The sequence below is a fragment of the Pan troglodytes genome, chromosome 17 (assembly GCF_028858775.2).
Source record: "Pan troglodytes isolate AG18354 chromosome 17, NHGRI_mPanTro3-v2.0_pri, whole genome shotgun sequence".
Taxonomy (NCBI): domain Eukaryota; kingdom Metazoa; phylum Chordata; class Mammalia; order Primates; family Hominidae; genus Pan; species Pan troglodytes.
The window spans coordinates 66,248,130-66,392,308 of NC_072415.2; positions in this window are offsets into that span (position 1 = coordinate 66,248,130).

Consider the following 144,179-nt stretch of genomic DNA (forward strand, 5'->3'; position numbering starts at 1 on the left):
ATAGACGCGTTTCTCCCATGTTGCCTCGCTAATGGCGTGGATGGGTACAACGAGCGCTGCGTGTGTACCTGTGAGCCTCAGCTCCTTCTAATTTAGTGACAGAGCTACCATTCTCATCTCCACATAGTATCTCCCGAGTAACTGTCCAGATCTCAGGCGGATTAACTCCCACTAAGCCCCGAAGAGATAGATTTTCTATTTTTTAAAACGCAAGCCCCTATAAAGGGATAGACGGTGCTTCTTTTAAAGAGCTTTTAAATATTATTAAACTCAAATTTTCCTCTCTAGCAGGTTCATGGCATGCAGAGTTAAATATAGAAAGAGCGTTTGCACAAAGCCTGTATTTGATTAGTTCCCTTCTTAACTGATATAATTAAATATTGAATTGACCCAGAGTGCTGAATATTACTTTCTGGTGGGACCTGTGCCACCAAATACCTAAAAGCCTTTAGTTGTTTCTTTGCTGCAATGGATCAAATTAAGCTGCAGCTCCCCAGGCCTCATTTGACCTAAAACTGTTTTAATGCTGAAATGCTTTTCCAGGTATCTTGCCAGTTGCCGTTGATCTAAGACTTAATAAGACATCACTTGGGGTTCCAGCAGCAGCCTGTAAGGGGCTGAACAGTCTAACAGTGGGGCACTTCTGGAAAAAATTCCTAAGTTCTATTTCTATTTTATAGCTATCACCAATACACACATGCCCCACCACCCCCAAGAGGGAGGCATTACTTGTAGTACTGGTGTTATTCCTTAGAAATCTTACTACAAGGAACTTAGACATTTTATCTTTACAGCTAAACTCTAACATTAAGAAGCAAATTAAAAAGAGGAAAACTAAAGCCTCTGATGAGCTGGAGTCAAGGACATCAAGATAGGAGATCCATTAGACTAGAAGTTTCCCATACCATTCAACTCAGGCAGTTTCTGTAGAACCACTCACAAAGATTTAACAATTTTCACCAACCTTATGAAGAGTTGCATAACTCCACTTCTTCCTCTTCATGTTCAGTTTTTCAGGGTCTCCTCCTTTGTTTCTTCTGAGATAAGAACCCAATGTCCAATTCTTTAATTTGCCATTCTCAAACAAAAGCAACCACATTTTCAGTCAACTTCAAAAGTATTTTGATGTCACTGTTATGACTCAGTGTGTTTTCCTCTCTTCATGTGATTGAAATCCCTTTGTAAACTCTGAGAAAACTTGTTGTGAATTTTTTAAGAGGTTCAGCATGTTCAACCAGAAAATTTGTTCGTGCAGAACAGGAGTACATACCTCGAAGCTTCTGTTTCTAAGAGTTTATTGCTGGCTGAAGTAAAGGTTCTGATGGCCAGGATCAAATCATTCACCAAGGACACTGAGTGGTTTCTATTGCTGAATCTAGCACTTTGCTTCCCAAATAAAATGTTTCCACCCGAAAGACCATTTTTAAGGGGCTGCTTCACTGTCTCTTCCTCCCACGCTAATTAATTTTTGGTTTCTAAGTCCTTAGTGTTTCTGCATTTGAATACTTCACTAAAAAACAATTAATCTGCTTGTGTGAAGAAGTGCGGGTCTAAGTACACTCAGATTAATTATTTGCCAAAGAGTCTTTCAAATTATCTCTATCCCTGGTCCCAGGTAGTTACTTATCTATAGGGGAGGTGGCATACCTAATTGTAATCCTGATAAATAAATATATGGTTTTGAAGTTTGCTGTTTGTACTGGTCATTTGCCTGTTGGCTGTCAGATCCATTCACACTTCCTTCCCTCGTTCTGCTCTGTAGAGAGCTAACCTCTGCAAGTTATAATTCCCAGATGCTCTTGCTCACTGGCTTCCATTAAGGTTAAATCAATGGGCAGCAGTGGTGGAAACTGGAGGGTGGGAGGGGAGAGCGGCCCACCTCCTCATCCCTCACGTAGTACCTCCAACAGCTCCATCGTAGTTGCAGCCCATGTCGTGGTCCCAGCTCCCACCAGACTTTCTTCGTAGTTCTAGCTCCCACCTGTTAGTCAATCTGGACTCCCATCTTTTCCCTTTATGACCCTAAGAGTAGCAGCACCTCACCTATTTTCAGCCCCTCCAGCAACTCTATAGTGAATTCCTTTTATTAAATTCCTTCAATCGAAATATCTGGCTTGTGCTCTCTTTGGAATATTAGTAATAGAGTTTTATTAATTCCACAATTTAAAAATGTTTTAATAGTTACAATTTAGAAAGCAGGCATAGAGTAAAAAATAGAAATCAATACCACATAAACACATACAGAGAAACATTTCCCTGTGCAGCAGGAAGGAGTAAATTATGCCATGAGGAAACACAAGCAATGTGGATGAGCTGGCCATCTTTGTTTGTAAACGAGGAACACAGGCTGAGAATGCCCAGCCACACATGCCATCAGCAGTGGCACCAGTGAGAGAGCCCAGATCTTCTCCAGCTCTAGCTGATGGGTACTTTGATTATAAAAAGTATGTCCACATTGAGAGCACAATGGAGAATTCAGATAAGTTTCCTGATAACCTAGTCATTAGAGCCTTTGTTCCGGTCATTTCATTGATGACCAAAGGTTAGTAACCAACTATAATTTTATAGGCTAGAGTTTTCTAAATTCAGCCACAAAGTGCAACCACATTGATATATAATCTCTGGATTATGCATCCAGGGAGCCTATTTTCCTGGGAGTTACTAGATATTTCTTTCTTCCTCTCTGCTAAAATTAATACCATATCTGAAACAGAGAAGGGGATTAAAAATCACTTGCCTTAATTTTTAAATTTTTAATTATGACTTTAAAAACACATAAAATTTATTATCTTAACCATTTTAAGTGTACTTAACTGTACACTTAAATAGTGTTCAGTATGTGTTATCAGATATATAATTCAATATATCTTATCAGATATATACTTCAGTAGTGCTAAGTATGTTCACATTTTTGTGCAAGCAAGTTCCAGAACTCTTTATCTTGAAAAGCTGAAACTCTGTACCATCAAACAATTCACCATTCCCCACCTCCCCCTAGCCTCTAGTAACCACCATTCTAATTTCTCTTTATGAATTTGTCTATTTTAGATACTTCATATAGGTAGAGTCATACCATATTTTTGTGTGTGTGACTGGTTTATTTCACTTAGCATAATGTCCTCAAGGTTAATCTATGTTGTAACATTTGTCAGAATATCCTTCCTTTCTCAAAGCTAAATGGTATTCCATTGTATGTATATACGACTTTTTGATTATCCATTGATATTGTTTGGATGTGTGTCCCTTTCAAATCTCATGTTAAAATGTAATCGCCAATGTTGAAGATGGGGCCCAGCGTAAGGTGTTTGGGTTATGAGGGTGAATCCCTCATGAATGTCTTGGTGCTGTTCTCGTGATAATGAGTGAGTTCTCGCTCTGAGTTCACATGAGATCTGATTGTTTAAAAGAGTGTGGCACCTCCCTTTATTGCTCCTGCTCTTGCCATGTGACATGCTTACTCCCCAACTGGCCTTCTGCCATGATTGTATGCTTCCTGAGGCCCTCACCAGAAGCCAAGCAGATGTTGGTGCCATACTCGTACAGCCTGCAGAACCATGAGCCAATTAAACCTCTTTTCTTTATAGAGTACCCAGTCTCAGGTATTTCTTTACAGCAACACAAGAACAGGTTAACACATCCTCTATGCATCAATGGATATAAATGGGTTCCTTATACCTCTTGGCTATTGTTAATAGTGTTGCAACAAACACAGGCATTCAAATATCTCTTTGAAACGCTGATTTTAATTCTTTAGGTATGTATCCAGAAGTTGAGTTGTTAGAACATATGGTAATTCTATTTTTGATTTTTTGAGGAATTTCTATGCTGTTTTCCATAGTGGCTGCACCATTTTACATTCCCATCAATAGTGCACAAGGGATCCAGTTTCTTCATATCCTCACCAACACTGTTTTTCTCTGTTTTGTTTTTGCTTTTTGATGGTATCCATCCTAAGGGGTATGAGGTGCTATCTCATTACAGTTTTAAATTTTTGTTTCTCTAATAATTAGTGATGGTGAACATCTTCTGGTATGGTTCTTGGCCAGTTGTATATTTTCTTTGGAGAAATATGTCTGTTCAAGTCCTTTGCCTACGGTTTAATTTGCTGTTTGTTTTTTTTGCTGTTGTTCAGTTGTAGGAGTACTTTATATATTATGGATATTAACCCCTTATCAGATATATGATTTGTAAATATTTTCTCCCATTCCATGAGTTGCCTCTGTTGATAGTGGAGCCGTTTTTATGTGAGGTGTTTTGTTGTTGTTGTTGTTGTTGTTGTTGTTGTTTTTAGACCCTAGTAGCTGGGATTACAAGTGTGTGCCACCGCGCCCGGCTAATTTTTGTATGTTTAGTAAAGATGGTGTTTCACCATGTTGCCCAGGCTGGTCTCGGACTCCTGAGCTCAAGTGATCCTCCTGCCTCAGCATCCCAAAGTGCTGGGATTACAGGCATGAGCCACCATGCCCAGCCAGTGGTGCAGTTTTTATGTTTTTATGTGATCTTATTATCTGTTTTTTCTTTGATGCCTGCGATTTTGGTGCCATATCTTAGAAATCATCACCAAATTCCCAATGTTTTGAAGCTGTTTCCTACATTTTTGTTCCAAATTTTATAGTGTTAGCTTTCATATTTAGGTCTTTGATCCATTTTCCTTTCTTTCCTTCCTTCCTTTCTTTCTCCCTCCCTCCCTCCTTCCTTTCCTCCCTCCTTCCTTCCCTCCTTCCCTTCCCTTCCTTATTTTTTTTTAATTAAAAAAATTTTTTTTTTTTGCTGACAGGGTCTTGCTCTGTCATCCAGGCTGGAGTGCAGTGGTGTGACCATAGTTCACCCTAGCCTCAAACTCCTGGGCTCAAGTGATCCTTTTGCCTCAACCTCCTGAGTAGCTGAGATTACAGTTGTGAACCACTGTGCCCAGCCTGTTTTGCATTTATTTTGTAGATGATGTAAGGTGTGGGTCTAATTTTAATCTTTTACATGTAGATATCTGGTGTTCACAGCCCCATTTGTTGAAAAGACAGTCTTTCCCGAATAAATGGCCTCGACATCTTGTCAAAAGTCTCTTGGACATAAAAGTTAGCATTTACTTCTGGGCTCTGTATTTTATATTTTATTCCATTTATTTATATATCTATCTTTATGCCAGCTCCACACTATTTCGATCACTGCATCTTTGTAATAAGTTTTGAAATCAGGAAATGTGAGACATGAAACTTTGTTTTTATTTGTTAAAATTATTTTGGCTATGCAGTGTCCCTTGAGATTCCGTATGAATTTTAGAATGTTTTTCTCTATGTCTGCAAAAATACCATTGGGCCTTGCCTTAATTTATCGCTTACTATTAAAATTATTAAACACTGTTCAAAATCCAGCTTTAATCCACCACCTTCAGAAGCTTTTCATGACCTTCCAACCTTCTGAAACTGTGATAATATTGTATTAATATATTTTGCCTTAGCTGTTGCACAGGCAAATCAATGATTTAACACAAAAGTTTATCTCTGGCTCACATCACAGTCTAAGGCAGTGTCTTAGTCCATTTTCTATTGGTATAGCAGAATAGCTGACACTGAATAATTTGTAAAGAAAATATTTTATTTAGCTCATGGTTTTGGAGGCTGGGAAGTACAAGATTGGGTGGTTGCATCTGTTCAGCTTCTGGTGAGGGCCTTCTGCTGCATCATAACATGGCAGAAAGCATCACAGGACATGAAAGGTGTTTGAGAGACAAGCTGGATTTTATAGCAAACCCACTCTAGTGATAACTAACCCACTCCCATGATAACTCATTAATCAATTAATTCAGGAATGGGTTAATTCATTAATAAGGGCTCTGCCCAACCATCTCTTAGATGCCCCACCTCTTAATAGTGTTACATGGGGAATTCAGTTTCAACACACGTTTCAAAGGAGGCAAATATTCAAACCATAGCAGGTAAGTTGAGGGCCTTTACAGGGCCCCGCTCCTCCAAGTGTTGACTCAGACATTCAGGATGCTTCTATCTCATTAGGTATGCAATTAAGGACACATGATCACCAAGTTTGCCCCAGCAGAGGAAGAGCAAGATAGAGACACACTGGTTATTAAAGCCTCCACCTGGATGATACACACAAAACTCTATTCACATTTTACTGACTAACAGTAGTCACTTGGCCCCTTAACTGCAAGGGAAGCTGAGGAATGTGTAGGAGTGTTTCATTTGGTGAATACTGTTGCTGACACAAGCACAGACTGTGGTACCTCTAATTGGATACTTTCTATACTTTTGAAAGACATCTCTTGTATTATTGGCTTGTCTTCCTATTTAGTCTTGTGTCTGTCATGGCTCCCAGTTCTACTGTAAGTACTTTGAGAATAGAAACAATATGTCATGCATCTTTGTGTCTCCCTTCTTATGCAGCAAAATGGCTCTTGTATAATTGGTTCATTCAACATTCAGTCAATAAATACTTATTGAGTTCCCATATTGTGCACTGTTTTAGGAACTGGGAGTACCTTGGTGTGAAAATACACTGAATTCTCCGTACCTAATTTACAGAATCAATCAAATATTCACACAAATGAATGTAAAATTGTAACTATGCTGAATGTTTGAAATTAAAAGCACATCATGTTTTAAAAAATGCTCTCATAACTAAATTTGAAAACAATGAGCCTGTGGAATAAACTAAAAAAGAAAAACCCAAACTCTTAAATGGACTGTGGAAAATCTTGTCCTATGGAGATTCCAATCAGGGAGAGCAATAGAATGAGGAGAAGGCAAATACAATGGTGTCAGGCAATTAGCAGGTGCTTCTGAACTCCCTGGAGGAGTGAGGTTTTCAAACAGCATTCCCCAGTCTCCTGTACTGTGCCTGGTGTGATAGGCAACATGTCAGGAGTAATAAAGAAAAATGACAGTGTAACTACAAACAGAAGAAACACATCTTTGGTACATTTCTATCCTGTCAGCAGTTTTCTGTCATAACCTAATGGGATCATATGAATAATTTTGTTTTCTCTAATAGGAACCAAATATATATATATATAATCTCATCAGTTGTTTTTATATCATACTATGAAAAAATGAATACTAACATGATGAAAAGAAGAGATAAGCAATAGAAATACAAGTAAAATGGAATATTTGTGGGCATGATTATTTTAGATATTCATATGGCATCTGTGATAAGAATGTTGTTTCTGCTCACTCCTCTGTGCTTGATAAACTATGAGTAGTTATCCGAGAATGGCAGGCATCTTTGTCTTCCTATGTTTTTTTACTGGGAAAGGAATGTCTCTTTGACTTACATATGTCTATTTATTTATTTATTTATTTATTTTGTTCTATCATGTGCTTTTGAGCTTTCAGTCTGCTCCCATGGCATAATCCAAATGACTTGGACAATTTGTTATTGTCAGCTTTGGAGATGAGAACATGAAGACACCCTGTGGCCCTAAAAACATATCAATTCGAACTCAAAAGATAGTCATGTAAAATTATTTCAGCAAAGCCTCCTCCATTTTCCCCAGAATTGTTTGGACAATTTTATTTGTTTTTTGTCTGAGTTATTAGACAAGTTGCTCAACTTCTTACTTACTTGTAGGCTGGGTTGAAATCCAAAACTGGATCAACCCGAATTCACATACTACAGTGAATGCACATAATACGCATTCCTAAACGGTGGTTGAAATTAAGTCAGTTGAATTGAACTGAACTGAACTGAAAAATTAAAGACTTGTGTGGTTCAGCAAATTAGAACATTCTGTTAAAAATGGACAATCCAATCTCTTGCCCTACAGTGACATGCTCTGCCTCCACATAGAGTGTAGGTGTATGAATAACCACGTGCTTAGCCAGTCGTGTATTCAAGCACTGAAAGCAGGTTATTTTTGTTGCATAATGTCATTGTGAATTTCCTGTCTTTGTAACTCAAAAAATATGGGTCTGTCACAAACCAAGAAAGAAGAAATGAATTATTCAACAATGGTGTTGGAAAAAATGGCTATTTGAAAAACATAAAATCCTCAAGTTAGATTGTCACCTCAGACCATATAACAAAATAACTTTCATCTGAAATTAAAAAGTGAAGTGTAAACAGTAGAATTATAAAAACTTGAAAGAGCATATGTGGACAGGGATGGGTGGAAGGTGGCAAGAGGGGCACAAAGCAATTTCTTCTTTTACTTTATGCATCTCTTTTGTCTTTTAAAAACAACAAGCAATAATGTCATGCATGCTTTTCAAAATGAGGATAAAATATAATATTTTCTTGACCAATATTTTATTGATCTCAGGGTGATGAAGGACTTTCAAAAGCAATGGAAGAAACACCAAAAGAAGATAAATACATCTGGACAACTTCTGCAAATCAATAAAGACATCATAATTTAAGAGATGGATAAAAAATTGGGGGAACATTTGAGACACATATTACAAATGTTAATATCTTTAACATATGAAGAACAATTCCAGCTTAATAAGAAAAACATGTACCATGAATTGGAAAAAAAGATAAAATAGATGTTGTGTGGAAAATAATTTTTTAAACCTGATAAAGTAATAAGTAAGCATATGACAGTTGTACCAGGATATTCATCAGAGTTTTGTTTGTAATATTTTAAAAATGAGGACCAATCTTAACATGTAATAAAAGAATACTAAGTGGGCTATTATTTGAATACTATAATAATGTAGGGATATTATAGAAAATGTATCAAAAGGGATATTATAGAAAATGTATCAAAAATAGTAGTAGTGCTTATCACTTGATAGTAAGATTATTGCCATTTTAATTGTTTTCTTATACTGTCCTTATTGTTTTTCTAAAAGGAGTGTGTGGTATTATTTTATAATGAGAAAAAAAGAAACATTTATTTTAAAGCACAGGTCTTCTTTCCTTTTTTTAAAAAAGTTCATATATTAGGTGTAACGTCTTTACCTAGATGAAATGCTGTGGAAACTTTGAATGAAAGACTGAACATTATTTCTGTGCATCTAACTTTCACGGATTGCCAGTTTAACATACAGCATAAAAGACAGTGAATTAATTTAACTTTAACCTGACCCATTTAATATTAATATCTATGCCCACACTCTCCCTTGTTTCATTGTCATCTTCTTTCCTACCAGTTGGCTTATTTTTCACTAACGTGCTAGCTAACATAGGACACCTTGAGAGTGTAAATTGCACTTTCAAAATAGATCTTGTCTCTGTTCATGTCCCTTGGAAATTTTTAAGTGGAGTAAGTGAAACAAATAGCTGAAAGGTAGGCCCTTAGGGATGTTTGCTGACTTCTTCCTTTCAGAGATGTAGAGTGGGCCCACATTGTGAATTTTTTCTCATCATTTGGACAAGTCCTTCACCATTAATTGTGTTCTTTCTGCTCCAGGTGCAAAGCATCTAGATTATTCCTAAATAAACACAAGTCATCTTCATGCCTTTAGACACTTAATATCTTTCTTTAAGATGTTCACTTCTTGTCTTCCTGGTCCCTCTTTTCCATTGTTGGCTTCCAGTTTTTGTTTGTTTGTTATGTTTTTTTTTTTTTAAGTAGAGCAGAAATGTGGCTGTGAAGTGTAAATAAAAAGGGAGATGAAAAGTACAAAATTAAGAAAAGACAATTCTCAGTCCTATACTTCATGATTGGTTTTGTAAGCAAAGCAGTTAGCCATCTAATCAGGGTGGGACCTATTCTGAATAAACATTCTCTCTCTTTGCAGGGCCTAAAATTTGATCACTACTGAATGATCCTTTGCAATCATCATTGCCCTTTCCTGATAGCCTCCTCAAAAATTTAAATGCTCCTGAAAAGGACTAAAATTACTAGCACTTTGACATGAATAACTTTTAATAAATTCTCTTCCTACTCACACAAGAGATGGATGTTCTTCAAGATTTCATTCGTGATCAGCAAAACTGTGTGGGCCTGGAAGCTGGGAGTTCTAAAATTGGAGAATGAGGAAACAAAGGAGAAACTTTATAATATTGTACTGGGCGAGCCCCACGCTCATTCTGACCATGTGCCCAGTAAACTCACGCCCACCTATGTCCCACCATCAGGGTGAAAAGAGAAGAGCCAATTCATGATGACAGCTGCAAGGGGGTCAGTGGTAACTCTCAATGCCCACTGCTTCTTTACCATTAATTCCAGGGATATCCCATGGAAGCTGGGAATCTACAGAGCAGCCAGACATTTGCCTCAGGTTCAACTTCCTTATCAGAACAGGAAAATAATCACAATGAGGCGCCTAGTGAAAAAGTCACACCGTGACTGCCCTGGCCCTGCCTCAGCTTAAACAATAAAATATGAATTGCAGAACATGACCCAATAACAGGAAACAGGACCAGCGCAGAGGGTGCTTTGGTAAACAGCAGCAGTTTCTCCCACCAAGATCTTGATTAATGCCCTTCCCAAATCTAGAGAAAGGAATAAAGTTTCCATGTCAGAAGGGCTGACCACACACTCATGTAATGTCTATCTCTGACATCTCTTTCCAAGCCGTGCACTTGTGCCAGAATCATATACCCTGTCCTAGGACAGGTAATGACATGTAATGACAGTCTTTCCTGGCTCCACTTCCAGCTGCTTCACAATGGCTGCTAATAAAGACATATGGCTTTATGTTGCCCATCTGTGTTCCAAAAGCAAACATGCAATTGTGTTTTCCTCTTAGGTCTGCTCTCAGCCTAGAGGAATGTAGCCTGAGAAAGATGAGTCAAACTTGAGCTGACCTCTCACTGCTTCCTAGGCTACACTTCAATACTTCCGACAATGCTTCCAGATCTCTTGCTTCCACATAACATATTTATTTGTTTATTTATTTTTTTGAGACAGGGTTTTGCTCTGTTGTCCAGGCTGGAATGTAGTGGTGCCATCATAGCTCACTGCAGCCTGTTTATTTTCAAAGAACAACAGAACTGTAGTAGTCCTGTGAGCAATTCAACAGAATTAGTCCTTGTTCACAGGAAGCACTTGGATTCCAGTGTGTATGATTTTACTCTGTGCTGTTTATTTTCCATTTAATCCAAGAGACCCCAGAGGGTTAGTCAAAGAATTGAAAGCAGGGTTTGAAAAGAACTTGAAGAAGTTTTGCTATGGAAGCTCATGCAAAAATTAGAGATTAGAGCACAATGTTATTATTTTGAGCATTTATGAGGGCTGGTGGTTGAACATATTCATTCTCTCAGGCTTTCATGGCCTAACAATTTGGCATTAATGTTTTTGGGAACTTTTAAACTAAGTAACAGTACTGATACCTAATACTATCAAAGCAAATAGCATAGATAGATGGGCTTTCTGTTCCTTCTTTTCAGAGGCAGTTGAGTCAAGTCAATTTCTACCAAGAATTTTGGACAGAGAAATGTAGAAGATACAGTTGACTCTCAGTAGGTGCCCCCTCTCCCCTACCATGGAGGCAGCTACATGAATAATATTTAAGGCGAAATAATCCAGTCACTTGTGACACCAGAAGGGGATCCTCAGTGCTTGGTGGGCTGTGACAAGGCCACTGTGCAGACAATGATGGAATATAGGACTAACTAAAGCTGAAGAGAGGGTGACTGCAATACACAAGTAGCAGCGATAGGCAAAGGATGCTGGTTGGAGCACACACAGTACAGACATAAAAACCATGTCTCCATATACAAATAGCATTGGTAGGTGTCCCATATATAGAAACAGGTGTTGCCAAAAAGCTGAAGAGGTAACTCTTTCAGCTTTTTCAAAGTGGAAAAAATATCTAGAGCTCTCCAGAGCCACCAAAGTCATAGACTTTGCTTTAGAAAAGCAATGCAAACACTCCCTCCCCAGGTAAACGTGGTATGCTGTTCTCAATTTCCCTTGTAGTTATAAATTCACAAAAATGTCACAGTTGAAAGAGACCATAGATACCTCCAGGCCAGCTTCATGGAGGCATAAAACCAAGGTCCCAATGTCTGAAGCTTTCTCAAGGACGTTTGAGTGAGCCTCATTTGTTTTGATTACAAACCCTTAGAATCCTACATTTGGCTTACTAAGGGCCAGCCTCCTTTATTTAGGGAAAGTTTTATAATCTTTAAATATTTTCCTATTTTTGGCAGGGCTTTTTGTGTATTTATAATACCTATACACACTTGCAAGTGGATTGGTGTACACATACACATACACACACATAATCTGTAACATCAATACACACACAATCTGTAACATCAATACACTTGCATGTGCGTATAAGTATTATGAACACTGAATATATGTATAAGTATACATATTCACATCTGTACACGTATAAGTTTATCAGCCTGTATCCTCTCAGAGAGAGTACATAAGAAGAGTTCATAAACTTCTTTAGTCGTATGTCACCTTTCCTGCTCATTTCATTCCTGTTTCTTCAAACCTACGTCTCTCTATACCTCTCTCTATATAGGAAAGGAAGAATAAAGTTCCTTATGATGAGACTGCAGTGCAATTTGAATTGAGTTTTCATTGCTAAATTACATCAGGCAAGGCAGAGGCATTGTCAGTGCCCATGGTACTGTCATTTGATCCCTCTGTGCCTCAGTTTCCTTGTCTTTAAACAGAGGATAATAATAGTACATAAACCATCTGATAAGTTTGTGAGGATCAGATGAGATAATACATGAAAAACACTTCGGATAGTGTCTGACACATACTCAATACTTAAAATATTGTACTATTATTAGCGTACAATGCCATAATTATACAAGTGATGAATTACCAATGAATCGGGTCAGAATTCAAAACAAATCAATAAATATGCATTACCTACTATGTGGAATCACTGTTGTAGCAAATACATGTTTATTAGTGGACCCTCAGTTCATACTCTGTTAAACATTTACTGGTTATCTGAGTGGACCACAAAAAAAATCAGGGTTAGCTGATTATTCTGCTTTCAGTAGGCTGGAACTGGGATAATTTCAGCAGGAAAAATGCACTCATTCCAATTGGGACCTGTCCAGAACATGCGGCTAAACAAACCTATTAATAAATTGTGACTTCAGTAATTAAAGGTACACACACAGACATCATGCATACTAAAATGACATTTTGTTAATAGACTGTCCTGGCAGGTTGGGGTGTTCTTTTAAGCTTTTTAGCAGCAACAAGCTGCTTCCTAGTCAGGAATCTTAAAATAACTATGTCATTACATAAACATTCGACATCCACCTTATGCCAACCCATGTTCTATTTCTTTTGGAAGAGAATGAAATAAGATGAATCGACGTGACCCAGGAGTCTGTGTTACAGAATGCTAATGTTCTTTGAGATGGTGGACATTCTAAAAGTTGTGAAAAAGGACCAGTGTTACAGGTATGGCTGACCTCTGCAAGATTATTTTATTGCAAAGGTTCTTTGGTTTTATAAGCTGACATGCCAGAGTCAACATAAATAAGGTGCTAGGGGAATATTGCCACAGAGGTAAGAGCATTAACTTATGTATCTACTTCAGCATAGCCAACTGGGCCCTGGGGAGGGGACCCAGGGACTCCGCTCAGCTAAATAAATAGCAAATATGGCCTAACAACTCAAAGAGCACCAGATTTATTGTCCTCAGAATTAAATTGTATTAGGAATAAACCAGAGATAGTGATAACCCCACTCAGACCGATACAAGATTTAGGCAACTTCAGCCTCTGAGCAAAGCTCCTGCATTATTGGAACTCAGGCAACAGTGAGACAGGTCAGACTGATGATTGGGTACAAGTCAAATAGATCCCATAGGGAGATATCAGACTTTTTGGTGAATAAGAGGAAGCCAAGCAAGTAGGGAGTCAGCATGGAGAGAGACAGGGAAAGAGGAAAATACCCAAGGATGGTTTAGGCTGCTTGCATGAAAGAAAAAACTTGGTGGTATATGGTGGTAACCAACTAGAGGCACTGAGGTAAAGCGGCAGAGACCAGCAACTGAATCTGATATCTAGGAAGGATTGAGTCACAGAAAGTAAGTTAAGAGACCAGAGACTAGAACTGGAACCAACAGACAGACAAACTAAATGCGGAGCCACTTGTGTAATCCCCTCATAAATTAGGGCTTTATTCATAGAATAAACTTTATTTGTGGAAGTAAACTTGTTTAATATGTTTAATAGCTAGTCCCTGAAGTTGAGCCCCAGTGAACCATAGCCTTACCACATTGAATTTGGGTTGTCCCTGTGACACATTTTAACCAATAGCATCTGACATATGTGACACTGTTTATCTTTGGAGCTGGGCCTTAAGATTTGCAGCTTTCAGTTTTGTTGAATTCCACTTAGAGTGCTTTCTCTTGAAACTTAGCTGCCATACCATAAGAAGCCCAAATTTTCTACAGAGGTCATACAGAAGAGAACAGAGGCCCTCTGCCCAACAGCTCCAACAGAATTCTCAGCAAAGCCAGCACCAGCTGCCAGCTATGTAAAGAAGCTATCTTGGATATCCAGCTAAGTCAAGGCTCCATCCAGCCCACATCCATGAAGCAGAAGAACCACACAGCTGAGCCCAGTCAACTCACAGAATCATAAGAGATAATAAAATAAGCATTGTTTCAACAACTAAGTTTTGGGACATTTGTTACATAGTAACAGAAAATGGAATCTGTGAAGATTACAAAGGATATAAAAGCAATAAAAAAAAAACACCTAAGCCTTAATTTCATCAGAGAACATTTGAAATTATGAACTTGAGTCTTTTAAAAAAATTTATTTTATTCAGCGTACTCTCTTTAGTAAGATAGGCATTTGTATAATATATTTAAGAGGTTCCATTAAAAAAAGTTAAAACACACAATGTTTTATAATTGAAAGGCAAACTTAACTAAATATTTTACTTCTTGTTGTGTTACACTGATTCAATTAAAAGTAATATGGGGTGAGGCAGAGAGGTTTGAAAGAAAATTCCAGATTTCCCAGGCCCTTTCAAACACACTATCACAACCACCAACTTTTGAGACAGTCTCACTCCATCACCCAGGCTGGAGTGCAGTGACGCGATCTCGGCTCACTGCAACCTCTGCCTTCCTGCTTCAAGTGATTTTCCCGCCTCAACCTCCCGAGTAGCTGGGATTACAGGCATGTGCCACCATGCCCTGCTAATTTTTGTATTTTTTGGTAGAGACAGGGTGTCACCATGTTGGCTAGGCTGGTCTCAAACTACAAACCTAAAGTGATCCTCCGGCCTCAGCCTCCCAAAGTGCTGGGATTACAGGCGTGAGCCACCGAACCTGGCCAAACTTAATAAAAATTTTAAAATCCATCAATTTAAATGTTGATCTTATCCAAAAATATGCCATCCCTGAAAGATCTGGAATAATGTTTGACTCAGTCCCTGGCACCATGGTCCACCTAAATTGACATGTAAAATTAACTATCGCATCTACCTTGACATATTCAGAGTTTTTCATAACTGTAAGCATCATATCTTCTCAAGATGTGGCTGTACTTGAATTTGCTCCTAGAGCTAAACATGATTTTTTGCACTGAACTTCTCAACCTTAAGTAAGCCTTCTGCTCAATATGGTTATGGCTTATATGAAATGACTTCTGTGTTTGCTCCAGAGGCCAACATCTTACAAAATATCACACTGAGCATAAATGTCAGAGGATAGGGGAAGACCAGAAGAATGGGTCAGATTTGGGAAGGAGCTAGAAAGGGGGCCCACCTCCTAAATCAGCACCCTGAGAGTTAATGTTACAGCACTTGCCAATACATCAAAATGGGCCACAGCAGGCCAAGATGAGCCAAGTCCTAGAAGACAGAAAATCAAGGAGAAGTCAGCATTTCCCTGGTTACCTAAGGTCAATAGTCAGTCAAGGATCAGGAAGCCTTGACACCAAATAAGGAAAGATTTAACTATCAGATCTCAGAGACCAGCCTGCCAGGGTCTGAAATCTAGAAATGATGGAGATCAATCCAATTACCCCAGCAGTCGGAACTCAAAAGTGAACTTGCTTCTTTTATACTCTTTTAAATGGTGACCAGAAGAGGACAGTCCACAGCCCATAGATATTTGCAGAACTAAATCCTTTTATCTTGCAATTAAAATAATCAGACAGTTTCTCAAATAGAGGATGACATGATATTGAAGTACCATCACTTTTTAGTCTCTAGGACTTTTAAAGTTTGGAAAGAATAGTACTTAAATAATCTCATTATATTTGTGCTCACTACTTGGCACTCTCTGACTAGACAGAGCAATCACAGTTGGCACAGAACACCTAACATTGTGGGAGAAGTTGTCTTCCCTTTGTGACATGATCATGACAGACATAGACAGATTTGGCTACACTGTTGTCTTTGATTGCTTTCAACATTGTGTGATTTCAGGAAGTAGGGCAATTGCCTTGAATTATGAATTAAATCATGAATTGCATCATGGATTAAAAGTCTCTTATTCCTTTACTATCTGCTTCTCAAAGGAGCTACTAGATGAAAATAAACATCCACTTGAGGTGCAATATTTCTCAAGAATCATGATCAAAAAGACACTTTGATTGGACCAAATATTGACTGTGTTCAGCATGATGAATTTCCCACCGCAGATCCACATCTCAAGTGACAGCTTTAGAAGACATGAAGACATGGCTGGTATCATTGTGAAGTTTTCTATGATCAGTGGGGCACCCAGATGGACACATTGGTGGTCTATTTCTACGAGGGGATTATGACTTAGTCAAATGCTGAACCACGAATACTTCTGCAGAATATAATGGAACAAATATGTCCCTCTCTTTCAGAAACTTTATCCAGTGAAACCTAGTTCAGCAGCCAGAACAAGAACTACCACGTTTTCAAGAGATCTTCATGGCTGATCACAGGTCTAGAAATGGCATGTCTTCAGGTGGTAGTATCATAAATTGTCTTAAATTAATACCAAAGGGAAGGATGACCAATTTGTAAAAGTTGGAATATTTTTAAAGAAATTAAACTTGCAGATTTCAAATGCATAGAGTAGCTCTGGTCTAACAAAATACTGACATGAGAAACTCCTTAGGGATCTGCTTTAATGAATAGAGGGATTAATTTTTAATTAGTATATTAGTTGTTTACTTGTAAAGGGCAACAACATTCTAGCCCATAAACTCCAAATTAGCATAATCCAAATACTGTTTTAATTTAAATAATTCTATAGTATCCAATTTAACAAACTTGTTGAGAATCAACTTTACTAGGCTCTGTGGTAGATACTACAGTAGCAAAGATTAATCAGACATGGTCTCTGCCTCAAGGAGTTGACAGTATAGTAGGAGAGAGAAGAATGCAATTAATTATTCTATAATATGATAAATGCTATGCTTTTGTGATGAACAGTAAGCTTTCAGAGGACAAGAGTGGGGGATAAGATTGATTTTACTTGGGAAACGCATACATATTTCATGGGGGAAATAATAGTGAATTTGGGCTTTTCCATTTGGTGAAGTTAAGTGACAACTCATCAAATGGAGAGGAGTCAGAAATGCACCATAGTGGAGGAGTAGCCTGAAAATAGCCATGATGGTAAGATGGGTTAAGGCATCTTTTGGAAATACTGTGGCTGCAGCAAGTAGAGCCTGGGAGAGAGGCAGACGATGAGGCTCGAAAAGAAGTAAGGCAAGATCACTAATGCACTAAATCCATTATGGAGTTGGGACTTCCTCCTATAGATGATTGGAAGCCAGAGAGTGATTTGAACAGATACCCATGTGTGGAGATAATAAATGAAGCAGAGGCCCCCGTTGCTTGAGAGAATTAGGGTTTATATAGCAAGAAAGCAACAAGAAAGAACCTATTTAAGCCTTCAAATTCCAAAACAATAGTGAAAGTCACTGCTTTTAATTTTCAAAAACCAAGACTTTGAGAGGAAAAAAGCTTTTGCAAGTCACAAGGCAAAGCCCTGAGAGAGCTGGCAGAATGTATGAAAATGTAGTAAATTACTAATTACTGCATCATCCCTGAGCCTGTATCCCCACCACTCACATGGCTTAAGACCAATGACTTGCTATTCCTGCATACCATTCTTTTATCAATCTAGAGTCTCACTGAGATGGTGCTGAAATAACAAGGAAGAGATCAAAAGTTGGGTTAAGTCTAGAACTTCTACTGTACTCATAGAGAAACCTAGGAGTTTATCCATAAACAATAGACTGAGAAGAGAATTGATGAAGAAGTAGAAGAAAATGCATTGTGTTGACCACCTAGGCATTTAACAAAATGTGCAGGGTGCCAGGGGACCAGTAGGAACCTTGCACCGAAAGGAACGTCTTGGAGAAGTGGGCAACACCGAGAGATGGCCCAGCCTCTGAGTGAGCACCTCCAATGGCCAGAACCAGGGAATTTTGAGGGAGTTCAGCTGGCCTCCTCTGATTGTCTCTCTTTGAGCTAACATCACTAGTGTCTACTGCCTGAGGAGCCCCTTGAGGTGTCCCTTGAGGACCTCTCATCAACAGCTGCCTGTACTCTGAAGCAGTGAACCATGCCCAGGCCTTCAGACTGCTTGGCTCAGCCAGATGCTCCCCGCGGAAGAGGTCTTCTTCAAAAATCTAGGACATTTTTAAGCCTCAAAAGGGAAATATGAAGCCTTGACACCCATAGGTAGTACAAGTGCCATGGAAGAGAGGGTATGTCTGCATTTCAACTTGGAGCGGCAGGGTGGGTGGTGGTATTTGAACAAGGCCAGCTTGTGATTTCATCTCAGCTATGACAGTGGAGAAACCACTTCTGTACAATATCACATTAATGTTGTTTTTTGTTTTTTGTTTTTTTCTTGAGACGGAGTCTCGCTCTGTCACCCAGGCTGGAGGGCAGTGGCACGATCTCGGCTCACTGCAACCTCCACCACCCAGGTTCAAGCAATTCTTCTGCCTCAGCCTCCAGAGTAGCTGGGACTACAGGTGCCTGCCACCACACCTGGATAATTTTTGTATTTTTAGTAGAGATGGGGTTTCACCACATGGCCAGTCTGATCTCGAACTCCTGACCTCGTGATCCACCCACCTTGGCCTCCCAAAGTGCTGGGATTACAGGTGTGAGCCACCGTGCCTGGCCCACATTAATGTATTTTAAGACATATCCCCTTGTATCCCTGTCCTGAGTATATTATAATTCCACAAAGAATTTCTATTTGTCTCTACCACCACAACAGAGCGAGGCTTCTGATGGTAACTAGTTCTCCCAGAAGGCCTTTATGGATACTGACACGTCACAGTTGTTTGTGGAAAAAGCAACTGGGTCCTAGGGAAAGTGTTATTTCATCCAGATAGGCATGTACCTCAAGGCAATGGATAACAACATGCAGGTCATATGAAGGCAGTTCTTCTTTGCACTCATCAGTCATGGATATTTGAAGACACTCATTCCCCGTGCTCAGTCCTGAAGATCACTGACTCCCTAGCAAAGGTTCAAGGCATGTGGAGTACTAAGTACTAATGTTTTAACGTTTGGATCAGGGCACAACCATACACATACATCCTTTACTAGATTTCTTTACTTTTACCAAAATGGAGGAATGTGACAAAAGGTAATAGTGTCTAATTCCAATTTTATAAAATGGATTCTCAGTCTGTCAGCACCAGATGAGCACTGAACACCTAGATTTTCTTCTGACATTTTTTGGGTACAAATGCCTACAAAAAAAGGAAAAACAAAGACATAAGCCATGACCCTTGTTCTGTCCTCTAGGACTGTATAATCTTATAGGATTTTCCAAATTAAACCCTAGGGATGTTGATTTTATAAACTCCCTGGTATCTAAGGCATAGAAGAGCCTGGGAAGAACTCCAGGCTAAGGGAAGGATATTTTCGTCTGCATGAATGGGACATAGATTATGTTTAAGGAGAGTAATTTATGAAAAAACTGAATAACTCTTGACCTTTCTGGAGGAAGGCCACAGAGATGAAAGTATCTAAATCGAGAGAAAATGTATCCCGATACAATAAGAATGACTGACCACTGTGTAATCCCTGACTTTCTGTCTCCATCATCCTCATGGCCTAAAACTAGTAAGTCTTGAGCCCTACATACCATTCTTCCATCAATCTAAACCCTATCTGAGATGATGCCAAAAAAAAAAAAGGCGGGCAGGAGAAATGATTGGGTTAAGTGTAGAAATGTTAGTATACCCATAGGGTAACCTAAGTTAACAACCTTTCATAAACTGGGGGTGAGTTTTATGGCTGTCCTCCTAAGGGGATATCAAACCCCTTCTGTTAAGTACCCCCACCACAAGTAAATGTGCTGAAGGTCTTTCCCATTCACACTACCATCTTTAGTCTCTCGTATCACAAGGCCTCACTCTGTACTTGGGGAGATATGCTTGCCCTGCTAGGAAGATGGAACACACAGGGCAGTTAGGGTGGGCTCAATAAAATCTCAAAGCATAGGTGAGGATCAATCCTGATGTGCACAGAGGGCCCTGAGGCTCCTGGCTCTTCTGAACTTGAGATAAAACCAGGGGTAACCAAGAAGAGGATTAGGGCTCAGAAAACCTAAGACCATTATGCCAGCAGAAATGGCCTCCAGATCTGGAAAGACCACTCATAAGCTGGAAAGACCAAATCAGGTAGCAAGATACTCACCCAATACCCAACTTCATTAACCTGCTAGTGTGGGACCCTGAGGAACACATCACCCTCACTGTCATGCACAGCCCTGCCTGTGGGAAGGTCCTTTCTGAAAGCAGAGGTGCAAGTCAGACCCCAGTTCTCACCACTCTGGACTCTAGGGGAGAGGGAGCTTGGAGCTCTTCTAGGATTCTGAAAGAAAATAAAAATTCTCTGTGAGGGCATCAAAGATCTGCATGGGAGAGAAATTCAAATACCTGAAACATTGGATAGTCTCACACCATAAATGGGTTTCATCACAGACCCAGTGGAAGGAAAACCTCAAACTGTCTCTGTTCACATCCCCTTGCTCCAGCAAAATCACTGGGGACTTTCTGTCCACAGCACCTGCATCCCCTCCAGATGTCCCAGGCCTCAAGCTTTGCTTTGTGAGGTTTGCAGATGTCCTGACCATTAACTACAGGCTTTTCCACATGGGAATTTGGCTGGGCTGTCTCTGACCTGGGGTCATGACAGCTGCAAGACCAACAAGGGATGGGCAGATGGGTGTTGAGGGGATAAGAAAGCACATTGATCTTTTAAGGCCTTCCTCCATATCATCGAGAAAGATGAGTCCGCACAGAGCTGAGTAGGGGGTGGATTGGAGGTAGGAGAGGCCAGATACAGGGCAGTGCAAGAGTGAGCGCCTTGGATGGGCAATGGAAGTGGGAACAGAGAGCACTTCTCAGATGTGGCAGGTTGAGAGTGGGAGACCCTAAAATTAGGTGAACAAGATGAGGGAGGAGACTAGGATGACTTCCAGGTTTTAGCTTGGGTGGTAATAGGTGGCAATGTCATGTTCTAAAATAAGAAATAACTTTGCAAGGAAGAAAATAATTTGAGATTCTGGAGACAAAAGCCAGATTGCATTGGAATGAAGAATGAATGTAATTTAAGGAAATGGAGGTTTGCACTACTAATTCAAAAGTGAGGATATGAAGGCAAGGTGAGAGATGTGGCACACTATCCAGAGAAATTGACTCTGGTGCTCCCCAGTCTATTCCCCTGTTCCATCATCTGACAGTTGGAGAGGCATACTAAGATCCAGGAGACCCTTCATTAACCTCCTAAGTTATATCCCTACCCTGTCCTGTGCTTTCATTAAGGGAAGCAGGTTACCTTCCTTCCTACATACACACACACACACACACACACACACACACACACACACACACACATTTTGGACTCAGTAGATATTTTCTACTGCTGCAATTTTCTTCTTCTACCTTCAGTAGAAAAGAGAAGCAGCTGATCACCATTCTCCATAGAATAACCCTCCTTGAAAATCAAAGTTAATTAACATTTACTGAACCTTTTCTGGACATATGGCACAGTGCCAAATTCCTAAAGGGAAATGAGAATGGATGTGTAGGTGTGGTACTGAAAACAAACTAGAAGATAAAATGCAAGCCAATGTAACAGGTTACGCCAAGTTTAGCACTTTTTCCTGTCGTGGCTACAAGATCAATAAACAAACCCACTCATAGTAGAAAGCATTTGCATTCATAAATACGTGGCATTTAGAAGTTCTTAAAATCAATTCATAAGCTCAAGTACTGACATCTCTAATCACCTTCCTGTAAATAACAAAATAATATCAGTAAAATGTTTAAAAGCCTTTGTATACTATTATCTGTGAGTCTTAACTAGTCTCTTAGAGGCCACAGCACTGGGAGGTGATTCATTTGCAGATATACCCTAAACAACTGAGCATAAAAGCTTTTATCTCACATTCATTGGCTTCCCTTTGCTCTGACACCAGTTCTCAACCCAGGTTTCCAACTAGTATGATCAGGTGCTTAAAAATAAATATGTGCCTAGGTTTATATCTATGGACATTGGGCCCACTTAGTGATATCTTTGTTATCTCCCAAGAGAATTCTAATATGCAATCCAGTGGGATGTGCTATATGTCTAGGACAATCAATCAAACTGGATTCCCATCAGCTTTTCCAAATCTGCCTCTGACCTCTCCCTACAAATTCACAAGTCTCTGAGGCAATGGCCTGAATATCCCTGCTGCCCTCCTTGCTCATGCTGTGCACCTAGGACACACCCTTGCTTTTTCCCCATTATCACAAGGCCCAATTCAACCTAAGCAGAAAAGCGAACCTGTTTCTAAACATGTATATCCTGGTGCCCAGGCTGTCTTAGCATTTCCGTTTACTGTTACTTGGGAAGCAAACTGTGTGACCAGAGTCACTGCTCAAAGAGCTGCTTCTAATGGGGAAAGAGCCAAGTTAGTCCATCACTGTCTAGGTTGGGATGTGGGGATAGATTCCCTATTCATATTGTATACAATTCAAAGACATCCACTACATGGTTAGTCCCCAAATTTAAGCTTCTGTCTCATAGTTTGAAGTTTTATGTTGACATCTGTCTGCACTCAACTTCATTCCCACTGGAAGCATGTTTAAGGCCGTTCAAATTGAATACTTCCCCCAGAGGACGGCTTGAATTAATGTATAACCCAAGAGAAGTATCAGTCACTGGTCCTTGGGCCAGATAAAGCAGCAGCGGAATTGGGATAGAGGAATTAGGGAAAACCTCAGAAGGGGTCTGCTCATCTGATGGTTTCACCAAAGACCCAGATCTAGGAGGGTTTTCCTGTTTTTGCCATTGTTTTATTTTATTTTTGACTTGAAAAAAAGAGAACAAAAGGATTATACTTTTATCTGGTCTCTTATCTGAGGAACATATATAGTAGACACAATTAGCCAATTTTCAGCAAAATCTCCCTCCTACATTGTTAAGATCCAGCCTGCTCTCTGGGAGGAGACTGTTCTGGAAAGAATGTCTCTGGCTGCTGGCTGCTGGATATACACCCTGTTCCAACGAACAGCATCTAGGCCAGGTTTCTGCCCTGTACTTTTGAAGTTCTGGATGAACTAGGCATGGGGAGTTAAGAAAGAAACACAGATCCTAAAATGGTCAAGCCCACCTTACTGTTTCACAGGATCTCTGTGCTTAATCCTGGATGAAACAGAGAAAGGAAGAACCTGTTGGAGTCAGAATTCTTGGCAGAAGAGCCTCTGGGTGGGCGTTGGGGCAGGGCTTATAAATATGGCCCATGTCAGAAGGGAGAGGTCCTCTGTCTGCCTTTGTCTCAAGTTTAAATACCAAGCTTATAAAAGTCACAGCCACCTTGGTAACAGGCATTGGAGATAAAAATAATAGAAACAAGTTTCTGATGTCAATTCCTCTCTGGAGATTTTTTTTTCTGTCATTGAAATGGCCAAGTGTCTGAGCACCTGTAGACTGAGTATGTTTTTGCCTTGTGGTAGAAAAACAGTCATGTTTTAAAAGTTCCCTTTCTGTAAGGCATAGGTTAGTCCTCACGGCATCATTATTCCTGAGGACTTTGGTTATGCAAGCTGGCAGCACATGTTCTCAGACAGCAGACTTGGTTTTGGTTCTCCTGATGATTTCAGGAACTTGCTTTGGGGAATGTGAAGAGGGAATAGGGAGAGACATAAAGGTATCAAGAGCTACAGTCTGAAAGCCTAAAAAGCCAATTAAAATGCTCTGCATGAAATTTGAAAGGAAACCATTGCAAGAGGACAGAACTTTATTAGCATCAGACCTTCTGCCTGCATTCTCTCTCTCTCTCTCTCTCTGTCTCTCTCTCTCTCTCTCCCCCTCTCTCCCAAATCTCATATTAAATTGTAATACCCAGTATTGGAGGTGGGGCCTGGTGGGGGTGGGAGGGAATTGGATTGTGAAGCTGAATTTCTCATGAATGGTTTAGTACCATCCTCTTGGTGCTGTCTTTGCAATAGTGAATGAATTCTCTCAAGATCAGGTTGTTGCAAAGTGTGGCACCTCCCCCACTCACTCTCTCTCTCTTGCTCCTGCTCTGGCCATATGAGATGCCAGCTCCACCTTTGCCTTCGACCATGATTGAAAGCTCCCTGAGATTTCACCAGAAGCTGAATAGATGCCATCACTGTGCTTCCCTTAAAGCCTGCAGAACCATGAGCCAATTAAACCTCAAACCTCTTTTCTTTATAAATTACCCAGCCTTAGGTATTTATTTTTGTTTTGTTTTGTGTTTGTTTGTTTTTGAGACGGAGTCTCACTCTGTCACCAGGCTGGAGTGCAGTGGCGCAATCTTGGCTCACTGCACCTCCTCCCCCTGGGTTCAAGTGATTCTCCTGCCTCAGCCTCCCAAGTAGCTGGGACTACAGGTGCACACCACCACGCCCAGCTAATTTTTCTATTTTTAGTACAGACGGGATTTCACCATGTTGGCCGGATGGTCTTGATCTCTTGACCTCATGATCCTCCCACCTCGGCCTCCCAAAGTGCTGGGATTACAGGCATGAGCCACCACGCCCAGCCTGGTATTTCTTTATAGCAATGTAAGAACAGCCTAACACACACACATTTTATCTCTCTCTCTCTTTCTCTCTCTCTCTCTCACACACACACACACGAGTAGATTTTATTCACTCTCATTTTCCAGCTGAGGAAATTGAAGCCAGACAGGTAATGTCAAGGTCATAGCTAGTTACTGGCAGAGATAAGATTCCAACCTAGCCATGTGCACATCTGTGTTATCTCTACTTGCAGAATTGCTGACACTTCCTTGGTGAGCCTGTGTCTTTCCCCTGCATGAAAGCACCCACTGGCCCCCATGTTTAAACCAGGAAGAAGTGGAGTGAACAAGATAAGAGAGAAGGTTCTAGGGCCAGGAATGCATCAGTTCAACATCCAGCTTCTCCCTTTCTAGCTGTGTGATCTCAAGCATGTTACTTCATCTCCCCACACTTCAGTTTCCTCATCTGTAAAATGGGGATGATGATAATGCTGTCTACTCCATAGGTCACCAGAAAGATTACAGAAGACAATACAGGTGAAACACTGAGAGCAGTACCTGGTACAAATAAGCTCTCATTAAATGCTAGCTATTTCCTATGATGATTAGATTCATTATAGCTTGACTCCTGCCTCATTTTTAGCCTCATACTGGCCTCGACTCCTCTCAGCCATCTCCCTCCAGGATAATGCCACACACACTCTCAGCTTCACAGGCTCCTCATTCTGTCTACAACAGCCTCCCCCATATTATACTGCTGATGAATTCCTATTTCTGCTTTAATCTTTTCCTCCTGGAAACCATCCTTGACCCTTATTAAAGAGAGCTTATTATTCTCTTAGGTCAAACCACCTTCATAAAGATCACACTTGCATTGTGGAAGTTACCACACACTCTGTTGCAATTTATTTATCCATTTAGTTCTTCTATATGACATGAGCCACTTGAGGACAAAACAAGGTCACTTAATCTTATTATTCAGTGCACATAACACATTGCCTAGCACAAAGCGTATGTGTCATAGATGATGCTATGTGTTTACCGAAACCTGTTTCTAACTCTTCCTTCCCAGGCAACTGTGCTTCCAAGGCCCCTTGAAGTTAGGAGGGGCTGCACGACTAATTATTACCAATGAAATTTGCACAGAAATGATGGTGCTACTTCCAGCCTAGGGCAGTGAGAGAGCCCACTGTAATTCTCCAGTCTTCCTATTCCCTTGCTGCAGAAAATGTGGAGGCCTCGTAAAGAAATGACAGAGTCACAGGACCCAAGCAGCCAAAATTATTGATTCATTGCATTAAGGGCTGTTGCCCTGGATCATCACCCAGACCCACAGTAGAGTTATGGCAAGACAACCGTAGGCAAGACATAAACTTTTACTGGGTTAAGCCACTGTGATTTTGGAGTTGTCTGTTTTTGCAGCGTTGCCTAGCCTCTCATGACCAATACAGCTCAATAAATGACAGTTAAATTAACTTTGATTGAGTCATTATGCATAAAAGTTATGTAGCAAGAACGATTGCTAAAGAAGACTGTGGTTTTTTTGTTGTTGTTGTTGTTTTTGCTTTTGTTGTGTCCCCAAAGTCAACCAACTCTCCTATAAGGATTACTTTCAGTTGTGTTCTAAAGATCAGATTCCTTCTGATGAATAGTGTTATCAATCTGTAAATATGTTCTTCTATCATAAATATAGCAACACACCACAGAGCACATAATCAGCTTAAGAAATGATTTTTTTTCTCTTATTTCCACCTAGGAATTTTAGTAGTTGATGCTAATTGATCCTATTTTTTAAAATAGCCTGTAGTGCACACAAGTCTTCTATTTTTAAACCCTCTTAAAAATATAATGCCTCTAAAGGCAAGACAATGAAGATATCTGAAACTAAATAAATAATAAATTCCCAAGAAGTCCATTTTCAATAAAGGATGAGAATATGAAAAGTGAGAAAATCTGTGTTGGGAATTCCCATCTGAACTGACAGCCTCATTTTAATTTCCATGAATGTGCCTCACTTACAAATTCCAACATCCCAAACTAGAAGAGAGACTGCCAGCTCTAGCCCTAGGTTTTTATTGTTTCTTGGTTGAATTCAGGGAGTTGAAAGCATAACACTTTCTCTAGCATGCAGTTGGCTGTTATAGAGTTATTTCTCTCAGCTCTTTGAAGGAGGGAAAACCTAAATGAGAAATTCGTCAGATACTAGTCAGGATGAAAAGAGACCCACCATGCTGCCTGCAAAAGGATTTGTGACATGGGTCTTACCATTGTGACTCATTACAAACCATAGTAAACCTCTGTGAAGATATGACACAATGAACTTTTAAAAATGCATATCAGTTGCCCAACCATCCATTTCACATAAATACATAATTAACTTTCTGAACGTGGGTATTTTTGGCATTTAAAAATGTATATTAATTACTTGATATTCTGCCCATTTCAGGCTGTTTATGTAAATACTGAGTTGAGAGACTTCTTAAAATGCACAGAATTTACTTGGCCATCTACAATAGTAATTGACTAAATACATAATTAGAGTATTTTTAAAACAGATATTTTAGACTCAGTAATCTTTAATGACCTCTTGCATCATTCTAACCTAAGGTGTCAAGACTTAATTAGAATTTGAAATTCATGGATCATTGACCAAGCACCATAATTGGCTCGGGCATATGCACTATTGCAGATCGTCAGTGAACCAACTCCTTCAAACAACTACTCAGAATGCCGTGTTAAAGGTGCACTGATTTATCCACTTGGAATATTTCTCACAAAGAATTAACCATTTTAAATCCTTAAAGAAGGCAATTTAATTTATCCTCAGTTATGGGAAAGCTCCTCTTTACAAATGAATGCCAGATACTTAATGTAGAAGGAATGATAGAAAAAATTTAAATCACCATTTTGCAATCTGCACTCCCCCTCCCAGCCCTATGAAAGCATTGACTCAGACAAGGATAGTCACCGTGAACCAAAAACATTGGATAACATGTTGTGGAAAGACCATTCCCAAGGTGTCATGTGTCATTTCATAGATAATTTGCTAATTGCAAAGAAAAACAATCTGTACAATGGAGGACTCTGAGTGTCTCATTTTAACATTGCTAATAGTGGAACTCTCTGAATGATGTTCTGGCTTGCAAGATGTAGTATCCAGCAACACTTAGGAGGTCTTCTTGCTATGAGGCGTCTTGCTAAATGGCTTCTTGTTTAACCTTCTTCTTTCTAATCAAGCTTTTAGACCTAACCTGCAGTTTGCAGGAAATAGAAGAACTACGTTAATAACTCCAACAGGAAACAATCAGGATAATCCAGGAGGAGGAAAAATCCAAGACAATAGTCTAGCTCCTGCAAAAAGTCAATGTAACAAACTTTAAAAAGTGAGGAACTGTTACAGATTAAAAGAAACAGGAGAACCACAGCAATGTGTGAAATCTGGATTCTAGTTTGATAGAAACATAGCAGACATGTTGGGAACAAAGATGGACATTTAAATTTGAATCTGTTATTCAATTCTTTAGGTAATTATTTTCTTAGATCATAATGATCTTGTAGTTAGAAGCATATCTTCATGATGAACGTAATTGACTTTCTTTGTTTTTGTTTGTTTTGTTTTGTTTTTGAGACGGAGTCTCATTCTGTCACCCAGGCTTGAGTGAGTGTAGTGGTACAATCTCGGCTCCCTGCAACCTCCACCTCCTGGTTTCAAGTGATTCCCCTGCCTCAGCTTCCCAAGTAGCTGGGACTACAGGTACACACCACCATGACCGGTTAAGTTTTTGTATTTCTTTGTAGAGATGGGGTTTCACCATGTGGGCCAGGCTGGTCTTGAACTCCTGACCTCAAGTGATCCACCTGCCTCGGCCTCCCAAAGTGCTGAGAAAGACCAGTGTGGCTGGAACAGAAAGAACAAGGGAGACAGGGATGCTGATTTGACTGAGGGGTAAAGAGAGGCCCAATCACCAAATGCCACCAGACCATATAGAGGATGCTGATCTTTATCTAAAGAATATTGGATAGTTATAAGTGTGAAAGTGATACGATCTGATTAACATTGAAAAAGATCTCTCAGGCTATGATATAGTGAATCAATTGGAGGGGACTCAGTGTAGAAGAGTAATTTACAGGTGATTGTGAAAGTCCAGGGGAGAGACAACAGTGGCTTCAGGCAGGGTGGTGGCAATAGACATGGAGAAAAGCCAATGGAGTCAAAGAAGACTTAGTAGATAAAATTGACAGGATCTGTGATTGATCAAATAAGAGTAGAGAATGAAAGAGGCATCAAGGACTGCTCTTGGGGCTCTGCTTTGACCTATAGAGTAGAGAGCTCTAAAGGGCAAATAAGTTTATTTAGAATGATTACAAGGCTGGATGCCATGGTTCACACCCGTAATCCCAACACTTTGGAAGAGCAAGACGGGAGGATTGCTTGAGGCCAGGAGTTTGAGACTAGCCTGGGCAATGTAAAGAGATCCTCATCTCTACAAAAAATAAAATTAAAAATTAGCCAGGCATGCTGGTGTTCACCTGTAGTCCCAGCTACTTGGAAGGCTGAGGAGGGAGGATCATGTGAGATCAGGAGTTGTAGGTTACAGTGAGCTATGAAAATGCCCCCGCACTCCAGCCAGGGTGACAGAGTGAGACTCTGCCTTGAAAAAAGAAGAAAAGAAAAAGAAAAGTGAATGATTACAAGCTGAGTTTTAGATATGCTGCTTTATAGGGATCTTCAAGCTATCAGTGTTAGCACATAGTCCAATGGGACATTGCCTAATTTTAGATATTCAAAATGTAGCATTTCCAAATGAGGATTATACTTTGAATAGTTAGTCTGAAAAAGAACGCACTATGCCAACAATCGTGTCATTGCTCAAAACTCATCTAAGGTTTCTCCTTGAAAATTTCGCTGAGAGCCAGTTTGCAGCTTCTCTACCATCAGCCTTGGATTCAAAAGGTGCTTTTCAGACATCCTCTAAGCTCCTCTGTGTATACCAACCACAGCACTCACTCTAGGCATTGCATTGTCATTTTATTTGCTGTATCTCTAGAACCTGAGCTCTTTTAGTTTGCTCGCCCCTGGATTCTGGTGATGTATATAGCAGGCTCTTGATAAATATTTACTAATTAAGCATAGAAAAGTGATCTTGTTACTTTACCACCTCACCACAATTTTATCCAATGTGGTCCAGCATCATTGACTAACTTGTTTCCTAAAGTGGCCTCTGAACAACTTGCTACAATTTCCAAAATAACAAAATCAACTCACAAACGACCAGAAAAAGTAGAGAAGGAAGAGAAAAGGAATGAGGGATAGAGGAAGAAAGGAAGAAAAAGAAGGAGGAGAAAAAGGAGAAACGACTCCACATGAAAAAAAAAATGTTGCAGGCTCTGAGAGTTATTCTTTCAGATATGTTCTCTAACGGATACTGGGATCATTGTAGAGCTCCCCAGAGTCACTATTTTGAAAAGGACTTGTCCCACTTAAATACTCAAAGCCAGATATAGTAAAGACAACTAGTCTACACACATCCCATACACAACATAGTGAAGATAATAAGTAACAGTACATTAAATAGCCCAACCCATATCACACAACTCTGAAAGTTCACCAGAAAACCTGAACCGGCTATTTTATAAATTTATTGTGCATCATCTGCACTTGAGGCATTTCTTAAAAGTGCTGATTTCTGAAGCCTATTGAGTTAGAAACTTTGTATATACTCTGATGCCTGTGTAGCTGAATGAAACACAGATAGAAATTTTTGGAAGCCTGTGCTCTCTGAGTTCTGGTTGTGGCTCTGTCTCTTAATATTTGATGACCTCGAGAATGTCACCTAACTCCTCTGGCCTCAGAATCTCTGCAAAGATGGAAGTAGTTAGCTGATTTCTAAAGTACTTTCTAGCTCTCGGATTCTATGTTAAACTCTGCTGCTTTTGCTCTCAGTCTGGCACAGCACACTGAACACTATTCATAGTCCACGTGTGTAGATGCTGAACTGTGCTCTGATTGGCTGGGCAGCCTGGTCTCCGACCTCACATTCATTCTCATGATTAGGATAACTGTTAAATGACTAATCTGGTCTAATTTTCCATCTTGCACTGTGTTGTCCCACACCTCAAAATTTGATAATGATTTCACAAACTAAAAGGTCATGTCAGCTGGGACCATATACTTCAGGTGGGTCTCTACAGGTAAGTAGGAGACACATAAGTGAGAAGGGAAGGGGTACTTGAGGCAAGGACAAGAGCATGAGCAAAAGCATGAAAATAGGAGTGGGCAAAGGATGCCTAGGGATCACTTCACCATGATCAGAGTGCATGCACCCAAGAGTTGCTGGATCCAAGAGCAGTATTTCAGACTTCTGAACAAAGTTTAGTTTTGTGTATTTCCAAAATCAGAGCCAGACAGGAAGAGAGGGCTCCATAAAGAATTTTGCAAGTTGGAAAGAGTGGGCTACAATAGTATGTTAGAGTAAGGTTTTCTCATAAAAATATAATAGAAATTGTTAAACTCACACTTTGCATGTGCCATTTAAAAATGAATCTTACACATTGGCAAACATAAACATCCATGAATGCACAAAGGTAACTAATTGGGGAAGTGATTGTGCGCTTCCAGAGACCACTCTCTTTCAGAAGTGAGTAGAGAATTAGATTGTGCAGGCAGGAGACATTTGGTTGGGACAAGGCTTCTCTGCCAACTCAGCTTCTGCCGTGTCATGAGTCACAGAACTGGCAGGCTCTGAGTACACGTGCGGTCTTAAGACCCTCTATGCTTGCCAGTTCTACTGGGTAGATGGTACCCAACCAATGCTCACTTCTTGGGGGAGGAGTGTTTTGAGTGAAATTTTTCCCTTGGGAAAAATAAAGCATACACAAACATCCCTTATAATAGATGGATAAAATGTCCCCAAAATTCAGAAGGGGAAGAGTCTACTCCATCGATGGCTGGGTTTTTCCTTTATGCAAGATAATGTGGACTGAAAAGAAGTTCATTGGCTGCCAAGGCTCCCAGGACAGGCTGCTGGCAGCAGGTTCTTTGAGAAAGGCAGCAGATGGCCTCTGGGGGCCATGGGGAGTTGGCCAAGGTTTCCCTGGAGAATCACTGGATTTATGTCCCAGTTACTTTAGGCACACATCCCCCTAGGCATTAAGCAAGCTCAACACCTCTTTAGATTTTAAAACCTGGAGTTTGTGTGTGTTGCAAACCACAGAAGACAATGGTTCCACTCATAAAAGAGGAAAGCATTCCTCTACCCAAAGTCAGCCCAGATAATATCACTTCTACGTGAAACCTTGAGCCACAATAAAACCATTTTAGTCTACCTTGTAAATAGTTTTAAGGGCCTCAGAACTTATTCACCTGCCCTCCTCATCTCAAGTTGGTTAATTAGTTTTCTAACTTGAATTACACTATTTGCTAATATTTACAACATTTTCTAACTTGAACTAAAGTGCCATGAGTTTGATTAAATTGGATCATGTTTCCAGTTGCAGTTTTATATTTCTAGAGGGAGTTCACAAAAATGAGGAAGGCCTTCAGTAGCCTAGACTTCAGCTAAATTCCATTTTAACTTTGAGTGAATTCACATTCATGGGATATTCATTCCTGTAAGGTACCTACCCTGCTAGGATGAAGCAAAAGCAAACAAACCAGAACACGCACAAAAAATGAAGCATGGTGGCAGCTGTTTTTTAAAATGTCACCACTAAATGAGTATTGATAAATACCAATTCTGCTCAACATCATACTTCAAGCTATCAAGTGAAGGGAAAGGGTGTGTACTCAAGGATGCTTTAATCTAGCAGGAGAAATAGGACTCACACATGAAATATTATAATAGGAAACAAGACAAACCACAGTTGGATAGATTGGTGCAGTTGCCTTGCAATAAACAAAATATTGTTTCGTAAACTTTCCACTATGATGTATGTGCTTTATTGTGGGATTTTGATTGAGGTTTGACACAGTTGGCTACGCCCTCAACAAAAGCCTTCCATATCCAACCTAAGGAGTGTAGACACCTGTTGGAGAGGTTGGATGCCATAGAGGGAATCATTTGTCCCTCCCTCAAGACAGGAACTGTTACTCATCTTAGCTGAGCACTTTAGGAACAGTGCAATGCCGAGATGTTCCAATCTGGGCTGTCAAATCATTCATTTTGGAAAGCTTCATACGTACTGTTCTTTGCTTGATAAATATGTATACATTTTACATTTTAAGTTTTTATTTTCTTTATTGCTCTTCTACTTTTTAAAACATCTTTCTAGGGTAGGCAAAGAGATCACATAACAAGGACAAGAAGTAAAGGAGAACAAGGACCTGATATCTCCAGTATGTGTCTTGCATGTGCCTGGCTTTTTACCTAGTCATATTGCTCCCTCTGCCTCTATTGCCCAAGTGTCCACCTCTGGATATCCAAACCTTATTAGCAACTCAATGCACATCAGATGCTACTTCTAGGATGCCCTCCAAAATCTTCCTCTTGAGCAAGTGTGATCTCTCCTAGAATACTTGCTGATTCTCTCATAGTGTTTAGCACTTTCTTCCATATATAAATATTTACATATACTGGCTCCTACTATATATATACCATGCATATCTGACATACTTTAATATGCCCTACTGCACCACAAATCTATTACAGCATCTTATAAGCAGTCCACATTCAGTAAATACTTGTTGGAAATGTTTGCCAGATGAATAAATTAATTGATCAATGCAGAAGAGATGCTCCCAAAAAACCTAATACATTTATCCAATTAGGACACGAAAATGGAGATAAAGTCATGTATACAATTTAGGCAGATATACATCCTAGGTAAAAAGTAGTCAACACATCAAATCAGTGGTCAGTTCCATTGGCATAGTCTATCTCTTTCCAGGCATAGAGATTTGGCTAAAGTCAAACAAGGAATCAGCATACAAGCTGAGGGCCTCATTTTGGACAATCTGTCTCAAGATTCTGCTTCTGTAATAAGCACATTTTCCTTTCTTTCCCTTAGAATTGAGGGGATAATTGGGGAACAGTCCTACATAAAATGTAAACATTTGTTGGGAATTACTGTTGGCAAGGCTCTTATTCTTCCCTGACTTGAAAGTGAAACCCGCCTCTACTAGTAAATTTTAAAATGAGAAAATGTAAACTATCAGCAAAGCAGTACTTCCCCACAAAATATTAAAAATAAATTAAAGCGGATGTTAATATTATATGAGAGAAAAGACACAGGAACATAATCCACCAGTAGATTGGCAGAATAGCATGAGCATTCACTGGAATGAATTTTTTCCCTTCATGACCAAGTTTAGGCTAAATATCATAACAACCATTTCTTGAGAATCACTTCATGCCAGGCAAGTGGAAATTAGATTTTATATGTTATCTAATTAATTTATAACACTCCTTCAAAGTCAATATTATTGTTCCCATTTTACAGATGAGGAAACTCAATGCTCAGGGAGACTAAAAAAACCCTGCCCAATCTATCGTAACTAAGATGGTATCATAGCTGCTGTAATTCACCACCTTCTGCTGTAAAAGCAAATCATAAGATTCTCCATTTCTTCAACACACACAGGCTTCGACGCACACATATCCTAGCTCTGTCTCAAACCAACCCTTTTCTTAATTAGGCCCAACTTCAAAGGACAACTTGTGGGGCTGTAACCAAAAAGTGGAGAAAGGCCCAAGAGCTGCTGAAGATAATGCACAAAGTAAATTACCTACATCAAGGTGTTGTATTGTCAATTATAGTGTTTATTAATATTCCTGATTCCAATTATCTCTTCTACTATGCCAAAGCTTTTTTATACTACATGAAAAGAAAAATGCAATCAAGATGCGCATTTACTATCTGTATATTAAGATCTTCCCACTATTCAAGAATGCCTAAACTTTGTTCTTTTCCATCTCCACTGCCATCAAATTGCCCCTCTCTGTGCCCCATCCCACAGCAAAGAGCCCCCAGCATTTGGCCCTGAATAACCCTAGGAACCCGGAGGCTTGAAGCTGTCTTGCGAAAACTCCAGTTGAGTTTGTAGTCTAAAAAGGGATGAATCTGGAAAAGCTTCAGTTAAGCATTCAAATTTCCTGCTCTTTTATCTGCTGTGAGTTTTGATGTCTCACCCATTGTCCCAGCTGCTTTGAAAATAGCATAAATGCACCATAAATCTCGTTGTTGGGTGACATCCCCCACACAAAAGGCTGGTGGGAACAGCAGCCCCTCTACACCCTCAGTGCTCTGTGCTGCCTGCTGGTTGCTTACAACGCCCCTGGAGCAAGGGAAGGAGGATTACTTCATGGACAGCGGCAATCACTTCAGCTTCCAAGAGCTCCATCTCCAGAACCTAGAGGTACCTAAAAAGGACACTGGAGCAGCTGGAAAGGATATGAGCTCCATTATCACAACATTTAAGTTTTTGCATTTTGAACCAAGCTACTTTGCAATAAACTGTTTTGCTCAACAATACCTCCAAAGCATGTTTCCTTGTCTTTTTGGACATATAGTCATAGCCACTTCCTATGGCCCAAATAAAGTTCTAAATATGATATTTCAACAACAACATCAGCAAAGCAAGAGGTAGTACATCTCTGGGTGTTCAACTTTGCCTTTCAACATAAGAAGCAAGATTTATCGGGACTTCAGCGGGCAAGGATTAATAGAATGAATCACCTCTTTTCCCCTAAAGGTTTGACATAGTGTGTGATTTGTGCCTGCTAAGCTAGTATAATGATGAACAACCTCTTTTATTAATGTAGCTAAAAATGGAAACTGTGTTAAGACCTTACATAACCTGAAATGACACATGGCAACTGAGGGTCACTTCTCCCACAAGGTCTTGGTGCCTGAGTTACGTTGGCATCAAATGAAAAGAATTGCAAATGTGGAAGCATTTATTCTACATCTGTACTGTGCCTTTATCTAAGTTAGATCTTACAGCTTTAATAGTATAAGAAAAAATATAAACACAACTTGAAATCAGGTTATATTAGATAAACATTTTTAACACAGAGATGCTATGTATTATCTTCGCCATTGTTAGAAATAATAACAGTTAATTTGTAAGATGTTTCTCACTCTAAATACCCACATTTTAAAATATTAAATAATGTTACTTATAGAAAAAGTTTAAATAGACATTATGCTGTGGGACGTTATTGTTTTAGATTCTCTCAGACCAGAAAGTTACAAAAAGCAAAGTGAAGAGAAATTATTATATATCATAAAAATTATGGGCTTATATCTAAGTCTAGGGAAAAATATATTTATGAATATATACAAATCCCATTTCAGTTACCTCTGCTCATTTAGAAGGTAAGATGTCTTTTGGTTCTGAAATCTCTGAATGTGTTGTCTCATTCCATGACATTTTAGAAAAGATATTTTTAAAGCCAGAGTCTAGTCAAACGGTTTATTTTGAAATACTTGAAACTTGGTTATGATGTAGTTGCTTGATTGAATCTGACTGATGGTTTTCAAAATATCCGCTGGCTAAATTAAAGCTGTAAATTTTACAAACAAATTTCTGTGTCTAGGCCAAAGGTTGTACATCCGGTCTGTAGTCATGTTTTGCCTGTTCAGCACAATGTTTTTTTTTTTCTTTTAAAGTTAATTAGATGCTAACTTTTAAAAATCGAGAGATTTTCGTTTTTAAAATTCTAACTTCTTGACTTCTTTGAAACAAAATTCTACATCTGGCAATCCTGGACCTAGATTTCTGCAACAGGAAGGGTTTGAGTATCAGGTGCCTGCTTTAGATGGAACATGGATCTTAAATTCATCATTGCTCCTGCCCAGCCTGTTCACCAACATACATCTGCTACCTGGGCCCTCTAAGCAGTTCAGTTTACAGCCCCCAGTGTAGACACAGCTTGCACAGCTTGAATGTCTTACCGTACTTAGAAGTCTTGCACAAACAGTCTCTGTCACACCTAGGAAGCATGCATGTATGTGCCCTGAATGAAGACAATCATGCAGCTCCCCTGCAGGTTCTTGTTATCTGTCTGATATGGTTTGGCTGTGTCCTCACCCAAATATCATCTTGAATTGTAGTTCCCATAATTCCCTCATGGTGTGGGAGGGACCCAGTGGGAGATAATTGAATCGTGGGGGCAGTTTCCCCCATACTGTTCTCGTGGTAGTGAATAAATCTCAGGAGATCTGATGGTTTTATAAGGGGAAAGCTCTTTTGCTTGGCTCTCATTCTCTTCTCTGGTCTGCCACCATGTGAGATGTGCCGTTCACCTTCTGCCATGATTGTGAGGCCTCCCTAGCCATGTAAAACTATAAGTCTATTAAACCTCTTTCTTTTGCAAATTGCCCAGTCTTGGGTATGTCTTTATCAGTAGCGTGAACATTTTCAAACTAATACACTTCCTCTTTTCTCTCTCTCTCTCTCTATCTCTCTCTCATTATTGAACCTAGACTTATACTTCATTAGGACCATCACAGAGTACATCACAGTGTACAACACATGAATTGAGTTGATACCATAAGGGAAAGACTTTGGGATGAGAAAATATATTTATTCCACAGGTATTTTCTGAATGTTCACTTTATACCCAGGCACTGATTAAGGTACTGGAGATACATCAGTACACTAAACAAGCCAAAAGTTTGCCCTCATGGAGCTCATATTCCAGAATCACCCATGCTTTACTGTGGTGAGTTTGCCTTCTCCAATAACCTAAGACAGTCTCTAGATCCTCTCCTCTTTCCAATCAATACAATCTCAACAAATCCAGGGAGGTTAAAATTGTATCTGCAGGATGGTGAACAGACTTCCTCTTATTTTCCAACTGTAAATAACTGACAGGAGATTCTTCAATAACTCCCAGCCCACATCTAGCCTTGCTGGCAATGAGAGGCATGGTGGGGCAACCGCTGGCCAGTAGGGAGCATGGAGACCGACTGGTGTGAATTTGTTGACCCTCAGTCCTGACTACCCCCTTTAAAAATGAAAACAGTGAGGTTTACCAGGGCTAAGTGACTTGCTCAAGGTCACACAGTTTCAGAACAAATAGAAGTAACTAGTCCCTACCTAGTCCCAGTTTTCCCTGAGACTTCCTATGTCTGTCTTGTCCCTGAACCCAGTCCAAAGAATAATTTCAGCAAGTCCACTTAGCTCTATTAGTGACCCAGAGGGGGCTGCAATCCCGGGAATATTGGGTCTTGAGTGACTTCATGCCTTAACTATTTGAAATGACTTCTTTGATGTCTTCCTCTGGAGGAAAATGGAGTTTACAATCCTTTAAGAATTAATTAATTGTTTAAACCATGCCAAGTATACACTAACGACAATAAAACTTAAATTAAAAAAAAGCAGAATAATCTCAACTGAAAAGCAAATCATTCATTCATTGCTTTTACAATAGAAATGGACGGTTTATCATGAGTCAAGCATTGATCTAAGTAAAAAAACATTGAAAAGGTCACTAATCTCTTCTAATGGAAAGACAGAATAATAAGGCAAATAACCAAGTGAAAAATAAAAGCCTAGTTAGTGACATGAATAAAAAAAAACTGGCTGGCCACCTCTAATGAGGTTTCACTTAAATTGAGACCTAGATGACATAAATATCTGGGGGAGAAGCATTCCAGACTGAGAGAATAGCTGATGCCAACTTCAAGGCTGATAATAAGATTGGGGTAGGAAGGGAGTAGAATGGTCAGTTGCCTTGGCACAAGATGAGTTACGTACAGAGTTGTTCAAGATGATGTCTGCAAGCTCAGCAAGGGGCATTCTATGTGGGTTATTAGCAATTTGAGTTTTATTCTAAGAGTAATGGGAAATCCTTAGTCGATCCTAAACAAGAGAGTAGCATTAAATAATTTGTAGCTTATAAAGCTTACTCTGAATGTTACATGAAAAATTATTGAGGGCTAGTAGGGAACAGAAGCTGGGAGATGTATTAAAAGTCTATTGCTGTGCATAAGACATTTATGTGGTTTGGCTCTGTGTCCCCACCCAAATATCATCTTGAACTGTAATCCCCACATATGGAAGGAAAGACCTAGTGGGAAGAGATTGAATCATGGGGGTGCTTTCCCCCATGCTGTTCTTGTGATAGTGAGTGAGTTCTCATGAGATCTGATGGTTTTATAAGGGGCTCTTCCCCCTTTGCTCTCTCCCCATCTCCTGCTACCCTGTGAAGAAGGTGCATTGTTTCCTTTTCACCTTCCACCATGATTGTAAGTTTCCTGAGGCCTCCCCAGCCAGATGAAACTGAGTCAATTAAACCTCTTTTCTTTCTATTTATTTATTTATTTTTCATTTTTATTTTTATTTTACTTTAATTTCCAGGATACATATGCAGAGCATGCAGGTTTGTTACATAGGTATACGTGTGTCATGGTGGTTTGTTGCAACTGTTAGTCTGTCCTCTAAGTTCTCTTCCCATGCCCCCCACCTCCCAACAGGCCCTGGTGTGTGTTGTTCCTTTCGCTGTGTCCATGTGTTCTCATTGTTCAACTCCCACTTATGAGTGAGAACATGTGGTGTTTGTAAACCTCTTTTCTTTATAAATGACCCAGTCTCAGGGAGGTTCTTTATAGCAGTGTGAAAACAAACTAATACAGACATGATAGTGGCTTGGAGGAAGGCAATGTTTTCCAGCTTAGATGCATACAAGGACCACCTAGAGAACTTAAAAAGAGGAAAGAAAAACTAAATAAGGCTCCGTCCCTGTCTTAGAGATTGCAATTCAATTGTTTTGAGGTAAGGCCTAAACAAATTTTAAAAACTTGTTTGCCAGGGTTGAGAATCACTGATATAATGTGAATGCAGTGGAGATGGAGTGAAAGAAACACAGTTAGGTTATGTTTTCAGGGTAGATTCAACAAGACTTGATGATGAGTTAGGTGTAGGCAGGAAAGGAAAGAAAAGTTATAAGAAGTACTTTTCCACTTTGGGCCTGAGAAACTAGGTTAATGGTGGTTCTCTTTTGTGAAATGCTAATATCTAAGAGAACATCAAGCTTAGGCAGGAGAGGTAAGGGTTCTGTTTCAAATGTTAAATTTCAGATGCCTAACGAATGAAGAGATCTAGTAGTCAGTTGGATATTCAACTCTGGAAATCAGAAAAGGGGCCAGAAATGGGTATGTGTATATATGGGTGTGTGTGTGTGTGTGTGTGTGTGTGTGTGTGTACATGATTCATACATACATGGTATTTAAAGCATTGAAGACTGGAAGAAATTATTTACAAGAAGAGTGTTTTGAGAAAAGAGGAGAAACCAGTACTGAACCCTAGGAATACTCCAATATTCAGAGTCCTACAGAGGAGAAGGAGTTAGCCGGAGAAGAAGCAGCCAGAGAGATAGTTGGAAAATCAGCATGCAGAATGTCTCTATGAGGGAAAAAATTCATATGTTCAAGAAGGAAGAAGTGGTCACTTTTTTCAAATGCGGTTGAAATGTCACTTAAGATAAGGACAAAAGGAGGACAGCTGAATTTCACAGTATTAAAGTTATTGGGCATATTGACAACAGCATTTAATGGAGAGCAGTGAGGAAGGGAGCTAATGGGAGAGAAAAAGAAGAGAGTTCACTGAGACAATGGCCACAGGAAAAATTTATTGGGAAGGACAACAGAGACATGTAGCAGTAGCACTTGCGCAAGGACTCATTCATATATCTATTGAAGCAGGAAAGATAGCCAAGGGACGAAGCTTAGGAATGGATGCTGGTAGATATGTAGGTTAGTTACCTGCTGCTTGATTTGGCTTTCTGAATAAAGTAAGTACTGAAGTCACAAGGTGATGAAGAGGCAGAGTTCGAGGTAAGGCAGTCTGCAAAGAGGGGGGAAAATGTGGAGCAGTTGTTTTAGAGAATGGTACAGCAACCACATCAGGGAAGCATCATAGAAATTCTGGTTGGGTGCCCATTGGAGGTCTGTGTTATGGAATTTTAAGTAAGAACTGGCAGCACAAGTGTGTTTTCTTTTTTCCCTACAATGTTCAGTTGTTTGGGTGCAGGGACAGAGTAGGTTGGTAATTGAATTTCATGAGAATCGGAGTTTGCCAATGAAATATGACAAAGTGAGAAATGGGACGAGTAAAAATGTTTGCAAGAGGTCAACTTGGACAAAAGCAAGGAGGGAGGAAAGTAAGAACATCACTGGGATGTAATAGGATGAGGGAGAATGGCAAAGTAGCAAGGTCAAGGGGTGAATGTCTTCATTAGTGATATGGTTTGGATCTGTGTCCCCACCCAAATCTCATGTCGAATTGCAATCCCCAATGTTGGAGGTGAGGCCTGGAGGGAGATGATTAGATCATGGAGATATTCCTCATGAATGGTTCAGCACCATCCTCTTTGTACTGTTCTCATGATAGTGAGTGAGTTCTTGCAAGATCTGGTTGTTTAAAAGCATGTGGCGCCTTCACCATCTCTCTCTTGCTCCAGCTCTGGCCATATGATGTGTGCTCTTGCTTTGCCTTCCAGCATATTGTAAGTTTCCTGAGGCCTCCCCAGAAGTCAAGCAGATGCCAGCATCATGCTTCCTGTATAGCCAGTGGAACTGGCAGACAACTAAACCTCTTTTCTTTATAAGTTACCCAGTCTCAGGTATTTCTTTATAGCAGTAGGATCTAACACAATTAGTACATGGAAAACAGAGCCAAGGATTTTTCAAAAATATATCACAAAGCAATAAAGAGATAGAAAGTTGCAAAAAGAAAGGGCACTCTGAGTAGTGGCCAGAATAAAACATTGTTATGCACACTTGGGCAAATGGTGGACACAGCACAGTAAGTATGAGGAAACAACCTAAAGTGATCCAGAATGAAAAAAAGAACTCCCCTGCAAAAGAAAAAAAAAGATTGACATTTGATTCCTCATTGCTGCTACTGGATTCAAGAGGACAATGACATGAGATTTTCAAAATGACTTTCATCATTGTATTTTAAAAGTACGCAGTGAGCCGAGATTGTGCCATTGCACTCCAGCCTGGGCGACAGAGAGAGACTCCATCTCAAGAAAAAGAAAAAATGGAACTCCCACAACAAAAGACAATAATAAGCAGGGAGGCAGAAGAAAACCTATTGGAGTTTGGGACTAGAAATAGGATTGTCCATTCTCCTGTGGGATAGGGAGGAATGAATCTCCTTGCAATGAAGACAGGTGACTAGATGCCTGATGAATGGTTTAAACCTTTAGGCAGTGGAGATCTAACCCTGCAATAAATGCATTCTTAAAAACAGCAACATAATTCGGGGCTGGCAACCTTTTTGCATTGCTATCTGAGCTGTAAGGAGAAGCAGATAGCGAGGGAAGGAGGACCTGGGCCATACTGCCTACTAGCTTGGAAACTAGATCTGTGATATTAATGTAAGGTGAGGGTCCCAAAATAAGACATGCTTCTCCATAATGGAGGTTTGTAGGAATGTAATTTTGAAATGGCCAGACATAGTAGGGAATGAACAGTAAACAAGGAAGTAAGAAGAAGAAAGAGGAGAAGGAGGAAGAGGAGAAAAAGAAGATAGAGTAAGAGGGGTGAACAAGAGGAGGAGGAAGAGGATGAAGGAAAAGAAGAGAGAAGAAGGAAGAAGAACAAGAGTAGCAGTGGTAGTTAGAATTAGTCTCTCTTCAAGATGAGCTTGCGTACTGTAATTCAGAGCATAGAAAGAAAACTAACAACAAAAGATAGACAAAGAATGTAACTACAAGAGAATTCACTCACAGAAAACACAAATAGTTCAATTATCTGAAAAAAAGTTTCATAGTAAATGTGTTTACAACCCTCAATGAGGTAAGGAAGGAAGGACATCCACAAAGAAAAAAGAAATTATGAAATAAAACTCATTGTCATGAGTGAAAAATAGGAGGAGATTTTAATAAATAAACAATAAAAAACTGGGACATAAAAAATATAGCCATTGATATGAAAAACTAGATGAAATAAATACAAGGCTGAACACAAAGAGAACTAGAAGATAAGACTGAGGGATGAACACAGAATTTTACCCAGAGAAATAAAGTAATTTTTTTAAAATATGAAAGAGAATTTAAGACATTTATGTGGGCTGAAGAAGTTACATCATACGTATAAATAGAGATCTAGAAGCAGAGGATTGAAGAAATAGGAGAAAAGCAGTATTTGAAAAGATAATGGCTGTGATTTTTTCTGAATTTGAGAATTTCCTAAAGTCTTTGTGTAAACTGAATAAAGAATGTGATCAAAAAAAAAATATCTAGTTATAGTTTTTAGTGAAATGCTAGAACATTAATACAAATTATTAAAAGTTGCCAGGAGAAAACACAGTTTACCTGCAAAGGCACTACAACTAAGCCAAAAGCAAAATTATTTTCAGCAGCAATAGATGCCAGGGACAAATGAATTATAACTTCAAGTGTTAAAAAAAATGTCAATTTAGAATTCTAACAAAAAATAATTCATGGGTACGGGTGAAGTAAAGACATTTTTATACATACAAAGGCTATATCCTACCTTAATTGAAAGAACTACTTGAGGATATTCTACAACAGCAAGAAAAATAAACACATAAGGAGAAAAAATAGTGAGTGAAGAGAACAGTAAAGCATGTGAGTGAATCCAAATGTCTATTAAATGCAAAAATAACTTATTGTGTTTATAAATTATATAAGTATTTTAATTCTTACCCCAATTTAATCTACAAGTGCAACACAACTTGCACTAAAACTCTAAGATTTTTTATGAAATTAAACAACAGAATTTTAAATTTATGAAAAGAAAAATGTTTAAGAACTACCAAATAATTCTGAAAAAGAAGAAAAAAGTAGAAAGGAGTTGTTTAAGGAAAATTAGATTTTTTTTAAACATATTTAGGATCTTTCAGGGATCCTTCAAGGAGAGTAATTAAAATGTTCTTCCCAAAACAGTCTTTGATGCTACAAACAGAGCACATAGGCAGAATAAGTGAACTCTTTTTCTGACCCAGGAGAAGTTAAATTTCCATGTTTACTTACAGAACTCAGTCAGATTAGCCAGTAGCCAATAATTAAAATATCAACATCTACAATTGAACTACTACTATATTCAAACATTGTCTATCCTATAGAGGCTTATTGATAATGAAGAAATGAAGAAAGACCTTGGCAGCTATTTCTGTAACATTTTCTCCATGATTCAGCAGTGAGTCTCAGCCCTGGCTGCGTAGGAGAAGCACCCAGGGAGTTTCAGGAAAATATCATTGCCAGAGATTCTGATTCATTTGGTCTGGGATAGAGCCAGAGTACTGGTTTTTTTTTCTTTTTTTTAAATTCCAAGTTATTCTAATGGGTAGCCACGGCTGAGAAAACAGATTTATAGGATCATTCACTGAAGACTGAGATTTATCATTAAAACCTTAAATAATGTTAATTCTAATCCATATAATATACCTTGTGAAGAGGTCAGAGGGCAAGAGAAAGGCTCAATTAGAAGTCTTTAAGTGATTATTTCCAGTAATTGAAGTAAATATCTAAAGTCAACCATGAAAATCCAACTAAGCAGTCCTCGTTGTCTCTACCCTATATGAGAATACCAAATTGAACTGATTTTCCAAGGCCACCACATTGAGAGTTCATACAGAGAGAGGATTTCTTGATTGCATCAGCATACCTGACATCACCTTATATAAGGGAAGAGTTTTTATAAATACAGTTATTTATTGATGTGGAAATCTTGAACAATTAAAGGACCAATTTACTCCAGTGTGGTAAAGAAATCAATGCCAGAATTCATATTTTTATAAACATGAAAAGTATAATTTCTTTCTACTTTTTCTTTTCTTATAAGCACAATTTCTCTCTGCTTGGGTTTTAAATGGTAGAGGGCACTTAGCAATTAATTGCCAAACATACATATAAACCAGATGTTGTGAATGGTGAACAATAAGCAGTCCAGGGAAGGAAGTACACCTCACAGTGTGCTATCCATAGCAATGTTTTCCATGAGCCAGGACATTTATTGAGCACTTAATGGGATAGAGACCTTGTGTGGAACATGAATTCTGTAAAAGCCATCCTCCTGACCCCAAGAAGAGTATAATATAGTTGGGAGACAAAATGTAAATCTAGAAGAAAAAAGTAATTAAAACCATGGGGTGGAGTATTCAATTAGTGCTAATGAGGAGCCCATTCTACTCAAGCCCATTCTGACAAGAGCTCTGCTCTACAGAGCTTGCATCCCAGGGGGCTTGTGTAACCACCCCCCCGCCCCCTGCCCGCCCTCACAGAAATGATTTTAAAATGCCAGACTCTAGTTTAGCGTCTGAACCATCCCGAGGACAAGAGTTTCAGATTCAACTACTATTTACTTTGCAATTATGATGGCCAAAGTGACCTGGGAGAATTTTCGTAGGTTATCTCTTCCAATCCTCATAGCCACTCTGAATTAGATGGAATCCCCATCTTAAAGATAAGGAAGCAGAGGCTCAAAGAGGTGAAGTGACTACTTCCTCAAGGTGGTACAGATAGTAGATGGGAAAGTGGGGCATTTTTAATGCCGGGTTTTTACTATTTATCATTATACATATAATACATGATCACTTGACTTACAAAATAGGGTAAAGGGGAAAGAAATCAAAAGATGTGGCTGGAGGAGGAAGTGGAACTTGGTGGGGTTGTAAAAGATGCGTAGAATTTACATGAGGCCGAGATGGGAGGAGGGTGTACATTCAAAATGGGGCACAGTAAGAGGAAAACTAGATGGGAACGCACCAACTGTGTTCAAGGATGCAGCACAGGCCTGTGTGGATGCAGAGCAGGTCTTGCTCCACAACACACAGGAGCAAACAAATGACCCCTGGAGCCAGGAGCAGATGAATTCTTATTTGTAGAAACATTGCATTTAGTGGCCGCAGCACAATCCCGAGGAAATGAATGGGAGTTTTCTCCCTGCTGTCAGGGGCATTCTCCTGGATGATTAATTGACAGTTCTCCAGCCAAGCCCCTGTTCCTTCTGGAGGCCATGCCCCTTGGTGTGCACCTGCCACCACAGAACCAAAGCAAGAAAATGTATTGTCTTCCTCTTTTTCTTCTGAGAGCTGCAGCTGCTGGCCTGCTTTAAGGAAACCTTCTTTACCTAGAGTATAAACTTGAACTTCTCCGATTTGCAGGGTGAAAACTTTACACTTTCAACAGATTCAGGGAAGTGGTTCTTTTAGAGGGGTTGATTTGAAAAAGCCCCATTCCTCACATGGTACTTAAGGGCTGTTCCCTTCTTCTTGCCTTCCTGAGACCCTTTTTTCATTTAGCGGCTTTCTGACCACATTCCTCAATGCCACACGATGCTTTGTGACAGCTGCTGCAGTTGCCTGGAATCTTGAGGCGGCTGATGGGGCCTCTCACATTCAGGAGCAGAGAGCCGTTGCTCTAAAGGAAAAGCAAACCGAACTTCTGGTGCATAAACGCATGATTTGTTCATTCATTCCAAACAGTTCCAAAGACAAGGCCAATATGGTAATTCTGCCTTTTTAGAAAGATTTTTATGGCTTTCAAAGAATTAAAGTTTACTTTCTAGCCAAAGAAACACTTAAAGTTAAGTTTCCTGGGGCTTGTTAGCAACATTTGTGCTATCCTCAAATTTGGACTGAAGGATTGGGCATGAAGAAGTCTAGAAGTCAGAGATAGTCAGGAATTAGAAATAAGAGTGAACATTGCATGAGCACTTCCTATGTGCCAGGCAATGTCTTAAGTGTTGGGCACAAATCGTTGCTGTTCATTGCATTTTATCTTAACAGCAACACTTTTCAGTCATTCATCAAATTATCTATTAAGTACCAAATTATCTATTAAGTGTTATGTCCAAGGCACACTGTTCAAGTGGCTGAAGACTGAAAATAAATACAATAAATAAGTATGACATATTATGTAATAAGGTAGAAGGTGACAAGAGCTAGAAAATAATTGATTAGAGTAAAGAGGTTCAGGAATCCTGGAGTGTGGCAAGAATAGGTCTGAAGATCTCATTGAAAGAGTGACACTTTAACAAACACAAGGAGAGCAAGAGGGACCTGCCATATCTTGGGGGAAATGATCCAGGCAGAAGTAACCAACACTAAAAGGTTCACATAAACAGAGAAAATAAAAATAAGGTATTGGAAGAATATTAGAGAGTTGACTGAGCCTAAGAAAAAGTGGAAATTAGATATTATTATTGTGATAAACAAGATAATATCCCCCTCTTTTTTTTTTTTTTTTTTTAAAGACAGAGTCTCTCTCTGTCACCCAGGCTGGAGTGCCATGGTGTGATCTCAGCTCACTGTAACCTCCATCTCCCGGGTTCAAATGATTCTCCTGCCTCAGCTTCCTGAGTAGCTGGGATTACCGGTGTCCGCCACCACACCTGGCTAATTTTTGTATTTTTAGTAGAGACAGGTTCTCACCATGTTGGCTAAGCTGGTCTTGAACTCCTGAACTCAATTATCCACCCACCTCCCCCTCCCAAAGTGCTGGGATTACAGGCATGAGCCACTCCGCCAGGCAGACCATGTCTTAATCCCAGGATGCTATAACTAGGTTAGGTTATATGCCAAGTGGGAATTAAGGTGGCAGATGGATTAAGGTTACTAATCGTCTGACCTTAAAATAGAGAGAGCAACCTGGATTATACAGGTGGACTCAGTGTAATCATTGAGGTCCTTAAAGGTGTAAGAGGGAGACAGGAGAGAGAATCACAGAAACAGCAGTATGGGGAGGACTCAGTCCTGCATTCCTGGGTTTGAAGAAGGAGGAAGGGGCCATGAGCCAAAAAGTGTGGAAGCCTCCAGCAAATGAGAAGGACAAGGAAATGATTCCTCCCCAAGGGCCCCCAGAAAGGGACAGAGCCCTGCCCATGCATTGATTTTAGCCCAGGAAGACTTCAGAACTTAAGATATTCAATTTGTATTGTGTTGTTTCCTTCTTTTTTTTTCTTTTTCTTTTTTTTGAGACAGAGTCTCACTCTGTCACCCAGGCTGGAGTGCAGTGGCCCTATCTTGGCTCACTGCAACCTCCACCTCCCAGGTTCAAGTGATTCTGCTTCCCCCACCTCCCAAGTAGCTGGGTCATAGGCATGGGCCACCACGCCTGGCTAATTTTTGTTTTTTCAGTAAAGACGGGGTTGGCCAGGCTGGTCTCAAACTCTTGGCCTCAAGTGATCCACCTGCCTTGGCCTCCCAAACTGCTGGGAATCAGGCATGAGCCACGACACCCAGCCCAATTTGTATTGTTTCAAGACACTAAGTTTGTGGCAGTTTGTACTACACCTTGAGGAAACTAAGACAAGCATTTTTGCAAAAATCCCCCCAAAGATTCATTGACCTCAGGCCTCTGGACAGACAGGCCCCAGGGAAGAGGGTGGTCTCTTCAGATCCCACAGTATGAGCCAGCTTCAACCATCTCCCTGACTTGGGTCACAGCTCTCTAGCTTCCGATTGTGCCTGGCCTGCTTAAAAAGCATCAGGGTGAGTGTGGATGGAGCCGAGTGAGCATGAGCAGACTGGAGGATGATGGGGTCGGAGGTCAGACGGAGGAACCACAGCTTGCCAGGCCTCAGAGGTAGTCGGGACACACACAGGTAGAACATCCCTAATCCAAAAATCTGAAATCCACAATGTTCAAAAACTGAAACTTTTTGAGCACTGATGTGATGTCACATGTGGAAAATTCCACACCTGACTTCACATGACAGGTTGCAGTCAAAACTATTTTTCATGCACAAAATTATTGAAAATATTGTATAAAATTACCTTTAGGCTTTGTGTATAAAATATATATGAAACATACATAAATTTTCCATTTAGATTTGGGTCTCATCCCCAAGACATTTCATGATGTTTATAGAAATATTCCAACATATGAAAAAATACAAAATCCAAACCATCTGATCTCAAGCATTTTGATCAGAGATACTCAACCTACGCTCAATTGGTAGCTATAAAAATCTCAAATTGTCAGAGGAAACAGTGATTAAATAACCCTCTTAAGTTTAAACAAGTGAGATTTGACTCAAGGCCTCCTTGCCTCTAAAGCTCTTGGTTTTATCAGCTCACCCAAACTGAAGATGAAACACTGTCTCCTAGTGATGCTGTTGCAACACAGATGTGTCACCAGGTCCCCAAGATATGTTAAGATGGCTCCATTTGTTGATGCCCAGTGGCAGTCAAGAGCATTGCACCTTCCAGAAAAACATGGAAGAACAGTTTTTTTTTGTTTGTTTTCCAGAATTTTAAGTAGAGCCAGGCCTCACAATGGCACACACTTCATTCCCTCTCATTCTCTTCCTCCCTGTTTCTCCCTCCCTCCTCTTCAGTCCTGCTTTTTTTCTGTTACTGGGGACCAAGGGGATCCTTTTGATATTGCAGCTACAGGGTTTGTTTAATGAAATAAGGAACTTCTACATGAGTTAGTCAGACTTGCTCATGGTCTTATTGCTTTTTAACCACCCTAGTCTCCATGTTTTTTCCTGTCCTTTGAGATTCAAGTTAAGCCACTCTCTGTGCATATAGGTAGTCAGCCATCTGTCATCTTCGCCTGCCAGTGTCCCTACACCCTTATCTTGCTACAAGTGTCCTAATTTTACTGTGGGAAACCACCCCACCCCTTGTGCATCCAGTTTTGGTAGCTTTGTCGGTCAAGGCACCACATCATCTCCTGGCCAATGGGTGGGCACTAGATCCAAGTTTAGTTGGTCAGGCTTCCTGGAAATTTGAATCTAGAGAGCAGTGACCCAAATACGGAAAATGTATAAATCTAGTTCATTCTGGAGAATCTAAAGAGACCAACATATTCCCCAGTGAATGTCTTTCCTGATGTCATGAATTGTTGGGGAGTTTTCTGTCGATATGATCATCTGTAATTTTTACTTTTTCTTGGATTCAGTAAGCTACTGTAAATTTATCTTCCAATGAATTATTTTTGAAATTTTCCCTGCTTATGTTAATCCACGTCAGTGTTGTTTACTTGCAATTTAAAAACAACAAACAACTTTAACTGATAACATCTTGCCTCTTGAATAACTAGCTTAATTTACTTAAGCTTTAATATTCTGTACTTCAAAGGCTCTGTGTAACTAAATATTCTACCCTTCATTAAGCTGTAGATTTTGCTACTTAATGTAGAGTATATTTTTCTCTACATGTGTGCTTTTTTCCAATCATAAACCCCAAGACTGGAATAAAGCAATTCATCTTGCAATTATTCAAAAACCACCATCTTACCTATATTTAGCCATTTTTTTTTTAGGAGTGAGCAAATAGAGATTTGGTCCAAAAGTTCAAGCCAGGATCTCTGTCTTGTGTGCTTTAATGTTACAGAAAATTCCCCAAAGTTTCATCTACCTGAAATAGTTCTTTCACCTATTTGTATGGTGTCTGCATAAAAATAAAATTCTGGAGTGAAGGTGCTATGAATCCAAGAGATCTAATGAAAATCAAAGTGGTACTTGGAGAAGGTAATTTATTACATGTTGCTATCCTTTCACAGTAACACTTTCAGTGGGATTTTTTCATCATAATAGTGGTATAACATAGTCGAAGATTAAGCTCTGGCCAATGACACATAAGTAGATGTACCACATGACTCCCATGTACTCCTTCTTCCTGTAGAATGTATTGTGCATATGATGGCTGCAGTCCAGGTAGCTATCTTGTGCCATAAGATGGAAACTACACCCTGAGATGTGTAGAGCAGCAAGAGAGAAGGAACCTGCATCCAGAGAACTTCATGAAGCTGCTCTGCCAGGCTTGGGCTTCCAAACTTTTTTAATATGTAAAAGGAAAGTAAATTTCTATCTTGCTTAAACTTTTGCTACTTGGATCTTCTGTCAGTTGCAAACACCATCTTCCTGAACTCTAAGTGATGTAGCTAGGTTTATACCAAATAGGGTACTTTTCTGTTACTACTCCTGCCTCTCAACATCTGTGCATACCTTCCTCAGCCTCCTTGGGTGATCTTAAATACTGTACAGGATGAATCATGCTTAACTAACACAAACTACCATTAAATACACGTAATAAACATGAACATTACATCTGGTTGCTGAGTGTTCCTAGATAGGGGCAGAATTAAGCTTCACCTCACCCACACCTACCTAAGCTCTATCCTTCTCTGACCTTCAAGGCAAGCTCTCAGGCTGGCCTAGCCTCTCTATTCCTGCCATGCTGTTTTATGGGTTTCTCAGAACTCTCTAGAAGGCTGCAACTTTGGTCTTCTTCAAGGACATACAATTTGGATCCTGCTTTCACCATTTATCTGCTCTTTGGTCTTGGATGACTGATTGAACCTCTTACTATCCCAGTTTCTTCAACTATAAAATGGGAATAATCTTTTGGAGATGTCGTGAGGATTAAATAAAGTAATACAAGTAAAGCTTTTGGTGTCTGGCCCATTGTAAATCCTCAAACAGTATTAATTTTTTTTTTTTTTAGTGTTGAACAAATTTAATAATGAAAATAATATAGCTTTAATGGGTATTGTTACATTTTCATTGTGGTGTAACAATGTTCAAGGATTACATCTTTATTTCCATCATATGGCACTGCCTATTTTTCAGTAATATACCCAGGCTCATGTGCAGCTGGTAGAACCAGGACAGACACACCAGTTGTTGGGCAGTGCCCATGATATACTGTTATTAAATATGTTGAAATACCTCTGAATATACCATTTCTTGGAAATTTTTTTTTAAGACAGGGTCTCACTCCAGCCCCCTGGGATGGGGTGCAGTGGGGCCTTCATAGCTTACTTCAGCCTCGAAGATATCCTCCCTCCTCAACCTCCCAAGTAGCTGGGAGTACAGTTGCATGCCACCACATCCGGTTAACTTTTAAAATTTTTCTGGAGAAACAGGATCTTGCTATGTTGCCCAGGTTAGTCTAAAACTCCTAGCCTCAAATGATTCCCACACTCGGCTCCCAAAGTTCTAGGATTATAGGCATGAGCCACCACACTTGGCCCCAGAAATTATTCTTTTTTTTTAATTCATTCTTTTTTTTTATTTTTTTATTGTTATTATACTTCAAGTTTTAGGGTACATGTGCACGATGTGCAGGTTAGTTACTTATGCATACATGTGCCATGCTGGTGTGCTGCATCCATTAACTCATCATTTAGCATTAGGTATATCTCCTAATGCTATCCCTCCCCTCTCCCCCCACCTCACAACAGTCCTCAGAGTGTGATGTTCCCCTTCCTGTGTCCATGTGTTCTCATTGTTCAATTCCCATCTATGAGTGAGAACATGTGGTGTTTGGTTTTTTGTCCTTGTGATAGTTTACTGAGAATGATGATTTCCAATTTCATCCATGTCCCTACAAAAGACATGAACTCATCATTTTTTATGGCTGCGTAGTATTCCATGGTGTATATGTGCCACATTTTCTTAATCCAGTCTATCATTGTTGGACATTTGGGTTGGTTCCAAGTCTTTGCTATTGGGAATAGTGCCACAATAAACATATGTGTGCATGTGTCTTTATAGCAGCATGATTTATAGTCCTTTGGGTATATACCCAGTAATGAGATGGCTGGGTCAAATGGTATTTCTAGTTCTAGATCCCTGAGGTATCGCCACACTGACTTCCACAATGGTTGAACTAGTTTACAGTCCCACCAACAGTGTAAAAGTATTCCTATTTCTCCACATCCTCTCCAGCACCTGTTTTTTCCTGACTTTTTAATGATCGCCATTCTAACTGGTGTGAGATGGTATCTCATTGTGGTTTTGATTTGCATTTCTCTGATGGCCAGTGATGATGAGCATTTTTTCATGTGTCTTTTGGCTGCATAAATGTCTTCTTTTGAGAAGTGTCTGTTCATATCCTTTGCCCACTTTTTGATGGGTTTGTTTGTCTTTTTCTTGTAAATTTGTTTGAGTTCATTGTAGATTCTGGATATTAGCCCTTTGTCAGATGAGTAGGTTGCGAAAATTTTCTCCCATTTTGTAGGTTGCCTGTTCACTCTGATGGTAGTTTCTTTTGCTGTGCAGAAGCTCTTTAGTTTAATTAGATTGCATTTGTCAATTTTGGCTTTTGTTGCCATTGCTTTTGGTGTTTTAGACATGAAGTCCTTGCCCATGCCTATGTCCTGAATGGTAATGCCTAGGTTTTCTTCTAGGATTTTTATGGTTTTAGGTCTAACGTTTAAGTCTTTAATCCATCTTGAATTAATTTTTGTATAAGGTGTCAGGAAGGGATCCAGTTTCAGCTTTCTACATATGGCTAGCCAGTTTTCCCAGCACCATTTATTAAATAGTGAATCCTTTCCCCATTTCTTGTTTTTCTCAGGTTTGTCAAAGATCAGATAGTTGTAGATATGCGGCGTTATTTCTGAGGGCTCTGTTCTGTTCCATTGATCTATATCTCTGTTTTGGTACCAGTACCATGCTGTTTTGGTTGCTGTGGACTTGTAGTATAGTTTGAAGTCAGGTAGCGTGATGCCTCCAGCTTTGTTCTTTTGGTTTAGGATTGACTTGACAATGAGGGCTCTTTTTTGGTTCCATATGAACTTTAAAGTAGTTTTTTCCAATTCTGTGAAGAAAGGCATTGGTAGCTTGATGGGGATGGCATTGAATCTGTAAATTACCTGGGGCAGTATGGCCATTTTCATGATATTGATTCTTCCTACCCATGAGCATGGAATGTTCTTCCGTTTGTTTGTATCCTCTTTTATTTCCTTGAACAGTGGTTTGTAGTTCTCCTTGAAGAGGTCCTTCACGTCCCTTGTAAGCTGGATTCCTAAGTATTTTATTCTCTTTGAAGCAATTGTGAATGGGAGTTCACTCATGATTTGGCTCTCTGTTTGTCTGTTATTGGTGTATAAGAATGCTTGTGATTTTTGTACATTGATTTTGTATCCTGAGACTTTGCTGAAGTTGCTTATCAGCTTAAGGAGATTTTGGGCTGAGACAATGGGGTTTTCTAGATATAAAATCATGTCATCTGCAAACAGGGACAATTTGACTTCCTCTTTTCCTAATTGAATACCCTTTATTTCCTTCTCCTGCCTAATTGCCCTGGCCAGAACTTCCAACGCTATGTTGAATAGGAGTGGTGAGAGAGGGCATCCCTGTCTTGTGCCAGTTTTCAAAGGGAATGCTTCCAGTTTTTGCCCATTCAGTATGATATTGGCTGTGGGTTTGTCATAGATAGCTCTTATCATTTTGAGATACGTCCCATCAATACCTAATTTATTGAGAGTTTTTAGCATGAAGGGTTGTTGAATTTTGTCAAAGGCCTTTTCTGCAAAAAGACAGCAGTAACCTCTGCAGACTTAAATGTCCCTGTCTGACAGCTTTGAAGAGAGCAGTGGTTCTCCCAGCATGCAGCTGGAGATCTGAGAACGGGCAGATTGCCTCAAGTGGGTCCCGAACCCCTGACCCCTGAGCAGCCTAACTGGGAGGCACCCCCCAGTAGGGGCAGACTGACACCTCACATGGCCGGGTACTCCTCTGAGACAAAACTTCCAGAGGAACGATCAGACAGCAGCATTCACGGCTCATAAAAATCTGCGGTTCTGCAGCCACCGCTGCTGATATCCAGGCAAACAGGGTCTGGAGTGGACCTCTAGCAAACTCCAACAGACCTGCAGCTGAGGGTCCTGTCTGTTAAAAGGAAAACTAGCAAACAGAAAGGACATCCACACCAAAAACCCATCTGTATATCACCATCATCAAAGACCAAAAGTAGATAAAACCACAAAGATGGGGAAAAAACAGAGCAGAAAAACTGGAAACTCTCAAACAGTATTAATTGAAATCATGACTGTTATTTCACTCCAAAAGAAAAGACTTAAAAGTCGTAAAGACCTTGACAAAGAAAAACTCTGCTGTTTGAGGAGGTGAGTAGGCAGTGGCCTGGGTAGACACTGCCTTTCTAACTATCACCACAAAGCAAGCTCCTCTTTCACCATAGGAATAAGGGCTACTAGGAACAAAGGTATGTATCAGCTCCATTTCTCATCCATTTAATTTAAAGTAGCTTGCATCTACCTTAGGGTCCAGGGTACACAGCAAGGAGCGACACAGATAATTGAAGAGCTTGTTCATTTCCTTTGCCTCTATTCCACCATGGTTGCTCTGCTCCCAGGTCCCCAGACTCTCCCATGTTCTCATGTCTCATTCAATGTCTGACTGTAAACCATAAAAAAGAATGAAATCATGTCTTTTGCAGCAGCTTGGATGGAACTGGAGGCCAATATCTTAAGTGAAACAACTTCAAAACAGAAAATCAAATACCGCATGTTTTCACTTATAAGTGGGAGCTAAATAATATGTACACATGGACATAGAGTGTGGAATAATAGACAATGGAGACAGCACGGTAGGAGGATGGGAGAGGAGTGAAGGATGAGAAATTACTTAATCGGCACAATGTACATTATTCAGGTGATGGTTACATTAAAAGCCCAGACTTTGCCATTATGCAATGTATCCACGTGACGAAACAGCACTCTTAACTCTTAGAGTTAGACAAATTGACACAAATCTCCCTACCCAAGTGTCCAGGGAGAAACTCTCAGCCTTCAAGGACACCTTAGGCTTCCTGAAATGAGGAAGTTTCCTACAATGTTTTACTAATTGGTAACATCTTTAAAACAGAATTGTTCGGCCAGTCGCGGTGGCTCACGCCTGTAATCCTAGCACTTTGGGAGGCTGAGGTGGGTGGATCACCTGAGGTTGGGAGTTCGAGACCAGCCTGACCAACATGGAGAAACCCTGTCTCTACTAAAAGTACAAAATTAGCTGGGCGTGGTGGCGCATGCCTGTTATCCCAGCTACTCAGGAGCCTGAGGCAGAAGAATCGCTTGAACCCGAGAGGCAGAGGTTGTGGTGAGCCGGGATCACACCATTGCACTCCAGCATGGGCAACAAGAACAAAACTCTGTCTCAAAAAAAGAAAAAAAAAAAAACCCAGAATTGTTCTTAAATTCATTTCACCACTTTATGAAATAATCTGCAGAGATTTTTCTTATCACAGATTTCTTTAAAGTGTTTCTTTTTCACAATAAATCACCTGTAAAACTATACATAAGCCATGGCAAATAATTCTTGGTAAAACTATTTTCTTTCTAATTAATACAAAATTATGATGGTAAAGAAGTGAGAATTTGAAAGATTTGAGCTCTATGACTTTTTTTTTCTTAAGGAAAACACAATGCAGCCCTCATTTAACAATGCGTTTTGGTGTTTTTGAACCAGTTCCTTCTCAGTGTTATCTGATTTTGGCAAACATACCGGAAAGACAAGATTACAGTCCCCACACTGTCTCCTTTCCAATCTTTCTGGAACCTTATTTGTATCTCTATGTCAACAGAGTGAAGAAAAGATAGTGTTTTATTTGAGCAGCCCACAGCTACTGGCATACTTCTTAATTAGTGTCTGTGACCAGTTAGCATTGTTTAGATTTCATTCAACACACTTCCCCAGAAACACAGTGCTTCGTGGCGGCTGCGGTATGCACCAGCTGTCTTTAATCTCTCAGGACCCAATTCACAGACCAAAAATTCTGTTATGAGCACAAATCTCTGACTGGGCATTTGTTTATTTTCTGCTTAGGAGACAACTTCCATATATCTCTGCCATTAAAAATAAATCAGTACATAAAATAAATACTCAAACAAATACAACAGATCAAAAGCTGAGTAACTCTCTTCCAACTAAACTGAACTAAAGGCTTGGCTCATGGAAGTGCCACCTCTGTTTGGTCAAGAAAATACTGCTCTTCTCTTAGAAATAATAAACTCATCCTTAAAAGCCAGTTTGAAGACTAAACATACCCATGACAAAGAAAAAGGACAAACAAACTTATGGCTTCAGGCAAAAACGTCATTATTTCCATTGGCCAAGCCATGTACATTCCATTTCTTTTAGAAGTGTTCTACTGAATGGCATCTTAATTTATCTCTTTTTTTTTTTTTTTTTTTTTTTGAGACAGAGTCCTGCTGTGTAGCCCAGGCTGGAGCACAGTGGCATGATCTCGGCTCACTGCAACCTCCACCTCCCGGGTCCCAGTTCAAGCAATTCTCCTGCCTCAGCCTCCCAAGTAGCTGGGATTACAGGCATGCACCACCTTGCCCAGCTTACTTTTGTATTTTTAGTAGAGAAGGGGGGTTTCACCATGTTGGCCTGGCTGGTCTTGAACTCCTGACCTCATGATCTGCCCACCTTGGCCTCACAAAGTGCTGGGCATCCCCTCTTTTCCTAAATGTGCAAACAGAAATGTCTGCAGACAATGCTTGCTCATGGACACCTGGTTGAGTTCTCCTCATTCTAACACTTGGAACAACAGAACACATGACCACCTTGTCAAGATTATGTGGAAGTTAACGGCAGCAGTGAGGAGATCCCACACCCCACTGTGTGTCCTGACTCTTCTCCCTCAGGAACTTACACACATCATTTATGTGACTTCATCATTTTCTTATCTCAGCACCCAGTACAGTTTCTGGCATGCAGTGGGTTGTCAGCAAATGATTGTTTAACTAATACTAGGAAGTAGCACTTACATACATGTTTATTATTTGCCAGGCACTATTCCAAGAGCCTTGCAAGTATTAACTGCTTAATCTGCGCAACAGCCCCATGGAATAACTGCTATTATTGCTCCATTTTACAGATGAGGAAACTTGAACATACAGAGGCAAAGCAACTGGCCCTTCAATGGCAGAGATGGGATGTAAACCCAGGAATTCAGGTTCAAAAGACATAGTCTTGATTACCACACTACACTTTCTCTGCCCACATCCCAGCCTCCAGGCCTTAATTTCCTCATGTAACTAGATGGTCTCTGAGGTTCCTTCGAGTTGTGTAGAGTGCGATTCTAGTCTATAATTCTTGGATAACCAGTGGGGCATAGAGAATCCTCTATTACCTATTCATCCCCTCAGAACATTCCCAAGCCTTAAACTCCTGCTAAGATTACATAAGACAGCATGGAGCCATGGTTTGCCCTTTTTCTAAAAGAAGAAGCTTTCTGTGAAAATACAACTATTAGGGCAACAAGAAAACTTCTCATGGGCCCAATTCTTTCAATATAATTTTAATAGACAAATAGGTGATAGACATGATAATGATTCCTAGAATCCCATTCAATAGCTGCACAAGATGGACCAGCACAAAGAGCTGGGACCTACGACAGCACAAAGGGTCTCTAATGCAATGTGGGATACCAGAAAGTGTAAGGCCAGTCCCAAGCTGGTCACCTAGGAAGGCATTAGGAAGCCATGAGATGAGAGTGAGGAAGTCAAGGCTATAAATGCGTGTGTGTGTGTCCCAAGAAACTAGACTATAAAGGAAAGCGGAAAGGGACAATGGCAACAACTGGAACACAAAGAGGAAGACAGAATTTTTTAAAGATAAGAAAAACATGTCTATAGTTTCCAAAGAAGTAATCTGTTGATAGTGAGAGGTAGAAAACACCAGACAGAGAGAGAATGGATCATGGATAAAATATGAGTCTGGTCAAGTTAGAGAGGTGGGTGTGAAATGGAGAGAATAATCTTGAAAAGCAGGAAGGGCACCTTTTCTCTTCAGGAAGCTGAAATGAGAATGGGTCCCCACGTGGCCTCTATTGATTCTCTCCTCAGACTGGAATCTTAAGGTAGCTGGGCATAGGAAATTTAAACTATCCTTGGGGGCTTTGCTGACGCCAAAAATAGCTTCTCTACGAAAAGCAAAGGAAAAGCTAGTTGCCAAATGTTAGTGGCTACTGTTGGGGGTATTAAAATTGGGTGCCAATAACTATTAACAAGTATTCATAGGTAGAAACAGAGAAGTCTGGGGCATGGGGGCCCCAAACAGCCAATGTTGCCCCCAACCAACTGTCCAGGTCCCTAAAGAAAATATACGTGGGAAAAAGAAAGCAATGCTAAATGACACTTTCTTTTTTTATTCCACAAATGTGTATTAAATACACTATGCACCAGGCACAGGTGCTAGGGATATAGCAATGAAAAAAACAGAGGCCTGCTCTTAAGGGATTTACATTCTATCTCCAAATTCATTAAGAGAAGTTTGACCTCAGATTGTCAGCCCAAGTTGCCTGTGTGGCCTGCCTCCGACTCAGAGACCACCCTGCCATGTTAGAATGGCTACACCTGCCAGCAAGGCACAAAAGAAAGTGAAAGAGACAGAACGTTTGCCCCAAGAGTGAAAGCAGAACTGGTGAAGGCCACCTGCCGCAGCAAGGGAGAGAGGAGAAAGCTGCCCAAGACCTGGGGTGGGGGTGGGGGGGGGGGGCAGGGGAAGAGTGGGGGAGACACAGAAGAAAGGATGCTTCTGGGCCTCATCCCCTGGGCAGTAGCCCTGACACTAGTGTCCTTTCTGGCCTCAGAAACCCCAGAGGGAGCCATAAGAGTCCACACCCAAGCATGCTAGGACCTAACTCAGCACAGTGGTAGTGGAAGCCTCACTGGGGAATATGAGATTCCCCATATTTTACCCTATCCTTAGGGATGATTCCCAAATCATCATTTAAAGGAAATGAAATCAGTCTTCAATGCTGTTAATAATCCTGACCCAATTTCTCTCTTTGATCTATTATTTGTCCTATGTACACTTTGTACACAGTGGTTTTCTCATTGGCTCCAGACTCTGCCTTGATCTGTGCATTCCCTTTGCCTTTGCTTCAAAAGTATAATCTCCCACCTGATCTGGCCTCTCTTCCTTTGATAGCTATTTACATGGTCTCTTCTTCTATCTCAGCTCTTCTGTGCACTTTCCCCACCAACCTCAGCCCATGTGGCTCTTTCCTTTCCCTGAGCTCTTCGGATGCCCACTATCTGTGGCTCTCCCTAAGATTTAGCATTTACCACCATGTTTATACGTCTTGTTCCCTTTCATCAATTATAATTCCATAAAGAAATCCTTGACAACCCCAAAACACCTAATCCATCACATTGCATATGTTTAGTATGCAATAACCGTTTTAACGTTTAAAACTACTTACACTGTGCTTACCTTACAGAGGATTTAAACAGGTGGTTTCAGTATATTTTGGTTGATGGATGGATGGATCAACTGAATGATTAAAGGTATTGCTTACCTTTATATATATTATATATATATCATATATATCATATATATTATATATCATATATATTATATATATCATATATATATAATATATATGATATATATAATATATATGATATATAATATATATGATATATATGATATATATATAATATATATATAAAGTGAGGTTCACACAGTGTGAAAGGCCCTCAGTAAATGAAGGAGATCACCATCGCCAACCTGCTTGATGGTGGGATGTAAGTTGTCTTTAAGTAAATTACAATAAGCATATACCTTTTGGCTGTGCAGGTGTGAAATCCAGGGTTAAATTTCCTCCTGCAGCTACAACATACATAATGAAACAAATATAGAAACAAATAATAGGGAAGTAAGTTATAGATGGTCCTTTAGAAGTCAATTTCATCTGCGCATCTAACCATAAAAGCAGCATCTGCTCTGCTAAATACAGGTGTTTTATATCCTTGTCATTAATTGGAGGGGACATTATGTCATCATACATCAACAGTTAAGGTTGGTGAAAGTGCCACTTATCTCAGGTGCTGTCATTAATCAGGTTCTTTTCAGCTTGGTGACTCCAGAGGCTCGGCTCGAAGCTGCTATATGTGAATGGGTTTTCCCTGTAGGTTTGAGGTGTCCTTTTATTATCATTTTGAACGAAAACCTTGGGACCCAGACGTAAGAGGCCATTAAGGGAGCTGTTCCGATGCTTCAGAGAAGAGAAACATTTTCCTCCATCACCTTCATTGCCCCCACTCTCTGTGTCTCCACCAAACAGCCACAGTGGAGAGGAAGGCAAAGCAGCACAAGCTGTTGTCTCATCACGGTTTAACCCATTATTGAATTTCAACAAACCAGGGCAGCCGGTGCTTCAACAGAGCTGGAAAGCAGCAGAGTCCTAGAAGGAAGCACTGTCTCTTTCCATCTGACACTGATGTCATCCAGGTGCCTTCTTGGCTACCTCAAACCCACAGTGTGGTGTCCCTTCCAGACAGGCTTCTGGGACACATTCTTCCTTGTCTCTGCTTTCATTGAAAATATCTGTCCTTAAATGTCTGCCCTTTATCCCATTCCTGCAAGGCCACTGGAAGTGGCGTAAGTTGTCAGGAGCAATAATGGCAGCCTATTTAAGTAATGATGTTATAATTTCAGCACCTTGAGCCTAAGAATTAAAGCAAATATGTTCAGGTAGCAACTTGCAAATTAATATGGGGAGTCAAGGCATTTGATCCATATCAAATTCTTACTCAGGGAGCTTCTACTCTGCCCTGAAAATAAAATCTCCTACCTATCCCCCTTGGTTCCTGATTGTTTCAACATGTGCAGGAGACTGAAAGAATAAGGTGGGGAGTGTGCTTATGATTCATCTATTCAATAGATATGTGTTGAGTGTGAGGCACTGTGCAGGGAGAAGATACAGTGGTGTTCATGATCAGACACCATCCTTGCTCTCAAGGCTTTACAGTGTGGATGGATGTGATAGAAATGAACCAAATAGCAATCAAAAAATGTAAACTCTAAAGTGATAACTGTGATTAGTTCTCCAGAGGACAGCATTGTATATCTGGGCAAATATATGAACATACCATGATCTGGAGTAGGAATAGAAGTTGATCAATGGAGGTGTGGGGAGGGATGAAGAGTGTCCCTAGAAAGGGAACAGCAAACACCAAGTGCTGTGCTAGGAGGAAGCATGAAGAACCCCAGAAGTTGAAATGCCCTGGTGGTAGGCAAAATTCTAAGATCCTGCCAGGCTCCGTGGCTCATGCCTGTAATCCCAGCACTTTGGGAGGCTGAGGTGGGGGGATTGCTTGAGGCCAGGAGTTGGAGATCAGCCTGGCCAAAATGGCAAAACCCTGTCTCTACTAAAACTACATAAATTAGCCGGGTGTGGTGGCACTCACCTATAATCCCAGCTACTCAGGAGGCTGAGGCAGGAGAATTGCTTGAACTTGGGGAGGCAGAGTTTGCAGTGAGCTGAGACTGCGCCACTGCACTACAGCCAGGGTGACAGTGCAAAGTTCTGTCTCAAAAAAAAAAAAAAAAAAAGAATTAGAATATCCCCCTAGGTCCCCAGTTTCTGGGACTGTGAATATGATGGATTTTACTCCCGAGGTTAGGTCATACATGATATGACACAGTGAGCATTTAGAAAGAAAGACTATCCAGGTAGTTCTGACATCATCCCAAAAGCCTTTAAATCTGAGTCTAGAAGTCAGAGACTGAGGAAGTCAAAGATTCCGAGGACAAGAGGATTCAAATGGTTTCTGGCTTAAAGATGGAGGGAACCACCTGGCAAGAAATATGGGCCACCTCTCACAGCCGAGAGAGACCCCAGTTGGCAGCCAGCAAGGAAATGGGAGTTTTCAGCCCTACAAGTGCAAGAATGCAAGAAACTGCATTCTGAATAGAAGAATGACTTTGTGTATCCATTTCTTAAGGCTGCCGTACCAAGGCACCACAGACTGGATGGCTTAAACAACTGAAATTTATTCTCATTGTTTTGAAAGCTAGAAGTCCGAGATTGAATGGTTGGCAGGATTTTTTGCCCTTAAAAGAGGGAAGTGTCTTTTCCAGGACTTTCTCCTTGGCTTGCAGATAGTCTATATCATCTCATCATAATCTGTCTCTTCACATCATCTACCCTCTAAGCATTTGGGAATTTGTGTCATAATTTGCCCGTTTTGTAAGGACCAGTCATGTTGGATTGGAGCTCATTTGATGAACTCATTTTAACTTGATGGCCTCTACAAAGACCCTATCTCCAAATAAGGTCACATTCTGAGGTCTTCGGGGTTATGACTTCAACATATGAATTTGAGGTGGGGGCATAATTCAATCTATAATTAAAGTGGATTCTTTTCTCAGAGCCTACAGATGAGAATTCAGGCTGGTCAGTTCCTTGATTCAGCTTTGTGATACCCTAAACAGAGCAGCCAACCATGCCACGCCTGCACTTCTGACCTACTGTGAAGCTAATAAATGGGTGTTGTTTTAAGCTGCAAAGTTTGTGGTAATTTGTTGGGTAGCAATCAAAAAACATAGCACAGAAAAGGTTGGCAGGGCCAGGCCACACAGGGTCATGAAAGCAGGGGCAAAAAATTTTGTCTTTATCCTGAGAACAATGAGAAGCCACCAAAGACATTAGGAATGTCATGCTCACATTCTGTTTCTCTTTTGGGCTTCTCTTTTTGCTCTTTGTCCTCTTTCCAAATAAAAATCCCAAAGGAGTGGGTGGCTGCAAGAAAAATGGGAAGTTTCTTATCCCACCTTAATCCTTAGGGCATATTATTTAAAAAAAAAAAAAAAGGGAAAGAAGAGGAGAACAAGATGGAGATAAATTCCATTTTTTAAGGGCACATTCTGAGTCCAGTTACTATTCTGAAGCTTTCAGTGCATTTTCAGATTTAATTCTCACTATAAGCCTCTTCTAACCCCTATTGTAGTAACATGCCCAAGGTTATCAGCTAGGGGGAGTGTAATTGGAACTTGAATCCAGGCCTGCTGGCTCCAAAGCTCATTTTTAAAGCTCTTTACTTTAAAACCATCCCCCTACCCTGTCTCACCAGTATTATTTTAATACAGCGTGATATATCATATCCAAGTCTTAGAAGAGTCCACAGATTACGCAGAACAGGTATGAGTACAAAGAATGAGAATGCCATGGTGGTAAGGGTCAGACAGATGGGCCCAGTTGAAAATGAGCAGCAGAACTTGTACAAGAGCCCGGTCACCTTTCTGTCTGGTCCCTTTTATTCTCCTTCCTTTTCTTGCCTAAATAAAGTTCATGTCTGAGGACTGGAGTGGCATAGGTAATAATAATTCTTCCCTTGGGCTTTAGGGAGAGGTAAAGTGTTTTCATTTATTATTTATTTTTATTTTTGTAGAGATGGGGGGTCTTGCTATGTTACCCAGGCTGGTCTCGAACTCCTAGCCTTAGGGAATCCTCTCACCTTGGCTTTCCAAGGTGTTGGGATTATGGGCGTGAGCCATCACACCCAGTCTAGAGTGTTTTTAAAACCCTTCTTAAGAACAACCAAGCTCTGAATTGTCCTTAGCATCCCTGGAGGGCATTGCGCATTTCAGCTGGCCAGCACTGAGGAATGCGGGATGCAGAGCTAGGAAGAGATCCGCTGATCCATCCCAGGGCACTTGTGAAGATTTGAAGAATACATACTGGTTACCCATCAACCTATCTGTAGTCACTCCCTGAAACAAGGGTAATTTAAACCTTATCAAAAACCCTTAAGGCAACAGTGAATATTCTATTTTTTTCTTTCAGTGAATTACAAGTAGTACCTAGCTTCTTATATTCCCTAGATAATTATTACATTTTATATTCTTTACCTTCTTTTAAAAAGAAGGATGCACTAGTTTTCTAGCATTCATTTACATGCCTTTGATAAATTACTGTAACCAGATTAGGGAGATAAAATAACCAGTCTATTAATTACAGTGATTATTATTTAATGGAAAATGGGATTCTAGACAAAGTGTGTAGTGAGAAGAAAGCTTAGCAATGCATTATACAGATGTGGTATTTTATCTTAAAGAGTAAGATAAGTGTCCAGTCTGCTTCGCAATCTAGAGAATATGTTCATTAGCTCTGCAAGATTTATATGTATAATTGACCATAATATTTTAACACTATTTGCTTGATTTGGAGGTACATGAAGAACAAGGAAAAACTGTAACTTCAATTAAATTGAATAAATTCCTCAATGAACATATTAAAGGCCAGATCTACCCAGCAATGTGGGAAGCAGAGGGCTGAACAAGAGTTCAAAACTTTTTTTTAAATTAAACAATACATTATTCTAACTTGAAGTCATTGGGAGTTTATATTTAAAAGGATAGGGGTTGAAAGGAGAGCTTCCCCCACATCAATTATCCTCATAATTAACTTCAAAAATAACCAAAAAGGTAACATTTGGAGAAATGTTGGTACTTTCTAAAAAAGAAACAGCATTATGGCCAAATCCCGAATGAATCACCAAGTGACATTTGATCTTGTCTCACTTCCATCAACTATGAAAAAGAGAATAAGATTGCACCTACCATCGTGGAGTTACATGAATTAAAGCAGGTTTCTATTTACAAACTCTGGCCAAATCTAGCCAGCTGCTGTTTTTGTGTGGCCCTCGACCTATGAATGGCTTTTATATTTTTAAATGGTTGGGAAAAGAAAATCAAAATAACAATACTCTTTTGTGATGTGAAAATTTTATGAAATTCAAATTTCAGTGTTCATAAATAAAGTTTTATTGGAACACAGCTATCCTCACTCACATATTGTCTGTGGCTGCTTTAGTGCTATAATAGCAGAACTGAGTATTTGTGACAGAGACCATATGGCCAACAAAGGCTAAAATATTTATCATCTGGCCTTTTATAGAAAAAGTTTGCCGACCCCTGAACAAAAGGAGTAACACACAAATTCTCAATGTTCATTACACATCACCTGGGGAGCTTTAAAAAAACCCATTTGCCCATGTTACACACCAGACCAATTAAATAAGAATCTCTGGGAGTAGACTCCAGGCATCAATAATTTAAAAACTTCCCAGGAAATTCCAATGTCCAGCCAGATACGAGAACCAGCAGACTTACATGCTATGTATGGTGTATAAACTTAACGCATAGTAAGACCTCGGTAATTGTTAGCTGGCTCGATAAAATAAATCCTCCTTTTCAATTCCTCATTGTATTTCAGTAAAATGTTATTAAATATGCACTGGGTGCAAAATGTTTTGTTTTTCTTCCCTCACTCTTTCCTCCCTGCCTACCTCTATTCTGACCTGCATGTAAGAGTTAAAACAAGAAGAAACACTAAGTTTCCCTATAGCACTTTAATTTCTAAACATTCACATGCTCAGTATTTTATGTTTTCATTTATTCATTCCACAGATTCTTAATGTGTAATATCAAGTTTTACACAATACTTATGGCACATAAGTGCTCCCAAGATGTGCTTTCAAGGTTCTGGAAAGTGCCCAGTGTTCTTGTAAACAGCCCTTTGAATCTTCTAGGGTTCTTGTAAATAATCCTTGATATGGTTTGGCTGTGTCCCCACCCAAATCTCATCTTGAATTGTAGCTCCCATAATTCCCATGTGTTGTGGGAGGGACCCAGTGGGAAGTAATTGAATCATGGGGGTGAGTCTTTCCTGTGTTGTTCTCCTGATAGTGAATAAGTCTCACAGATCTGATAGTTTTATAAAAGGGATGCACATGCTCTCCTGCCTGCTGCCACGTGAGATGTGACTTTGCTCCTCCTTCTCCTTCTGCCATGATTGTGAGGCCTCCCCAGCCATGTGGAACTGTGAGTCAATTAAACCTCTTTCCTTCATAAAATACCCAATCTTGGGTATGTCTTTATTAGAAGTGTGAGAACAGACTAATACAGTCCTATATAACCTGAGTGGCTTAATAGTAGGCTTAAATTAAAAAATGCATGGCATCTTCAATAGGCAATAACTAAAAAGAGCTCTTGAATGTATGTGTAGTAAAGCAACCAAAATAATTGATTGGCCGGGTATGTCCACTCCACGTGTATAAAACCCAAGAGTAGTTTACTTTTTTGTCACAATCTAAATCCTCTAAAATGAGAACACCGTCTAAGTCTTCCCAAACAAGAAATGGATATGGACAGAGATAGAGCTACAACTAGGACAGGGAGATTAAGTACATGGATTTTTGAATTCACACCACCAAGTTCAATTCCAGCTTCATTGGTCACTAGCTTCATGATCTTGGGGCAATCACTTACCTCTCAGGGCCTCAATTTTCTCAGCTGGAAAATGGGAATAACAATTCCAATCTCATAGAAATGAGGAAATTATTTTCTAAACACATTTTTTTAAATTGTGGGAGTTTCCCCTAATTCTTAGACTGTGAGGCTGAAAGATGGTCTTAGAGCCTGGTGCACAGGGATCGACCCCTCTATGCCCGGCACTTGGCACTCCTCATCTGAGGTCCTCACTTTTTTGTTTTGTTTTGTTTTTTTGAGACAGAGCCTCACTCTGTCACCCAGGTTAGAGTGCAGTGCCACAACCTTGGCTCACTGCAACCTCCGCCTTCTGAGTTCAAGTAATTCTTGTACCTCAGCCTCCCGAGTAGCTGGGACAACAGGCACGCGCCACCACACCCAGCTTGTTTTTCTATTTTTAGTAGAGACAGGGCTTCACAACGTTGGCCAGGCCTTAAGTGATCTGCCCAACTTGGCCTCCCAAAGTGCTGAGATTACAGGCATGAGCCACCGCTCCTGGCTGAGCATTGTTCTTTATGGCCAAATATGAACTCCTTGAAGGAAGGGATTATAATTATACAGACACTCCCCAAATTACATCACAGTCCCATTCAAGAAGGCCTTGCAAAGCATGGATTTGATGTACATTGAAAATACAGACTTCACAAAGACCTTTAAATTACCCGTAGCTCTTTGGAGAAATTAGAAGACAACAGCTCCTATTTGCATTTTTTCAGGACATTGGCCCCAAGGTCAAGTATATCTTTCACAGCCTTCAATACTGGAGTTGCTTTTAACTCTCGAAAATATATATTCTTAGGGGCATGTTTTCTCTAAAGTCAATCTCTTTTCATTCATATAAGACTTTCTGAAGACTTTCTGTGCTGTGTCATCTCCTGTATTTCTTTTTAATATTCCCACTTTTTTTCTTGCTTTTTGTGTCTATTCCAGCAGTCTCAACATGCATTTTTTTATCATGTAAATTCCGACATGACCCACTAGTAGCCTCATACTGCAAGAGATCACAGTACTTTCTCTTTCCTTTTTCTGACTTCAAGACTTTGCTTATACGGTCATTAGGCTAAGTGACAAGCATTTTAAACTACGACTCACCATCTTCCCTGTAAGTCAGTCCTCTATTTCTATGAGTAACTTTTTCTCCTGAACCCTGCTTTGTGAACCCTGTAAGTTCCAAAGATGCAAAACATTTTTCATGCTTTTTTATTTTTTTTCTTTTTTGGGTGGAGTTTCGCTCTTGTCGCACAGGCTGGAGTGCAATGGTGCGATCTCAGCTCACTGCAACCTCTGCCTCCCAGGTTCAAGTGATTCTCCTGCCTCAGTCTCCCGAGTAGCTGGGATTACAGGCGCCTGCCACCATGCCCAGCTAATTTTTGTATTTTTAGTAGAGACTGGGTTTCACCATGTTGGCCAGGCTGGTCTCGAACTCCTGATCTCAGATGATCTGTCAGCCTTGGCCTCCCTAAGTATTGGGATTACAGGCATGAGGCACCATCCCCAGCCCATCTTCCATGCTTTCTATCCATAAATTACCATAATTTTAAAAATATTTCCCAAATGAAGTTCATGAAATTTATACTGTGGATGCCTCTGTTTTTTTAACTTTTTTATTTTCTATTATAAATTCCTCTTCTTAAATTAGAAACTGATCCTCTCGTCTTGCTCTTACTTTGCCAATTTTTAGTCCTGATAAAATAAAGCAAAGGGGAGAATAAAACTAATAAACTAAAATAACACAAGATAATGCAATGAGAATACACATGGTACCAGAAACCACATGGGACTGAACAGAAGGGCCTTCCCTCTCATGTGAGTGCCTTCTGCCTTTCCCTCTCTATTCCCAATATTCATCTCTCCCTGAGATAGTTTACATTTCCATATATCACACTAATGTTTTCACATCTCTAAAACTATATTCTGTCCCTTATGGAACAACTTACAAAAGGTTGATGTTATGCAAATCAAGAGTTGCACAATCTAAGAGTCTCTGACTTCTGCTTTGCACAATTTTTTTTTTTTAGTTTAGGAGCAAAGGTTTAATAGGCAAGAGAGAGAGAGAGAAAGGAAAACTGCTCTCTCTCTAGTGACAGAGAGGGGACTTCTGAGAGGATAGGCCCATTTTGCACATTTTATTTATTTAGTTGGTGTTAGTTGATTGATTTCTCTGTAACAACAGAGCTCAGGGACCTTAATACCTGACCGCACAAACCAAATAGAAAGGGTTGACAAATGTCTAAGAGACCCAATCATCTACTATATTAGTTGGCTATTGCTGTATAACAATTACCCCCAAAATTAGTTTTTTGAAACAGAAAACACAAATTATGTCACAGTCTCTGTGGGGCAAGAATTCAGGTGCAACGTAGCAGGGTGCCCTTGGTTCAACGTCTCTCACAAATCAAAGTGTTGGCTGGGCATGCGGTCCTATCTGAAGGCTTTTCTGATGGGTATCTGTCTCCAAGCTCACTCAACTGGTTGCTAGCAGGATCTAATTCCTTGTGCCACATGATGTATGTAGTATGTGCATGTCTCCATAGCACATACGGAAAGGTGTAGGCTCTTTGAAAAGACCAGTAAGATAAACAATGCTCTGGCCAGTCCACAGATAAAAGAGAGAGAGAGAGACAGAAAAGAACAGCATTAATGATGAGAAAGTATATATAGCAACAGATATGATTACTTTAAAAATTATCAGTGAACTATATGTTATTCTATTTTACTAAATCAAAAATCTCAGTCAATGGATTATTTTCTTAAAAAGTATAAATTACAAGACTTAAGAAGAATTAGAAAACTCAAATAAACCAAAACTATTAAAGAAATGAAAAGCAATTATTAAAATATGATCCACACAAAAACCTTATACTTTTGTCTGTGGAAGTTCTAACCACCTTCAAGAAACAGAAAATCCCTACATCATTTAAATTTTGCAAGCATAAAAAGATGGAAACATACCAATTTCTGTTACAAAATTAGCACAATAGTAACTAATCCCACACTTATGCCTAATAGAGACAAAAAAATGCTAAATGAAACCTTAGTATACTAAATTCAGATGCATAACACAAAGGTTATGCATCATAACCAAGTAGGGTTTATTCCAGGAATGCAATGGCGCTCCAACTTGGAAAATGGATTGATATATATTACAACACCAATTGGACAAAATAAACAATTCATATAACCATCTTGATAGAAAGTAAAGTATGGGATAAAATTCACTATCAGTTTCTAATTTTTAAAAAAACTATTAATAAAATCGAATATAAGAGTTTCCCTTACCATTATTTACAGTAATCTCTCTCCCTGACCAACTTTTCCAGTACAGTCAGGAGCAATATAAGGAAGTCAAATCATCACCACTTCTATTTAAGATTGTGCTCCAATTTCAATATATGCAATTAAATCTGAAAACAAAATATTGTGAAGGAGAAAGAAAAATGACCAGGAATTATAGATGTTATGGTTGCTTACCTATGAAAGATATTGGAAAAAGGAGATTTATCTGAAAAAGTATTAGAACTGACATCCCGGTTAGTATTCAGCTGCTATGTCATAGAAAGTTTGTACAAACTGTTCACACCCAGTATCTGAGCCGATTGGTTCTTTCTCAGACTGCATCACTAGCATTTTGATTTGTGGCTTCTAATAAGATATATCATTAAGAAGGCTGGCAATAAAATAATAGGTAAATCAGCAGCTTTCCTACTTACCAACTGTGAACAGTTTAAAAAAAACCGTAAAGGCAAGATGATCCTATTCATAGTAGTAAAAAGATATAAAATATCTAGAAATAAGCTGGACAAAAATTATGCTAGATCTTAATAAAAATGATTAAATTTTACTGAGGGCCATATAAAAAGACTTGCATATTGACAAATTGTATTCCTGTAGTAAGAATAGCTAATATCATACAAATTCTCTGCAAATTAACCTACAAATGTATCTCAATCCTGCTGAAAATCTAATGGATTTTCTTTTCAGCGCTTGACAAAATTCTGGGAGAATAAACACGCAAACATGTTCTCAAAAAGAAGAATAATGAGTTGGGGTTTTCCTTTGCAGATATCCAAATGTGTTATAAAGCCACAATATGTACAGTAATTTGACATAGGTGCCAACATAGACACATCAGTGAAATCAAGTAGAAAATCCGAAAGCAGACCTATGTATATTTAAGAATTTAGTGAATGATAAAGATGGCATTTCAAATCTGTGGGGAAAAGATAAATTATTCAATTAATAGCTGAGGGAAATATGGTAACTAGTTTTATAATCTTGAGGTTGGAAAGGCCTTTCTGAACATGACACTGCAGGATGAAATCATAAAGGAAAATAAAGATACTTTTGACCTCCAAAAAAATTATACTGACAAAAACTAATATTGGCCATTAAATAAATCAGAAAATAACTTTTTTTTAAGGCAAGATTTTCTTGTTTATCCTTCTATCCCAGATCCTGCAACAGTGCGTGCCACATAGTAGGCATTTGAATGAGTGGATACACAAACAGGTCTTGCAAGTCAGTAATGGGAAAAATGAACACCTCCATTTTTACAATGAGCAAAAGACATGGATCAAAAAGAAGAAACACGAAAGGTCAGTAAAAAAGCTCAAATAGTATACATTACACCAGCAGTAAGGTAAATACAAACTAAAACCATAGTTCACCATTTTTTACCTATTACTATTTCTCTTTTTACACTGAAATGGCCAACATATGGGCAAAGAAGCACTCATAAACTGCTGGTAGGAAAATTAAAATCTGTGCAATATAATCGAAAGTCTTTAAAACTGCAGACTCTCTGACCTAGTAATTCCACTCCTAGGAATTTTTTCTAACGAAATCATTAAACAAGCATGCAAAGACATATATACAAGGATATTCATCAAGCACTCTTTACAAGAGTGACAACTAGAAACAAATGTTCACAAATAGCGAATGGGTTTCATAAACCTTGGTACACTTTTTCAATCGAATACCACGCAATAAGGATAAGTAATGATGCAACTACGTATTAGCTAATATCAAAAGATGTTCATCATATGCTGTTAGTTCAGAAAGCCAGTTACAAAACAGCATATGTAAAAATCATATTTGCATGCCTAGAAAAAATAGACAATAAATATTAAAATTTCAAGAGTGATTTTTATCATGGTAGTTTTATTTTCTTCTTCTTTTTTTTTTTTTTTTTTTTTTTTTGAGACGGAGTCTTGCTCTGTTGCCTAGGCTGGAGTGCAGTGGCATGATCTCGGCTGACTTCAACCTCTGCCTCCCAAGTTCACGCGACTCTCTTGCCTCAGCCTCCCAAGTAGCTGGGATTACAGGCATGCACCACTATGCCCAGCTAATTTTTTGTATTTTTAGTAGAGATGGGGTTTCACTGTGTTAGCCAGGATAGTCTCGATATCCCAACCTCGTGATCTGCCCTCCTCAGCCTCCCAAAGTGCTGGGATTACAGGCGTGAGCCACCATGCCTGGCCTTATTTTCTTCTTAATGATCTTTTATGTGATCTAATTATTAACACTACCATGTGCTACTTCTATAATAAAAGTGTTGATTTTTAAAAACAATATTAAAGTAGTATTTGGTCTACGGAAATAAATCTTTTGTTGTCTTTTTTGATGTTTCCCCATCCCCTGAGCTTATTCTTTTTACTATGTGTATACACATATATACATTATATATGTATATATACAGATATATACATTATATATGTATATATACAGATATATATATTATATCTGTATATATACATATATATAATATATGTATATATACAGATGTACATATACGTATGTGTATATATGTATATGTACAGATGTACATATACGTATGTGTATATATGTATATGTACAGATGTACATATACGTATGTGTATATATGTATATGTACAGATGTACATATACGTATGTGTATATATGTATATGTACAGATGTACATATGCATGTATGTGTATATATGTATATGTACAGATGTACATATGCATGTATGTGTATCTATGTATATGTACAGATGTACATATGCATGTATGTGTATCTATGTATATGTACAGATGTACATATGCATGTATGTGTATCTATGTATATGTACAGATGTACATATGCATGTATGTGTATCTATGTATATGTACAGATGTACATATGCATGTATGTGTATCTATGTATATGTACAGATGTACATATGCATGTATGTGTATCTATGTATATGTACAGATGTACATATGCATGTATGTGTATCTATGTATATGTACAGATGTACATATGCATGTATGTGTATCTATGTATATGTACAGATGTACATATGCATGTATGTGTATCTATGTATATGTACAGATGTACATATGCATGTATGTGTATCTATGTATATGTACAGATGTACATATGCATGTGTGTGTATATATGTATATGTACAGATGTACATATGCATGTGTGTGTATATATGTATATGTACAGATGTACATATACATGTGTGTATATATACATATGTATATATACGTATATGTGTATATACACATATGTATATATACATATATGTGTATGTATATATACACATATATGTATATATACATATATGTGTATATATGTATATGTACATATATAATATATCTATGTGTGTGTGGTTGTGTGTGTATATATATATATATATATATATAAACTTTGCAAGCATTTGTGAGAAGGTAACATTTGGAAATTACTAAATGGTAATCCCTAAATTTCCCTCCAACCTCCACTATCATATTCAGCTGCAAACTTCCACTCACTTTATCACATTACCCTGCCTTACTTTTAAAAAATTTTCTTCACAACCTTCTAGGTGAAGTCAGGTCATTTACACATTTGCATAATTGCTATTCATTTTTTTCTGCCAACGTGTAATCTCCATAAGATCAGGAACTTGAACTGTTTATGCACAAAGCTATATCCCAGTACCTAAGACAATGACTGATATATAGTTGAGGCTCAAATATATGTTGAATAATTGAGTGAGTGAATGAGTTTGTTTTGGCAGAGTTGGTTTACTTTTTGTGGTTATGGAAAGAGTGATTGCCTCTTCAGAATCTTTTCGAATTAGGCCTACTAATTTTTTCTATTAAGCAGTGAGGCTGACCTTCCAGGCAGTGGTATATGATAGAAATCACTCAAGTCTAGAAGTCAGTAGAGCTGGACTCCAGTTCTGATCTTACCACACACAAGCTTCTTAAATAAATCAGTTTTGAAGTTCTTGCTACACAAGATTAGCCCTAATCAAAAGCTGAAAAGGTCAAGAGGCTGCTGCCCTTGCTCCCCGTGTGCTGTTTTATGTCTTCAGCAGGGTCCGCATGCTCTCCTCCATGCCCATGCCCTCTCCTGCTTCACTCTCCCAGTTGATGGTGAGGCTGTCTGAGCCTCTGAGATGGTGAATTTATGTGTCAGCCTGACTGGGCTAGGGGCTGCCCAGATGGGTGGTAAAACATTGTTTCCGGATGTGTCTGTGAGGGTGTTTCTGGAAGAGATTGGCATTTGAACAGGGAGACTGAGTAAATAAAATCACCCTTACCAATGTGGATGAACATTATCCAATTACTGAGGGCTCACAGAACCAAAAGGCAGAGGAAGGGCGCATTCACTCTCTTCTTGAGCTAAGGCATCCATCCTCTCCTCCCTTCAGACATTGGAACTCCTGGTTCTTCGGCCTTCAGACATGAACTGAATTATGCTTGCAGATGGCAGACAGTGACATTTCTCAGCCTCCATAATCACGTGAGCCAGTTCCCATGTCAATCAATCAATCAGTCAATCAATCAATCTTCTATTGATTTTGCTGCTCTGCAGAGCTCTGACTAAAGCAGCCTGTATGGGTTGCTCTCTGCCCATTTCCAGGGGATACAGATTCATATACTTGCACTTACGACCTTCCTCATTTGCATCTCATGGAAATAGACTTTCAAGGTAGTATCCAAAAAACTCACATAGATTGTCCTATACCCTACCTGCTTACTTGTAAGTGCAAAATAATTTTGTTATCTGCAAAACAGAATCTCTGGAGCAGAATCACTGTCATCTTGTGATGTATAACACTCAAGTGACAAAAATATGCTAGATAATGACAAGGCACATTTACCAGTCACCCATGTACAGCCCATGTATGATGGTATAAAAAAAACACAATGTTTTCTAATACACAATAACTTAATGACTAATAGATGTTATCACTAACTATCCATCCAACTCGTTAAATACCATCAGCCCTGTTGAAGGTAGAAAAAGTTGGGTCAACTCCTGGCTTGGTGGGCTTGAGATCTAAATTGTAAATGTGAGATACTATTATCTGAGCCTCCCAGGACTGCCTTGGCACCAGGAGGACTAGTACTGCACTCTTTAATTTAATCCTCCCCTGTTTTTTTCTTCCCAGATATTTATAACACAGCTGTGGAAAGGTGCTCCTGACAGGAAGTTGGCATACAACCTCTCAGGCTGGGAGCAAATATCTGAATCAGATAGGAAGAAAACACTCCAAACGGATCAATTTGTTCAAATTTTAGAGTTGAAATTCGGGTCTAGAGACACTGAGTGATGTCAGGGAATAGATAATTTATCTGATAACCCAAATTTCAAGTCCCTGCTTTTTCTTCAATTTTCCAAGTAATACAGGCCAAAGCTGATTTCCTCTTATGTATGAAGTCAATGATCATATCAAAGTAGGCCTATTTCAAGATGCTGCATGAAAGACTCTACTATCAAGCATAGGCTTGACTTTCCAGAATCAGATTTTAAAAGCCTTTGGCACTTAAATAAAACATCTTCATTTTGTAACAGACCAGCCTTTTCTTTCCTTTTTGCAGGAGTGGGAAGTGAAATTACATACCATGTGGTTTTCATAATTTAAAAACATATCATAAGGATGCATTTTTAAGACTGTGGGAAAGATATTGAAGGTATTTATGGGACAGCCAGGTATGAGACTATCTGGGCCGGAGATAAAGTAAATGACTTGAGAATGGAAGACTTAACCATTCACTGGACTCAGAGAACACCAATCATCTTTGTTCTACAGGAGAAATCAGAGACTACGTTCTACCACTCAGGAAATGGCAATTAATGGAATAGCTTAAAAGAGAGAGCAGTCTTTGAAACATATGGAGATTGCACATCAGCTCCAGGTGGGCTGGAAGAAAGTAGGAGCACTACTGGCAATGATACATTCTCCACTCAGGCCACATAGCCAGACAGTGCTGCATCAACTCAGCAATGTTATGCAGCATCCCACGATTACTAAAGCGCTTAAGTAGACACCATCTCATCTGATCTTCACATTTATCCTTTGAGAGGAGCAGGCTAAAGCTAGGTTCTCTGGAACATAGGACCAGCTTAGAGACTGGCCCATGGATGTCTTCAAATAAGTTGAATCAGTTAGTAACATGGGCTGGAGTCAGGGTCAAGACTAGAAGGCCTAGGAATTTTAAGATTCTTATGGGCATATAACATTATGTGTATGCATTTCCGCAGCCTCCACTGCATCTACAGTAGTAGTTTACAGAAAAATTAATTGCTGCTTTGCTGCTAACTAGTAATATTTATTAAGCATTTGCAATTTGCCATTAATTTTCTAAGCATATCACATAGATTACCTTATTTTATTCTCACAATCACCCTAAAAGTCACTCAATAAATATCCATTGAATGAATGGCTGAACTTAAGTCAGTCAAACAACACTTGGTGATACTACTTTCTCCCTTTACAACCACAACATCATGACCTCCATTTGACTCTATTGGGAAGCATGTGGATGCTAGAAAGGAAAGGGAATAAAAGATCACCTTCACTGCAGCACAGAGATTGCACTCATGGAAAACAGAATCCTTGGAAAAGGATGCCATGACTCAGATAAGAAATGACGAAGATCTAAACTAAGGATGTGATCATTGAGTTGAAGAGGAGACAGAATATTTAAGTGAACTAGTCTTGCTGCTGGACTGGATAGAAATACGGAAAGAAAGCACGCCGTGATGGTGGTCAGGAATCTCGTATGAACAACCTGAGAGAATGTAGTTCAATTCAAAGAAACAAAGGATGATGGTGCTTTGGAGGATGAGGATGTTGATTCCTGTTTTGGATGAGTTGAATTTGAAGCACCTGCCAGGTATCCAGATGCTGAAGTCCAGTTGAGTAAAAAAAAAAATTATGTCTGAAATTTCAGGACTGAGATCTGGGATGAAAATTATCAGCTTCCATCAGCCTGACTTGGGAATCATCCACCAAAAGAGAGGAATGAAGCCATGGAAATGCCTGTGCCCACCCAAGCTACATGGTTTGGACTTTGTCCTATAGTTAGGGAACCACTTTCCATCTACTTTTCAGGTTTCTCACACCTGGAGGGCCTCACTGCTGTTCACCATATCACAGTGGCACCCTGTCTTCTCCAGCTCTCTGCCTCTTCAGCCACCATCTGGGTGATTGCCACCATGCTTTAAACAAACTCTGTTCTTACCCAGCTTTGTTCCTTATCTTCTCCTCTTCATCACTTGAAGCATAAGCTCCCCACTGCCTTTACGGACTCCTGATGGGCACTGTGCCGTTTTCCACTCCCTGACTCCAGTCCAGCATCCACCCTTTGCTGGGGTTGACAGTAACATTTCAACCACTGCCCCTGCCACTCTGCCCCAGGTTCAGAAAGAACAGTGGCTCCTCGACCAAGCAGAAATGAAGAGTGCCCTCCCCGGCCCCCTGCACTCTGTCTCACACCCACATTTGCATTCCTTCTCAGCTTGTTTCCACTCTGCCAGTTTTGTTTGCATGTCTGGCACTAGGGGTGGCTCCCAGGGCCTTTTGCAGCCCTCTTCTTCCACCCAGAAGGAAGGTGGACCAGTCTGACTCCAACGTGCTGCCGAATGCCAACTGGCAGGTGGCTGGGTGACGGGAGGGTGATGACACTGCAGGGCACTCCCAGCAGGCAGGGAATCAGGGCACCAGATTGGCACCCACAGTTGCAGCTTCAAACCGTCAACAACAGCCAGAATCCTGGACGCTGAACCTTCCTGTCATTCCCACAATCTTGGAATCTTCTCAGAGTGGCTTGAATACTAATGTAAAGGAAATTTCTCAGAAACCACATTCAGTCTGGGAGTCAGGGAGCCAAAATTGTATCTCATCCTCTTCTAGGTGCGTGCTGCATACAGACTCACTCCCAAAACCCGTCCTAATCTCCTCAAAGATGGGGGAGAGAGCAATCGCTAGACAAATGTAACCAATGTTCTTCTTCTGAAGACATACCAGCTTCTGCTTTGCTGTTCTCAAATTTGGGGATATAGTGTCATATTGCTTTTGCAGCTTCAGGGTAGCATGCCTTCTCCTGTTACTGATTTCTAAGAATTTCTACCGGAGAATGCATGGAAACCATCAGCGTCCCAGCTTGAAACTAAACTTTATTCCTAAATGGGCTTCTTTCCAGCTTTCATGCTCACTCTCAGAAACTCACCTTCTCCTTCCTTGAGAAAAGAAGGCTTTTTCCTCTCTGCACCCACCACTGCTCAACATCTGCACAACCCTTCCAGGTTAACTCTTTCATGCACACACCACAGCAGCTTTCATTTCTACTCCATTTAATCAGATCTCACCATGCCCCATGGGCAACCTTATGACCAAAGGGCAACAGTTCATTTGGGTTAGGATGTGTTCTAGATATTTCTTGTTATCCTTTCCAGATCCACTCTCCACCCTTTTCTACCCTGCTCTGTATCTTGGGAGGTCAACTCCTGAGAACTGTAGCAGTAGACTCCCGTGCCTGCTAGCAATGGGAGTTTAGCCAATGAGACACCTCAGCAGGAGATCAGAGGGTGAGAGGAGAGTGAGGTGAGGGTTTATTGCCCCAGCTCCATCTCTTCAAAGAACTGCCAATTGGATGCGTCTCTCTACTACAGGTTACAGCTCCTGTTAGAAGGCTCTTTCCTTATAGCCCCTCTTTCTGAGCTCCCCATAGCTGCTCCACCACTTGTCCCTTCAGGTCTGGGGGTAGTAAAGGCTACCTGCTGGTGCGAGCCCCAGGGTATTGCGATATTCCTCCCTGGCTTGCTGAAACCCTTCCCACACCTTTGTAAGTCTCTCTTTAATGAACCTCTCCTCAAACACCCATATTAAGTATGCTGTCTGCCTCTGGCCTGGACCCTGAATGAAACAGGAGATTGTTACTATATTATGATGGAGGATTTTTGCTAATTTAGCTCAATTTAAGTTAAAAATATCATCTAAGTGCCTAGGACGTGTCAGGTCCTATTCTGTGCATTTGGGTTATAGCAGCAAATAAAAGAGAAAAATTTCTGCCTTCATAAAGATATTCTAATGGGAGAGATAAATAATAATTTTTAAAATGAGCAAATTATATAATCTATTAGCAGGTGACTCATGCTATGAAGAAAAAATAAATCAAATAAATGGGACAGGGAGTCAGAGGTTGGGAGGCATGCAATTTTATATAGAGTGGCCAAAGATGGTCTCACAGAGAAGAGATTTGAATGAGAGTGCAGTGAGGGCACAATGGAGTATAGTATGTACATGGAAGGTTTCCCTCAAAGAGTTTACACCCAAGTTAGGAAGATGAGATGGACACACAGGAAATTACACATGCCACAAGACGATAAGTCAAGAGATGTTAAATGGCAGTAGATGATTAAATGCCAGCAAAAAATGTTTACGATAGTAAGTTCTTCCATTGTCGTAGGTTATGTATTTTTGCAAAACAGGCTTTCAAATGAAGCTTAGTTTGTGGTGTGTTTATTAGAAAGTGCCCTGGGCAACAATGTCTATAGAAAGAAGGAGAAGGAATCAGAGTTGGGTGCAAGGAGAAGTTAAACTGCAATGTAGGCCTGACAGTTTCGGCTAGACATTCAGGAAGCTCTACAGCTAAAATGGCTCATCAGAGTTGTACTGTGTTGGACTGAAATGGCAGAGCCTTTAGATGGTCATCTTGATCCATCACTGGATGTGGGTCAGCACCTGGGAGGGTATGACCTTGGGCTAGTCAGCTTTCTGAAGCTAAAACAATCCTTGCAGGAGCTGAGAGCTCAGGCTAGAGCAAAAAATCTTTCTTTGAAGGGGGATCTGGACAGCACATCTCTGTGTGCACCTAAACAATTGGTAAAAATACTTGAAAATGAGATTGTTGAACCATTATCTATATATCATTGAAGAATTCTAGTTACTAGAGATGTGCAAATACAAATCTTATTTTTGGTTCTGCATAGTACATATCTATCATCTTGAGGTTGATCTTGAGGAAGATTCTAGGATGGATTGTTAAAGTAAAGGTCTGTAGACTCTTAGAAAATGTGGTAAAAATCTAAGACACATGTTCCCTAAGAACAAGTCCTGCCAAATGTATCTCACTTCCTTTGAAAATGTTATTAAATTAGTCCATCAGGGGATTTGATAGACAGAGTATGTCTAGATTTCAGAGAAATTATAATGATGTTCTTGTCAGAATGGCATGCTAGACTACATGCCTGCCATATCAATTCAACCTCGCCTTCCAGTTTCATCAGCTTAATCATCTCTGTAAGATGCAGACCTTCTTACTAAATGATTTCACTCTCCCTATTCCTCACCCTCAGTCAATAGGACAGGCTTGACCAAGGAAACCAATCTGCCACCAGGTCAATGACCAGATTCTCTCCTTCCAGAATTTGAATAGTAAAAAAAGAGAAAGAAAGAAAGAAAGAGAAAGAGAGAGAGAGAGAGAAAGAGAGAAAGAAAGAGAGGAAAGAAGGAAGGAAGGAAGGAAGGAAGGAAGGAAGGAAGGAAGGAAGGAAGGAAGGAAAGGGAAGGAAAGGAAAGGAAAGGGAGGGGAGGAGAGGGGAGGGAAGGGGAGGGAAGGGGAGGGAAGGGGAGGGAAGGGGAGGGAAGGGGAGGGAGGGAGGAGGGGAGGGGAGCAGAGGGGAGGGCAGGGGAGGAGAAGGAAGGGGAGGGGAGGGGAAGGGAGGGGAAGGGAAGGGGTAAGGAAAGAAGGGAAGGGAAGGAAAGAAGGGAAGGAAATGGAAGAGGGGAAGGGAAGGGAAGGGAAAGGAAAGGGAAGGGAAGGGAACGGAAGGGAAGGGGGAAGGAAAGAAGAGAAGGAAAGGAAGAAGGGAAGGGAAGGGAAGGGAAGGGAAGGGAAGGCAAGGCCAGGGAAGGCAAGGCCAGGAAAGGGAAGGCTAGGGGAGGGAAGAAAGAGCAGGCAGATGGCATTGATTCCCAGAACAGTATGTTCATGTGAAATGGTGCCAGGGTGCCATGGAAAGTCAAAACTAAGGGGAGGTGAAGCCAAGAACCTCACTGAATCAATCAAGAAGTAAGAAAATTGGAGAAGATGTGTAGACCCAAACAGGAGAGTTTGTGTAGAGAGTATGTGTAGACCCAAACAGGAGAAATGGAGAAATTAGCTGACTAATGGTTTTCCAATTCCATGGGTTCCAGCATTATTTCCTACAAGTGAATTATATCAGAATTCCTTGAGTCCTTAGAAGTCTATTTTTACTTAAGCCACTTTAAATGTGTTTGTATTACTTGCAACCCGATAATGCCTAAAATGACTTTCTAATCATATTCTTATAAATTGGATAATATACTGGTTAATGAACCAGATGGCAATATATTAGATGGGTTATTAATTGGTTAGAAAAATATCTAGAAAAAAACTGCTTAATTAGTTGATAGATACATAGAAGGGATTCCAAATGGCTTCTATAGTGCTGTATCCTCATTGCTGAGGCATTCAAAAGTTTTGTCAGTGACTAGAATGTATGCTGCCTGAAAGTAGGTATTATGAACACCTCACAAAGTGCCATGTTTAGGACAGAGCACAGTGTTGACAGACAGCAGGTGTTCAGAAGAAAAGCTAAGTATATAAAAATACAGATTTTGCAGATAACATGAATCAAAGAAAGATAGTGATTTTGATGGATGAGAGAATTAAAAATCAGCATGGGAAAATAATTATATTTTATAAGAGTAACTGCAAAGTTCTGGAAATGGGTTCAAAAGATAAAAAGTGTATCTTAGGGGCATATTGAGTAAAGAAATGTAGAGTTTTCCTAGATAGGGGCTAAAGAGGAGCAGCAAAGTGAAGTACTTGTAAAAGAATTGATGTAGGTTTAGGCTGTGCTCATGGAGGCATCATATCTGAAGAAGAGGCTGGTCCTGTGGAAGCATACACCAGTCAAACCACATGCAGAATATCTTGTTTGGTCCTGGGCACCACCTTCAGATAACAAAGCGTAAACAAGAGTGTAGTTAGAAGATGGGGATCAGAAGGGCAAAGTGACTCAAAAGCATTTCAGAAAGGCCCGGGGATGAATAACCTACAGAACTACAAACTTAGAGCAGACAGTGTGGTGAATTAAGGCAGCCTTCAAGCCCCTAAATAGTTGTCATCAGGATGAAGAATTGGCTCATTAAGTCTCTCTCTTTCAAGAGAGAAAAAAACTAAGACCCATGGGTGGAATCTATATTCTTTCTATCAGTGAAAAATCAATTGAGCAACTTAACTTCAACCAGTCATTGTCTTGGTACTGGCTACGCTATACCGAACAAAGCAGACAGCTGCCTTCATGGAACTGATGGTCTAGCAGGGATACTCAGGTTCATCAAAAGATCATGGCATAAATGCATAAGAAGGGCTATTGAGGATGAGTAGAAAATGCTATCAGAGTTCCCTGAAGTTAGAGGAATGGATTTGTTTTGATTTAATTTTTGCTTTGAATTATTTTGTTTTATATAAGAGTTCAAGAAACTGAAAAGCAATATTGTTGAAACGTAGTGAACAAATAGGAGAACGGCATAAACTTTGGGAGAAAGAATTAAAATGTTAGAGCAAAAGACCAGGGAAGAGATATTAAGTCATAAACTAAACTAGGGTGGTGGCAATGCAAGTAGAGAGAAATTGTTGCATTTAAGGTTCATTTTGGAGGTAAAACCTAAATGACTTCAGGATATATTGGGCAGAGGTAAGTAAGACATTCATTAATTCAACTTGATATTTGTTATTATCTGGGTGAAAACTGACCTAAAATATTTTATACTCTTCATAAAGTGTTGAGTCAATGAAACAAATTTGGAAGTAAGGTACTTGGAAGGGTATGTTTAACCAGCTTCAGAGAATAAATATGTAAATATTTTTAAGGGCTTAGGTAAATGCCCTGTGAAAGTAAACTCACATGGTCTCTATAATTTGAAATAAATTTCCAAAGTTCAGGTTGCTCACAGATCCAAATCAGTCTTTATCCTTCAATCACTTATCTATTCAAAAATTTTTATTTAACATTTAAAATACGCGAGAAGCTGTTTGAGTTGCAAAGATGAATCAGGAAAGGGCTTGTACAAAAGTAAGAGGAACACAGACTGTGTCCTACCTTAGGGCTTCTGAGACGCCTGCATAGCAAACGATCTAGAGAAACAGTGAAGGTTTCATTTGTGCTGTGCCTTGGAAGGTGGGGCATTCAGCACAGATAGGCAGGCATTCTAAGAGGAATCAGCATGCCATGGCGGCAAGGGGATTGGGAACATGGGCTGGAACAGTAAAAATGTTAAAATAGTCTAGGGTGATGACCAGAAAGTGTTAGTAAAACATTTAGTGAATGAAAAATGAAAATATTCCTCCCTAATGTACTTTATGCATCACAGATTCATCTAAACTTATAGGTGAAATGGAACTTTAGAGAGCAAATTCTTCAATCCCTTTAGCCTTCATGATTGTGTTGCTATGGCTTGACTGCTGAGCCAGGACCTAGGATTCCAGTGGTCTTTCTCCCATAGCAAAGAAACAAAAAAAATATTGCTCTAACTTCCAGGTTTCTGATGATTCGATCCTGTTTTCTCTCCAATATTCTCCTAAACTCTGAGTGGCATTGTTGTTTTATAATTAAGCTTCTAGGTCATCCACATGCCCCACTGATATGGTTTGGCTGTGGCTCCACCCAAATCTCATCTTGAATTGTAGCTCCATTAATTCCCATGTGTCATGAGAGGGACTCAGTGGGAGGTAATTGAATCATGGGGGAGGATTTTTCCTGTGGTGTTCTCGTGATAGTGAATAAGTCTCATGAGATCTGATGGTTTTATAAAGGGGAGTTCCCTTGCACATGCTCTCTCTTGCATGCAGCCATGTAAGATGTCCTTTTGTTCTTCCTTCATCTCCCACCCATGATTGTGAGGCCTCCCCAGCCATATGGAACTGTGAGTCAACTAAACCTCTTTCCTTTGTAAATTCCCCAATCTCGGGTATGTATTTATTAGCACTGTGAGAACAGACTAACACCCCCACCAAGTCTGACTTCCATTTATAGGGCTCCAAGATAACCAAGTAAGCCTGCAAGTCCTTATTTGGGGCACAAATGTTTGAGGCCCTCCTAAAGTACCTTGTGTCTGTTTTTCTCCTATAATCTCCATACAAGGCTGCACACTTCCAAGAAAGATGTGGGTGGAGCCAGCTCTCAAGCCTGTGTGCCTAAATGGAGTCAAGGAAACATAAGATTGATGGCTACGCACCCAAAAATTTAGCAGCAGACATAGATCTTGCTGCCAAAAGAGCTGATCTACACTTTTTTTGGCTGAGAAATATCGCAAATTTTTTAATAGACATTCTTCTATAATATGACATCTTTTCTTTGCAAATGTCAATGCCTTTTATTAGTCAACTGCTAGTGGCTATTTATTTTTATCTATTTCTTCCAATAGTAGTCAAGGCAAAATAATCTATCTATTCTCATTCGCCTTTTTGACTAATCCTACCCATTAAAAAAAAAGTGACTGGTCAGGATCAAGAACAAAGTAAGACTAAACTTACACAGTATAAACTAAACTTTGACCTTACTATTACTCTACTAACCTGAGCTTCCCAGCCTCTATAATTAGGTAGTGACAGTTAAGAGCTTCAAATTATACACAGCAATCAGTTATTCCTGGCAGCCTCCCTCTTCATACCAAAGATGTCACCATTTGCCTGGTTCTAGGAAACTCAATGCCTGCATTTCCCTTGTGGGCCACCTAGGGAGTTTTTCATGTTGAAGGATGGTTTATTTAACTTATCATAGCTAGTGTTTCTGAAAGATGGTGGGGCTCACAACGTAATAACCACCTGTCATCTCTTATTAGTTAGATATTTCACACTGGAGATTTGTTATATTAAAGGGCACTAAAATTATTGACATCGGATAACTGAATTATAATTAAATTTTATGCAGATTATTAAAATACCATTGTTACTCTTATAGGGGAAAAATAATGGCAACGAGATAGGCTCATGACAGAATTCACTTATTTCTAGCACACCATGTCAGTACGTCATTAAGTGGAGGCTTTGTCAGACCTACTGGCAAAGTCTTACAGGCATTAGCCACTGTGTCCAGCCCTCCACTCTGCTAGGAGCCCCACTCCAAGTGAACGGAAAGAGTGGTCCCATGCTCACAACTGCCCGGTGGAGTGGTGAACTTGGAGAAGAGGTCTAATAGCTATGGCAGGCTCTGACTCAAAGAAAACCCATGTAAAAAAGACAGACTAATCACTCATGAAATATAAAGTAGAAAAAAAAACTATAAAAAGCTGAAAGGACTGTAAAAATAATTGTCCTAAAGTTTTTCTCCATATTAACGTCAATTCAAAATCCCCCAGTTCAAAATCCTCTGGAGAAAACAACGTGAGAAATGAAATCTTTGCCATATTTGAGTTGGCCTTCTCTCTGCTTTCCAGTTTCATGTCTTCCCAGAAAAGTCCAGCTTACAACTACACTCCCTCCTCTTAATTTCTGGAGCATATGTTGTGTGTACTGTTCATTATTACTTGGTGAACTTCTCTAGAAACTCTATGTGGAAGTATTATTTATCTCTTCTGACAAGATTTAACTTTCATATATTATTGACTTTTATTTTTAGTAAGAATATACGATTTGTGAGGTTAGGACCCTGGTTTTGTGCTTCTGGTTTACCCACAGAACCTATCATGTAGTACATAGGTGTACAATACATACCTGTTGCTTCATTAGAAAAGAATGGTGTTGAAGGCCAGACATGGTGGCTCATGCCTGTAATCCCAGCACCTTAGGAGGCTGAGGTGGGAGAATCACTTGAAGCCAGGAGTTCGAGACCAGCCTGGGCAACATGGCAAAACCCTGTCTCTACTAAAAATATAAAAATTAGTCAGGTATGGTGGCACATGCCTGTAGTCCCAGCTACTCAGGAGGCTGAGGCATGAGGATTGCTTGAACCCAGGAGGCAGAGGTTGCAGTGAGCCAAGATCGTGCCCCTGCACTCCAGTGTGGGTGACAGAAGGAGATTCTGTCAACAACAACAACAACAAAAAAAAAAAAAAAGAAAGAAAGAAAGAAAGAAAGAAAGAAAAAAAATAAAACAATGGTGTTGGAAAATCTCAAAAGAAACTTTATGTGGCATAGATTGTTGCCAAGCAAATGGAGTTCATATAATTGAATATGAGACAATTCTAAATGTATAAATTAAAGCATATATCTCTCACTTTTAACTTCTTTATAGTAAATTCTAATGTCCTCAGAACCTGAAGAACTCAAGATTAATGTACTGAAAAGTCAGCGGAGGAGCCCAGTGAAGAGCTTGTGACTAGCACTAACTATCAAGAATGTTTCCTTGGTGAATATTTTTGATGTGCCTCCAGTACCTGCGGTCTCTGCCTTTCTGAAGGGCATGTGATCCATGTTCCTGGTTCCCTTTCTCAGCTCTCAGACCCTAAGAGCTCCACATCTGGACTCAAGTGGAAATGCAAGGGCTAGAAACACAAAGAAAACCAGGGTGATTTTTTGTGGAATCTATCTGGTACTTCCAGGATGGGCTTATTAGTATTAACCAGAAAAGAAAATATTAAAGAAAACTAATAGAGCCTAATATGGCAGCTTTAAATGATCTTCAAGTTCAGGAAGAAATACTTTTTTGTACAATACTGGTTTGGTCCTCACTCCCATCCATCACTTCAGTTATCTGGTCAACACACGAGTCATCTTTGTATTAGTGACTGTACACATATGTGAACTTCACGGTTGGAGGTGAGTGTGATACAGGTCAAACTCACCACATCCCTTTAAAGAATTGCAATTTGAAGTTCTAGCCAACACCACCCTATTTCCACCCACGCTTGGCTTCACTTCCTCTGCCATCAGCCTGTGTTGAAGTCCCAAAATAGCTCCCTATTGAGTCTTCAGTGAGATTTCCATTTTAAAGGATGGTACTGTCTCAGCTGGGCTCTGCTGGCTAACTGTGCATGTTGAAGCTAGCAAAAGAAAGTCATGCCTCCTTTGCATCGTTTGATCTAAAGTCTTTTGAAAAGGCTTTGTAACATTCTTTTGTTGTAAAGCCCTAGTCAGAAAAGATAAAAGATAAATATAAATACTATATAAAGAGAAGAAGCATCTATGTACGGAACCTTTCAAATCATAATTAGGAAGGAGTATGAAACATTTAACTGGAAGGCAACATCCAGAAATTTATAAGCCCAATTGTGCACATTTGAAATCTGAATCTCTCATGTCATTTGGAACAATTTACTTATTTCCATTGTGCCTCACTTTTCTCATCTGTAAAACGAGGGTAACAGAAGCAACTACCCCATAATGATATTGGGAGGATTATAGAAAGTAATACATTGAAAGCATTTGGAACAATGCTTGCCTTGTGGTGAGTGGCAGTGTTAAAACATAAAAATATTCCTGATTGCTGGAAGATACTGCCAGTTAATGGATATCACCTGATTTGTATAGAAAATTCTTACTGATCTCAAAATGTGCACTGTAAACAATTGTCATAGGTGGAATACGTTACGAATTGAACTTCCTATGTGGAAGTCCTAGCCCCTAGAATCTCAGAATGTGACCTTATTTGAGAACAGGTTCATTGCCAATATAATTAGCTAAGATAACGTCATACTGGAGTAGGGTGGGTAATCTAATATGACTGGTGTCCTTAGAAAAAGGGGAAATTTGGAGACAGACACACACATAGAGAGATACCCTGTGGAGATGGAGATCAGAACAATGTGCCTGCAAACCTAGGAACACCAAAGATTGCCCTCAAACCACCAGAAACTAGGGGACAACGTGGAACAGCTCAGAAAGAACCAACCTAGTGACACCTTGATCTGAGAGTCTGGCCTCCAGACATGGGACAATCCATTTCTGTTGTTGAGGCCCCCCAGTATGTGGTACTGTGTAACAGCAGCCTTAGCAAACAAATGCAAGTGCAGATTCAAATGTCAATTTTAGTTGAGCTCAGTAAAGCAAGAACTGCTTGCTGAACATCTCAGGAAAATTGTGGCAGGTCCTGAGAGGGAGAAAAGCTCTCTAAGGCCCATTTCCTGGATTTGAGGACCAGCTCTTTAATGGAGGAGGCAAACACACACACACACACACACACACACACACACACACACAGAGAGAGAGAGAGAGAGAGAGAGAATTCAGTGTGCTATCAGCATCTAATAAGTGACAGGACAATTCACATTACAAAAATTCAGAGCTAGGTAGCCAGGAAAGGCTCCATCTAGAAATGCCAAAAATGCATTCCAACAATGGGTGGAAATAGTTAAATTCTAGCAAAATTTTTTAAAGCTAAAAAATCCATCCTCAAGGATCCCACATGCTCCTTTCATGCTGTCTCTAATTCTAGCTGCCTTTTTCTCAGCTCATCCTTTGGGGTGTATCTTTTCAATCCATAGTCATTCCCACACAAGTGTGAAATTCCTCCCCTTTTGTTCCTTCAACTTTCCTTGCAGAAGATGCTTTGCAGCAACAATCACATTAGCTTTACAAATGCTGTTTGGAAACCCAAGCAGAGCCATTGCTTTCTCAGAGGGTTGGGAACTTGGTACTCTAAATGATTTTTTATCCCAATTTCAGGGTCATGTTGCTTAGACATACAGAGTGGAAAGAGAAAGATGATTGGGAGAAAAATCCTCCTCCCACCCAACAGAAACACGCAGCTTTCCCTGGAAGGCACCAACGCCACAACAAACAAACAAATAAATAATAAATATTCTTTCACTAAAATGATAAGTCTCACTTCAGTAAGCAACACATTATGCACCATACTGGTATAATAAGGCACACATCCCCCTGAATCATTCCCACTAATACAATGTATTCAGTGCTCATATGATTACACTTTTACAGCCTGTTAGCAAAAACACATACAATTGCAAAGTGCTGCTAATGCAATGTGACAGAATACTGTTATTACAAGAAGAAGTTGTCAGCACCGAGCAATTGATTTTCCTTCATCTCCTTCGTGCTTTTGCCCATCCTCCCTACCTCTCCTGGAGATGTTTATTACACGCTGAGTGCAGTCCTTTCTCTGAATCAATTCCGATATAGTGTAAAGGAAGGAATACAAAGACAAGAAAAGTTAACATTATTCCAGATATTCTAAGAGGGAAAGAAAACTTCCTTAGGGACATTTCCTTCCCAAAATGTTTATTAAAGCTTTAAGGAACCAGAGCTCCCTTCCCCCAGCAGAAAGATTTGGTCTTTTTGTTCCATTATGCCATGACTGTTTATTTACCTCTTCTCTTCCCCTTCCTTCTTTTCATAAAATAAAAACCAGGATGGATTTAAAGTATTGGGCCACCTAGATTCCTGCTGATTCCCTTCCCTGCATCTTGAGGTACAATAGAGGGAAGAAAAAAGTAATATAGGAAGCCAGAAGGATAATTATTTGGTTATTTGTTTCGTCAGTATTTTCCTTAGAAATGTTTACCTCCTTTCATGGGATGACAATAAATATACTAAACAAGGATGTTTTTCTGGAAATGAAAATAATTCTGTGACCAGCACCAGCAACCCAATCTAGAATATAGCATAGTACAATTGGATGGGATATAGAGATTATCGAGTCCAATGTAGTCATTTTACAGATGAGAAAATCCAGGCCCCAAGAGTCAGGGAATTTTTCTGATTTCTCACCACTCGTTAGTGTTGGAGCTGAATCTTGAAGCCAGTGTTTGTTGCTATATCATGCTAGAACTTTACATCGCATACACATATCAATATGTGTGTTACTGAATTACTAAATGGCCCTAATGCCTCATCTTTCTGTTTTTTTGTTATGATGGAATGGAAGAGTTCCACTTGCCAAAGTAGGTGCAAGAGACAATAGAGAAGTCCACACAAATTGTTTCATGGTCTTTTGAAAGAGCAAGTGACCACAGGAAACATTAAAATATCCTAGTATATAGATATTGATATGGTTTGGCTGTGTCCCCAACCAAATCTCATCTTAAATTGTAGTTCCCATAATCCCCATGTGTCTTGCGAGGGACCTGGTAGGAGGTAATTGAATTATGGGGGCGTTACCCCCATGCTGCTGTTCTCATGATAGTGAGTGAGCTCTCATGAGATCTGATGGGTTTTTTTAAGGGGCTTTTCCTCTTTTGCTTAGCACTTCTCCTTCCTGTCACCATGTGAAGAAAGATGTGTTTACTTCCCCTTCCACCACGATTGTAAGTTTCCTGAGGCCTCCCTAGCCATGTGGAACTGTGAGTCAATTAAAGCTCTTTCCTTTATAAATTACCCAGTATGTCTTCATTAGCAGCATGGGAATGGACTAATACAGATTTCATCTTGGGGTGTTGCACCTTCCTGCTGTACTAAAAAGTGCTATTTCTTTCCTACCCTATTTAAATGTATAACTCCCACATCTCCCCTTTCACACCCACCTCATTAAATGGAGGTACTCTTTCTTGATACCTAAGATACATGCTGACTCTTTCTCTTGCTCAGCAGGATCTTTTTATAAAATTCTCTTAAAATGCAAGAGTCACATGAACCAAGGGTTACATCAAGGTCCTGAAACATTATTGCCCATTAGTTTTAGAAAGTTAAAACCTCAATTAGTTGAGTTTGGCCTTTGGGGCAGTTGAATCTGTTTCTCTGATTAGACTTTGCATTTTTAAAAATTTACTGCAGAGGTGGGGATTTTTTCTCCTCAAGATGGCTTAAGGTACTCCCAAGTGTGAAAGTGGGTATAGACATAGGTTTTATTCGTTTGTTTTTGGTTTGGATTATGATGCCAACTAGCAAATATTCATGAGTGAAAAGCATTTAGTTGGGACCAAGAATTATCTGGATGGAATAGGTACCTGTAGAGACGGCCTCTATTTGAGAAGAGCAACTCTCCCTCATGGCTCCACACCCTTGAGCTGCCCATATTAAGAAACAAAAATAGAAAAGAAAGGAGGATGTACCTGACATAATTTAGTGTAGCAACCTGCTGGAGGCCTTCACCTGCTGTGACAAGGGTGGCCTGAGGCAACTGTTTGGAGTTCAAGGAGATAATTTTGCAGTCTATGCATCAAGTCTTTAATAATCTCCTTCCTCCATTTAACTCAATTTTCTGATGCCCCTTCTTACAACCCCTACTGAAGCCTGACTCCTTTAAACAGTGTTCTTGGCTTTCCTCTTTCCACATCACAACTTCAATTTCCTATTTCTTCCTCTGCCCATAAATGTATTAATTCATGCTAAGCTATTAGGTAGAAACCACAATTTTCTAATCTTTTAAAATGACAATTTCCTAAAGTTCAACCTAATGCTAATGGGTAGCAATTAAGACACCACTTCTCTCCAGTTTCTTTACTTTTTAAAAAAACTTCTTTTCACAAAAAGCTTCTTTAGACATAAATGTCTTTTTTCTTATATAATTTATTCATTTATTTATTTTTGTTTCTCAACTTTTATTTTAGAATCAGGGATACATGTGCAGCTTTGTTACAAAGATACGTTGCATGATGCTAAGGTTTGGGATGTGATTGAACCTATCACCCAAGTAAAGAGCATAATGCTCAATAGGTAGTTTTTCAGCCCGTACTCTTGACCTTCCCGCCTCCCATAGTAGTCCCTCATGTCTACTGTTCTCATCTTTATTTCCATGTGTACCCAATGTTTAGCTCCCACTTATAAGCGAGAACATGTGGTATTTGGTAATGGTGGGAATTTCAGGCCCAGCTGACATGCATCTAAGGGGACTGTGATACTCTCAGACATTCCACCAGACATCCAGCTAGTCCACACCTTAATTCTGCATCCAATAAAGGGAAGGTATAGGAAGGACTCCCTTCTTCCATCTTTCAGTTCATCTCATTTATCCATATTCACTGAGCATCCATATATGGCAGGCACAGCACTCAGTACGATAGAAAAAGGAAAGATGAAGAAAGACTAAGATGCAGTTTGGGGCATCCAGAAACTGATAATCTGGGTAGGGAGGACAAATTCATAAACAGAATGTGCCAAGTGGTAAATCTTGCCACTGTAAAATGTTTCCAGAGCCAGAATTGAAAAGGTAAACTCCTACTCAGAATGCCAATCAAGGCAATAGCAACAGGAGCACCCCCCTGGGCCGTCGTGGAAGGTGTCAACAGGTGGACCTTTGGGGCTACCAACAAGAAGCACAATCAGTATTAACAATCAAGCAGGTTTCCTTCTAGGAGCTGGTTATGAAAGTGGATAGGAGGCCATCATGTCCTGCTGTTTGAATGAGGAATGCAGGCCAGCAGAAAAGCTGGGGAGGATGCTGTGCATATATTTGTATCTCTGTGTGTCCATTGATGGAGCACTTTAACTAACCAGCTATGACCTTCTCTGGAACATAGTTAAAATGCCAAAGAAAATATAAGACAATAATGGGAGGTGAAGGCAAAGTTGCTGGTTTTAATATGTGCCTCTTTGTAGACAAATAGGCCATCATGTGACAATAATAAAATATGAAAAACTAATATTAAAAAGGTAAAAATCAGATAATTGCTGAAGCATCAGTTATTTATAAAATAATCGGTAATGACCTCTGATGAAGAAATCACATTGTGACATTGCTGACAGGACAACTTTCCATGAAGGCAATGGGGAGAAATGTAGCAGCTGGTTCTGAAAGCAGGGAAAACCTGAGTTAATGTGTTAGCCCAGGCAAGAAAACTCTGCTCATTTATTGTTACAAGGTTAAATGAGTACATGTTTTTAACTGCTGGGAATAGGCAAAGCTGGTTCAATACTGCTGTTCCTGGATAAGGTATGAGGTCATTACTAGTGCCCTGCCCATATTCCCAGGGGTCAGGTAGGGTTTCTGGGACATGCTGATGGCTTCCAGTGTCTCCCTGCCTGAGGGGTTCCCTAGCGATACTGTTCCATAGGCTGGACGTACGAACCACTAACACCCCAGGACAAAGCCTCAACCAATCAGGGACCTGAGTTGGTAGAAAATAACCCATATTCGTCTCCTCTCAGTGGTACAACCCTGGCATGTATTCTAATCTGTCAGACGGTCCCCAGCAGGACTGAGTTTTAGTTTCCCACAGCCGTAGTTCATTCATTAGTATGACTTTTATTGGCTTTCCTGACTCTCTGTCTCAATTTTGCACTCTCTCTCTGGGCTCCTTGGTATCACCTCCAAAATAAACTACTTCTACCCAAATTGTTGTCTCAGGAACTGCTTGTTTCGGGGGATCTGGGCAGAAGATAAGACTAAGACACACCACTTTTTCATATACTGATGTGTCAATGAACAAATATTTATTGAGTATCTATTATCTATATAACACAGTACTAGACTTAAACTATAATAAAGTTTAGGTTCTCAATTGCAAGGAACTCATGTGGGCAATTAAAACATGGGTTCACTGAACATTAAATAATAAAAGCAGGAGGTATATGATGAGTACAAAATGAGCTAGCCGAGCAAAAATGGGAAATGCATAAATTTGAGTGGATGAGATGGAAGAGGAAGGACAATTCTGTTGGAGGCAGAGATATGTACTGTCTCTGAGAAATTCTGAAATAAAGAAATCTACTAAAATATGATTAATCCAGTATTTCCCAAACATTTCTAATCCTGGAAACTTTTCTTCATGTAACATCTTGTAAAACTAATGCTCAAAGGAATGCACTTTGGGAAATGCTGTCTTGGAAATCAAGTTCCAGCTACTGGCTCTAGAATCCAACGCCTTCCTCCATTTAGCCCAGGGGTTTTCCACTTTCAACCCCACTGGCCAATTTAGATATGAAGTAACTCATTACTTCAAGCCAGTTTGGATGAAACAGATAGACTGAGCAGTCTTCCAAAATATTTGAGTTTTTCTGCATGATGCCAGGGTGGATGTATACCTTTCTAAGAACTATAACACTATTTAAATAAGGAGAAGGTAACACATAGTTGTAACACAATAAGGTAACACAATAAGGAGAAGTTAACACATAGTTGATCAATTCTTTAGAACTCTAACTGCCTTGAAGATAAAATGATCAGTTTGTTCTCTGAGAGAATATTTAACTGGTCAGCTGTTATTATGAATACAACCTTGCCTGGGTTCAAATCCTAGGGAATCTTGGGAGAATCGCTTTACTTTTCTGTGCCTCATCCCCAGTATATTTACTTCATAAGGCTACTGTGAGGATACAATGAAATAATGCATTTAAAGGGCTTAGTATGATTTCTGGCCCATAGCAAGAGCTCAACAAATAGTAGCTGTGCCTACGATTACTACCACGATTAGCAACAGTAGCATCATTACTTGGCTCTGTTTTACCTTTAGTGGATTTCTTTCCCCTGGGCCTAAGACCACCTTGACTAGAACACACCCACAAATTTGGCACCTCACAATGTCCATATAATGCCTAGATGAGCCAGATGCAATGCAGACAAGTTCTTAAAAAGACAACTTGATATTCTTTCAGAGGGAATTGTTGCCATTGAGATGCCCTTGGAAAATCTGAATTTAATATATGAAATTGACTCTACAAGTAACTTTCAGAAGAGAAATTGTTGCAAAGAGGTAGATTTTTATATGAATTTTGTCAGAGCTTTTTAGGATTTTTTTATGACTTTTTTCACTTGCCTACTTGCTTAAATGCATATAATTGCTCTAAAGAATGATGAGTCAGTGCCTGGGTTTGGCTTGCTAATAAAATCTTATGCACATGTAAGTCATCCCTAATATCAAAATATCATGAAGGGTTTGAATAAATAAGATTGGATCTTCATGGAATATTTTCTTTCTCCTTCCTTTCCATCCTTCTCTTTCCCTTCTCCCCTCTGATCCCCCCATCTCTCTTCCCTTCTTTCTTTCTTTCTCCTTTTTTTCCTTTTTCTCTCTTCCTCATGTTTTCATTCTCTCCAATTCTCTGTGCATGTTGTTCAGATTGTCTCTCAGTCCCTCTCCAGTGCTGATCATAATCCCAAAGGACACAATCCAAATGTTAAAATTCCAAAAGCCATATCCTGGGGAAGGGATTAGCGTGGTTTTGGTTGCATGCTGGATAGTTGCATCACATCTCTCGCATCATGTTAGGTGGAATTATCACCTTGTTATTGTCTTTATTTGGAAATTAAGTGTGGTTTAAGGAGATGTGTATGAGTGCCAATTTGAAAACAGGTGGACATGTAGACTTAAATTTAGATATCAACTTGATTGAATTCAGGAATACCTAGGCATCTAGTAAGGCATTATTTTGCATGTGTCTGTGAGGGTGCTTTCGGAAGAGACTAGCTTGTGGGTCTTAGTGGACTAAGAAGAGAAGACACAGACACCATCCTCAGTGCTGGCAGACACCATCCAATTGACCAGGAGCCCCAGAGAGAACAAATACAGAGGTGAATTTGTCTCTCTGAGAGCTGGGACAGACTTTTAATCTGCTGCCTTGGACATCAGAACTCCAGGCTCACCAGCCTTTGGACACCAGGACTTTCACACAGTGCCCCAGCCCGCAGGTCCTGAGGCTTTCATCCTTGGACTGAGAGTTACGCCATTGGCTACCCTGGTTCTGGGACCTGTGGACTTGGACTGAGCCATGCTATCCGCATCCCACGGTCTCCAGCTTGCAGATGGCCGGTCATAGGACTCCTCAGCCACCGTAAGCTCATGAGTCAATTCCCCTAATAAATTCCCTCCTATGTATCTATATACACATCCTATTGGTTCTGTCTCTCTGGAGAACCCTGACTAATACAGATTCATTACCTGGGAAGCCAGATAGCATTCCTTCTTACTGTATTCCTTGCCACACCATGGAAGAGAACTGTGAAATTGTTCCCTTGCAAAAATGCTGTATTAAGTTCAGTATATAAGGTTACCTAATGGTGAAAGATAAAAGCTTAAAAGCTAATTATTATTGGTGCTGCGAAAGCAGAACATCACTTAATTGCAATGTCTGAACAATAACCAGACTTTCAACTGGACAGCATATACTTACAACATTTGTAGACCACAACCATTCTCCAAATACAAGTGCAGTGAGTGTTTCAGAGATCACAGAAGTGAAAACACAGGCAAAAAAATGCAAGAAATCTTTCCTGCCAAATTATTCAATCTTGTAGAACTTCTGCCCCTTCACACATGGCACCAATTCGCTATGACATGTATTTCATCTTCACATCATTTAGCACTGGGGGTATAAATTGTGTTAATACTTTTAGAGAGTTCTAATTGATTGTACATATTTTATTTTGCAAATTTGACACCATGAAAATGCATTATCACAATGTTGATTTTGTGTGTAAGTATTGTGTCTGTTTGTAAAAACATTGAAACTTTTTCAATAAATGAAGAGATACTCTTTTTGTACATTTGCATTTATAAAAGATAAAATGTCTCAAGATCTTGGCTCTTTGGATGACTGCATATGCGATGATGGCCCATCACAGTTTTTGATCGATCTTGTCAAAAGACTTAGGTTGTCCATCATGATATTTCAGATGACGGCAATTATAAAGCTGGGTGCACACAATTACCAACCATAGTGATAAGCATTTATACATTTCACTTTTTGACATATTTCTTTCTGAACATGGTTTGTCTGCTCATAACTGTTATACTGGTGCAACTGTCGTTAGTGTAAGTATAACTGAGTGTTGATGTTTGCAACAATATGTATGATATCATTGCCTACTTTATTGTGTAAAGTCACGTATGCAGTTTTCTGTCATGTTTTTATCTATCTCAAATAAATCCCCTTTAAAGAATGTAACTACAAGTGTTTTAAATAATTTATTATCTTTTTTCCAGAATTACATTTTTGGGATTTTGTTGTTTCTGGATTTCAACATGAGGAATTCTAGTCTTCAGGATTGCGTCTTTCGGGATTATGGCCCCAGTCCCCCGTCTCTCTCATTTCTCTAGGTCTGGCTCTCCATCTCTGTCTTTGGTATGTCTTTCTTCTTCTTAGGTATCTCTGTCTATCTATTTGATTCTTGTCCCTCTTTTTTTCTGGTTCTTCTGACTCTTTCTTGTGTCTCTCTATCTACCTCTTTTTCCATGTGTTTCTTTTTTTTCTCATCTCTCTGACTCTCTTTGTCTCTGATGCAACCAGACTCTGCATCCCACATTGTCCTCCAAGAGAGGCTTTCCTGATGTAAATGGAATATGCAATATTTAATGCTGCTGACAACCTAATGAGTCACACAGTATCTGCAGACTTTAACGAATGTGTCAGAGTGGGGAGAAAACGACCCTCTCAAATCACTGCAAACACTGAAGCAGATGAACAAAGGAAATTAAACCAGTTGCATCCAACTGACTTCGAAACACACCCACAAACCTTCTCTGCCCCCTCCTCCATCAGCAGATCTTCACACGTTTGCTAATACCAGCTGGTTCATACACTCCAGAAGTATCACCCTCGCCAGTTACTGAAAGTGAGACTTTAAATATGGGTTAAATCCACTGGTCATTAGCCAGTCTTTCATCCATTTTTCCCCCCTGGATTTTCCTCACCTTCATACTTGATACATCCGTCAAAGGAGGAAAAATACTCCACCAACTGGGATGAGGAAGGGAGGAAGGAGAAAATGGACAAATGTGGCTCAGAAATGCAGACTTTATCTGCTTTAAAAGCAAGCAAATGAATCAGGAGAATATTGCTAGTCCTGACTTGGTGGTACCTGAGTAAACGTGCTCCACAAATATAGAGAAATATCTGATATTTTTGTGGTATCTTTTGGCAAAGAGATCAAAGAATGTGACATTAACCAGTTGGTACTCATAATCTAGCCTGAGAATTTACACCAGTCTGGTCTCCGGTCTCTGCTCAAAAGCAAGCTGGGTAACTAGAGAAACTGAGGCACAGTTAAATATTGTGCCCTTTTCACCTCCTGACTGGGAGAACCATGAGGTTGACCCCTGATTGGCCTGGACAAAATCTAAGAGGTGAAGCTTGCTAATGGCACCATTCTCATCAGCTTTGGGACTCCAGATTTTATACACACCACACCACACCACACACACACACACACACAGAGACAGAGAGGGTATCCTGTTCCTTTTGCCACTCCACTTTCCAGTTGCAGGTCTCTGGCCAAACAATACCCATACAAGCTTAACATTTCTTTTGGATCCTGCCCTCTCTCCTTCTTGACAGTGTCTATTTATTGTTAGAATTTCATTTCCTCGGTGTCCTGTTCTCTCTCTTCTAAGAGTTAGTCTAGTTGATCTGGACTGAAATTAATCCATTAAAATGAGTTTAACGGGTTAATGTATTTCTCCTCTAAAAAGGCATTTGTTCAATGCAGTACTGAAATAATTAATAATAAAATTCTAAGGGAGTCTAGCAGTGGGCATTTTAATATCATAATTGGCAGAGAGCAGAATCTTTGAGGGCAGAGTAGCTGTCTGCTCCTTCTTGAAGGGCTAAGTTTGGATGAGCCTTGAGGTTCTGTGTTCTTCTTGTTAAATTTCTCCATTTCATCATATGTTGATTGAGATACGCAAATCTCATGTGTGTGCTCCTAGCTGCCAGTCTCTCAGTTAGAGGCACAAATCTTTGTGCACCAGAACTTAACCAGGCAGACATTCATTATACCACAGAATTTTATTTGAAGCAAACACATCTTAGTACCAGCTTAAAAGATTCAAGTGCTCCAAAGGTTTTGTTAGAAGCTGGTATTACCTGCAAAGCAACACTAGGGCTTGGGTACCATCAACAGCGTTCTATAAGACGCCCAGTGACTTTTTTTTTTTTTTTTTTGATAACTCTTTAGGTTGCAGCTTGAATGTCTTGGGCCCAGAGGCCATTTTGAAACTTCTAGAAGAAAGCAACGAAGTTCAAAGCAGAACAGAGTTAAGATAAATTAGCAAAGAGATACATTTTTACAGTTAAATTTTTTTTAAAAAAAGAAGAAACATTAGGCTAATGCACATCATCTTTATCTTAATATCTATAATAAAGATATCATGTCATCTTAATAACTATAATAAAAATGACTTATTCAACACTTAACAAATGTTCATTGATTGCCATGTGCCAAGCATGGTGCTAGGTATAAAGTTCTCAAGGCAAACAAGACAGACACAGTGGTCCCAGATCTCACAGAGGTTATTATTATCTAGCAGGAAAGGCAACCAAGCAAATACAAGAAGTATGGTAAATCTTATAATAGATGTGCAACAAGCTACTCAAGATGTATTAAGATGTGGCAGGGAAATCTAAATCCAAAAAATGAAGGTGGGGAAGGATAAACAGATGGGTCAAGGAAGGCCTTCAAGAATCTCTGGGAACTAAAAGCTTCAGTAGAGGTTAACATCTTGAGTGCAAAGTGGGTAGAGTGAAGAAATATGAGGGTGAAAAAGCAAAAGAGCTAGAGAGAAAAGGGTCATCTATGCTCTGTTAGAAGTTTTGACTTTATCCTAAGGGCCACAGGGAGTCATTGAAGGCTTTGGAACAAGCTATTAATGTGATCAGATGTGACTGTGAATGCATTACAAACAGTGCAAAAGGAGAGCCTACATTTTGCAGATATACCTGTTAACGTATATGGGGCTCTCAAGGTTGTTAAAATTATCTCAAGGAATATCTGGAAGGCATCAGATGCAAAACAGCCTGCTAGGCTACCTCTGCAGTTGGAGAGTTGAGACACATGGAGTTCTGTCATCATCTGACCTCTCTCTTGGCAAAGGACATAATTTAGAAGCATAGAAGCTTGTCTAGATTTGAGGAAGTTCAGATTAATCTGGTTTAAAATACTCACTGTCCTGCATAACATAAGCCACTGGTCAGACCAATATTTTTCCATTCAGTCAGCAGACTCATAGCTGCATGATCCCTGGAAATGGGGCTACAGAAACAGATCATGAAATTCTTAGTGATCCTATTGTTGGATGGAGTGCAGTGTTGACAGATGAGCCCAGATAGCCATCGGAACATGGGCTCTGAGGGAAGGACTCACTTCTGGACTTTCTAGTGGTCCTTAGTGAATCCACACTGAAAGGTTTAGTGGCAGATGCAGCTTCTGTCTCTTTCTCTCTCTCTTTCTTTCTCTCTCTTTCTCTCTCTCTCTCAGTCTCTCTCTCTCCCTCTGTCTCTAAGCCATCCTCTTGTATACTGGCTCTGTTAACTTCATCTGACACAGTCTGCTCTGCCTTGTCCAGAAAAGTGGGGACCCAGGGTCAGGACATGCCTGTGCTTTCTGACCCCAAGTCTTCCACCCAAACCATAGGAGCTATATGACAACATTTGATAGAGCCATTGTTAATTGACTCTGTTTTCATTGTTTGTTTGATTTTATAGCTCGACTAGTCTCCAAGGAGTAAACTTTCTAGTCCACCATATGTACTATACAGTTAATTATAACACACTCCCTCTCTTACCCATGGACCCTGAACATAAGGATGTTTCTAGTCTACATATGGTGAACAATACTGTTCATGCGTTCTACCCTCAATGCATTTCCTAGAGCCTTCACACAGTGGACATTAATGACTTCTTTGGGCCCCTTCTGGTTTCACCAGATGAACAAAAACGAAAATAAGCAGCTGTCATACTTTAACTTAAAAAAAAAAAAAAGAAATTCATCAAGCCTACTCCAATTTGGAGAAGTATTTGGCTTAGAGAGAGAGGAATCAGCTGTACCATTGATGGCAAAAAGCTCACTTACTAATGCACCACTTCCTGACATTTAATTTGCACAATTTGTCTCTTATTATCTGGCAACTCTCAGAAGATTTTGGAAGGAGGAAAAAAAAGAAGGCAGAAACATAATAAGCATTAAGATTAAAAAGTAAGAACATAGGGGGCACCAAGTTAAGAGTCAGATAATAGTCAGACTGTGGTCTCCAGGCAAATCCACACCTGTTGACAAACCACTCCAACTAGATAATGGCCATAAAAAGGAACCAGATGGAAGGGTAACCAGAAGACAACACGCAATAATCCAGCAAAACTCATTTATGTTAGTTGCCCGGCACTTAGACACCAGAGTACTCATTCAAATCTAAACTTAGATGTGATATATCTGCGAATATTACCATACACCTAGATAGGGAAAATTGCATATTTTCCATCATAAAAAAATATCAAAATGTTTTATCTGTGCTTCTGCAATTCAAAAATGACTGAAGCTGTGAACTTCAAATTTGGCAAGATTGTAGTCCTCATTAAGGAAGGGAATGGAAGCCAATTTTGAAGAAAAATGGTTTCCTATTTTTGAGTGTAGAAGGTTTAAACAATGAGTGTTGAGCCTAAGATGAGGAACATTTACTCTGCTGTTTTAGCTTCCATTTGGATAAAGATGATTAACTGAAGAATAAAACTAGATGTGTCTCTTTTTGACTGAGAAATGAAAACACCTTTCTTGATTCCTTTTGTTTCTCTTCTGCCTTTCTAAGTCAAAGTTTAATTTGTTAATATGAAGTTAAGACATAAATTAAAGCACTTCAAAAATCAAATAATTCTGATAGTGGCTTTACGTTGGCCAGCTTAGGCCTGGAGTAGTCTATCCCCATGTGTTTTGGGAGTTAAACGGCTGTAGTGCAATATACAGGATGTGCAAGCGACTAAGAGGATACTGTTATAGGAAATGTAACTTTGGAATTTCCTGATTTGACGGCAAAGATTTCAGTCTTAACACTGTGTCAATATTGGTTTTAAATATATACATGTTTGTTTATTGGCACACACACACATACACACAGGAATCACATCCATAAAATGCACCCACATCTGTGGTTAAACACAGCAGCTGTTTAACAGCCCAGTATAACATTCTGAAAAAATTGGGACCTGAATTAAGAATCTCACATCAAGTCAAAGCTGCAGTGGGAACTGAGGTCCTATATTAGGAATGCTGTCTTGAGAGCTCTCCAAGCTTCCCCCAGACAGAATTCCTTTGCCAAATTCACAGCATGGTTCCTAAAATTTGGAATCGATAATGAAAGTCCCTGACTTTATTCCTTGCTCTAATAATTGTATTGTAATAAATAATACTTTGAAGGCCAGCTCAAAGTAGAACCGAGGAAATTTAAAGTCTGCTAAATGTGCACATTTACTCATCTCTGAAACAGCAATGAGCAAAAGAAGCAGAAACAATTCAAAGGTTCTGTTCACATAACCATAAAAGAAAAAGGCCACCCGTAAGCAAGTGGCCAACAGGTGACAGCACAGGAGCCAATGCGCACCTTTGTTAGCATTCCACACCATGGCACCTCCTTTGCCTGTGCTCCATGTATCCCATAGCCTAAGTAAAAATAATCTTGGAAATGATAGAGGAAACGTGCAACAAACCAAAATCACACCCATAAATCATCAGGACACACTAGAGCATGTAATCTTGAAGGTAAGGCCACCCTACCCTCACTGAATGATTTTTGCCATTGACTGGGCTTATTGGAGAGCCTGCCAAGGGGTATACACACACACAAAAGCATGTAGCACTTCTGTCACCTAAAATTGCCCAAGTCTGCAGATGTGAAGATAAGACATTTCTATGACAAAACAAGTTTGCAGATTTTTGTCGCTGCTTTTCTCACTGAGATTTCTTTTTCTCTCTGCTTATGTGCTTTATTCTTCTTCATTTTTTTTTTCTAATTTTACTTCTCAACATGTGAGTTGAATCAGTGCATCCTACCCTCACCCTACTACTGCATTTTTCTTCCAACAGCTGCACAATGAATTCCAATTTCCCCAGCCTGGCATTCGAGGTCCTCTATAATCTGATGTCATCCATTCATTATACAGGTATTCATCCATTCACATGTTCATTTATCTTTTCATTAAATTAGTATTCCTTAAGTCCAAGGTATAATAACAGGGACTAGAAATACATGAATAAGATACCCTAACTGCATCAAGGGTCTTGGAGTCTAGCATGAAGCACACACAATAACGATTAATTACAATAAGGGGGAGGATAGAGCAGTGTACAAGACACCATGGAACAACAGGGAGCATTGAAGGCTGGGTGCGGTGGCTCACGTCTGTAATCCCAGCACTTTGGGAGGCCGAGGTGGGCGGATCACGAGGTCAGGAGATCGAGACCATCCTGGCTAACACGGTGAAACCCCGTCTCTACTAAAAATAAAAAAAAATTAGCCAGGCGTGGTGGCGGGCGCCTGTAGTCCCAGCTACTCGGGAGGCTGAGGCAGGAGAATGGCGTGAACCCGGTAGGCGGAGCTTGCAGTGAGCCGAGATCGCACCACGGCACTCCAGCCTGGGTGACAGAGTGAGATTCCGTCTCAAAAAAAACACCAGGGAGCATTGTGCCTAACTCTGCGGTAAAAGAGAAGCAATGTGTGAGCTAAGGTTCAAAGTCCAAGTATGAATTTACCAAAGGATATGCAAAATGAGGTGAGAGGAGCTATAACAAGAGGAGGAAACAATGTGAGTAAAGTCACTAGGTACAAAAGGAAAAGGGGGCAGGTGGGAATAGCCGGCATTTCAATATGGCGGGGCCCATGACAAGTGGAGCAGTGGTACCAGATTAATGTACAGGAGAGCAGAAAGATGGGCAGCAGCCAGCCCACACGAGGCCAGGAGAGCTCTTCTAGGAAGTTTGCATTGTTTGATGGTTTGGTAGACCACTAATTTTAGTTGATTCTAGATCTTGTTAATCTAGAGAAGATTCTAGTTAACTTGTATTTTTGTAAAATCACTCATGTAGAGTCCGCAACATGGAAGATATACCTAAGGGATTCCATCCCCCTCATTTCCTACCATTCTGCCTTTTCCAAAACTTACTCTAGTTCAATTAATGCAGCAAGTAGGAACTGTTTCTCTAGCCCAGGTATGCAAGAAACAGGCCTGTCCAAATTTTCATACAAGCCCCTTTTCTTAGGGAATCCAGGGTTTCCCTCCTTTTTCCCCAAGTTTCTAAGCTTCTATAGGGTGAGTACCTGAAAAATCTGATCGTTTTTACATTTTATCTGCTCCCCACGTATGTAAGGAACCTGTTCTGTGCCTTTATGGATCCCCTAAAGCACCAGACTCATAGCAGACAATGAAACTGATCTCTACTGAACGAAATTATAGCATTACTCTTCCTTCATAAAATCTTGCCCTCCACTGAAGGCTTTGCACTTAGTAATTTTGCAAGGCTTCTGGGCCAACACTTAGGATATTCATCACCTGGGGATCCTGTTAAATTCCAATTCTAATTCAATGGGCCTGAGCTTCAGCATTTATTTCTAACAAGCCCCCAAGTGATACCAATGCTGCTGGTCCATGGATCACACGTTGAGTAACAGAGATTTGCATGCTATCATGTTCTATCTCTCCTGAGATATGGCTTCTCTATTATTTGGGGAATTAAAAAAAATCATTTACTTACATAATTTAAGAATATTAGCTCTTTGAAAGCAAATAATATGTCTTTCACACCCTTGCATCTCCATGTAAAGGTTAGCTACTCAGTAACTGATAGTTTATTCCAATTGATTTGCTGACCATGTGTTCCATGCTATTTTTAAGCCCTTAACTGGCTCTCAGCTATCCTCAGAATTCAGTGCAAAAACCTTAGATCATGCCAAACATGATCATGCCAAAAACCTGAGCCTGTTCACCCTCCAGTCTGACCTCCTGCTGCAAGCCCACGTCCAGCCTTGTGTCTCCTGCCATCATATGTGGGAGCCTCTCTCATTCAGACGGGGGCTCCAGGGTAAGTGTCTGACAATTATGGAAGATATGGCTCATGTAGGACTCTGAGGAGTTATAGGAAGGATGGAAAATATGTCCAACTTCATTTCTTTGCCCTCAGCTTCTAGTCTGGATAAAGGGTTATCTGTAACTGAGACACAGGCATAACCTCTCTAAGCCTCAGAAGCAATGGGAAGCTGAGCCCTGAACCATGAGGACTGGGTAGGCATTTTCCCCATTCTTGAGGTCCTTTATTCTCTCTTCCCCAATTTGCTTCATCTGTGTGCCCGCTAATTTTTGCTTTGGTTTTGTTCTTCCATCCTGTGGTCTGATTTCTAATTACTTTTCTCCCCTTATGTTTTCATCTTCAATAATTGTGGGTTTTTCTCTCAGCATATCCATTTTTGGCCTTTGTTTCTCTTCCTGCATTACTTTCTCTTTTAAGATTTCCGTTCCTATCTCTTGTAAGTGGCTTTCCTTTTGCCTCCTGTGTGCAACTGCCCTTGTGGTAATCTGGCGCAGGGTTGACAAAGTCCAGCTTCCCTTTGCTGACGGGCCAAGGTGTGTTCTTAGAATTTGGCTTTTGGGTTTATTCCCCTTGTACCAGCTAGCATTCTATAAAATTGGATTTTGCAATTTCATGGCCTCCCCCATGCACACCATTGGGCATGTCTTTATCTCTTTCTCCATCTTAATTAAAGCCTGTTACACTCACATGCACAAATTAAAATGAATTTTACATACATTCTCTTCATAGTTGCTGGCGATTTGCATGTGAGCCTGGAAGTGAATGCCGTAGCGGAGGACGTTACAGCCTGCAGCTGCTACCTGCTCCAGACACCAACATGGAGTTTGCTGACAGGCAGCCCAAGTGGTCTCAAGGCTGGAATCCTGACAAGTACCGCACCTGCTAAGGGAATTGATTCGATCAGAGCTTGTTTAGAGGCAAAGTGACATCAATGAAGATCTCTTCCCTTATCAGGTTACAGATTGCTCTCCCATAAGCCACCGGAAATCTAAAGACTCATCAGAAACTTAAGGGAAATTCTCACCCAGCTGCTTTCTCTCCTAAATGACTTGTCTACTGTTAGACTGATGGCTTAGGGCTTGGCATGAGGATTTCATCCAGATGTGGTGGGCTTCAGGCCCCAGCACATTCTTCCGTTTAAGTGGTGGCCTGAAACCTGCCATTGGAAGACATGAGGCAAGAATGTTTCCAAGCTCTTCAGAAGATATTAGCATATTGCTCAAATGTCCTTTTGGGCAGATTTTTGTGTTCCTTATGCGTTAGATTAGCATGCTAAGAATATGCTTTCTCATGAAGACTGAGAAGAGTTGACACCTTAGACAGGAATGGCCAGGCTCTGTTAATGAAAGATGTTTGATGAGGTAGCTCAGCATATTAGCCTGGTTCCCAATCACAGGCCCAAATAAATAAGATGGAACCCAAAGGAATTCGGCTGTTGTCTGCCAAGCAGTTTGTCAAGGCAGCAAGCTTTATTTTTCAACCACACTGTCCTCAGGAAGAGACCATGATGCTTAGTGCATGCACCATTGACCTGCAAGTGTGAGAAAATGGGGAAACATCTAGGCAAAACTGGGAAGATTGCTAGATTCAAGGGGAAGGACAGTAGGAGGAAATGCCACCATTCCTCTAGAATTTGGATGCTTGCTGTGGACTATCACTTTGGAAAGAATCTTGACAATTGTATTAATTTTATAATAGTTTTCTGATGCATTAAAACCACCTTATAATTCAACACACCACTTGCATGTAGAAATTAAAATGTATTGATCCACAACTTTCTTCATGTTTCAGTTTAAGAGTGATTAAAGGAAGGAGCTGCATTTTTTTCTTTTATATCACTTTCCTGCAAAACGGGGAGAAAACAAACACAGGTGCTTTAAAATTTTCAAGGTGCAAACTAAATTACACGATGCCCAGGAGTGTGCAGTAGCATTTCTTTGTTTGAGCATGGAATAAAAGACAGATAATTAGGAAATTGGGAGTCTATTAATTTTCCAAATTTACTCATGCAAGAACCACTGAGCTATGGTGATATTTGCTTACCTCGTCATTATGCAAAAATATATTAGCTAATTATTTTGACTAATGCAATTAAGATATGCATATTTAGCATAAACCATACAATAGAAATGTTACAGTCAGCAATTGCTGAGTTGCGCTCATGGGTAGCAGAGAGGCAAAAGTCCCTGCTCAGCCTCCAATGGTAAGCCACAAGATTGCTACAACTGTGCCTGCACTGTTATTATTAGTTTGGTTGCAGTAATTAATTTTCTTTACAGCATGACTAGGTGGCACAGCTAGCAGTGGTATTAATTTTTGTTATGAGACACCTGAAGATGTCAGCTTTTGAGCAGCAATGTTTGCACCTTTAATTGCCTTAATCAGTGGAAATGCAGTATCTTTTTCAGGGATCCAATTAAGAAAGCTATTGTTATTTTTCTTTTCTCTCTAACCCTTACTAATGAATACAGGAGCTAGTAAAAGTTAAGGTGATTGCAGTAACTAAGAGGGGCATCTTCTGTTCTTAACCCGGGGAACCCACTGAGCCTTGAGCTCCTGAAAGAGAGAGCAAGGCTTTCGCGGAAACTTGTTGGGCTCCATCATCCCATAAACCCTTGCAACTCAAAGTGTGGCTAGTGGACCAGGCTGGGCCCACCTTCAGACCCTCTGAATCAGAATCTGCATCTTAATAAGATGCCCAGGTGATTAGCATGCTGTTGAAAGAGATTAAGATTTTTCTCAGCTCTCATTGTACCCTGGGTCAGCTGAGGATACCGGAAAAATGAAACAGGAAAGATGCCAGAATGAAAAGGCAAAGAGAGGAAAAGGTTTGGGAAAACGGTATAATGAGGATGGGGCCCCTACCTCACAGATTTGCTCAGAGTCGGGCCCCACAAGAGTCTCTTCCTGGGCTCTGGCATGATCTTGTCTAAGGATGTCAGCCAAGACTTCCTAACTGTATACCCCCCACTCATGCCTCATGGCACATTCTCCACAAACTCCACCAGTCGGACCTAGATCTCTGGCTGCTCTTTGCTTCTTTCTCCCTTTGTTCTTGCACATCAAGAGTTACATGGGTCATGTTTGTTACAGTCTCTGTGTTACCAAGATTTTTACTTCCAAGAACGTTTCTGTCTAACTGGCCTAGAACTTATCTTGACTGGCTCTTCTCTCTCTGTCCACCCACATTTCATGGCATCTTATCCTACTAGAAAACACTACAGGGATCTTTTATCTCCACTCCTGGCCATAAGCTGGCTCTTCAGGTTACAAACAGGTACACCTGAAATCAAGGCCCTTTCATTTGTATCTCCATCCCATGTTCAGCTCCTGAAATTTTGTGTCCGCAGAGTCAAGCTAGGCTTATTAGCTTCTAAAATTTCTTAGGCCAGCACAGCTTAGGAATAGATGAGATGGTCATTAGCAACAGTGGAAGACAGATGCCTTTGCCAGTAGAAACAGCAGGACTGGCCAGGCGCAGTGGCTCATGCCTGTAATCCCAGCACTTTGGGAGGCCGAGGTGGGTGGATAACGAGGTCAGGAGATCGAGACCATCCTGGCTAACACGGTGAAACCCCATCTCTACTAAAAATACAAAAACAAAATTAGCCAGGTGTGGTGGCATGCGCCTGTAGTCCCAGCTACTCGGGAGGCTGAGGCAGGAGAATGGCGTGAACCTTGGAGGTGGAGCTTGCAGTGAGCCAAGATTGCACCACTGCACTCCAGCCTGGGCAACAGAGCCAGACTCTGTCTCAAAAAAAAAAAAGAAAAGAAAAGAAAAGAAAAAGAAACAGCAGGACCAACAACTGAAACAGAAGCACTCTAACTTAGAGTATAGAAATGATTACCTTAGAAGCTCCTGTAGGGGCTGAATTGTGTGCTCTCAAAAAATTCATGTTGAATTCTTAATCCAAGTACCTCAGAATGTCTCTTTATTTGAGACAGGTTCTTTACAGAGGTGATTCAGTTGAAATGAGCTCATTAGGGTGGTCCCTAATCCAATATGACTGACTGGTGTCCTAACAAGAGGAAGTTTGAACACAGGCAAGTACAAGACAAGGGTGGAAATGATGGGAAACACAGGGAGAAGAGGACAGCCATCTATAAGCCAAGGAGAGAGGCCTGGAGCAGATCCTTCCCTTACAGCCCACAGAAGGAACCAAACTTGCTGACACCTTCATCTTAGATTTCTGTCCCCTAGAACTGTGAGACCATGAGTGTATAAATTTGTTTAAGCCATCCAATCATGGCACTTTGTTAAGTGAGCCTTAGAAACTCATACAGCTCCTTAAAAAAAACAAACATAAAATTTTGTCCATATATTTATCCCCTGATGGCATCTAACATCACAGCAGGTGTCACATAGTAGTTGCTCAATAAATATTCATTGAGTGAGTGAATAGATGAATAAATGGACACATGAATGAATTAATGATTTAAAGAACCATTCTCAGGTCTTTAAGTTAAGATCTGTCTTCTTTATTTGCGCCTGATTCTGTGGAATTTCTGTGATATGTGCCTTTCATTCCAAGGGGAAATGAAAGTTGATCCTTGAGCAAACACCCTAGAGAAAAGCACTGGTAGCCTTGGGCTTCTCTTTCCAGCCACAAGGGGCTTTTAGTTGGTCCTTCAAGGAGTTTCCAATGTCTCAAAGAGCATGAGTCAGCAGGGTGGCACACATATTTGTTTTCACATATTAGTCATATATTTGATACAGTGTACAGCAAATGTATGTGATAACATAAAATATATTTTAAAATTACAAATTTGGACAGCTGTCATGACATTTGAAAGAGTACTTTAAAAATACTGCTACATCCATTTTTAAATGCCATGCCAAATGGCTAAATTTGTCAGCCTTTCCATATTTTTTATATTTGCTTGTTTGTTTTGATTTTTGAAAAGGAACTCACCAGGTAATTTCTGGGCAGCTGGTCAATAGTCATGAAAACCCTGCTTTGTAAAAGTTAAATAAAAAGTGAGTCTAAAATGAACCCTGCCCAACTCCACCCAGCGTGTCCTATTTAACAGACTACTTTGGGCAAAATGGCCAAGAAACTATCAGGAACTAAGTGGGAGATATAGCAAACTTGAGGTTGGCAGAACAACGAGAAAGCACAATTTGGGGTTCAGGAATTGGCATTTCAAACCCTGTGTGCTTGTAATGAAGTTGACACATGCCCCATCCAAGGGAGGGACAGGGCTGCTTTGCTCCTGTCAATTTTTGCCGTGAAGAAGTACAGACCCAGACAAGGAAACCCAAAAATGCAAACTTTGAAAAAAAGTCCCGTATTTTCAATTATAAATTTTTAAGAACACTGCACAAAGCCAAATGAAGCAAGTCAAGAGGCCAGATGTGGCCTATCACCTGTCATTTTTCAACCTTTGTACTACTCTATGTTCAAAAATATTTCAGGCCAAAGAGAAACCATACTGGTTTCTCACCACACACCTATTCTAAGGAATTTGGCTTTTGAGCTTAGATGTGAAACTCCCTTATAAACTTATTACTTACACACACACACACACACACACACATATTTACTTGATATTATATACATATAAATGTATTTAAACAGTAAAATTCCCATAGTAGGAGAAACAAACATTGGCACAGATAATCTGCCATATTATGGGATTTTGTTTATTGTTGGTTTTTACCAGCAATTGCAAGATGTGTCTTTCTGATTTTATTCAGATCAAATGAAAGTCTTTAAATTGGTTTGCTTTGTTTGAGCTTCTAAGAGCAGAGAGGGAGGAGTTGAAGTCCACATGTGTGATGGTGGCAGAAGGAAGATTGCCCAGAACCGGAAATTTGCCTCGGATCACCAAGTGTCAACGGTAGAGTGGCAGCGTTAAGTTGTCCTTTGGAATTGAGCTAATCCTTAAACTTAGTGCATATCCAAAACATTAGCTATCTGCTGTCAGGCCTTTATGTGCCACATGCTGAGTTAATTAACACAGAGACACTTGATACTGGAACCCTCCAGAGGGGAAAACAGAAAGCAGCCCAGGCCTGAGAACAGACAGAGCCCTTGGGGGGATGGAAAACACAGGGGTCTGTTCAGGTTTTATTTCTTTCTGCTCTTGTGATACAAGGTCAATGGGTTAGTCAATCCCATTTCTGTTCCATTGTCTGTTGTAATTCCCAGGAAGACATCTTCTCTGAATAATGAAGCCTTACTGCATTCTGAAAATTAAACATCAAAACTACCAACATTCCCTCCATGATGGTCAAAGAGAAAAGTTCGATGGAAAACCGACTTGCCCTACAAGACAGCAGCTCTCTCTTTAGAACCCATTACAAAAACAATGAGAGCAGTTTCTGCTCAAAATTTCATTCTTATAAATGTATTTACGTAGATCTATTTATATAATTCCATGGAAAACACACCCAACGTTTTCTATTTTTACACTGTGGTGAATGTGTGTGCACACACAAAGATTTCTTGTAGTCTTAGGGGCTACATAACAGAGAAAAACATTCTATCATTCATCCACTTCTAGAATGCTGCAGGCAGGGTCTGTCTTGGAGGCTCATGCCTAGGAGTCATGGCATAGTGTGGGATGAAATATCTTTGCAGGAAAGACAAGTGGAGACTAATGGCAAGTACTTCAGTAATACTATGAAGGCAAAGAAACCTCGTCTTGACTAGCTAGTAGCAATGGGAATGGAGAAGAGGGGAATAGAAAGAGGATACCCTAAATGAGAAAGAAATAAGACTTAGAAAACAACAAAATACAAAGCCAATGTGTCGCTGAGGTTTCAGGCATGGATGCTGAGGATGTCAGTGCTGGGAGAGAGGGAGCAAGAGTGGCTGGTGGAAAAGAGATGGTCTCCCATGGTGGTTGGTCACCAGCTTTGGAATAAGACAAACAACTCTTGTTAGACATGCAACCCCAGGGAATTCCTTACACTCTTTAAACTGCTGATTCCTTAACTATATATACTAGAAATGATGACATCTTCACAGGGTGGTCATAGAAGGATGAAAAGAGAAAAAGAACATATCAGAGGCACTAGAGTATAGCATTAAACAGCATTGATGGGAGTCGACAAATTTCTTTCCCCTTAATAATCATGTAGCCTTGGGAAAGTTATTCAGGGTCTCCAGGCCTCACTGTCCCCTTGTGTGAAATGAAAATGATAATAACAGTGCCTACTTCATTAGTTCGTTGTGGGGATGAAATAAGACAATATATGTAAATCACTCTAAACAGTGATTGGTATGTAGCAACTACTCAGCATGCATTAGCTATTATGAGGTAGCGTGCTTAGCACAGTACCTGGGACAAAATAAGAGCTCAATGAACAATAGTATGATCGTGCTGATGCTGATGGTGTACGTGGTTTTGACAAATAGAGCTGTAACAGGACATCAGGAAGAAAAAGGCCACTCAACCGAGATATGGAAATGAGGAAAGAGCCTCAGAACAGCAATGACAAACAAAGTCCCATCCCATCCAGAGGCCTCCCAGTTCGGGAGACACAATTTGGATGGCCACACTTGCGCCATCACCCTCAGCCTTGGCACTTCTCAGACACAGGCTACAGACTGGGCATCCTAGAAACACATGAAGCACCACGGTGCAATAATGGAGAAGCAGCTCAGACTCCCCGCCACCGGCCCTGCGTGACATCACGGTGCTCACCTCTCCGCAGCCTTTCCTACAACTCACCCCACAACACCCCGTCATTGCTACTGCCATGATTTTGGCTAATTTTGCATTAGCCATGTGGACTGTCGGATGGTTTCTGCTGTATTTTGTTGCCCTTTCAAATATTTCTTAAATAGAAGATTGTACCATCTGGTGGGCAATCTGCCTGTGTGCTATCTCACCTATCCCAGCGTGGATTCCAGTCCTATTAGGGAAGGAGCGAGGGAGAGAGGAGAAGCTGTTTGCTAGCGAGCTGCCTCTGGCCGCCGGCAGCCCACTGTCACGGGTCTCCTCCCTCTCTCCTTGTGGCCTGGTTCTGCGTGCACAGCAGTCAGTTTCTGTTGCTGAGTAGATGTTTCTCCCACTCACTCCACACCCTGGCTATTACTCATGGGGCTGCAGGGAGCAGATGCCTCCATAGATAGACCTCTCTGACCTGTGCTGACATTTTACCTACCTAAGCATGGAATGGTGGTGCTGCTACACTTCCAAAGTGGGAGGGAGAGTGGCCAGGACTCAGTTAAACTCCACACGCCTCCCTACATCTCTACCTTACATCACACATCTCTACTCCACCAAGTCAAAAAATTGATTGAAAGTGCTCAGAATTCTAATGGTACCTAAAGAATGAAAACACCCACAGGTATTTTATGAAAAAAAATATAGGGGTGTGTGTGTGTTTTATATATATATATCCCATACAATTTACAGAACTTAACAGAGGCTTACAGCATATTTAGCTTTTATTCTACCACAGGGAAGGGAGCACCAATTGTGCATGGGGAAAATGCAGATTTGATGTTTTGGGTTTAGAAGATGATGCTATTAACAGTCACATCAAGATGTCAGAACATTATCTGGCAAACTTTTTTGGTGGGAACAAAAACAACTTTCTGCTTTTTTCCATCTGGGGGTGAGTAATAGGCTTATGGCAAATCTCAAATAATTGTCAAGTATGGCAATTGTCGAGTGGTCACCAATGGGAAAGCTATACCCCGGAGGCCTAGGGTTGGACTCCGCCTCTCCCTTCTACTACATGCGTGACCTTGGGCAAATTACATAACCTCAGTTTTCTCATGTGTAAAATGAGTGTAATAAGTAATCGTACCTACCTGACAGAGTTGTTTGATTCAAAAATCCTTATAGAGCTGCATCTATGCCAGAAACTCTTCTGAGTACCTTACAAATCAGCCAAATAGCTCCCCCTTCTCCTAAATGGAATCCTGGCACAGGCCCAGGGCCCATTCTGGAGAATGAGAGAAAGAAAGAAACTAAGAAAAAGTGACATCCAGAGAAAGCAAAAGGTCCAAAATAGCACAGAGGGAAAAAAGAGCAACCCATGGAATTATAATTAATCGGTTGGCCAATCATTCAAGTATCTCTGCAGAAGAGGTTCCCCTCGGTGGCAGACACTGTTGGTCCCTGTCTGTGCGCCCTCAACCCTAGCACTTCAGTGCAGTCCAGGCTGATTTCTAGCTGCCAACTCCTGGATTCTTTTATCAGGCCTTTTGGTGACACTATAGCCATTTTGCCTGCCCTTGCAGATGTCTGCAAGACCTAAGGAACCAACAACCCCAGGAGTGTGCTAACCAATGAGAGGCAGGATTTGGTGATTAAATACCAAGGGCACTCTCATTTCACTGACAGGTTAACTTTGAGAAATGTGTTTTCACTGGCTCCCAGAGTTAACTGCTCCAGGTATACACAGTGGTACCTGGCTCAATAACACACCATCTATAATGCATCCTGTACTGGCTGCCTTCTTTTTATGTCTCGCCTTTGTACTCTACTACCTTCACATCCCAAATAAATGACTTGCATGTGAATCCTTGACTCGGAGTTTAATTCTGTGGGAACTCAGAATAAGACACCCCTAACCCAATGGATAACTAATATTGGGCCAGATTGCTCTCAAATGCCAAATGTCAGAAAACCATAGTGCAACATTTCTGAATGTTTGAAGAGAATGATTTGGGACCCACGAATTTAATTTTCAGCCAAGATGTCATTTGCACGTGACAATAACAGAAATTCATTCCCAACTAAGACCTTTAAAGAGGTGAATCAAAAAAACTAAAAAATGAGGAATCTGTGATATTTGATGATTTCTAATCCTAACCAGACACCCTTCTCACTGTTCACATTTTTACTAATACTTTCTCGTCTGGGAAATTTTTAAAAATCATTTTTCTTATGCTTCGTGTTTTTGAACCCATTGTTCAAAGAATGACCTCCAGATTGGAATTCCTCATTTGAGCAGGTTGTGATGGTAATAAAAATAGGTGACCTATAACAAATGCTAAGAGCTAGTCACTATGCTAAGGTGCTTCAAATGCAATATCTCACTTAATTCTCACAATGATTTGATGAAGTGAATAGTAGTAATATCCCAAAGCAGGAAATGGAGTCACACACACATTAATTTCCCCAAGATGAAACAGCCTACAAGTGGTTAAATGAATTCAGACACTGCAGCCTGGCTTCACAATTCCTTCCCTTAATCATTATGCTCACCTATTATGATCCTTTAGGGGAATTCTCAAATAAAAGCTCCAGTTTACTCTCCTATTCTATCATGGAACATTACAAACGAGGACTGTGTTGGGGACCAGAAGATATTAGCAAGTGTTTACCCCCATCTTTCATTTAAGTACTTCTAATACAATATAGGGGGAAGTTTGTGTTGACCAAAAAGATGATCTTATGCTGGGTTATAAGCTCTTTTCAAGAGGAACCTGAAAATGGCAGCCAGGCGGTTGAGTGGCTCTCACTCTGGAACAGTGCTGTCCAATTGAACTTTCTGTGATGATAAAAATGTTCTAAGTCTACGCTGTCCACATGTACTGTTGAGTGCTTGAAATGTGCCTAGTGAAAACTGCAGACTTGAATGTTTAATTTACATAATTTTACTTGATAAAATTTAAATGCAAGAAGCACCATGTGGCTGAGGACGAGCAGTGTACACCACACAGCACAGCTCTAGAACCCTGAGGCTCAGGAAGGGCTTCCAAGCCCATCACCAGCATCCTCAATTTGCATGGCATCAACTACAGAAACTCTGACAGTAACAAAAGAGTGGGGCAGAAAAGTTGTTCCAACAATCATGAAATAGGAGGTGGACCCTCTCCAAAGTGCTTATGGCTTTTAGGAAACCCACCCACACACTCCTGTCTCACCGATTTTCATAACTTTTCTCCCAAGATGATACTAGTGCTACCAGTAATATCTCTGGAAATGCCCCCAATGCAATGGTTTCCAAGCCACATTCTTCACCCTAGAGCCTGCCACAGTGTTTCAGAGGCTCTACAAACATTTAATTTGAATTGCACTTTTAAATATGTTTAGCCACTCTTAAACAGTAAACTAAAACATTCAAGTGATGTGAACAAATTTGATACTTCTACCTATAGCCTGATGCTATCAGGTTAATTTGTTTTTATGCCAACTTTATAGACCCTCTTCTGTGGTCATCTCCTGGGCAATGGAGAATATTCTAAAGTTACAAAGTAAAATGTCATTACAAAACAAAAACCTTACCATTTCCCTCTACTTACATGTATGAATCAGAATTTTCTCCATACTTTGTAACCAAAACAAACAAAAAACATAAGTAGAGAGGGAGGAATTGGGTAATGAGGCTCTTATAATGTGGCAACAGTTATCACAATTTCAACTTTTTTGTGCAACCAAACATCCTGAGAATTCTCTTTGAGTGCCTTTTAAATAAATTAATTTTAAAATTATACTTGCATAATTTGTAAATTACAAAACAAATTTGAGGTATTCAAATGTTGCTTTTGCTACTTTGTATACTTATGTGCCAAGTAATGTTTTATTTGGAAAATAAAATGTTTCATTGCTTAACGAAAGAGTTTGAAAACCAATAGGTATAAAGATGAGGTGTCCAGTAAATGCTAAGTGGACCACCTCACTTCTCTATTGAAGGATTCTTTCCATTCACCCCTTTTGAGGTATGTCTGTCCTGGTTGAGGTAGGATAGAGAAGTGATAATATATTAAATTTCAACCCCACTAGGAGACAGGCCATGTGATACTAATTAGCAACATCTTGTCAGTGATGCTGAATCCAAGCATGGAGGACTTTATTTGACCTTATACAGAGTCTGACTGTGTGTGGCCATTCAGCATCTTCAGGAAGGGTGCATCTTAAATACTAGCAGACTATTACTAAAAATCAACAGCACCCACCCCATGGACAGAGTGCCGAAATGCCTGTGAGTTGTTGCTAGGAGAAGGACTTTGTCTAACGATGCCTCTCTCTCATCCTGCTTATTTCTACTTCCTTACCTTTAGAACTAATTTTCCTCTCGGGACCATACCCAATTTCAGTGCCTGCCTGAAATTTTTACATTGATGAATAACTGTGACAATTGTTGTTGCATTTTTAAACATACACAAAAAGTGAGGCCAGCAACATTGAGACTGCAGTTGGATTTCAATATTTTAAAGTACTACACGTTCCAACCGGGACTTCATCTGGTGGATGTCTGTGAAAATCAAGAACTGATTGGAAAATGCCACTGGTAAAGAACTTGAGAGTGAGGATCCAGAAGGATGCAATAGAGACCCCCAGGAGGGAAATACACTTAACTATGGTTCATCTGTGTGAGCAAACCCTCCAACAGGATTATTTCTTCTGCTTATTTGATCCTTGTCCACACTTGCTTATTGTAGGATAATTTCTCTAACCACCTTTTCTCCCACAACGCCCTGAAAAAAAAGAAAAAGGGAAAAAAGGCTGCTTTATTTTACAGCTAATTTGCTGTAAGCACATAGCCCAGCTGCTCACAATGAAGTAAAAGAGGAAATGGGAACAGAGGGAACCTTCTAATGAAGGAGGGTGGGGGAGCAGCAAGGAGATGGAAGAATAGGCTAGGTGCTATTTGTATGATTAAAGGCAAGCAAAAAAACAGGCATAAGCAGATATGTTCATCTTGAGCCTAGGAACAGAGAAAATAAAAAATAAAAATTACCGAAGAGCAAATAATTTGTTCAATATGGTGTTTTAACTGGCCAAAAGAAATCTCTCCCACCTTTCTGTTATATGAAGTTGTGTTTCGGATGTTGCTCTTGAATGTGTGTTATTATTGGTCCATTTTTTGTAGACAGGAGATAATTCTAAAATCAGATATTAAAATTTGCAATTCTGTAAGGAAGGAAAGTTCAGAGAGGTGGGTTTGATTGATACAATGCAGAAAGATTTAAATGAAATAATTTAGGGACCATTGGGAAAATGGCATCCTAAATATCTGTGTTAGCAGGCTGCAAGCTTCGTTCTTACAAAATATTTATTTTTAAAAAATAGTAATGATCACATTCTTTATTGCATCCTCCATCCTCTCCTCTTTCTGCCAACTCAGCATTCACACCCTCCCCGTCAGCAAGACCTCCCCTGACTCTTTCCCCTGGAGACCACATCAGAAGGGATCATGTTTTATACTTGTGTACTTTTTCAAGCTGCAGAATATGATATTCATATGGAAATGAATTTTCTGAAATTTTAGCCCTCATTCTTTAATAGTGTAACCCGTTGTGGGGGGAGGGGAAGGACAGCTTATGAGCCAGAGGAGAAAATAAATAGGTTTAATATTCAGCTTTATATAAATGTACTGAATTGGTCTGTATGATAATAGTGCCAAAATAATTAATTTGAGTCTGGCCCTTCTCATTTGTTAGGGAGAGCAGGTTGCTGTGGTCTAAGGCTTCTGTGAAACCATAAAAGAATCGGCCCATCATCACTTTCAGCTCAGGGCTCCTCTTGTGTCTTCCCCTGGTGAAGGCTGAGGCCTCATTTCCTCTGGCCCAGCTGGGGGTTCTGTTTGGCTGGCCTCAGAATCCTCATTCTGAGAATTGTTTCAGCACCAAGGGAGCTTCTTGTCCCACCTCATATCCTGTAGCATTTTTTTTTTTTTTTTTTTTGCCTGCTGATCTTCAGAAGAAACTAACATTTGTAGTTGCTATTTGATCACAGTGAAAAGGAATTCCTCATGCCTAGGTTTTAATTCCACTTAGTAACCTGGAATAATGTTTTAAACCTCATGGTTGCTGACAACTCTTGCAGAACACTAGTGAACAGAGCACTCACCTTGGCACAACGAGATAAGAAAAAGTCCCCTGAAATATGAAAATAAATAATAGAAAACTAACATGGACTCTATAAAACTAATACAGCTTTGGGCAGCCTACATGCCCAAATAGACACTCACAAATTGGCATACAGGACATCCCTAGATCCAAGTCCAGGAATGAGAAAACAATACAATAATTTTTAAAAAGCCAAAAATATACTTCTCTTAGATTTGAAAAACTTTGAGCTTTCACAATGGAAATTTATTTTTAAAGAACAGTCATTGATGGAGAAGAGGGAAAGACTGAAACTTGTTTTGGAGCTTAATAAAATGTAGATGGGGGTCAGGAGAAGGATAAGTTATTCTGTTTTTTTAGTTTTCTGTCTATAATTTTCTTGTTTTGTTTCTTTTCTTTTTTTTTTTTTGTTTGTTTTTTTGAGACGGAGTTTCTCTCTGTTGCCCAGGCTGGAGTGAAGTGACACAATCTCAGCTCACTGCAACCTCTGCCTCCAGGTTTCAAGTGATTCCCTTGCCTCAGCCTCCTGAGTAGCTGGGACTACAGGTGCCGGCCACCACATTCAGCTAATTTTTGTGTTTTTGGTAGAGATGAGGTTTCACCATGTTGGCCAGGCTGGTCCCAAACTCTTGACCTCAGGTGATCCACCCGACTCGGACTCCCAAAGTGCTAGGATTACAGGCGTGAGCCACTGCACCTGGCTGCTGTCTAATTTTCTCAGCACTCGGGCACCTGAAACTCTCTCAGTGTACTTGCCCAAATGGTAATGGACCCCTTCTATATACATGAGCAGAAGAGCTGGAAAAATGCTACAATCTAATAAGGAAGGGGACAACAGAGCACTAGATAACTGTGAAAGGAATGAGGAATTGCTGTCTGTAATATCAGGGAGTGATCTCTAGGATATATTTTATTGAGTGAAAAAAGTTAAGTGAAGAAAAGGGCAGTTGGCGACTGTGTATCTAAGTAATGGGAAGAGGAAATGTAGCTATAAATAACTATACAGTCATGCATCACTTGATGACAGAGATGTGTTCTGAGAAACGCATCACAGGCTATTTTGTCATTGTGTGAACATCATAGAGTACACTTACACAAACCTAGATGGTATATATCTTTTTATGTGTATATATTTTTTCATATGGAAATCCAAATGTACTAGCACAATGGTGCTGAATATCAGTTATTTCCCCTAGCAATGCCAATATCAAGTGCCATGTATCAACTTGTTACATGCGTTCCCTTATACTCTTATGGGACTACCATCATATATGCAGTCCACTGTTGACCTCAATGCCATTATTCAGGGCATGAGATTAATAAATGTACATATATGTGTAAATAAATATTATTGTCATCAGAGGTGATTTTACCTCCCAGGGGATATTTGGCAATGTCTGGAGGCATTTTGAATTATCACCACTAAGGGAAGATACCTTAGTTGTGATACCTTGTGCTTATACCTTGTTTTGAAGGTTAGACTTTGAAATCATATAAATATTTTATATAATTACCATGAAAATTAACTTGTAAACAGAAAAATCATAAACAAAATTAAACATATGAATCCATGTTTGACCAGGTAGCATAACCACATGGAGAGGAATCAGTGACTTTAAAACACAGATGTTGACCATACAGCCTAATGGGAAAAACTCTAAAGACAAAAGAGCTGCAAAATTATCTTAATCTCATTTCAGCCATACCTTTTATGACTGTCTTGGTATTTTGTTCTAAAACTGTTTTGTGTATATTACAGGATAAAATGACCAATTATTTGGTGTTATTGAAAATCAGGAGGTAGGTATAAGAGAAAGAGATACAGACATAATAGAGAAGGTAAGTAAAAATACTTTAGTCCTGAATTTGCATTGGAAAAATCTGTATAAAAATCACAGTGTACTAAAAGATGTTTATTTTCTGCCTCTGCCCACTGAAAAGGCCTAGAAATTATAATGAGCATAGCACCAATGTGCATCCTTAGACACGCAAATTATGATCTCTAGATCCCATGTTCTGGGAGAAATAGGTGATTTCAGGTCTGAGGAAAAAATATACAAGATAAGGGTGGAACATTCTGTCATAGCAGAAATCAAGGAAGTTATTAAAGCTACTACTGTTATGTTAAAAAGTTCAAAAGCCAACTTGAAGAGGCTCCACTGGCCAACCTTGGCACAATTAGAACATAAATAATAGTTACAATAGATTGAAACATTTCAAAAATATTTAATTCCATGAATTTATATTTTGTCAAAATATGAACTTTGCAGAATACTAAAGAACCAAAGTATTATTGCTTCATTTCCTTTGCATAATACTAAAGAACCAATGACTCGCTCTGGAAACTAATAAATAGCAAAACAATAAGCATTCATACTGGTATTCCTATGTAAACGGTACATCTGGGTAGCCAAATAGTTCATGAAGTAAAGTTTCTCTTTGTAGATGTATTTTAGATAATTATTAATTAACAAAGTAACATACAACTAGAATATTGTTGTCCCTAGTGAATCCATTATAATTACAGACAATTGAAAAACTTCAGCAGATATTTGAAGCTATTAAAGACATTCATAATTCCTTAGGTTGATAATGATATTATTAGGTTTTTTTCTTTAAAAGTCCTCTATTTTAGAGTTTCATGCTAAAATGTTTATGGAAGAAATATGTGATGTTAGTGATTTGTTCAGAAATAATCCATTGAGGGGAATGGGTACACACAGTTGAAACAAACTTGGCCAATATTGATAATCACTGGAAGTCAGTGATGAGTATTTATGGGTTTGTTACACTTGTCTCTCCATTTTCATATAAAATTTGAAATTTTTATGATGAAATGTTCTTGAAAACTTAAAAATGAATAAAAGTTTTAAAAAGGAATGGATGTCCCTTAATTTCTCAATATATCAGGAATATTTTACAGCAGTCTTTCTGATGAAGATGTGATTGCAGAAAACATACTTTGAGAACATATTTTGTAAGAGTCTTAAGAACATTATCAAAGAAGTTAGCTTCCTCTCCACTCTGCAGACCTTATGCCCACCCATCCTAACCCCATAAAGAATCTTAGTAAGAAGTTATCTTCCTTCCCCATGCAGGTAACTTCCTATTCACCCTGGGAACATCTCATTCTGATGGATGCTACAAAGAAGATAATATCAGCTAACACTTACTGAACACCTTTTATGTTTTAGGCCCTTTACATACATTTGTTTGAATCTTTACAACAGGGAGGGCATTACTACGCCCATTTCACAGATGAAGAAAGGAAGGCTTAATAATAAGTGAAATCACTTGCTCATGGCCACACAGCTAAGAATCTTTTTTTTTTTTTTTAAATGGAGTTTCACTCTTGTCACCTGGGCTGGAGTACAATGGCATAATCTCAGCTCACTGCAACCTCCACCTCCCAGGTTCAAGCGCGTCTCCTGCCTCAGCCTCCCGAGTAGCTGGGATTACAGGCATGCGCCACCATGCTTGGCTAATTTTGTATTTTTAGTAGAGACGGGGTTTCTCCATGTTGGTCAGGCTGGTCTTGAACTCCCGACCTCAGGTGATCTGCCCGCCTCGGCCTCCCAAAGTGCTGGGAAAACAGGCATGAGCCACAGCACCCGGCCACTAAGAAGCATTTCATGCAGAATTTCCGCAGGGATCTTTCAGACTTCGAAGACTGCACTGCCACCTGCACCATAATGAACCCATACTTAATTGTGCTGTTTGGGCTAAATTTCTCCTGTCCCCAAGCCCATAAAATTATTTTATCATTTCCTATGCTGACAATCATGAAACTTAAGTGTGCATCAGAGTTACCCAGGGAGTTTGTAGATTCCTGGGCAGAATCAGAATCAGAATCAGAAGAGATTCTGACTTCATGGATCTAGAAACAGGGCCAAGGAGTCTGCATTTAGCAAGAGATTCTGATGGAGATGGTCTGAAAACAAAGCTTGGAAGAACACTCCTCAAACCCATCACACTCTTCAACTTCAAACATGTTATAATATGATCCTAGACTCTTTGGTTCCTGGCAATATATGACTTTAAATGAGTAGATAGTTACTCAACTTCTTCAGAAAGTCTTTTTGTCCCGTTCTCTCTTCCCCCAGAATAACATATAATCATCATTATCATCCCAGTAATAATGAGTGCACTAGAACCAATGTTCTGAGACATATAAAGGCCATGCCACCATTCACATGCCTTTCTTGAGACTGGCCACAATGAGTTGAATTTAAAATTACAGAAGCTCAGGGTTGTAATTTACCATTAAGATGGGTAGTTTAATCCTTTCAGTTCAGCTAAATATCTATCATAACTGAACGTTCCCCAAGTGCCAGGTATTATAACACAAAGATGAACAGGACACAGGCCTTCCTTTGGAAACTTTGTTTAGAAGTTTCTTAGTGATCATGACCTAAGCCGAGCTTTGAAGTCAGCTACACAGCAGAGAGGGGAATTTTTCTATTGAACACACAAAGCAGCAAAGCCCCAGAGAGGCCCGGTGACCTGCCCATGGTCATGCAGCTATCTTGTTTCAAGCAGCTCACTGTAAGAATGAGCTCAGTTTCTTAAAGATGTACAATGTCGAGGCCTGGAGGAATTAAATAATTTACCTGAGAGCCTTCAAGACTTCTGCAGCCTCCCCCAGGGACTCCAGTTTACAGTACATAACTCTTCCCACAATCCAATTCATTTTTGCTTAGGATTTATCAGCCACAAAAATGGGTTTAACCTTTTGAGCTTCAGTTTGGCACCTCCTGCATTTCCACCCTCAAATGCTGTCTCCCACCCCATCTGGCTGTGGCAAGACTCCTTCAAAGACCAGACATCTCTAAAATTAGGCATCGGCTGAGATTTATGCTGATTCTCTTGATTCAGTCCAGACTTGTCAACTTCCCTGGAAGCAAGCAGAATGTTCCATAAATTACTGCAGCCTTTTACCCACCAAACTATTTTTAAAGGGTGGTCTATATCAAATGCAATTAAATCTGAATTGTTGCCTCAATAACTCTGCCTTCTTTCTTTTCCCATTCGCTTATATGCTCGAGTGTATTCAGCTTGCAATACATTAAGAGATCAGTTCATCACTTTTGTCAGCCTCTGGAGAAATGCTAAGAGCTGTGGCACTTTCTGTCTCCCATGGTATGGAAACAAAGTCTCAGGACACCTCATCTTAACATGCACTCTGGTTACACATGTCACACTGATTCTGACTCCAGAAAATGTTCTGGTGCTAATTAACAGAGATGCCCAAGGAATTAAACTCAGAGGAAGTTCTAGGACCCAAGGGCTCAACCAGGTCTTAATGTCTCCATCAGTTTCAAGGATACTCACTTGCACTCTGGTGAGTCCCCCATTACCTGACTATGATGTAGCTACTGGACTCCATGCCTGCCCTGAACTAAGCCTCGATTTCCCACCTCTCCGGAGTTCTTCCCTGCACAGGTAGAAGTGAGGCAATGCTGAAGGAGGGGTCCTGAAAGCCCTTTCCCCTTTCTCCCCTGCAATCATCCCAAAAGCCAGAGAATAACTAGGATTACATCTCAATGAGAGAGGATGTGTTTAAGGAGGCATCTGAGTCCATTTTTGTTGTTTGCTGGCAGCTTTTAAACTTCATGCCTCCCTCATCCAGTGGTGTCCCACATCTGAGCAAGCTGATAAGAAAGTTGGGGTGCTCCCTCTCTGGACTCCTGGGAACTCTCACCCCAGCCCCACCCATTAACCATAATAAAAACACAAGCCAGTCTCCTTTCCTTGCTCAATGACTTGGGAAGTCACTTCAGACTTCTCTGTGTTGCCTGCCTTGCTCTTCCAAGAGACCTCAATTATGTAAGTAATAAATTGTTCGTATCCTCTTGGTGTGCATGAGGCATCATCGATCTTGATATCCAGAGCAAATTTTAGGCGGGGGCCCATCTGCTTCTGCAGGTAGCCAGAACAATATGTTTTTCCTCCCTGTTGAGACCACAGTCCCTCCAAAGCAGGTCAGTAAAAGAAGCAAAGACCCTGGGGCCTCCTTCACTATGGCTGGAAACCTGAACGCATCCCCCCATCTGGGTGATGCCTGAAGAGGCCTTGGGACACTGTTGCTCCTGCAACACATTGGCCAGAGACCAAACTCTTGCCCTGGCTATAACCACTTCAGCAATTATCCACCTAAGTCCTGCCACTTAATTTTTCTCTAAGTTGGAAACCATCTATATACCACATCTCTCTCTCCTGCCACCTCCAGCCCAGCCCTGCGACTAGCTCAGTGTGAATTCAAAAGATGTCCTTTCTTGAGATACTTTATTGCCATCTACCAGAAAAAAGTGGTAATAGCTATTGAAATCTGTGGTTATTGAAACACGAGTGGCTCCCCCTGGAGTTGTGCAATTCATAATCTACAAAACCATAAGCAGAGGCCCTGTTCCCACCAAAGCTATTCCTAGTCCTTTCCTGAATTTCAGCAGAAACATGAGTTCATGCCAAACAAGGCAGCCTGGCAGATTCCAGCTTTCTTGCCACGTCAATGTCAGCACCCCTCATATTGGAGGAAGGTGGCTGATGGTATACCTTCTGCATCCCTTGACTGACAGTTCATCGTCCCTTAGTTCTTCTCCATGGAAACTACTGGTGTTTTCAGTGGGACAATTCTTTGTTGTATGTGACTGTCCCTTGCACTGTGGGACATTTGACACAGCAGCAACCAGGCACAAATACTAGGTGGCTAGGGAATGCCAGTTACTGTGGAAACCCAAAGCATCCCCTCACACATTGCCAAATGTGCATTAAGGTGATGGTGCCCCCTGCCCTAACAGTTGAGGAGCACATGGTAATCTCTTTGTATCTGCCTCTGCCTCTAGACTATGCTCTTTAGGAGGGCAGGCATTTTACTTTCCCCAAATCTACCTCCCTACTGCCTAAGTACAGTGCCTCACTAGAGTACCTGTCATTTTATCTGAATTGAAAAAGAGCCCTATAGGACTGGCCAGGAGAATTAGCAAATCAGGACATACACCTGTGTGGAGGGCAACTCACACTCTCCTCACCTCACTTGCTAGGAAACAGCCCAAGCTAGCTCACCTCTACCAAAACTCAGACTGCCTTGTTCTTTAAACTCTCCTCTTGACTGGAGTGCATCTGCCTATGCCCTTTGGTGTACTTGTCACCCACAGCAGAAGCGTTGATCACTATAGCTTCTCTCATTCTCTCAATAATTAGTAACAGGTTGCTTTTTCCCCATGCCTAGGGAATTGGATAGCAAGTGTCTCCTGCATGGAAAAGGAAGAATAAGATAAAGCATGTGCTGACAAATAGAAATAGTGAGTCACTCATTTAAAAAAAATGTGGGGAGGTGCTGAATCAGGATTTCTGCCTTACATTCTATTGCAGTTGTACAAAGTTCTTCAAGGGATTTCTAATTTATTATCTCAAAAACCTGTGTTGAATAGGTAGGGCTGGCAGAGGAGGGTTATTTGTCTACCCATCATCCTCGTTCCTTGCTAACTGACCTAGTTTTGTTCAGATGCCCATTCTCAAGAGAAATGACCCTATTCCCACCTCGGGGGTAAATCTAAGCCAGAGATTGTCCAAGTACAGCCCAAGGCCAAATCTTCTGCCGTGTCACCTGTTTTTGCATGACCTGGAGCTAGGAATGTGTGATGGTTCATTTTATGTGTCAACTTGCCTGGGCCATGGTGCTCAGATACTTGGTCAAACATTTTTCTGGAGGTTTCGGTGCAGGTGTTTTTGGATGAGATTAATATTTAAATTAGTGGACTTTGAATAAAGCAGATTATCCTCCGTAATACAGGGGAGCCTTATGCAATCAGTTGAAGGCCCAAATAGAACAAAAGACTCCCCTCCCCTGAGCAAGAGGGAAATCCATCAGTAGACAGCCTTTGGAATTGAACTGCAACATGACTTCTTCCCTGGGTCTCCAGCCCGCCAATCCACCCTGCAGATTTTGGACATGCCAGCCCTCCACAACTGCATGAGCTAATTTTTAAAGTCTCTCTCTATATATAGACACATTGGCTTTGGTTCTCTGGAAAACACGGACACCAGAATGGTCTTTACATTTTAAAATGGTTATATTTTAAATGGTTACATAAGCACCCATATTAATGTCCTCAATTTTGTGTCATGGCCAGCAAAACCTAAACTATTTACCAGCTGGCCCTTTAAGAAAGTTTGCTGAAGTTGATGTCTGTTCAAAGCCAATCATCTCTGTTCTATTCTCTTTGCTAGTGATTAGCTTACAGATGGCATCTGTCTGGCCAGTCCGATAAGAGGGAAGTTCTTCTAGGGGGCTAGGGGAAAGGCTTATTTGCTCAGAAGAAGGAATAATAAGATATGAGGGTTGGTGCTGCTGCAGTCATTCTGCAGGCATGAGGTGAGCCTGAGCACATGGTCACCTCACTGAAGATACCAAACAGAAAGATGTAAAGGATTGCTGATGATATCATGGAGCTCTAGAATTAATACTCTGTCTCATTGCTTCTTATTATGTCAAACAATGAACTGCCTTAGTGTTTCCATTTCCTTGAGGCAGAGTTCTTGTTACTTGCAGCTAAACACATCCTGATACTGCAGCTGGAAAGCGAGGGCCAAAAAGGTTTCACTCTTCTTGTTGGTTCCCCCAGATAGTGAGTGATAGACCTGGAACTAGAAGACTGGCTGCTCTAAACTGAGAACACTTAGGTTTCTGGTTAGACAAAGTGTAGTGTTTTATGAATGAACTGAGACTAGCTAGGTAGATTCAAGTGATTTCATTCTAGCTGGCGTTTTGAGGGAACTGTTTCATAACAAAGACTATACCCACCACCCACCTTTCTTGCATTTACTTTATTTTTTGTTAAATATTTAAGGGACCAATCATTGATATTTTCACAAGAAAAAAGAGTCTTAGAAAAATACCAACAGTACAGTACACATACAAACAGGAGGAAATCTGTATCCCTGACCCAGCCATTCTGGGTTTTTGTTGTAGTTGCTCTTTGTTTGTTTGTTTATTTTTTTTCATTACTAGGACAAAGAGTTTAATTTCACTAGCTACTACTGTGTGAATGTTCTAACAGGAGAGATTTTCTTTCTTGTTCTCTTACACTATGCAAATAGTCATTTTTATGCTACAAGGTCATACACTTGCCAGCTGGTTAACCTTCACTGCGGCCCCTCTAGTGGTCTCTGTTCCTACTGTGCCCATTTCACAGATGGAACAAAAGAGGTTAAATGACTCTCCCCAGACTACAAAGTGTAGCTCACTGCAGCCAATATCACATAGAGAATAGAGATGATTACTGCATCTCTCAAACCGAAGCTCTCTTTTGGGTGCTGTTCCTCAGATAATTGCCTCCTGCCCCCCCAATATGTGTGTTTATAAGTGTGTCACCTCACTGAGGATACCAAACAGAAAGATAAACAGAAAGATGGAAAGGATCGCCCATGATATCATGGAGCTCTAGAATTAATACTCTGTCTCATTGCTTCTTGTTGTGTCAAACAATGAATTGCCTTAATGTTTCCAATACCTTGAGTGAGAGTTCTTGCTACTTGCAGCTAAACACATCCTGATACTGCAGCTGGAAAGCGAGGGCCAGAGAGGTTTCATTTTTCTTGTTGGTGTCCCCAGATAGTAAGTGATAGACCCGGAACTAGAATACTGGCTGCTTTAAACTAAGAACGCTTAAGTTTCTAGTTAGACAAAGTGTCTAACCCCTCACCAGCAGTGTAGGGATTCACTGCAGCTACTGTCTGCCTGTGGTCTTCTACATGTAAATCTGGGTTCCTCACACAGACTCACCTTTCCTTTGGGGATCTGATTAATTCTCAGACATTTTTAAAACCCAGGAACTAATGGAGAACCAGAAAAATAATTACCATCTGCCCAGTTTACAGTCATGGTTTTGTTTTATTTCAATTCATCTCAGAATCCTGTGATTTTGAGTTGTGTTCAAATTAAATCTATTCTTTAGAATTATGGACCCACATGTAAAGAACCATAGACCTCAACATTAATCCTGTCCAATTACTCCATCTTTGCTTCAGAACATTCAGAGCTCATTGCCAAAAAACTCTTCCAAACATTGGGACAAAATTTTTCTTCCTGCCTCCTTTACCCATAGGTTGTAGTTCTGCCTGCTGGTGCCTTCCTGAACAAATACATTTCCTCTTTCACAAGCCAATCCCTCAGATATTTTAAGACTGCTACCTTGTAACCCAGAATTTTCTCTTCCCCCTGCTAAACATCCTCAGTTCCCTTAGCTGTAAAGCCAGGAGCCTGGGTCCAAATCTGCTCAGCAATCTGACCAGTCTTCTCTTTAAGTGGGCTCCAGGAATTATGAGAAACTTAATTGAACATGAATCTTCCCAAACTTCTCTCAAACTCATGTGTTTTGTAAATTTCCATTGAATAGCACTTTCTTTTTATGGGCTTATTCCCTATGACCCTTTGGAAAGATATGAACTTAATTGGGTTCCTATAATTCCATTTATTTGGGTCTTTTTTTCCTAGAAAATATTTGCTTCCCAGTAAAAATCAGAATAGGACCAATTTGCTACACCAAGGAGCCCAGTTTTCTTGCTAACATCATTAGCAATGGGGCTGTTTTGATAAAGGCCAATTTTATCTACAATTAACACCCAGCATCTGATTTCAGATGCAAGCTAAATGTTGTCACATCTATTTAAAAATACATGAATGTCCCATTAATATGTGTGAACCTCTTATGAGTAAATTCAAAATTTCCCTGTGGCAAAGGAAGGTGATCAAAAGCCTCAGAGAGCAATTTTAATCAATACCAAGAATGAATAATATTGCCTTAATCTTAAAAGAGTCCCTGTAACCAGAGTCACTGAAGGCACAGCCTCTTGGTGAAGATTTCAAACAATAACTAATCAATCAACAATAATTTTTGAGGACCTACTTTGTGCGATACAAAATAATAACTTGGCCTGGACACAGAACATCAAGACTGACACAAGCCTACTCTGGATTTTGCCATCTGGTTGTGGAGCTAAGACAACACATCTGCCTTGGCACCAATGAGGCCACACCTACTAAGTACCAACACATGGAGCAGATCATCAGTGCAGAAGCCTTGTAGATATCCCCATCTACAGCTAACATGTGAGTGCTTGCTATATGCTCACAGGGCTATGGACATTATTTCCTTTACACACTCCAGCAGCTTGACTTGGGAGAGAAGTGAGTCAATGCAAGATGGTGACTCTCAGTCAGATCTTCCTGGAATGGGAGAGGATAAGACCCCAAACCAAACTGTAGGGTGAAAAACTTCCCCTTGTGAGTAGCTCCCAGAGCTAAACAGATGACACTGAGCCGCAAACATCTGAGCAGAGTGGAGAAGGGAAAGGAGGAGAGGAGGCCCAGCAGGGTGCTGTGGGCAGAGGGACTGCGGTGGCATCAGGCTGGGAAGTGCCTGGGGGAGATGACCCTTGAGACTGTTGAAAGTGAGGGCAATGTCCTTGGCAGAATGGGAGGTCAGGGCTCTGCGCTCCCACTCCAAAAGTCATGCCCCCTCCCAATCCCATCCTTCTGAACTCCAGAACCAGAGTGAGAAGTGACCTTGATATTCTTCTACCAGCCCTCCATTTTGAAGCTGAGGACATCATAGTCCAAGAAAATGAAATAATGTGGGCATATCACCTTGAAGCTTCTCACTTAGACTGGGATTAAGCGCAGGCTTCTAATTCTCAGTCCGATCCCTTTCCACTGAATCACACTCTCTCCCAAACCAGGTTTCTCTTCAGCATTTCCCATCTTCTCCTCCCCTTTCTCTCAGTTTCTCACATACAGGAGGGCTTGTGGTGCCCTGTCTACACACTGAAATCAATAGCACCTTACACAAAAGCCCGTTAGACTGCCATGACTCAAAACTTACACGGGAAGGGAAATAAGCTTTGTGCATAAGTAGCTATAAATAAAAGCCCAAAACTAGTGAAAGTTTCTAGATCTCCTTTTTATTTAAATGTTCCTCATTTATATGCAACCAATTCACAAAAGCCCACACACCAATCTGTAATGCACCTGGTATTGTGAGAAATTGCCAGTTTGGTAGTGTCATGTTTTTTCCCCCCACAATAAAAACTGCACAAGTTCATGTCCTTAGGGTGCAACAATCTCTTTTCCTTTTTTTTTAAATGACTCCCCAAAACAAGTAGGTTTACAAAATATAACAAATGAAATAGGTTCTAGCCCCAGTCTTCTACCAACACCCATCCAGGTATATTTTAGAGTGAGGATATCTGATAGCTCTCTCTGATGTGGCTTTGTACCACACTCGTACCAAACCACAATCTGTGTTAGCCTGCAAGAGCTGCCATAACAAAGTGCCAAAGACTGAGTGGCTTAAACACAGACATTTATTTTCTCATTGTTCTGGAGGCTGGAAATCTGAAATTAAGGTGTCAGTAGGGATAGGATCTTCTGAGACCTCTCTCCTTGGCTTGTAGAGGGTTGTCTTCTCCCTGTGTCTTCAACTGGTCTTCTGTGTGCATCTGCATACTAATCTTCTCTCCTTATAAGGGCACCAGTTATATTGGATTAGAGCCTACCCTGCTGATCTTTTTCTAACTTAATTACCTCTTTAAAGACCCTATCTCCAAATACAGCCATATTCCGAGGTGCTGGGAGTTTGGACTTCAACATATGAATTTGAAAGGAGCACGCTTCAGCCCATAACACTCAGGCCTCTGACTACCCCTAAATTCATGTCCTCACATGCAAAATACATTCACCCCATACCAACAGCCCTGAATATCTTAACCCTTTTCACCATCAACTCAAAGGACTCTACCTAGAGCAGCTTTTAGGGCTGGCATTTGAAGAGGCAGAGAGGAATTAAAATAATGTGCCATTTCTCATCCGGGACTGGAGTTTAGGCCTGGCTTCCAGCACCAGGAGAGAGGCTTTGGCTAACAGGGTTATTTCCGCTGGAGAGATGTGGGACTGTCCTGTGGGGTTCTGCAACTCTGAACACTTTCAGAAAGGAGTCTGTTTCTCCTGAATCACTGCACAAAAGCTTCAAGGGTGAAGTGGTAAAACGTCTATGGAGAATGCATCTCCTATTGCCTCTTGTTCAAAAGGAACTGATCTTCTCTCTTCTAGGAAAGGAATACAGAGAGCTGATTCAGCTTACCAAGGGTAAAAATAGCTAAGTGGACAGCTTGAGCGAAACTTAGCAGTTCACCTGTTTTTCCTGTTATCGACTGCAGAAGAAAGTGTATCAAGGACTGCAAAGTTAGAAGCCACTGTAAAATCAGGGCTCTGTGTAAAAACCCTCTATCTGAAATTGAGAAGAGATGGCAGGCTGAAAATAGACAGCTGTTTCAGATGCTTCTCCTTGAACAGCTGCCAGGGGACCAGCAGTCAACAGGAAGCCTCGATGGCACTAGTTCGGGGAACGCACTGTAGCACGTGGCTGTCAGTGGGATTCCATCAGATCACACCCAAGGGGAAAAGGCTCGGGCTTCCCGTCATCATTTGCCAACTTTCCAAAGTTCAGTGTTATTTTCAGGCTAGGCCAAAGTGTAGTTGTGGGTCAAGTTCATTTTTGGTGGTGCAGAGCTGGAAACCTTTTCCATAAAGATCCACTTACTTAGACATCTATGACTTCTGAACTCTAACATTTGAATTTACAATTGAGTCCTTCAGCCCGGCTGACCATAGGCAAGCAGAACTTCCAGGAGGGTGAAAATAGAGAGATGAAGACAACCTTCATGAGCTGTGCCGCTGCAATGACAGTCTAGGCTAAGCACGGGGGCTCACTCCTGTAATCCTAGCATTTTGGGAGGCCAAAGCGGAGGCTCGCTTGAGGCCAGGAGTTTGAGGCCAGCCTGGGCAACATAGCGAGACCCCATCTCTGCAAAAATATAAATTTAAAAAAAAGAAATGACAGTCTACAATCAGTTCTACTGAGGTGTAAAATAGCCATGTTAGGGATTTGATAAGGGAGGAGGGCTTTGGGGCTTAAGAAAAAAAATACACACACACAAACACACACACACACATTCCTTTTTAAAGAGAGACAAGAGACAACTTGAGACTAACAAACGTGCCCCAGTTTGCCCATCCTCAAACATTATTAGATGAGTCTGTCATGTTGACAAATAGCCCCCACTAACAACAGGCCCAACAGACAGCAAACACAGCAGTGTGTTCGATTCCCACTCCTCTCAAACGCAAATTGTGGAACGCAGGAGGCCTGTACAGTGCACACATGTGGTCTAAAAATACCACGCCTGCCTTGTCTTTGTAGGGATTGCTTCCCAGGCGACAGAGGCCCTGAGGCCTAGGACCTACCCAGGGGAGGAGCAGGGGCCTCTGCCTGCACCAGAGCTAATTACTGGAGGACCTGGGCAGGCAGCTGCCGGGCCCTGCTCCCCATTTGTGAGCATGTTGCAAGGCAGTGGTTCTAACTTTAGAACCACACTCTAAACTTTGATCTCCCATTGCTGCCTGGCTTTAGGCAAAACATAAACTTGAGAGCTGCAACATATTTTTTAAATCTTATTCCCTGGTACTTTAAGAACAAGGACAGGAATTATTTTCAAATGAGAATATTTGACTGCATAACACAGGCTTCCAAAATTAAGCAGAAACACATGGCAGCTCTTATTATTAAATTTCCCTTGGAAAACAATGCTTTAAATTATGGGGAGGGGGGGATAGTTTGATAAAACTTTGAAATGTGAAGCTTAAAGTTTAAAATAAAAAATGACTGTAGTGTTTTGTTTTCTTTAAAGATTATTATGGAGTTTTTCTAGCTTTGCCATTATTAATCAATTTCTACCAATGTTTAAAATTGAATGCTTGGGTTTCGAAATATAAATGACTATTTTTCAAGCTGAAATCAGGTGCTAAGGGGCTTTTTGAAGTACAGAGAGAAATTTGGACTGCCCAATTGAAGCATCTCTCCATAAAACATATTTCTAAGAAAATACTGAAGGTGAAATTTAACTGTATCATAATCTTTACCTGATTCTGTGTAGAATTCAGCAAGAAACAGAAACCTTCTAGCAAAGTGTGCTTGTGCCACAATTAGGGCCAGCCACTGGCATCTTCTATTATCAAAATAAATCAAAACACAGCTTTCCTCTTCTCCCTAAGCCATTCTCAGAAAGGATTTGGGCAAGAAGATGTTCTTAGAAACTGCACTACCATCTCAGACCTCCCAGGCACTATTTAATTCTCCCTTCCCTTCAAGGACTAAATCAATTACTACCTTCTCAATGAAGCCTTTCTGATCACCTCATTTAAAAGTTACCCATGTCCCAATCAGCCCACATCCTTACTGTGCGTAGTGCCCATTTGGAACTTATTATTTCCTGTTGGATGTGGTTAGTGATCTTAGGAGTGTGTCTCTTCCCTTCGCAGCTACCTTATAAACTCCATGGTGATAAGAATCAGCGCTTTCTCTTTTTTGCATACCCCATTGGGCCTAGCTCAGTGCCCTGAACCAGTGGCTGGGTTCCTGCACTGAAGACTGCAGGGGATACAAGCAGTGCTTAGTAATGACAAGAAGTTATCTTCTAGCATCACCCAGGGGATGCCCTGGGGAACAAACACAAAGGAAGAAAAGAAACCCCAAACTACTTCCACTCCCCTTCCCACTCATGGCCTCTAACAGTGCCTGGCTGTGCTAATGGAGGTGAGGCAGCCTGCTGGGCTCACAGCAAAGTGGTAAATTCTACTATCAAGGCTCAGCTTGATGCAGAAATGAAAGGAGAGGAGGAAGAAATTGTCCCCACTCTGATTTTGCAAATGACTTTATTTTTTGACTTCTGTCAGTTTTCATAACTCTGCTCCACCTTCATGCCCTGGCCTGATTTTAAGCTTCTCTGATTAAAGGGATGATTTCTGTGCAGTGCATTACTGGCTGCAATAATATCCATCCCCCACCCCCACCCCCTACACACACCCACCAGTTCTCATGCCACCTTTGCAAAATTTTTGAAGCAGTATTAATACCAGTTGTAGAAAAATAAGAACATCATTCACAAAACTTGGTTTATACAACTGAATTCCAGTTTGGAGAGACTTCCTTTCTCTTTATAGGAAACTTCCCTTCTTCTTTCAAACAGCCAAACCAATAAATCTCTACCCAATTTTGGGTAGAGATTTCATTGCCTGAATCATGAAGAGACATCACAGGTTCAGAGGAGAGAACTTTGCCCAGGTGAATGTGGAAAAAATAGATGCCATCTGTGATTTAAGGCCTTGTTATTCACAGTGTGGTCCACAGACCAGTGTCATCACCTGGGAGCTTGTTAGAAATGTAAGAATATCAGTTTCCTCTCCAGATCTACTGAATCAAAATCTTCATTTTAACAGGATCCCCAGAGATTTCTATACACATTAATATGGATTAGAATATCTCATAAAAACTGTCTCCCCATCAAAAAGCCTTCTCTCTCCAATTTGTCATTCCTGGCCTGAAATGCTCATTGTAGAGATGAACAGGATGAGTGTGAGCCATGCTTCTGTCACCTTTAAATTGGAAGTTCACCCAAGAGAAATGATATATTAAGGCAAATCAGATACTGGTACTGAGGTGCTCCTTTCTATGGGAATCTGTGTTTGAAAGTGGGAAAAAAATGAGCGAATGCTCTGGACCCTCTAGGACAATATGTGCATGAGATTTGCCCTGGTCATGAGGATGCTAAGGCCATGAGAAATCCTCTGTCTAGATCCAGATGTGGAAGACAGAATCTGCACAGTGGTGGCCGGGCATGGTGGCTCACGTCTGTAATCCCAGCACTTTGGGAGGCAGAGGCAGGTGGATTACCTGAGGTCAGGAGTTCAAGACCAGCCTGGCCAACATGGTGAAACCCCATGTCCACTAAAAATACGAAAATTAGCCAGGTGTAGTGGCGGGTGCCTGGAGTCCCAGCTACTAAGGAGGCTGAGGCAGGAGAATCACTTGAACCTGGGAGGAGGCCGCAATGAGCCAAGATCATGCCACTGCACTCCAGCCTGGGCAACAGTGTGAGACTCTGTCTCAAAAAAGAAAAAGAAAAAAAGACAAGAGAATCCCTATGATGGCGGACTTTCAACAGTTAGAAAATAACCTTCCCACATGGGTAACCACATCCAGGAGGGCCTGAGGGCCAGAGAATAGAATGAGGACACCAGTGACAGTGAAATGGGCCACAGGGAGGGAGAACAGAGCCAAGACCCGAGACACTGGCTGTGGTTCCATGCTGGGGTACCTGGGGACAGGTGCTTCTGTAAACAGAATTCATCCAAAAAGCCCGGAAACAAAAAAGTCCTCAGTCTTCATCCATCTGTGGGTATATAAGGGGTCAGAGTTACACTAGTGATGATTTCTACTACCTCACTAAACCCTGCTGGTTCCGCCAAACCATCCCTATTGTGAGTTCCTTCTGCCATCTTGCATTTTTCTGGGAGACTCCAGGAACTATCTCAAATCTATGAGGCATCAGACTGTTTCTTGCTCTGCTCTAGGGTGCAGTGCCCTGTCCATCCTCCCAAAGACAGATGCTCATGTCCTTGTGACTCAACAGCAACCCCATAAGCTACTTCTAAGACCAAAGGTAAAGGTCCAATCCACCCACCCCTTTGTGTATTGTTATGTTAGAGAGATACCTTAGCTGAGCTGTGGATAACAAGGGTAGAGCTCAGCGAAACCTCCCTTCTCCCCTCCCATCCTCAGACCCACCTATGGAGCCAGTCAGCTTCAAGTGTCCTCACAGGAGCCAGTCTCTCTCCTGGACTCTACGCTATGTTCATGTAATCTGTTATTCATCCCTCCCCATTCCCACTCTGCCAGTTCACCAGACATGTCACTGTCTTCCTGTTTCTAATCATGGATATGGTCCGTGTTCTTTTTCCAATAAAAACAAGGATAGAATGGGGGATTGGACACACATGGAACTGGGGATGAGAAGATAGTTGAAGGAGAGAGGTGCCACTGGACCCCTGCTCCTGACCCAGCCAAATCTCACCATGCACCACTGCAACACCCTGCTACAACTAATCAGTTTGTTAATAAACCAAGTGAAACAATTTTAAAATAAACTTCAAGGGGAACACAAAGTGACAGCAGCCTGAGGGAATAGCAGCAGTTCTACCCGCTCTTGCTCATTTGTTCATTTATTCAGCACCTAAAACAGTGTCTGGCATAAAACAAGCCATAAATATTTGCAAATGAATGACCAAATGAATGCATGAATTTAGCAAATACAGGCTTAGTGCCTGAATGTGCAAGTCCTTATGTGAGACACTAGAATGCAGCAGTAAATCAGAATCCATCCCTGCCCTGACTGAGGATCCAAGGGAAGGAACAGATGATTCCCATTCCCATGTGTGATAAGTCATGCAAGTCAGAAACAAGGAGTAGCTGCAGGTGCACACAGGAGGGCCTGGGTGAGACCCCCACGAAGGTGGCCCAGCAGAAATGGGGCGGGGGGTGGGGGGTGAGCAGGTTATATACAGCCAAGGGCACATATGCTGAGTCACAGGGGTTTGGGGTGCCTGATAATGGAAGTGCCTTCTCTGACTTCTTGTGGCATCCCCCTGCAGGTAACAACTGTGAATATCATCAAGTCACAACCTGGGTCCCCAGCACTCTGGACTGGGTGGGGCTGGAGCTGGAGTTCCTTTATTCTGGGGATAGCTCAAGTCCACTGCCAATGGCTGACAGTCATTAATACACAGGCAGAAAAAAGAAATAAGCTGCTGTGTCTGCAGTTGGGAGGGGAGCACTGGGAAGGACAGAATGGAAGTTACTGTATCCAGATACCAGCGGCCTTTACATTTTAAACATGGAGAGGAAGGAACAGGCAGATTAAAAAGTGAAAAATGGCAGTTTACAGAGAAGGCCTAACTGTTGGAGAATGAGTACGAGATGAAGGGAAGCAGCTTTGATAGCAAACCAGGGGAATAAGGCAGTTATCTGCCAGTATCTACTGCTTCAAAGAGAAGCTCAAGCATCATCTAAGTGGTTTTATACAGGGAGTGAGACTGAGTTTGGTGGGGATTTCATTGAGTAATGGGATAAAAATTCAGGCACCACTCATTCAGTTCCAAGGTTCTCTTGCAACCCAGTTTTGAGCTGGAGGGAACTGTGTTTTGGTACATATTTATGTTTGAATGCAAGCCAGCCCACATTCAACAGGCACAGAGCTCTTTCATGCTCAGAAAAGGGAAAAAAAAAGTTCCTGTTCTTGTATATTCTTTCATCCTAAACCTGAGACACTTAACAAGAAGCCGGTGTTGGCAAAGGTGTGTGTGTGTGTGTGTGTGTGTGTCTGTGTGTGTGTGTCCTAACGAAATGCACATATTTGCTGCAGTGAAGGAGCCAGTTTTTCCATAAATGGCTAACAGGAATTTGATGAAGTGTTTGCAACATTAAATGTGTTGTGGGTCACGTTGTAACTTACATTTTTCCCCAGCCTCCACTTTTCCTTGTTTCCTAACCAACCTCCATCCCGCCCCACATGCCACATTCATCCAGGCCTTCAATAGGTCTGCTGTCAGTTCCCATAGACTGGCTCAGGTTGTAGAAATGGTTAGTGAAGTCGGGCATCTCAGCCATTCCCACCTCTTACTTCCCAAGGTGTCTCATGTCACCAAATTACAAATCATCCACAAGCAGAAGATCAAATCCAGGCTGACTAAAGCCATGTGGAATGTGGACACTTGGGGGCAGTTAAATACCTTACAGGTTTCTCCTGTAAGATTTGAAGCTTTGAAGGCAGAAATCAATGGCCAGATTTTCAAAGGAAAAGGTTACAGGTGTGTCCAGGTGAGCCCCAGACAGATGGATCTGTGAAAGCAAGTGCTTGTGCAGGTGCAGTGACTGCTCTGGCCATATGTCCTGAGCAGACATGGGCTGCAGAGGAAGGAACAAGACTGTGAGTCAAAGAAGACAGGCCCGTGCAGCCATCCGTACCTTACTTGTCTCCAGGTATACGGGGCAGATCTGTAAGTAGAGAATAAGAACAGCAGATGGGATTTTCCATGGGGACTCTACTTCCTACTCCAAGGCATTCAGAAACATGGCTAAAATGAAACCAGTGAATTTGGGGCCATAGAGCTAATCTCAAAACCAAGAGAATGAAACTGCCAGGATGCATGAAGAGGGATGGCGAAGGCAGGCAGTAAGGAGGGGAAACTGAGTGGGCTCTGAATGTCACCTGCACGGTGTAGGCCCTCACGGCATCTTGCTGACCTCTAAATGTTGGAACACCCCAACAGGCCTGGGTCCTGCCTCCCCTGTCCCCTCTGCCACACTCTCTCTGGGTGAGCTCACTCAGCCCCACGCCTTTACATCCCATTTATGCACTGATGGCTCCTAACTCTAAATCTCCACCCCGACCCTTCTCCTGAGCTCCCGATTCAAAATCTTATGGCCTGTTCATCCTCTTGGATATCTAATAGAGCTCCCAAAGTTAATGTGTCCAAACCTGAACCCCAGATTCCCCACTATGTTCCCAAATCCCACTATGTGTTAGTCTCCCCCATCTCAGAAAGTAACCCTCCATTTACCCAAGTGGTCTGGACAAAAGTTTGGGATTATCCTCAATTCTTTTCTTTATCTCACATCCCACATCTAATCCATCAGCAAGTTTCGTCAGCTCTCCCTGTAAAATGCATCCCATTCCTACTTTTCATTGCTCACCACTACCAGCCCTGTTCAAAGCAACACCCTTTCTTTCCTTGATGACTGCAATGTTGTTGAGCTGACTGCCTTGATCCCATGCCTGCCACCTTGTGTCTTGTCTCCACACGGAAACTCAAGTGACTTTTTAAAAGTATAAATTAGATTAGCCTGCTTTCTTGCTCAAAAACTTCTGCTGGTATTTCTTACTTTTAAAATGAAGTTCAAAGTCCTAAAATAGCCTAACCTCTATTTACCACCCCCACCCCACCTCCTTCTATCTCCCTTTTGCCATTCCAGCCACACCAACCTCCTGATCATCCTTCAAAATACATCACCTTGTTCCCTCTGTGGCATCTCGATATTTGTTGCTGTATCCACCTGGAAATCTTTCACATTGCTCATTCCCCTGATGCACTCAAAACTCTCTAATCCCACGTTCATCTTTGCAAAGAAGTCTTTCCTGACCACAGATTCTAAAGGAGACCAACCACCATCCAGCTCTTGGATCCTCCTCTTCTCTTCCCTTCTCCTGTTCCACGCATAGGGCACATTGATCATGGTTTTTGGCTACCCAGTGTATTTTAACATTCTTGTCCTATTTGAGAAATTTTGAGACTCCCCAAAGCAGAAGGCAGTATAGTGAGTTTAATAGTGTTTCCCCTGATGTACATCTACCCAGAGCCTCAGAATATGACCTTAATTGGAAATAGGTTCTTTGCAGCTATAATTAGTTAAGGAGTGGAAGATGAAATCATCCTGAATTTAGGGTGGGCCCTAATTCCAATGACTGGCATCCTTATGAGAGAATGGAGAAGGAGATTTGGACACAGACATGAAGACATGCAGGAAAGAAGGCCACCTAGCAATGGAGGCAGGGTGACTCATGGAGCCACAAGCCAACGGACATCAAGTACCACTGGCCCCCATCAAAAACTTTAAAAAGGCAGGGAAAGGTTCATCTCTAGAGCCTCCAGAGGGAACAGGACTCTGTTAACACCTCAGTCTCAGCCTCCCAGCCTCTAGACTGTGAGAGAATAAAGCCATCAAGTTTGTGGTAATTAGTTACAGCAGGCTTAGGAAACTAATACAGCCAAACATTTCTCTAGATGCTCAGTAACCAGGGCACAAGAGAGAGACCCAGACCCCCCAGTCAGATGATTCTGCATGAGACTTCCATTGTAGATCTGAGTGCATTGAGGAGCTCACCCCCAGCGGTTCCTATCATCCCAGCTCAGGCCTCAGACATCAAGAAGCAGGAGACAAGCCATCTCTGTGTGTCCTGTCCAAAACCCTGAGCCATAGACTTCATGGGCATAACAAAATGGTTCGTGTTTGATCCCATAAAGTTGGAGTGCTTTGTTATACAGCAATAGTAACTGCAACAAAAATCAAAATAATTCCTCTCTGATGGTGGGGCATGGGGAAGATGAAGGAAAGAGATATAGTGAATCACATCTTTGTCAGAAAGACAGTGGGTTGGTTCATTTGAGTAGTTGGATTATGTATTTCCCAGAGCCATCTCTCAGGATAAACCTAAGCTTCTTCAGGATACAAGGAAATTTCCTGGAATCCTAAACATTTAGAAAAACATTTCAAAAAACCTCGGTGTGGTACACTTGAAAGAATCTTCAGTTTCCTTGCCATGATAACAAATTAGCCACATATATCAACACTGCACCAGGCATCTCCATAGTCACAGTTTGATGCAAGTTTCCAAATACCTCTGCAAAGCAGGCATTACTATTACTATTTTACAAATGATGCCTGGAGAATATAGAAATTTCAACTCATGCTTTGAATCCTGAAAACCACTTGAAGGCCCAAATTCGGACGGTCCGTCTCCCAGAGTTGTCTCTAAATAACAACACTGTGTAGAATGAGAAGGCTGAAATGCCAAGTGATCTCAGCGACCCCCTTTCATGATATTTTAAGACTACTGCCAAGAACAATGTTGTCTTACAGGCAGCATAGGGTAGTTATCAATGTAAGAGAAAACTGCCAGGATGCCTGCAAAGCCCACAATCGGAAGTTCAGAGCGGCAGGTCATAAATTATTTTTATAAGAGAAAAGGCCAAGCAAGGGGCCGTTCTAACAGCCGTCTGGCATCCCTATCCTGCAACCTGGGCTGAGTTTGTACCGAATTTCTGCTTTGGGGCAGAAATTCATACCAGAAAAATGTTTCGTGATGCATTTTTGTTTAGTTGAATAGAGCCAAGAATTTGTTCTAATTTAAATTAGATGACCTCTGAGCTGATATACTATAAAAAATATTAATCAAGTAGCCCCAGCAAATACTGATAGGGTATCACCAGGGACTCAATGATATCACCAGGATGAAAGAGAACGGTGGCCTTTTTGGCTGGTATGATCCATAATTCCCACATAATCCACATCTATAAGTTAGAGAGAATTGTCAAGTACAGTTCAGTGCTAACCTGGAAACAAATAGCCCTTATAAGGCTGCTAATCCACTTAAAATAATCAGTTCCAGATTATTAATTTGGCACCCTCCCAAGGATACTACAAGGATCTGTCAGATTTCATGAACATATAGGCAACAATAGAACCAATACCCTAAACCCCAGAAATCTAGATATGAAAGCTATGTAGAATCATACCCTTTCTAGTCCCACTGCTTCATAATACAAATGACAAAAATTCAGCTCATGAGGATTAAGGGACTTTTCAGTGGGGCATTAGCTCACGGTTGCATACAGCTCAGTCTTTTTTTTTTTTTTTTTTTTTTTTTTTTTGAGACAGGGTCTCACTCTGCTACCCAGGCCACAGTACAGTGGGGCCATCTTGGCTCACTGCAGCCTCAACCTCCTGGGCTCAAGCAATCCTCCCACCTTAGCTTCCCAAATAGCTGGGATGACAGGTGCACACCACCATGCCTGGCTAATTTTTTATTTTTTGAAGAGATAGGGCCTCACTATGTTGCCCAGGCTGGAGCCCAGTCTTCAGAGATGGAAAGACATGCGTCTATGTCATTTACGAGTTTCATGGCCTGTGTCAAGCTAATTCTACCCCCTGAGCCTCAGCTTGTTTCTTCCTTTCAAAAATGAAGATGCCAGTGGTTCTCACCCCATATTGTTGCAAGGAATGGAACAATGGGTGTAGGGCACCTGGTGTAGAGTAGGTGCTCAGTCACATGTAGTTGCTGTTGTTCTTTCCCAGATTATACAAACAAATTCTTGTTAAGCCAGGATGAAAACCCAGGTTTCAGGACTCTCAGGCTGATACTCATACCATGCCACTCCATCAAAGAGAAGGGCATTTTCCACCTGTATCCCTGGGTCTGTGTTCCAATCATTCTAAACTCTGACCAGCGCCTCATAAGTTGAATGAAATATAAATGACTTCAATAAATCTCTTTTTTCCAGATAAATGAAGTTTATCAAGCCGTCCCATAACCCCGTGCTAAATCTATAAAACTGTAGGCAGCTTCCTTTGGGACCAACATTTCCTGGCTAATTAAAATGAATGTTGTATCGATGAAAGATTATTTTAAAATGGCACTGATAGTGTTTAGACATTGTCATAACATCAGCCGGTGGATCACTAATTTGCAAATTTTACTAAAGATCTTGCCAATTAAAACCCCTTCTAGACACTCTCAAACACGCTGTCAGTGACAGCTGAGAGACCACATGGTAAAGACATGATCACATTAAAATCACACAAGACTGTTCTCCCTGGAAGGGCTGAGGGAGAGAGACGGGGGCACGTCCCCAAAGCGGGTGCCACTGAGTCAACCCAGCCAGACTGTCATAAGAGAAAAGCAAATTTTTGGGTTTTATTTTACCCTAACTGCTTTCCAAAACAAACAATGGAAATTCTTCTAAAAATCTGTAGGAAATTATCATCCTGAAAAATTGTGTTTCTCTTTGAGAGACAAGTGAAGAGAAGTGAATCTCTGAACCAACCTGAAACTCGCCAAGGTACAAGTTGGCTCACCTGGGAGGTGGTGGGTTTTAGCCCAGAGTCTTCTGGGACAGTTTGTCCCTCTCCAGGGGTTGCAGAAGCGGCAACAATAGTGATAAGTCTGTCTCTGGGAAGTCACCTCAATTAACAGCCACAGTGAATTCCTTTAAAAGTTAACTTTACAAGCTCTGCCCAGCAGTGGGTCACTGGGGGAAATTTTCCAGATTTGGAAGTCAAGGTAGTATGACATGGCATGTATTTAAATGATCAGATTTCATACAGATAACCCTAACAGCCAACACTTATTAAGGGCCTACCATGTGCATGATGTCATTTATTCATTACAACAATCCTATAAGATTGGTGCTATTATTATCCCCGAAGGACAGATTAGAAAATTAAGACTCAGAGATATTGCAACTCATCCTTGTACACAGAGTTGCTATGCAATATAGCTGGAATTCTAAACCCGGTCCCACTGAGGTCCGTGACCCTGGTGGTGAAACTCCACAGTGTGACACGCCTTATCCCTGAGATTTGTGGTCTATCCACATACCAGTCCATGGGAGATTATGGTCTTTTCTGATATCCATGTGTAATATTTCTCCATCCACTCAGATATTCGGGAATATATCAAGTTGTGCAAGTGTAACCACACACTAGGTTACTGCACAGAGACATTTTGTATGGAAACAGTGTGTAGTACAACTTTATTGAGAATCCAGATTCAAAATATGTAATTATTTGTGAAGAATGTGAAATTAAAAGGGGCTTATTCAATAAATTGGTAAGTAAATAAGATGGTACTAGTGTTCCAATGTCTACAGTTGTATAACACATTACCCTAAAGCTTAGAGGTATAAAACAACCACTTAGTATGCCCAACTCATCCTTAATCCATGATGTCTGGGCCTTCGGGTGGAAGACTTGAGGCTGATAGCTAGAGTCACCTGAAAGCTCTCTCACTCACATGACTTGGGGTTGATGCTGGCTGTGGGCTGGGGGCCTCAGTTCCTCACGTAGACATCTTCATGGGGTCTCCCCACGCAGTTCTTACAGCCTAGGGGCCGGGTTCTAAGGGAAAGCGTACTGAGAGAGAAAGCCGGGGGAAATTGTATAATTTTTTATGATCTAGCTTTGTAAGCCTCACAGCATCATATCTGCTGCAATCTATTCATCAGAAGCAAGTCACTAAAGCCATCTCATATTCAAGGGGAGGGAAATCAGACTCCACCTCTTGTTGGGAGGAATGCCAAAGTCCTGAGTAAAAAGAAGGTGGGGCTGGAAATATTGCTATGATCATTTTTAGAAAATAACACATGCCACCATTTGGAATATTTGCCATAGTTTAAAGAACAAATTACTTATATACATACTATATGCACAGATTAGAA